At 45.6% G+C, this 142,403-nt stretch overlaps 4 protein-coding genes across 8 annotated transcripts in view; 3 read left to right on the top strand and 1 right to left on the bottom strand.

Annotated features, from left to right (window-relative positions):
• The window catches only part of SPATA2 (spermatogenesis associated 2), an 8,769-nt gene extending 7,433 nt beyond the window's left edge, over positions 1 to 1,336 (top strand). For all 4 annotated transcript variants that reach the window (XM_062589367.1, XM_062589369.1, XM_062589368.1 and 1 more), the window contains one exon: positions 1 to 1,336. This exon is cut by the window's left edge and continues 1,629 nt beyond it. The gene's annotated coding sequence lies outside the window, so the exon portion shown is untranslated.
• A 31,281-nt stretch (positions 1,337 to 32,617) lies between these two features.
• On the top strand, positions 32,618 to 41,657 carry LOC134147941 (opsin-5-like). The gene is made up of 5 exons (XM_062589540.1): positions 32,618 to 32,705; positions 35,233 to 35,395; positions 36,693 to 36,820; positions 39,005 to 39,333; positions 41,088 to 41,657. The coding sequence occupies exons 1-5, from the start codon at positions 32,618 to 32,620 to the stop codon at positions 41,655 to 41,657; spliced, it is 1,278 nt and encodes a 425-aa protein (XP_062445524.1).
• Positions 41,658 to 49,641: 7,984 nt separating this feature from the next.
• On the bottom strand, positions 49,642 to 82,371 carry SLC9A8 (solute carrier family 9 member A8). 2 transcript variants are annotated; one of them, XM_062589345.1, is made up of 16 exons: positions 82,280 to 82,371; positions 81,596 to 81,774; positions 76,890 to 76,970; positions 71,100 to 71,158; positions 67,696 to 67,779; positions 65,928 to 66,029; positions 65,193 to 65,227; positions 63,972 to 64,115; positions 62,446 to 62,584; positions 60,419 to 60,524; positions 57,548 to 57,664; positions 56,090 to 56,172; positions 54,354 to 54,465; positions 53,716 to 53,936; positions 52,464 to 52,610; positions 49,642 to 51,183 (listed from the first exon to the last, which is right to left on the bottom strand). In XM_062589345.1, the coding sequence occupies exons 1-16, from the start codon at positions 82,285 to 82,287 to the stop codon at positions 51,076 to 51,078; spliced, it is 1,725 nt and encodes a 574-aa protein (XP_062445329.1). In that variant the 5' UTR covers positions 82,288 to 82,371; the 3' UTR covers positions 49,642 to 51,075. The 2 variants fall into 2 exon arrangements, with proteins under 2 accessions (XP_062445329.1, XP_062445330.1); XM_062589346.1 differs by lacking the exon at positions 67,696 to 67,779.
• A 21,153-nt stretch (positions 82,372 to 103,524) lies between these two features.
• Positions 103,525 to 142,112, top strand: B4GALT5 (beta-1,4-galactosyltransferase 5). Its single transcript, XM_062589012.1, has 9 exons — positions 103,525 to 103,579; positions 128,032 to 128,166; positions 132,396 to 132,509; positions 133,446 to 133,570; positions 134,205 to 134,321; positions 135,092 to 135,279; positions 135,559 to 135,681; positions 136,399 to 136,500; positions 139,252 to 142,112. Exons 2-9 carry the CDS (start codon positions 128,049 to 128,051, stop codon positions 139,397 to 139,399), a joined length of 1,035 nt encoding a protein of 344 aa, XP_062444996.1. The 5' UTR covers positions 103,525 to 103,579; positions 128,032 to 128,048; the 3' UTR covers positions 139,400 to 142,112.
• Positions 142,113 to 142,403: the final 291 nt, after the last annotated feature.

The raw sequence follows: 142,403 nt of genomic DNA, 5'->3' as shown, positions 1-142,403 counted from the left end.
ACTAAAAAAAAATCTCATTTTCTGTGGATTATGAAACTACTGCCGGTTTTTGATAAAGTATGACTTTTAAAATGTGCAAGAAATACGTGAATGGCTTGTTCTGCCAACAAGGACTCGTTTTGAGGTGTGTCTGCATTTCTTGATCGCCAAAATGCAAACACCACAGCATCTCTTCTTTTCATCTTTGTGTTTCTTCCTTCTCCCCTTATCATCCAGTTTTTCTCAAGCTTATATAATCTGGATCTGAACAGTATGTGCTTTATTTTCTAGTGTTGCCAATGTCATCCTACTGGTTTTTACTGTATGGTATTTTAAAAAGGTGAACCTGTTTTCATGTCACTTAAATTATGTGTGGAGTGTTGTCTTTCCAGATGAGTACTGATTTTATTTACTTTCTGTTGCACATGTATTAAATGCTGTTCTTTGTACTGTAAATAGGTAATTTGGAAACAGTTTATTTTTAATAAATATTTAATATGTTGAGTTCTTAAAAGTGGTAAAATCATTGTAACTATGAAGTCTCTCTGGGTTATTTGTTCAGGTGATCTTTTGTTTTTGTGTACTGTATTTCATAGCTTATTATATCACTGTGGCAGACTGATGTTATTGGCTCATTTTTTTTTTTTAATCCAACCCCCCCCCCACACACACACACACTGATAAGGCTACCACTAAATTGGAATCTTGTCTAAGAACTGCAGGATTTTGGTTCTCAGTGCACACTTTTCTTTATGGTTATGGGAATTGTAAGTAGAAATGTTATGCTTGCTTCTAAATTCACTGCAAAGTCTGTAGTGTAGTCCAGCAAGTAAAGCACCAGCCTGGTTAAAAATCAGGGCTCATTTGTGACTCCTGTTAAAGTAAATCCATCAGTTATGGATGTGAATTAGGTAATAATATTTATCTGTATTAGTGTAGCACAAAGGGAACCCTACCTGAGAACCAGGACTGCCCTATGCTAATCTTTGTACAGTGTGACCTCCTCCCTCCCCCCCCCCCAAAGCTGATGGTGGACAGGCTTTAGTTTTCTATTAACAGGAAGCCCACAAGACTCCTGCTAACTTCTTTATTCAGACTAGCTAGTTAGAACAAAATATCAGACAACCTAATCGGATGTGCAGAATTAAATGTGTTTAAAAAAATACATGTAAAGAAATCTAGCTGAAGTGTAAAACTATGTAGTCCCCTTTGCACTAAAACTAGTATTTTTTTTAAAGCGCTGTTAGAGTCTAGGCTTCTAAACTCGAATCTCCATTGGTCCCTGTGTGACAGAAACGTGCATGATTTTTTTTTCCTTAAATTTTCTGGGTGGGTGGGGGGGAGGAGGGGTAGGTAGAAGGGGGATACTATATAGGCTAATGTTGTAAAATAGCTAAAATATTTTAGCCATAAATGGGTGTCAGAAGTAGTATGGAAATAGATGAAATGGCTGAGAACAATAAGTTACTGTACAGTTTGCACTAAGAAACAAAGTGAATGGCATATGTTTAGCAATCAGGGAAAACTCTGAATCAAGTGACTGCAACTGAACATAATGTTCCAGGCAAGTATTACCTTGCTGACCCGGAAGGTTGGGGTAAATATTGCTTAGGTGAATGATTTTAAGATTTTCAAAATCTTGTATGTTTTTTTATAAATATATAAATATATATATAAATATAACACAAATGTAGATACATTATGTATATAATGAAGAATTTAAAAAAATTTTACTATTAAAATACAGTCTAAGGGTGGTTTTCATTTTGGTGGTTATTTTGTTTCTGTTCATCTTCTGAAGTGTTATGCCTGTTTGGCTGCTCTACAGTGTATCTTCTAGTTCACTAGTTCAATTTCCATATGGCTACTCACACTACAGTAAATAATTAAAACTGTGATGCCACGTAATTTATATAGTGAACACAGCAGGGACTATACTTGCTTTGAAAAAGAAAAGTCCTGTGTATATATGTCTTGGAATACTGTAGTACAAAACTGTGTTGAATTGAAGTGATACCATGCTCTATTTTTGTGTATCTTACTGTATGAGGTTGCTGTGATTGATACAGTAAAATATATGCTAATATAAAATGCAGGTGTTTTGCATCTGATTTGTTAAAATTAACTTATGTTTTGAAGGAATTCAAAAATAAAGAGGCCTTTAAGAAAAGGCTTAACTCTTTTCTTAAAGTTGAGTGCATGTAGCTGTCTGTTTCACAGCTGTTTTGCATGCGTAAATGAATTGGTGCGCAGAGGTAATCTTGGGGGAGAAATGGGCAACTGTGTTTGTGTCATGAACCTCAACTTTATGAAACTGGCTGTATTGCCTGAAGAATGCAGAGCTTCTTAAAAAAGGTTTTTTTCTTTCTTTCTTTTTTTTCTTTTTTTTTCCTTTTCCCAAGTCTTAGCAGCATGACTCAGTTTGTTCCATAAGAGCATGTAAGCCAACATGTCAGCAGTCTGTGCAGCAGGGCAGAGACAGGCTTCGTGTGTAATGTGACGCTAACCTAAATTGATTTCCAGCCTTGAGTCTTCATGTCATAAGCAGCTTTTCTAACTAGCTTCCGGATGTAAGCTGTATCTTGCAGAAGTTATATAATATTAGTGATGTGTTTTTTTGGCACTTGAGTTAAGCTTTTTGGCTCCTTTTTTATCCTACTAGGTTTGGAGCAGGATAATTTGCCAAGTTCCAAACTAGTGGTGTGTTTTGTGTGAATGTGTGTGTGTGTGTGTGTGCTTGTTTTAGAGCATGTTAGCAGAAACTGTCAGGTGAATGTTATGCCCCTAATATTCCATTTCCACAGTTCCTCTATTTTTCCAGTCTGTTGAGGTTATTGAAAGTACTGGGGATGTCTGTAAAGATCAGACTCAAGAAATAAACTGTAAAATATTCTTGCAGGGAATCTGTGCTTCTTGTGCTAGTATATATCTTGTGCATATAAAATACAGACTTACTGTCTGACGTTTCCGATTACAGTTCTATTTGCATGTCTGCTTTGTCTTTTGCTTTGAACGTAAGTCTAAAAACCTATACACTGTCAAGTAGTTTAGGCTTGACAGTTTGCAATGATGCTTCTTAAGCTTATTTTTCATGGAGGATGACTCTGGATTTATAAGCATTTAGTACATGTTGCTAATTATGCTGCAGTATCTTTTTAGGGGGAGAGATTCACCTTTCCAGTGTTTGTTTAGACAGAAGAGCTAATCTGAGCGCTGTGATGATTGCAATGTTACCAGAGTGACTGAGACACAAAAGCGGGAGGTGACTACAAATTAAGGTAACATGATGATGGGCCTATTTTGGCTCTAATTCAGTAACTTCTGTGAAGTCAGTGGGAGTTAATTAGGCTTTCTAGCATGGCCATTACTATCGTATCTAAGCAGCAAGTGAGTTGGGCTACAAATGTTCCTGGCTGTTGTTTGTGAAAGATGTTCCGTGCTTCCTTCTGGAAATGATGGGATGTGGTCATGCTTCTGAGCTCTTGCATGGAATTAAGTAAGATTGAATGTTGCAGTTACTTTGTATATATATTTTTTTCTACAGTTGATTGCATCCTGCTAGAAAATATTTTATACAACTTATCTTGCCAACTTGAAAATGTAGGAGAAGGAAGCAGTAATTAAAGTAGCTTTCTGGTTTTGTACTCCTACATTCTGGCTGTGAATAACCAACTCTGAGGGCAACCTTTTGCATTGCCACTGTATAAAAATGAACAAATTAGTGCATCAGATCTTACATAGTGCCTTGAGGAAGGCAAAAGGTCAAAAATGTATGATACAGCAGCAGCTCTTTAAAATCCTGTGGACATGCTGCATAATTGAAGTTCCTCCATCGGAGGAGAGGTGTAGGAGAGCTGGGGAGCAGCTGCTTTGTTCGACAGACTTGCTGTACAGATTTCAATGTGCTAATGTGTGGAAAGCAAGGCTGTTCCTTACGGCAGTGAAAGCTCTCTGCATCGAAAATGGTTTGGCATATTTTATACTGTGTAACGGGCCCTTGATTCAGATGGGAATCTGGAGCACTACACCAACACAGCCTGTGTGCAGCAGTAGAGATAGGACAGTGCGCTGCTGGGCAGCTACCTACAGCCAGACACTGTGCCAAAGCCCTTGTAATCCCAGGCTGTCCACCTTGAGTCATGGGAGTGATTGGCCTGTAACAAAGAATTCAGGGCACACAGCAATGCTCAAAGTGAAATAATTCCTATATATATTATTTTTTCTTTATTTTTTCACCTCCAACATTACCATGCTGCTTTCACAGTGTGAGACAGGCCATGGGAACTCTGGCATTGCTGTGAATTGTTGCTTTATTGGGAATAGCTGCCTTCCTGCCCTGACCTCTCTGCGAAAGGAACGGCACTCAGCTCCTGGGGAGCCCTTGCAGGTAGGGCAGAGACTTACTTGGAGAAGAGTGGGGTGCTGCCAGTTGGTTTCTGCCCTTTTATAAGACAGTTGCTCCAAGCTTTCTCAAATGCAGGAGAAATGCTTCCCCCAGGACTGGTGTGTAGGCCATGCTGCTGCAGCTTGCCCGGAGAGCTGGGTTTGCAGTTCCTCTGTCCTGAGGAACAGCAGTGTTAGAGGCAATGACTGCTGCTGGTCCACCACTACGACTGGCTGCCCCAGTCCTGAGCCTCTCGCTGCGGCAGCAGGGGCGAAGAGGCTATGGCGTTCTTGCTGACACTAAGCAGCTTCCTGTGTTGCCTGTGCCTAAAGTCAGGCACAGACTGCCACTGAATTTGGAAAAGCTTTGAGCAGAAAAGAGGTGGGCAGGTGGAAATATTCCAGTTAAAAATGAAACAACCTTTTTTTTTTTTTTTTTTTTCTTTTTTTTCCCTCCTGTTAACATCAAGAAGAAATTTCTCTTCCAGCATTCAGAAACTGGGAGGTACTGAAGTCATTTTGTAGGTAACTTCAGACAAGGTCAGAGGTTGTTTTGATTGCTAATATTGCCTGTTGGTGAGATCCTTTCCTAGAGCTCCAGCTCCTGAATATTAAGTGGTGGTGGTCATGACACTTTTGTTCAGGTAAGGCTCTATCACTGCAGTTCCTACTTTGAGATGAGGATGTGAAATACTTTCTGACCTGGGTAATACTATTTGTTTATCCTCCCTTGTTCTGGCCTTGTAGTTAATTCTGCACTCACTCATTGACAACAGTGTCAAAGCTCCCGTTAATGCAGGATCAGACCTGTAATCAGTGCATGGCTGACAACTTGAGTGTGGCAGCTGCTTCTGCTCTTGTGGGTGTGGGGCTGTCATGCTTCCTGCTTTAGAAATCATTCTCATGATAGTCATACTGTTCTGAGATTTTTTTTTCATCCTCAACCTGCTTTAAAAAAAGAAAAAGAAAAACCAACCCACAACTCCTCAGCAACTCCTTAGTGAAAGAAAAATACAGCTTCTCCTGGAGTAAGATAGATCTGTTTGTAACATTGTCTGTATGTAATTTACTGCCTTACCTGAAATTTTCACAAACCAGCAATTTGTTTCTAAAGCAGAGCCAGCGCTGGTGAACTGCCTTCGCTGAAGCAGAGGTCTCTGCATGTCTCTCACTTGCTGCGCATGTATGAAGTCTGCTTTGCTGTTTACTTTCCAGTTAGGCATGACTGAGCTTCTGTAGTGACCCAGTTACGGATCTTCGCCGGTGGCATGTGTAAACCCCAAACCCTAATAAATTAACTGTTAATCAAAACAGATGCTACCAACCAGCAGGTCTAGGAAGAAGCAGGCTTTTTACGCATCTAAGTGCAATTATTCTAACTAGTATATTGGTGTTGAAGCTTCACACAAGGCGGCTCTGTGCGGAGTTGAGGCCTCCTCTGCTCCTGTGTGGCCTGCGCTGTGGTTCCCCAGCACCACCGGGAGCGATGGGGCATGCGTGTGGTCCCGGCGCTGGGCCATAGCAGCTTGCAGAAACCTACTGATAATAAGAATCTGTGTGGTCTCTTGAAGGCTACAGAGGAAACCTATTAGATGCCCTTGTTAGGTTTTCAGGAGATGCCCTGTGCTATCTGGATACCTGGATAATGGTGGGAAACACCAGTGCCAGGCTGAGTCCTGGCGTAAGGATTCCCTCTGCTTTTTTAGATGGAGCGTGGGAAATCTAAATACAACCCCTGGAAAGAGCAGTGTAGCAGCTATTCCTCAGCAGTGTGAGACGCTGGAAGCCAGCAGACTCCTGGCGGCACTTGGCCCGCTTGGTGGGGATGTAGGCTGAGGTGGCTGACTCTGATGTGATTGTGTTTTTGTTGGGCTGTTTTTTTGTTTTTGTGTTTTGGAGGTACTCTCAGTTACAACCAGGCGTTCAGTGCAGGATGTTGTTATCACTCACATGGGAAGGAGGGTGTTGTGACCCCAGAGGGAACGTGCAGAGAGCTGCTGCCTGTGCCCAGCAGCACCGATACTTGGGGCTGCCCAAGCAGGAGGGTGGCTGTACGGATTTAGTCGCTGCAGCTAGCGTGAGTTGACTCAGTGACAGAAGCAGAAGGGGACAAGGATGCCATCTGCCACATCACCTGTTCAAGACCTGTTTTCCGAGGCTGCATTGCTGGAATAAGTTGTAACCCTTTCTGTCCCGAAGAGTTGGTTTGGCACTGCTGTAAAACACCTCTCCAAGTGCTCGGTCCCCCACAACGTGCCAGTGGGAAGCAGCTTCTTTGCCAGTCCTGGGAGAAGCGCTAAGGTGAGAAGATGGTTCGCATCTCCATTTTTGCTTCATTTCTGGATCTAAAAAGGCGAAGCTGTTCCCACATCTTTCTCACGCAGTATTAGATGAGAAGATGTATTCCTGTAGCTGTAAGAAGCCTGTTTAATAAGCTGGCTTTGGGCCATCTCAGCAGAAATCAGTGGGCTGTACGCATATGTTCTACCTTTGCTTTTTTAGGGGAGAGCAGGGAGAGGGGCTTTATTCCCCACACTGTGCCTCTCACTGTGGAGTAAGAAAAAGCCCCTTTAGGGGCAGCTAATGTTGCATTCTTCACTATAATTAAATTAAATTGTTCTCCAGACCTTAACGCCAGAAGTTTTTCTGAGAGGCATTCCTAATGCCAGGAAGGGAAAAGGAGCATGTATGCACATTTTCTACTCCGCTTTGCTGCAAAGTCCTGTGAAATAGCTATAGATGGCACTCTGGTATCAGTTACTGCTTGTGCCTGGCATTGATCATGCTGGGAGCACTGTGAGAGTCTGGCTTCAGAGAGTAAAATCAATTTGGCCAGCTCCTGAAAGTACATTTATGTTTAGCTACTGCAGTGAACACTATGTGATCCAGGCTATAGTTAAGGATAGGAAGGGCAGAAATGAAGTTGAAGGAATAAGATACAGCTTCGTGACGAATGCAGAAAAGTAGAAGTTTCATATTGTAGGAATACTGTTTTCTGTTTCAGAGATCTTACAGACAATGCTTCACATTAGAAGATCGGGCATTTTGAGTTCTGTGGTTTTAGGGAAACTGCTTGCATCTCCCTTAAGGGAACATTTTAATTAATGTCTACCAAGGCTCTCCAAGCTCTCAGCCTGCAGCTTCAGGCCTCAGCTGCCATCCAGTGCCAAAGGCAGAGGCTGCAGTGCCCACCTGCACTGCTTAGGGGTTTGGCCATCCTGGTGCTGTCCCTGAGCAGAACTGGAGGAAATATTAGTCAAGCAGAGAATGCCTTTAGGCTCTGTCTCCAACTCCTAGGTCTCCACAGGGGATTTTCAGCCTAAGAGCACAAAATACACTCATGTAAATCAGAAATAGAAAAAAAAAAAAAAAAAAGATTTAGAATGGACAAGTACTTGAGGGTGGAAGATTTGCTCTGCATGTGGCTGTTCTCTTATTGGGGAGAGTCCTGTGTGTTAGGAGTTTGTTCAAACTTTCCATGCACAGTTGGTCACAGGGTTTCCTTTCTTTCCCCCTTTTCTTATACCCACACTTCAATATTCAGGTAGAGAAATGCTGAATCATTTGAAATCTGCAGTCTACTCTACAGAGATCGCTGTTAGGTTCTGCAAAAAATCTCCTGTGTCTAGGTTTTCAAAGTCGTCTTTCACTTGGACTCTCAGACTTTGATTCCTGAAACAGGTGACGGTTAGTGATTCACTTTCCATTGCTACTCATATTCACCTTGGTGACTTTGTGCTGAGGGAGATTGATTTTACTTATCTCATAGCTGGCTTTAGAATCACTCGAAACATCTGAAATCCTTGCATGAAAGATATATCGATGGTGTGAATTTCCATGCCCTAGGAAAAAGAGATTAGAGATCATAGGACACGTGTAGCTGCAGAAATGCACACTCTATAGGAACCCTAACTGCTAGGAATGTCCCAAACCAAATATTCCTCATGTAAGTATGAGTGTAGGGTATAATTACTGTGTTTTGTTTCTTATGCGTTCCTAAGTTTGTAGTCTCGGAGAAGGTGTAGGCATCTTTTGTTACCTTTCAGTGCTTGATTTAAAATTCCTCTTTGTTTTCCTTGTATTTATTCCTTTTCAATGGGCTCAAAACATCTTGGCAAGATGACTTGTGCTGAACTCAGGACAAGGCTGCTCACATGTCTGGGGAGTGAATATTGGTTTGAAGCTGATTTGATTCTGTTTTTCTGCCTGCAGCTCTCCAAAGAAGAACTTTATTTCCTCAGTCAAATCATTTCCATATGACTAGATAATAGCTAGAGGCAGTGATTTTTCTGTCAGTACTTGGCATTGGATTTTCTGTTCACAAATCATATGGCCATCTGAAAAGTAGTCTTAAAGAACAAGTACCGTATTTGTTCAGAGTGACAGGGTGAAGTGAAGTGATGGGGTATTTTTATTTCCACAGCACTTAAAATTTGTCTTTTTTTCCCCAACAAAGCTTAAAGTCAAAGGAAGGTTCATTCATTGTCAGCAGCCACCTTCCCTGTCAAATTGAAAGTCATGGCCCAGTTCCTTCTCTTACATGCCATGGAACGTGGTGCTTCCAAAAAGCACCAGCTTAGCTGCTGGGGATGTCCAGACTTCATCCGCATCCCCAGCGGGCTGTAGCTGAAATGTTTCCTCAGATGCACTGATGTCATGAAATCTGGCAGCTCTGCCCCAGAAGCAAGTTCAGGGAGGGGAGCTCTGTTTTCAACTCTGTTTTGTCTGCAGGCCTCCCATCACCAGCAAACAAAGCATTTTTTTTGGGGAAAAAAAAGTGATTTTGTGAATAGGGAAAATTGTCTGTTAGAAACCTGATTGAGATACCAGACTTGTTAAGCACCAGTCACCAAGCTAGTATCTTTTAATCGTCTCTGACATGGTCTTGTGTTGAAAAAAAAAAAGGCCCAGCACAGTAGTCTTTGTGCTGGTTTCATGCAAGTGGAGCACCATTGATTACAACGTGGTTAGCCTGATTCATACAACAGGGAGAGAAACTGAGGGTACAGAATTAATACTAGATAAAACCAGGAGTATGAAAGGCTCATTAAAAACTATCATGCCACACAGTAAAAGAAACATGGGAGCGAAATAATACCTATGCCAAAAAGCAGTGTGAGTAGGAAGATAAGGGGAGAAAGTTATTGACCTGACTGTCCTTCACAGAGAAGGAGGAAAAATTGGTTTAAAAAATGAACTAGATAACAAAGTGGCGTCTAATGATTCTACAAGGAAAAGTGAGTCTGCCTTGAAATGTTATAGCTTTATTTTCTAACTCAGAGAAGCAAGGTAATAGCAATGGGAATTTGTAAGATTTCAAAGGGAATATTAATTAGAAACAATTTGAAAGTCCAGGCAAAGATTTATTTAAACTGATGTATTTCTAAAGGAAATTGGTCATGTATTTTCATAAAATAAAAGAACTTGGTAAGATACCAAATCTGCCTGTGTTCAGAGTAGACTTTGAACATAAAAAAAGAAAAAAAAAATCAAAGATCTTTACTCTAGTGTGTGAAATGGCCAGTCTGTAGTGTGAGCTGCTGTGGGGCTGATTGGTTACGTCCAGGCCGGACTGCTCGGCTTGTTGCAGCCCTTCCCGCCAGTGCTGCTGTCAGGACTAGAAAACCCCCAGAGCTTTTGCCAGGAGAGGTTGATGTGAGTTCTTCTGTCTTCAGCAACAAGATACTAATTCTTTTATGGCTTGTTAAGATATGAACTATCACAAGCTGTCCACCAAGGAGAATAGTGCCCTGTGTTGTTTTTGTAACGCTAGGAGCTAACTTTCAGTCTTTGCGGCACATGCAGGTAGGGCTGTGGGAAGAGCACAGCTAAGTTGCTTTCAGAGAAGAGAGGGATGATTTTTGGAGGACTCTGTGTGATCTGTGGTTGGGGAAGAGGGAGGCTGAACACTAACCACGTTCCTGGTTACGTTTTTGTCTCCTGCTTTGATTTCACGTTACAATGCTTTGTCAGCTGCTGTATTGTTCTGTTGATTACACCTGGTGTAAACTGTTGATTTACACCAGTTGAGAATCTAGTCCACAGCTCCTAAGGGTGAAACCTAATTCACTACTATAGACATATTTCTTGCCAGATCATTTCACACTTACAGAAAGTTTTATAATATCACAGCACACCCATCTCCATGCACTTCCATTTGGGATATATTGGGTATGTGCATGATTTGTTATGCCTATGTGGCATAAAATATACAGCGTCCTTGTGTGACTAAGAATTGTGCTCACCAGGTGACCTCTGGAAGAGCCAGAAGTACTAAGAGCTAAAAGTACTAAGAAAATCAAATTTGATCAGAAAAACAAATTGGAGTTGTTAATAAAGCAGGGAGCCTTGCAGAATAGCTTAGTGAAATGACAGACCTAAGAGCACTTTAAAATACTAAATTTTTCCTCTCCTGGACCAAAACAAAGTTCTCTGCACCAATGCACCGTGGTGCCAATAGGATTCTGCTGCTGTGCGTGTGTGTGCGGAAGGCCATGAGGCATGCAGTGATCTATACTGATACTGGCTGCACTAATTCCACTTGCAATGCAAATGTGAGGCATTGTGAATGTGAATGTGTCTGCTCATTTGCAGAGATTTTGCAGAAAATGAGGCTTGTAGGCCTAGTGCCTTCAATAAATCATAGGAGGATAAAAGTGGGACAATCTTTTCACAGTTCAGTTGGGAAAAGCAGGCAAGTATGGGACGCAGAGGAGATGCCACAGTCAATGGACATAAGGAATCGCTCAGCTAGTAAATGCTGTTTGATCCCGGCAGGTCTGTTCCCTCTAAGATAACTTCATGAAACACATAGACCCTTGACACCAGCTGCACTACTCAGCCCTTGTTGTTGCTATGAAATAGCTATGAGGTGGAAGAGTTTTCTCAGTAGTAATGTTAAAGGAGATCATTGTGTGTCCCTCACTGTGACCTGCATAACTGCAGTCCTGGCAGTCTGCATCAGTCCCAGACAGGACATCTCTCCACTCTGTGCAGTAGCTTGTCTGAAGCTGTAGAGCTGAACTGGGCTGGTTTAGAAAAATAAAGAGATAAACTCTGACCAGCTGAACTTAAAGAAGTAGGCAGCATTCAAAGCACAGCGGACAAGTGGGATGTGAGAAGCCAGAACATGCAGGCACCAGAAATTTTGAGTGGCATTGAAGAGCCAAATACAAGAGCAGAAACATATATTGTAATATATTATTTTAATTACAGTCACAAGCACAAAATAAGGAGGGAGGAACACATCTCAAGTACAACATATGTGTTGTCTCATGCCTCTAAGTATACAAGCATAAGATTAATGTCTGTTTAACATAAAGCTAAAAGTTTAGTGTACAGATGGTAGGTAGTTGGGTAACAGCATGTGCAGCTTTAGCATAGCTCTAACTTAAATGAATGTCATCACCTAGCATTGTTTTTCACACAATGTTATACTTCAAATCCACCCCATCCCACTTTTGGAGATGCTGAGTTGCCCTGGCAGCAGGCATACTCAGGATAATGTAGGCCAGTGAATCTGACTTTAGCAAATCTAGTTAAGAGATGAGATCACAAAACGATAGGAGCAATATGAGTTGATAAGATTTAGCCATGCTGGCTGATTTTTATCGGATAAATGTAGTAGGGTTTTTTCCCCGTTTTTGTAAGGTGATGATGCAGTGAGCAGAGACGCACACAGGAAGTGGTGGACACAGATGTCTGTGAGAAGTTTGACACAGTGAGACACAACAAACTGACGTGTAAGACAAGTAAGTACAAAATGTGCCTGAGAGATACCAAGGGAAAAAATGTGACTGGCATGCTGAAAAACTCATCGCACGAAGATTTCAGAGCCCTGCACAGGTAGGTAATTAGCGGAATCTCATACCACACAGTGTTCAAAATAAATACTATTAATGCTTTTCACAGGTAGGGAAACAGAGGCCCAGTGAGATGACATGATTGACTAAAAGTGAGAACAACAAAATTGGAAATAAAATTTTCCAGATTCACTGCACTAGTATGACACATTATGACTTGGTGTATCCCTGCTCTAGTGAAATAGTTGTGTGATACTGAGAGGAGATGAGGCTTTACAAAGAACCTCAGCAGGCTTCAATTCGCTTCACGCTCAGGGTTTTGTTTCAGAATTTTCTTCTGGGCCTATTTATGGTGATTTTCTTTGTCCTTATGAATCTGATCTAACTTATCTGGAAAGAGAAATTAGCTTTCAACCTGCTGTTACCGTAGTTAGAAATGTTAGGAGTAAGCTTTTAGGGAAGTGTCTTTTTGACCCTGTTGATTGTGTTGGAGCTCTGTGCTTTTCTAAGCATAGAGCACTTACTTGCTTTATGAACACAGTTGAAATCTGTGCTGTTATTCTCTGCTCTCTAAAATGAAATGGTCTTGTGGTTGGAGTGGAAGTCAAGAGTGATGGTATGCAACACCTTAGCTGCAGGTGACTTGCTTAAAGACCTTGCTACTGGTCTTTGCAAAGTTACCCTTCCTGCTGAGTGGCAGCATCAGTGCTTCGTTAGGGTATGGACCTTACACACAGCAGTGGAGGCAGGAAGGGACTTGCAAAGTATCTATTGTGTTTAGGCCTTTGAGGTGCTCTGTAAAGGGCCGTAAAACAGGCACTTAAGCACATTCCCATGATATGCTTTCAGTTCCACACTCTCTTTATTTAGTGGATCAATTCTGGATTTTCCATTATAGTTGCTTTTAATGTACTTGTAGGTCCCTATTTTTAGTTGAAATAATCCCCAGGTTGTCATTCATGGGCTCTGTTCCTTCATGAATAATCCTTTTAACCCACCACTGCTTATTTTTATAGACCTTTCCTTATAAAAAAAAAAACTTGATATTTCTGTAAGATAATGGCTTATCACTTAGTGAAGACCGTAAATCTCTTTTGAGATGATTGACATGACTGATTTTTTCCTGGAAGCTGCCAATATTCCTTTAAAGTTTCCTGTGGCAGACCTGACTCAAATGTCACCATGCTGGTGGCTTTGGGGGCCACAGGAGTGGTAGCAGCTGGAGTTATGTGGGTAGGTGGCTGTTTAGATCTGCGTATTTAGTCTCATGTGGTCTTTTTAGCACATACAAAATACTGACAAAGGAACAAGTCGTCCCGAGAGATACCTTTGCCTTCTACTCCCACCCAAAGCTTCGCTCCATTCACTCAAATGGTGGAGATTTGGGTTGAGGGGAGCTGTGCTGAAGGCGCACACAGAGAACACCAGACATCCCTGAGAAGCCAAAAACCCCTCCCTTAGCTGTCGTGCAAGACGCTGCCCCTTAGCTCTGATACTGTGCAGTGAGGCGCTGTACACGTGACTGGCAAAGCAGGGAAGCGTGTGTCTCTGCTCACCAAGGCCTTCCCACCCCACCTGTGGCTGTTGGGTCACTGTCCTTCATACTCAAAATAGTAGCATCTCTTAGGGAACTCCTCTTCCTCCAGCCACCAGCGCTGGCCTGCAAGGTGGAGATAGTGTTTGCATCTGGTACAGAGCCTTTTGCTGCTTGCAGATATCCTCAGTATCAGCCACAGCTGTTTGGACAGTTCTCAGAGTCATTAATCCTGACGAGGGTGGAGATAGTTTCCTCCCAGTTGTCTCTGTGCTCTCTTGTCCCGTGAACGCATCCACTGACTAATTTTTCATTCAGCTGAAGGACGCGGCTCCTTTCAGCTCCAGCAATGCGAGACGCGGTAGCACTTGGCCAGGAGAGCACAGTGCAGCTGGCTGACCCGTACTCCTCGTGACCACCCGTGCCCTGTCTCTAAGACCCTTTCAAGAGGCTGCGCTATCTCTAGTTACTCACCAATTCATGACTGTATCCCCTTTCGTGTAGGAGTTTGAATTTCCACCTCGCGACGACGTGCTCCAATGGCCGCCCCGGACTGCCTGCTCTCGCACCCATTCCCTCTGCCTCGCTCCGTCTGCCTGAGCCTCCTGCGCCGCAGGTGAGTGACTCTGTGGAGGAACAGCTCTGACTCCCCCTCTGCCCGTCCCATTACCCTGCCCGCTCACCTGCTTAGGAAATGATGGAAAGGATTCATGTCTGAAACACCGTGAAGGGCAAGGCCCACCCCCCAAGTCTCCATCTTCTTTCCTGGCCAACACAAAATGATTATTCAAGCCTGCGTTTCCAGTGAATTGTTTTGGTATCAGGTTCTTTAAGCATAGTATCCTCCAAGCTATTTTCTCCCTTGAGCCCTGGATCCATGTACTCTGTCACTTTATTTTGCTTCTCCCAGCGTGATCATTGATGAGAGCAATTGGCAGTATATGCTGCTTTATTCAGTGGGAACAAACTATACCTATAACAGAGAAAAGTATTCCCCTGTCCCCTTTAACGAGATCGAGCAATATGCTTCCAAATCTCTGCACACATGTACTGTCATTGATTCATGTTTCTGTGGGCAGCGCTGTCATTTGCATACAAACAACCGTGCTTCTTTCAGGCTTTGCTACCCCCTCAGGCAGCAACTGGGCTTCGTGTTCATGCTATGGAACATGGTCCCAATCTGTATCTGTCACTGTTACTTAATAAAAAAGCTCAACATTGCTTCTCTTGCAGGCTTCCCTAATACTTCAATTTTAATTTGTGTATTGCTTACTGATTTTTTTGTGTAGGCTGTGATAAAGAAATATTAAATATTCAGAGCAGCTCCCTAGCCAGTGATGTTAACACACTTCGCAAACTTTGAAGTTATGTTTCACAACACCCTTGCAGTCCTCTTTCTGCTGGGAGGGAAACTGAGACAACTAGAGGTGAGAATCCTGATGATGGAAGCAAATCTGCTGTGTCCCTCTTTGCTGCCAGCACAGGGACACGGGGCTTTGTCCAGTGCAGTCTGGTTAACGTTGCTGGGTGCCAGGCCAGGGGCTGGCCTAAGTGACCAAGTGCATCAATCAAAAGATCAAGTAAGTCTAGTTGTAGGGATTTAAGGCAATACCATCCAAGACTATCTGCTCTGCAGCTCTGCCAAACATGACTGTCACTGCAGCAGAGACTGCAGGAAGCAACATATTCCTGTATGTCAGCCACTTTGGTGCAAAGCCTAGCATTTCACTATAAGCCTTTCTTTAGCTAAAACACTGGAATTTGCAATGAAATGGTTCAAGTGTGATATAATTTTTTTCTCTTGGCTTTGTGGTGAGAGTCTTCTCCTCTGAGAGATTTCTGCAAGACTTTATTCCTAAACGTCACTGAAATGGAAATGAAATGATTCATAGAACACTTAAATGTGCCCCTGCTATAGTGGTATGTGCAAATGATGTATATGTGCAGTTATCACTCCTGACCTCAATGATCAGTGTATTAAAAAGATGTTAATGTTCAAACTGAAGAGTTTTGTGCTGAAAGGGAGGATGTGAAGAATAATATTTTTGAGTACTGCCTGAGTTTCTAATGTTCCTGGATATTAGTAGATATAATTATACTTAAAGAGGGAGAGGTGAAACAGGCAGAGATACTGAGTGTTTTCCCACGGTCATATCGGCACACTGATACAGTAAGATGTGAGCTCATGAATTCCTGACTCTCCAGCGCACAGTGATTCATTCAAAGCCAGTGTTTCTATTTTTTTGCAATAACCGCTGTGTTTTAGCTTGATTTGTTAATTAGGTGTTTGGAGACTAATGATGTAGAAACAAGCACACAGAGGCATGTTCCCACTTCATTCTTCAGATGTCTCTGAAAGACGACAGGCACTCTAGGAGTTAATTTCAAGACCTCTTGCACATGTCTTTGTCTTTTGACAGTTTTCTAATAGAAATCTTTCCCTTTTTAAAACCGGAATGTTTGATTAGGTGAGTTGTATGATTTTGTGAGTTCAGGGGATAGAGTATGCCTTTCACTGCCTGTAAAGGTCACTCATGTAACTAGGAATAGCTCTTTGTAAGTAATATTATCTGCAAACAATACAAGATTCATGGACATTTGCCTGAATGATTAGCTGTGTTCATACTGTATTCAATATTTCCATGGCCAAAGACCTTTAAAGTTGATATAGCCATATTTGATTTCATAAAAAGGGAAAGAAACACCACAGCCTAACAATGAAGGCAGAAAACTGGGATTCAAGACACCTGCGTTCTTCTACCCACTCCCTCTTGACTAGTGCAGAGTCTGTACTTCGTCAGCATTGCCCCCATCATGCTGTGTCCCAGGACATGCTAGCAGCCGTGTGTAGCCAGCCTTGCCTGCCCTCTTGTAAAACCTTCTGCCCTTTGGTAAAATCTTCTCCAGAAATGGGATGGGATGATTTCTACTTTGGAGGGACGTTACTTGTATTGCTCGGTGTGAAGGGATGAGAATTATTTTGTCATTTATAGAATATTCAAAGATGACTAATGTGGTCAAAGATACTTATGACAGATATGCCATGGTTCATGAGCTTTAACTGATCATCTTTATGCAGCAGCACCATTCTCTATACCTGTATCCTGTATATATACATACATAATAGAATACACATATTTTATATGCAGAAATCCTGAGTTTCTAGACAAGAAAACAGTTCTTAGTGTTGTGATAACTGTGCCTCATACCTCATCTTCTTGAGAAGATGTGCAAACAGCTGTACAGCTTCTTTCCTGTATGCTGTCCCGTTTGGACAGATCAGAAACTTAGCAGATTATTCTGTAAATAGTTTTGCACATAGGTTTAAGTAACAACAGAAAGCAAGGTATTTGCCTAAAGTTAACAAAACAACAATAAATTTAATATACAGATTGGAAATGCAGGTACATCCTGAGACTTGAGGAAGCAAGCAGAATTTCTGTATTTTCACTTCTCTCACCAGCTGCATAATTACAGCTCTACTGCTAAGGGCATAAAGGTGATTTGTGCCAGGCAGTTGGCACAGGCTCCAATGACCCTGCAGGTTTCTCAGGCAGCCAGAGCAACTAGCTCTCAGCACTCAGTTCAGGGGCCAAGCAGATCATCAGTGTTGAATCATGTCCCCTTACTAATCACTAATGAGCCCCTTACAAAATTCCTCAGATGTGGGGAAATCCATGGGTTCCAAAATAATCTCGGCCTAATGACTGGCTGCAACAACATACCGTCCATTCTGCCTCTTAGTCAATCAGTGTTTTTAACAATGACTAAAGCACTCACGGAGGAGTACTGGATAACCTCATCTAATTCAAAAATAAAACATTTGTACCACCGAAGCACTGAAATCCAATAAATTCATACATTACTTCCCAGGCATAGCGCTGTAAAAACCATAAGTGGAAATCTGAACTCTGTCACCCCTTCCCTTCTTAAAAATAAAATAGACACATGGAAAGAACCAATAACAGTTTGGGAAGGTAGGAGGTCTGTGTAATAAAACTGGCACTTGCTGCCTCAGAGATGGATCTGTAACGCAGAGAAACGTAATAGCGTTTTTATAGAGCTGGAGCAGCTTGCGGACGTGTAGCACATCCACAGAGCTTTCTGTTCAGAGGCAGAAGCCAAAACCTGCCCCAGTCATTAGAGCAACCATCATGGACTGAAAGGGCTGTTTAATTCACTCTCTGAGCAGCAGAGCCCATAAAGGAACCTGTTTGGGAATGGCTTGCTCTAAAAGCTGCTGTCGCCAGGCTGCCAACACAACCATTTTATTACGGAGCAGAGAGGAGGAGAAAGGGTCAGCCTCCAAAAGCAGGTGCTTGCGCTCTCCAGCGGGATTGGTCCAGGGAACCCACACTGGCCTCTTGAGCCTTGTCCGAACTTCAGTCTGAGCTTCTCTCTAATGTGTTAGGGAAATGTTTTGGGGAATGATTTAATTAGATAAGCAACCTCAGCCACACTGTGGTACAGACCTGAGGGCTACTTGGTGGGGAAGATACCAGGTCAGGTCTGTCCCTGCGAAGATGTAGCAGTGCCCTAGTAAGCAGGCATGTCCTGCAGAGTAACAAGGGCCATATTTTGAGTCCCTTTAGCCAAAATGGATAGCAAATGATCCTGTTTTACTTTACACGCTTGGAAGAGGGAGACATGAATGAGGAGATGAAAATTCAAGCTTTAGTAGCAAGGTGCATATGCCATCTCCTTAGGACCTTTATTTACTTAGACCTGTCCATGGTCATGGCAGGTGGTTTGGACTTCTGTGTTATCGGGGAAGTTAACAGCTAATTAAAAATTCTTTAGTTAGACTAATACCAGATGTTTATTTTCACAAAATGCAATTTAAACATCTGTCCAATTGTCTTAGCAAAATCTAGTTTGGTAATGCAAAGTCCTACTGGTCTTCAGTTTGAGAAAATATACTCAAAAAAGTTTTGATTTTGGATCAAGTTTAGGTTAATATTTAAATTATTTTTTATCAGATTGGCAGAAATTTACTGTAACTCCAGAAGCACTCTTCTACCTCATAAACACAAGTAGTGTCTTTTTATATATAGCAGCAGCCTATGAAGATGGATGACAGCTCTCAGTTTGATTGTCAGTTATGTGTTTATACTCTGATAGATATTTTTTTCATGGTGATTTACTCTTCTTCATAAATAGATGTAGCAATTAGAATATCATATATTACACTGGCTTTTTTTCTGATGATTTTGTAGTTGGAGTGTCTCTCAGACACCTCTTCCACAGTAGAGCTAGAGTTAGAATTAACTCTCCATCACACCAACCTGTTTCTTTAATCTTTTTTCTCCTGAATTACTTTAATCTCCTGTCATTGAGGAACTTCCACTGTTTGAATAGGGTATATTGCCTATCCCCACTCAATTTCTGTCATTTTAGCTGTCAACTGATAGTTACGTCCTTACAGATACCAGCAGCAAACTTGCTATCTTTTAATGGACTGCAAAATCCCTCCTTCTTTGACTCAAAAACCAGATACTCTGCCACGTCCCTTTGATACTCCGAGGAATAATTTTTCAATAAATGCAAATGCCATCAATGCAAGTAATGGCCAGAGAAGGAAGAGGAGTACAGAATTGAGCACCCAGGAATACTGGCCATGGCTGCAAACCCTCTCATCAGTCTCTTGAAAACAGCTTCCTGTGCTTGGCATTTTAAAGCATATAATACAGTAAGGTCAAAAGTTCCCACCTAGAGATTGCCACTGGGGAAGTATTGACCAGAGTCGATATACAAGAGAGATGCATGGCTGTGTGTCTATTTTCCACGTGCTGTTATTATACAGGTAAGTTAACTGTAAACACACATCTCTATAATGAATGTTCATATGTCAGACTGTCCAGTTTGCATGGAAAGTGTTTGCACCTACAAATTAGTTGCACAATTATATGGTCATTTAAAGTATGCATCTATATGTTTACCACTTCTTGCATCTTCCAACTCAGGCACAGAGCCACAAGGAAAGAAGTCCAAGAGCAGACAAACTAGTGGTTCTTGAAGTCCCATCCCCTTCTCATCTCCAACACTATGAGTGCTGTGCTGCTAGCATTTTAATGTGATGCTCCCAGAGAAGGATCCTACACCTCGTGGTGAGCTGGTAGTTTTTAAAAGAGAGAAGGATACGAGTTTCAGATTGCTTCCCACCATCTGGACTCCAGAAATGCTAAGCTAAGGCTGGGCAAGGACACAGGGCTGCAAAGCACCTCTGATGGGTAACAGCTGGGCTGCAGTGTCGCCTCTTCACATGGTGTGAAAGTGATACCTGCATCCTCACAACACCAGCCTGCTGTGTGAGCAGCAGTGTGCTGAAGAAGCAGCAGCCTGTCCAGAGAAGGCTCAAAGTCTGATCAAGCAGCAGTGAATATAGTGTTTCATTGGTGCATCTGCAAAACAAGGAAACATTCGTAGCTTTGGTCACTATATACAGAGCTATTTGAAAGTTTTAGGAGGTGAACCATGTTGTTCTTTAGCTATAACACAATCTTTCGGGTTCCTCTAAACAGGAAAATGTGGCATGTGTGTAGATATGTGTACATATGCACTCACATGGGTGTACCACTTTTCTGGTGGCATACCACCAACTTCCCTTGGTTGGCGGAGAATGCACATACTCATTTCAAAGAACTGCAGTAATTTAGTTTTCATTTTTTTTTGTTTCCATTTCAAGTTTATTACAAGAAAAACAGCCCATAAGCTTTATTTTTTTCAAAAGCAAGATCTGGAGTGCTTGCTCCTAGGCCCAGAAGCCGGCTGTGTTAAACAGAACTCTTATATAAAAAAGTGCCCGTGATGCCTCTCTGGCTCACCAGTACCTTTGGACACAGGAGAGCCTTTGTCCTTGTGTTCACTGTCATTCCCCTCAGTTTTGCAATTCTGCTGCAAATTTTGCATTCATATACTCAAAACCACAGCTGTGTAATTACATGAAAAGGCTTGTTTGTCTTGATTAATAGAAAATTATATAAGCATATGGAAAGATTATCTTCTTGCAGGGGAGTTGTTTGTTCTTGATAGAAGAGAGGATTAAATTGGGATATAGGCAGTTAAACTTTGGTCTCTTTTTAAGATATAGCTGGAACTGAGGTCCTAGATCAACAGGATCTGCTATGCAAGGCCTTTTTAGTTGGTGCAAATGGGCTCAGATGGGTTAGGAGCAAAACTGAATATTTATAAACCCAAGATTTAATGAAAACAGAATAGGTCTCTTGGGAATGTGAGAAAGAAGAATAAAAAACCTTCTGCTTAACCTTCATCTGCAGCACATGGGGCAGAAAAAAAAATGAGACAGGACTACAGTCCCAATGCTGTGATTAACATTGGTATTGAAAGGGGAACAGATTTCTCTGAATTGCGTGGCTAATCATGGGCTGTAACCTGTTTGGCAAGTATTTTCCACTTTAAACTCTCCTGGCTGGCAACCAAAAATATTAATTTGGGGACAAGTTGCATTGTGTAGCTTTGACGTATCTCTTCTCATATTGTCTTTGTAATAGTTTCAGCATGTTGTGGTAATTTTCTGTGAACTGGCTATTGTTCCTTTGGAGGACTGATTGCTCAAATAGTCATTATTCCTTTCTTTTCTTTTTTGTGGGGAAAGGGCAAGGAGTAAGGAAGAGGAAGAGCAAAAAAAACAGAAAAGAAAAGCAAAATTTTATTCTTAAGGTAACAAAGGCTATATCTAGATCTCCAGGATTTACAACAAAGAATACATTTCAAGTCAATTTTAATTTCTAGGAATCAACCTGTTGGTTAAATCCCTAATCAAAAGTACTTCTTCAAAGATTTGTTCTGTGCTTCAACCCTTGCCATACAAAAGCAATGCTGAAGCAACGTACTAGGACTCCGTTTTTAAGCACAGCTCACTGCATGCTTAGGTTTTGGGAAAAAGATTGTTCCATGAACAGCAGATCTTATGAAGTCTAGTTTCCTGCAGATCTGGTTTTCTGTCTCGTCACTTCTATAACCCCTGGCTTCCTTCAGCTCTCTCAAGAAATCCCTTCCAGATGGGAAGGAAGGTGGCAAGCAGGGATGTATGTGGATGCCGGTGAGCCAGCTGCCTGCTGGGTTGTGTCTCAGCTCAGTTTTCTCATCTCCTCAGAGCAAGTTCCTTTGGCTGCCCCCCCTGCCTCTCTGCCCCAGACTTGTAGGAACTAAATTTTCTAAGACCTCAATCCCTTCTCCAAATTTGGGTGAGAATAGCTGATGAATTGAAGTGTTATCGGGGAGATGGGGTGTTGGGAAAAAGATGGTCCAGACAGGCTGCGATACGGGTCTGTTTCCCTAGGAAACTAAACTAAAAAAATCCAATTGGGCAAACATATGCACAATGTTTTGTAACTCTTTTGTAGTCCGTATGTACATCATGGTGTCGAGTAAAAGGTGCTGGTGCTCATACCTGAGCTTTTGACTCTGCTGACAATTCTGTTTCCTTTGGCCTCTCACTGAATTTTTTATTTCAGGTCCATCTCTGGTAAAATGGAGAAAGTGGGCATCTTCTCTGCTGGCTATCAGGCACTTTGGGTTAACTATAGACACGTGGCAAGAACTGTGCAACAGGGCCCCCGACTTGGCTGAGGCATTTGTGTTTCTGGAACACAAACAACCAATAACTTGCAGTTTGTAGTAATCTCAGTGTGTATCTATTTACATAGCTGTTTAGTCCGTAAATGTTTCTCACGAAGTCTCTTTCCAAAGTATGTTGACTACATAATGCAATTGCTATGCATTTCTCCAGCTTTGGGGTTCCTTTCCGGAGCAAATTTAAGCTCACAAATCCAAGCTAATCAGCAGTCCTGACAGTATTTGGAACTCTGAAAATGAGCATTAGATTTTTTGAAATTGTTCCCATTTCTAACTGGCAACCAAAGGAAAGCTCTTCATATAGAGAAAATGAACAAAATGTATGGTTAAGTGATGGTCGTGACTTGTGCTTTGCCAAGCAGAGACAGGTCAAATGATTTAGCTGGAAAGCAAAACCTAGCTCCAATTGGCAACAGGCTTGCCACAGCGATCCCCACCTCCTTGTCTTCACTGTCACTCCAAGTATGTCCTTGGAGTACCTTACAACGCAGAATGGGGTCGTGTTGGGTGGCCAGTCCATTCTTCAGGGAGAGGTGAGTGAATTGCCACTCTGCATCCCTTGGCAGGGATGCGAGGGGATGACCGTTGGGAGGGAAGAGAGAGCCTGGGGGTGCTGGGGCTGTGGGGTGCTACCTTGAACTAGCTTCTGCCTGCCTCATTTTCCCTTGCAACAAAAACAGCATCTTCAAAGCCAGCCAGTGAGGATATCTGACTGGGGAGGAGGAGAATGGGCTGAATATGTGGCTGGAGAGAAGGATATCCAGCACTAGGGTGCATGGGCTAAGGGAGCCTGAGCTGAGGGTGCAGGGGCAGAAAGGTGCCTAGGCAGGACGTGCCCGGGGAGGAGAGTGCCCCGGCAGGAGGGATGCATGGAAAGGAAGGAGAGCGTCTGGGCTGAGGGCGCACCAAGAGTAGGGTGCATGGGGAAGGGAGCGCCTGGGGTGAGAGTGCACTGGAGGAGGGTGCGCGGTAAGGAGGGTTCCAGGGCAGGAAGGTGCCCAGGAGGAGGGTGCACGAAGAGGAGGGCGCCTGGGAGGTGGGTGCTCGGGAAGGGAGGTGCCCGGGAGGAGGGTGCCCGGGAGGAGGGTGCCGGGCGCCCCAGCAGCGCAGGACAAGAGCAGGAGCAGCCGCCCGGGACGGCGGGACGGCGCCCCCGAGCCCAGCGGCGCGGGCAGGGCGCGGCCCCGGCGCTCCCGGCCCCGGCGCTCCCGGCCCCGGCCCGGCCCCGGCGGCGCGGCGCGGCGCGGCGCGGCGGCAGCAGCGGAGCTGTCCGCGGCCGCCGGTGCTGAGCCGCGGCCGCCGCGCTCCCGCGGGCGCGGCCCCTGCGCGGCCCCGCCGCAGCCCCGCGGAGCTGCCATGGGCGCCGCGGGAGCGCCGGGAAGTTTCTGGCGGCGCAGAGCGGAGCGGCCGGGCTGAGGGGCTGCGCCGGGCTCCCGCCGGGAAAGGTAAGGGGGGCCCGGCCGAGGGGGACGTGCTGCGCCGAGCGTCCCCGGCCCCGGGAGGGGACACACTGCCCCGCGCAGCCCTACCCCCGGGGGCGCACTGTCCCCAGCATCCCCGGCCCCGGGGGGGAGACCCTGCCCCGAGTGTCTCTAGCCCTGGGAGGGAGGGATTGCCCCCGAGCCTCTCCAGCCCAGGTCGCAAAGCGTAGCCCCACGTATCCCCAGCCCCAGTATGGGGTCACAGTCCTCCTGAGCAGCCCCAGCCCAGGGGATGGGGAGGGCACAGTCCCCATGAGCATCTCCAGGTCCAGGTGTGGGACCTACACTGCGTGTGCAGCGGTGTAAGATGCACTTTCCCCCGGAGGGGTGTTAGAGCACAACACTGGGGCAGTGTGTGCATTGGGGTGGGTATGGGGGACCAGCAGTCCCAGCTCTGGATACGTGTCCCTGTTCCTCATCCGGGCAACCGTGGGTACTGATACAAATGTTTATGTGATGCACCTCATGGAGAGCGTCAGGTGTGTGTATGTGTGCACTTGTGATGGGAAAAGTTGCTTGCAAGAGTCCTAGGTGGCTAACAGAGAGATGGAAAGAAGTCTTGTTTTGTATATAACATATGGGAACGGGCAGCCCCAATACAGGAAAACTCTGCAAAGTGCTTTAGGGGTGGGGGACTGAGGGCTGCCTTTCCTTATGCTCTGCAATCTGTCCTTCGGACACTGAGCAGTCACTCAGCTATGCTATTCTGCTCGCCTACGACTTTTCATGGTTCGCTTTATTCGTTAGGCAGGTGAACAGGCTTCCTGCTTGTCAGTGTCTAAGCTTCTCCGTGCTAGGAGTCACAGAAATCAATTCCTGGTATTTGCTATTGAAAGACACTGGAGGTCATTTGAGTTTCTAGGCTCATCAGATTTCCTCCTCCTCTCCAAAACAGACTGTGGGCTTGTAGCACATTGGCTGCAGAAAAGCAACTGTCAAAGTCTTTAGAGGAAAAGCACAAAACCCAACAATCGTACGCAATAAAATGTAAGCTTTTTCAGGTAGACAATAAGAATGCATCTGATCAAAGTGGTCCAGCTATGTCAGTCTCCTCCTACATGCACAGGTACAGACAGAGGATGTTGTTTCTCTCTAAACATAGGTTTAGGTTAGATTCTTCCTGGGAACACAAGGAAAGGCTCTGAGCATAGAATATGAGGGCTTCCTGGTAGTGTTCCTGTGGCAGCAGCTGCTTGGAAAACTTCATCTCATTTTGAAGTCTGATTAAATTGAGGGGAAAGGAGCTTTCACAGTCTGTCTCTTCTCAGAATAGAGTCTGAGCAATGTAGCTTAAATCGAATTCAACAGCAGCTTTGTATGCCCAAAGACTACGTGGCCAAGCAGTTTGATTTCAAAGGGCTGCTTTCTACTGATGAGACGTTCACATCTGAAGTCCCGCCCAGAAGAGGTAAAGAGCATTTAGTCTTGATGGAACACAGTCAAGTGTTCTGAATGTTTTTGAGATGGAACAAAACTTTAGCAGCCATTTCTGTCAGAAATGCCCGTGAATGTGTTTAGTACCTGCACTGATGGTTCTGCAGCTTGTAAGTCTCTCCTCTACACATTACAGCACAGATGAAGGGATGTGCAAGCTTCTCCCTCAACAGCATACTCACCTGAGAGAGTCCTTTGCACTGGTTTCCAGCAGACAAGGTGAACAGGAATAGGTCTGTAACCTTGGTAGGGCTTCTACAAAAAGCTGGTGATATACTGCCTTGTTTCAACAGAGACTGCACATCAAAGGGTCAAGACTCACATAAACACATCCTGGGGCCGTGTGTGAAAAGGTCCCACATAGGTGAGCTTGGACAAATGCAGCACCTTCTAATTTATCTGAAGAGGAAAGGCTTTACGAGCTCAAAACAAAAGCAACGTAAGAAAATTTTTGATATTTTTGCAATAGTTTTTGAACTGATTTTGGTTTCACTTGCCTGTGCACGCTGCATCCACCTAAGGTAAGTTTACAAGATGTACTTTATGGTTTGCTTTCAGACGTAAAAATAGTAGGTCTCCATATTTCTGTAAAACTGATTTATAGTCCTTGTGTCAATGACATCAGCATATCTATCAGCGCAAGAGATGCATTTTTATCATTTTCTCCATTACAATAAGAGATGTGTGTTTTACAAATAACTCAGGCACAACCATAAAAATAAGGCCTATACCAAGTGATATATCAGAAATATAAGTTCATCTCCTCCAGATTGCCATTACTTTTTGCCAGCTTGATTTCACAGGACACCTGTAGCTGCCCTGATATATTATAGGATGGAGACCTGCCAGGAATCTGAGGGAAATAAAGTCCTGTAGGGTTTGCCAGTTCTCTCCTTCCTTTGCTTTTATGCATGCACACTGAGGAGCAAGAACAGTTAATTCCAGACTGTGCTGGGCCTTGTCTTGTCTTCTTGTCTCCAGCGCAGCTGTATGACTAGAGTTTCTCCTATGTCTCTTCCTTTCTTTGTAGACTCTATGTTCTTAATAAATAAATCTATGTTTCACTGAAGCACCTCAGATGTGCAGTGTGGTGTACTGTATTCAGCAAGTCTCCTTCCAAAGGCTCTTAAGGAAGAGTAAAATACGGCCCGGAGGAGAACTGTGCATTATTAGGATTTCAAAGATTGTTTGCTCAGCCCTAAAGAAAGGTTATTTCCAATTAGGTTAAAGAAGAATGTTATTCTTGGGGCCAAAGTCAATCAAGCTGGTGCAGGGAGCTATAAAACACCTGTCTCTCTACCATGGACACTCTTTGCTCTCCAAACAGCATGGGAGACTAAAGCAGATTTTTTCACTGGGCTGTGAAGTTCTTAGCACCCACGGAGCTCTCTGGAGGAGGTGAACCCAAAAGGCCCCTTCACCACAAATGTTACATCTTTGTCCCCACCTGTAGGGCAAGGGGGACTGCCAGGGTCCTAAACCTCAGCAACCTCCTCTCCTGCTAGATTCACTCTCTCTCTGCATCAACATTGCTCGCAGAGTGAATCTGGCTCCCGATCCCATTGCCAGGTGCCTGGATGTCACTCCTGAGAAACACTCTGGCATCTTCACTGGTGGAGATTTTACTGTTACGTGGTCTCATTACCAGGAACAGTCTGTTCCTTCCTTACTGCCTGTTGCTTATAGGGATATGGACATGGTCAGAAAGCCAAGCCAAGCCAAAGGCATTTGTGTGAACGAGTGCTGTAACTCAGAAAGCTGCTAACTGCCTGCTGCAGTGTGCATTTATCCCAAATGCATAGGCTCATATCTTCTTGCACTCGTTCCAAGTGTACCTGTGGGTGCTCTGCCCATTCTTTGTCTGTTCATGGTTAAGGTTAGAGTCACTTTCTGAAGAAATTCTGAGGAGAAACTTAGAAGCTGATGAATAGGTAGCAAAATCTGCTCTCTCCTTTCTGCATCCACACTGTGATACTGTGAGTCTGATACCTGGATATTTTTCTAAAAATTGAACCTCAGCATCAATTAAAATGCTTTGGTACAAAAGGAAAGGAGAGGTCAGCTCCTAAGGACATTCATCACAGACAGCACATTGAGATTGGATTTTTTTTTAGCTGCGAAATTAAATACTCTGAAGCAGCTTTTTCACCCTGACAATTATGAATATGCGTCACAGTGATGTCGTCACTCTGCCCTGCCAGGTCCTGCAGGTGCTGGTAAGGAGGAAGGCCAGTTTCTTCAAAAACCTTTTAGAGAGTGGTCTGGAAAAGGAGTAAGCAAGGCTCAACCCCTTTTTACTTCTTTGTGATGGAGAAACCTAATTAGAAAACTTTTCTGATGATCTGGGTGTAAAAAGCTTTGATTGTTGAGACTGAAAAGATCAGAAACTAATGAACCAGCATTGCGAGAATATGAAAGGATGAAAGATGAACCATTGGGGAGAGACTTTTTTGGTGCAAATTGCTAAAAACACTTGGGTTTTTTTAATGCATTTTAACAATTTCCGCAGTTTTCCATCAGTTCAGGTCCACTTGCCCCCTTCAGTCAAAATCTTAGATCCTCTAGTTGTCTTTCTTGCAGCCAGTTAATTGTCTTCCACTAAAGCCCAGGTTAGCTGTTTCTGCTTTTGCCTAAGGTAAAATGACTCACAAGATTTTAAATAAAACCTGAACACAAGCCCCATTTATTTTGCTATTCTTTGTGAGTCACAGCACAGCGTGATGGGGATTTGAGGCCAGGGCATGATTTGCATGGAGCGATTGGAGAAAGATGGGGAAATGTTTCCCTCTTTCCTGTTAGGGATTTCCAGGACTCATTTCCCATGAGTACAGATTGTCAGTGAAAATACCAAAGAAACAAAAATCTCCACCAAACTCTCAATAAGGGGAGAAATTTAGCTTGAAACCTGGATGTGAAAGCACTTGGAGTGTTTGAGTTCACAATGTCAATACCAGGTATGTAGGAACATCTATTTATTGAAATGGTTGATTTCTAAAGAGAGAAAACAATCCTCTCCTATCGCTGGAGCCCCCATGCTCCCCTCCCAAATGATTTGTTATTTCTCTGAAATGGAGCAGTGTGTCCTCAATGCCCAGCGCCTGGCTCGTGTTGAGGTGTGACCTTGAGGGAGAGCAGCAGCTCTGCTCCTTTCTGCAGCCTACCTGGGCAGAGGGAGTGCACTGAAGGCACGAGGCCCCTGGGCTACCTGCTTCCCCAAACAGGTGACAACAGTTTTCTTACTCTTCTAACATCCGCTAAGAGACAGACCCTGCAGACCTCGGTGAAGACAGACAGCCTAAAGATGCCCGGCATCACCTGGTTATTTTGAGATGCTTTTAATGTGGTCTAAGTGTAAAAAGATCAGGTGGCGAATGGATTTCCTGGTTACCTGTCTCAGGCTGAGGACTAGCATGCAGCTGCCTTCAGTTAATATTAGCTGAGATCATTTCCTAAACTTCTTTTTTTCCACTGAGCAGAGCTCAGAGTGGATCTTGCACATTGCTGTTCAGACTGCAACCCTGTGTGCCCTGGTAATTACGCTGTGTAGACAATTACCCAGGAATGGCCCGGGGGTTTCTGCTCTGCCCAGAACAGCTACAAAGCCCAAGTGAGTAGATGGAGGTCACAGTGACTTCTAATAACCTTCTCATGAACGGATTGTGCTGCTGTGGCAGTTCATTCCTCTGCTTCACAAACAGGCAGGAAAAGCCCAGGATGAACAGGGAGAGGGTCAGAGGAGGGTGGAGCAAACACCTTGTGAATTATATTTGCTCTAACACGAAAATCAACGAGAAAGCAGCCCAGGTAAGTGTGCAACTGCAAAGTGTGTGCTGGGAAGGAAAATTCCTCCTCCAAGTCAGATTGCTGCGCTGATACCAGCACTATATTGTTTAAAGTAGGAAGCTTCTCAGTAGAAAATATTAGTATTTTCTTACATGCTTTAGCAGACAATTTTTAACAGAGATGATTGAATTTTTAAGCCTAAATATCAAAACCACATATACATAAATACAAGTAACGATGTATGTGAGGTTGCTATATTGTATTTGTACATACTGGTAACAAGACAGGGGAGATGCTTGGTAAGTTCAAATGGGAAATATTGCTAATCTAATACTACATGTAGAAAAGACAGCTAATCTGTGTGGCTGACAGTCTGCCTGGACAATTATGTTGATTGGTACCTTCTCTCATATGTGTTTGCATATCAAACCCTGAGGACTAGCAGTATCTTCTGTGTTTGCTGTTAATAGCTGGGGTTTCATTTCTCCTTGAAGCACACACTGCTGTTAAATGAGCGCCTTGTTTTGCATAACAGAAGACTGGAAAAAATCCTTAAGATAATCAGCTGTGGTGGTCATTTCACTGAAATGAAAGATTGTGGCCAGGAAGCTCTTTTGTACTGGAAAACCCTGACAGAAGAGGTTAGATCATCTGGCTGTGCCTATTTGTCTTCACAATGTCTGTGCAGGCCTACAGACAGACTCCAGACCCAGGCAGGAGGGTGGGTCATTTCAAGATAGTGCAGTATCTCTTTCACATCAAGAAAAGCCAATAAATCAGTGGTGGAAAGAGGAAAATGTACAGGTTCCTTAGAGCCTCTTTGAATTTAGTAGGATGATGTAAATGAACCTTAATTTAAAATCACATTTGCATCAAGCTTCCTAACCAGTAACCTGGGCAAAATGCATCTCAAGGACGTGGGAGTTTGCCAGCAGCATGAAGGCTTTGGCTGTGTCTGCCACAGAGAGAGCGCCGAAGTCTGGCTTGCTGTTGCTCCGTCTGTGTTCAGCATGTAACACCTCTGTCTGTGTGGCCCATGCTGTCTGGACAGGCTGCATGGGCCAGCTCTGGTGTTCTCCACTTTTGCTCTTCATTAGGGGAGCAGGAATCACGAAGGGAGGCCAGAAGTTCAACACAGTGAAATGATAACCATGAATGACCATTTCAGCTCTCTTAAACTAAATTAACTTGCATCCTACCTGGCCTGGAGAGGCAACTCTGTCATACTCATGGTAGTCAGGCACTAGTCCAATGGGAATAATCTCATCATAAAAGCATTTAAATCCTTAACATCAGATGCTAGAAATAGTCCCACATGCTACTCCCCAGTGAACCTGTGGAGCTATAAATGTCCCATGGGCTGTGTGCCAAGCTAACCCAAGAAAGCCATGAAGCAGGCCAGAGAAACCCCTGTCCATCGACGTTTGGCTGCATAGACCAATAACACAGAGAATGAAAAACTATTGGCAGGATCTCTTGGCAATTTAACACCACTTAGTGCCTTAAAATCCATTTACACTCAAAGATAATTTACTTGTTACTTGAAGTAATTAGCTCCATCTGTCTGAATGCAGCTTTGGATGTGAGGGGGGCATTTTTGCCTAGGTACAGATAACAGTTTGTTGCTTTGTTTGTGAAATCCAGTGTCAGCGGTGCTCATGGAAAGAAACAGCCCCTCTCCCAGGGCTGTTAGCACATTAGATAGCTCCTAAGCAGTCTCAAGGCTGGATAGAAACGTGGCAGTTAAACGTCAGCTTGTGATCCAGTTGTGCTCTGTGCTAGAGGAGCAGTCTGAGCGAGCCGCGGGGCAGCAGCCGGGAGCACTGGGAATTCGTGCTTGAAGTCTCCATAGGGTTAGTGCACATCGGTCTTCTGTGCTGTTTTCTCCTGCCAAGTGCAATGAGATGTACATGGCATGTTGCCCCTTTCTTCTTCATTTACTGTCACTGTGATCCTGTCAGAATTTGAACCAATGACACTTGTCATTCCCAGCTCTTCTCCTCCAAGCAAGGTCTTCCAATACAAGCACTGGGCAGCAATCCCAAATGAACGGATGAGTTTCTGAGCTGTGCCATCATGTCCCTTCTGTTGTGCCAGGATGATCACTGGGGGAACTGTGCTGGGAATATTATCTTTATTCACCCCTTCCCCATAAGGCCAAATCAATTCCTATTTCCAGTTCCTGGCATGGCTCTATAAAAAGTAGGTAATATGGGGTAGGAATAAGCAGCCCCTAGGCTGGTGTTGCCTCTTCTCAGCATTAACAGTGCCCAGGCAGGCCCCAGCTACATCCCTCCTGCCAGAGCTGTGGTTTTATTGCTCTGCAGCAGGGTGGTGGTCTCGGTTCTTGCACAACGTGCAGGTAGGGACCTCAGTGAAAGAAGCAGGAGTAATGCATGCATTAAACGTCCTGGAAAGCAAGCTAACAGCTACTGAAATGTATAATCACGCCATTATTTTCTCTTGCCTCCTCTCCCTTTTCCTTCACCTGAACAAAATATTTTTCCATTTATTTGTTATCAGTGCAGGCAGCGAATACGCTGAAACGCATCTGCCGTTCTGCTCTACTACCCCCTATTAACTTTCTAAGCACTTGGGAACCTTTAGTTCAGCTGCATGAAATAACAGGGAAACTAATTAGGCTGATAAAACTCAATGTTTCGGTCAGGCACGCCAAGAAAGGGAATGACTTTTTTCTTCCTTTTCTTTTTTTCTTTTCTTTTTTTTTTTTTTTTCCTGTTATACACATGATCACTCTCAAGTTCTTCACTGCCTGCCCTGCCAGCAGCATGGATCAGAATTAGTTACAGTGCAAGAAGAAAGGTACCAGCCAGAAGCAGTGACAATTCCTTTCTTTCCCTGGCTCTGGTGTCTCCTAGGTCATAGTCTGATTTAAGCTCTGCTGTCTGCATGGCTCTTTTCTGCACATGCATGACGTCTCACAGCAGAGGCAATTACTCTTGGTCTTGATGGTACCTGAACTGGCCTCAGCCGTATCACAAGGACTGTCTGAATCAAATCTCTCTGCTGATGTGACTGTCACCAAACTCCTCATATCCATACAGTTTAAGTCACACTTAGCTCATCAAGCCAAGGTTTTCAGCAGTTCTTTATTATCTATTTGACTGATTAAACCCATCCGGGATGTCTTGGTGTCATTCAGTACATGCCAATGCAAGGAGGGGGATGAGGCATGCGAGGGAAGTGAGGGGCGAGCTGGGAGGAGGTGTGGGACTTTGACGAAAATGAAGCCTTCAGCTCCGAGCAGCCAGTCCCCACGCAGTGCCTGCTGCAGTCAGCATATGGCCAAGACCTGCAAAGAAAATTTACATCCAAAGGCTAATGCTAATCAGTATAATCTGTAATTAAAGAAGCAGTAATCAAGTGAGATTACCAGCCTGATCCTATTACCAGCCCCCTGCATCACCAGTTATTTTGCACTACACTCAGCATTAATTAACAGCCTGTAGTTGCAGGGCCTGGGTGGTTGCACACTGCTGGCTTCGTTCTAGCATGGTGCCAGGAGTGTTTCTGAGAGCAGTCCTCCCTGGCAACTGAGGGAGCCCAGTGCTCCTTGATTAGCCAAAATTCACGCTTGCTTGTATTTGTATCTTGCTTTGCAGATGGGAAATGCGTCCAACGCCTCAGTGTTCATCTCCACCTTATCAGAGAGAGAAGACCTGATTTTTGGCACACTCTATTTAGTCTTTGGTAAGGAAACACAGCCTGTTATACCTCCCTCTGTGCTGCGGGCAGCACCAGTGCCAACCTGTCAGAGATGTCAGACCTTTTGCAGTCACTGATGCTTCCACGGAAGTATTCGGTTGTTACTAGGTTAATTGTACCGGCCATTCCCACGTTAGCCCTCTCCACATTACCACAAAGGCTGATCTTGCCAAAGCTCGGTGACTACATTCCCCTCTCAAGGGACTGCATTACCATTCATAGTTGCAATATTTGGAAAGTTGAAGAACAACATTTGTTGAACCTGCTATAACTCTTACTGCAGCCACTTGATGTGAGACAGTCTGGGACTCTTTATTAGCATTACCAGTCTCATGGTTATTAAAGATGCTTTGAATGTCCTGCTGGTCCTTACTTCAGCAGAAGATGCAGGTGATTGTATTGTGATTTGAAGTTACTGGCATCTGAAAGCCAGCAGGAAAAATGAAGAGGTTAGGACACGGTCTGAGAAGGCCTAACCCCATTTCCTGTGGTCCAGAAGTAAACGATGGGCAGGGAGAAGCCTTCTGAGCCCCAAGTGATTGTCTCCCAAACGCCAGGGGAGTTTTTCAGCTTAGACTAGCAAGGAACAGAGGGGAACAAAAGCACTCACTGTCTCTTTGTACCAGTGCCAGGAAAGATCTCCTGGTATTGTAGCTGGATGGCTTCTTTGCTTTGCAATATGCAATGAGTAAGACCAGGGCAAATCATCACTATTTGCAGGGCCTGCTGCAGTCCTGCAGACAAGGGCACATACCCTTGAGCATGCAAGGACAAACAGATGAGAAGGAGCAGAACTGCGTGAGTACACAGATGACCACGCATATGAGTACCCCAAGGTGGACAATCATTCCCCTATGTACATGAGGAGCCCAAGGCATGCATTTACCAAGAGAGGGCTCACAGCTGCTGGGACTGCCAGTAGTCCTATAGATAATTAAAATTCCTAGGAGATAATAAAGCTATTAAAACATATGTAATACAGATGTGAAGAAGAAACCAGACTAGCTCTGTGGGAGAATTTCTCATGAGGCTGGGAACAAGGACAAACATCTCAATACTCTACCCTCTAGCAACTACAAAGCTTCCAAACCCGTGCATTTGGCCAGGTCCTGCGTGGGAGTCTTGTTTATGAAGGGAACTTTTGTGTTGCCCATTCAGCAGCTTTGGAATCTAATTGTTACCACAGTAATTTGTAGCCTAATACATTTAATATTTAGCTACATTTAATATGTAGCCTAATACATTAAGGAGAAACCCTAGTTCTACCTAACCTGTCCCATCAGCATCAAAGATTCTCCTTCTGAGGACACAGAAACCTCCTTTCAATGAAAGCACAATTATATTAGAAAAAGAGAGCGAGCCCTTTTTATACAATTTTAATCACTAGTGTTGTTTTAAACACATTAATAGCAAACAAAGAGCCTTCCTATGTTTAGTCTGGATTTTCCTTGATCTTCATAATGCCTTTCTTCTTGTTTATTTTTTTACCGTAATATTGGACAACACAGACTCACACTAGTGACATTGCCAGGAAGAAATTAAAAACACGAACAGGCCCAGCTCCTTGGCCTCACATCAGAGGAACAATGACACAAAACTCCCATTATTTATCTAGCTAGAAGGAAGCAGCCCCTTTGCCCCTTCCAGCTGGAAGAAGTGAGTCTGACCGGATCCTGCACCCAGAGTCGTTTTTAGCTTCGTCCCATCGCAACCCTCCTTCCAGATGCCTCTGCAGGACCTCCTCAGGGAGAGGAAGAGATCACATCCAATTTAAAGCAGCTCCAGATGTGCTCATACATCTGTGTAGGTCCCATGGGTTCCTTTAGCCCACTCCACAGTGTCAAAACTTGGAGCCCTTTCCACCCTCTGCAGACAGCACTGGTGTTTGCTCCTAGGACAGCTCAATGAGATCCTGGCTCCTGCTCTAGCTCTGGTTATTTGGCACCCCATGACTGCATTGCAAGGCAAGCTATGACTGTGGAAAGGAATTAGGGTGTCATGAGGAAAATGCCTGGTTATTTGCATATATCTATTGCTAGGTGTGTCACTACGAAGATCTGGGCTGGCAGACAAAGTCACCTTATTGGACAGCCAGCAAAGCCCCAGGACTATCTTCCTGGTTGCTTTTTTGCCATGTGTCCTCCAACCCATTGAAGAAGGTGTCATATGATAGGGGAGAGAAGCTTTGTTGATCACATCTGATCCTCATGTTTACAGGTGCCCCAGGAGCAAAATCCACTAACGCTCGAGGGTGTCATGGAACAGTCCTAGCTGTGTTTGTGGGTCTGGTCTCCCTCAGCTGTCCTCTGAGACTGTGTCTCAGCTCTGCAGCTTATCTTACTCTCCAGTCAGTGGGGAGATGGAGTATTTACTCCCAGGAGAACTGGGGAGAGGATGCCCTCTGCCCACTCCTCTTCCTCCAGCATGGCAGGGTGCGGGCAAATCATCACTATGCTGCCTCAAGAGCCAAGCTATTACATATGGGCACTGCTTCTCTCTGCCCTTTTTGCAGGCATTGTGTCACTCTCTGGAAATTCGCTGCTCCTGCTGGTGGCTTATCGGAAGAGGTCCATGCTGAAGCCTGCTGAATTCTTCATTGTGAACCTGGCCATCAGTGACCTGAGCATGACGGTGACCCTGTTCCCTTTGGCCACGTCATCCTTCTTTGCACACAGGTAGCTTGCAGAAAAGGCTCTGCACTAGCCAATGGCCCCAGATGTGTTTTACAAACCTTGTTTAGAAACGAGGAGTTTGCTGAGAGGGGTAAAGCTATCCAGGATAGGGCCGGATTTGTCCAGCCAAGGAATCAGTTTGGGTGGATGGTGGAGGGAAGGGCCATGTGTAACTGCACAGACTTTCATCCCACACCAGCATCAAAAGGGGCATGAGACCATCACAGTCTGAGATATGCTGCTGTCCCCAATAACAGCCTTCTCATCTCCTCTCTTCCTGAGAAGGCACAGGGCCAAGCTGGTGGGGCATGGTCCAGGGTACTTTGCTGCTCCTTGTCCCTCTGTCTCATCATTCAGCCTTGCTGCAGACAGCACGTCCTCTTCCTACTCAGGCTTAACCCTCCTGCCAGTGTCAGCAGTGAGGCTGGTGTTCTGGGCTTGACTCAGTGGAGGCAATGGGAAGAGCCACAGAGCTGATCCATTCCCAAGGTAAACTTGCAGCACGATGCTCTAGCGCTGGGTCCATGCAGGGTCTGGGCAGGGGCTAAGGCTCCTCGCCCTGCTGACACAAGCCCTTTCTATTACGTGCAGGGTCTGCCTTGGCACATAGTGTTGAAGGAGGCAGCGTGAAATTAGAAACCTGGAAGTCCAATGTCCCCTTCAAACCTTGGGAAAGTCAATTCCTTTCTCTGTGCTCATCTGTAAAATGGGTTTAGTGGTGGTTACCATTCTTGCTGAAGAGCTTTGCAGGCGAGCAGCAGGCCAGAAGTGCCAATTTCGGCTGTGGCTTCCTTGCAGCTGGCAAAAACAGCACAAAAATGCTGCGTAGCTGTTTCGGGTGGATTAGCCCTGGTGGGCAGAACATGGGGTTTTCCGAGCAGGAGCGCACAGCGTGGGCGCTGCGTGAGCGCGCGCCTGCACGATTCAGGGCTGCTCCCACCTTCAGGGGCTGCGTCTCGCGGTGGCTGCCACTGCGAGGCTCAGGGAACGGGTCGGGGCCGCAGCCACACGCCTGGCTCTTCGGAGGGGCAGGTGCCCGCTATTTCTGCAGCCCGCCGCGGAGGCAGAACAGCCTCCCCATGCACGGCCAGCTTTGCTTCCTGTGCGGGGCGGCAGCTGGAGCCCTGCGCTCACTGCAGCCAGGCAGCGGGTCTGAAAGCGGGCTGGGAAAAACCCCAGCATTTTTCTGAAGTAAGGATTGCAGACAAAATTATAGTGCAGCCGAGTGGCAGGGGATGTCAGCTAGCTGCTCAGGGCAGAGGGGAGCAGCTCGCTTTACCTGGCGGTTTTTCCCTTGCAGGTGGCTCTTTAACCACGCGGTGTGCACCATCTATGCCTTCTGCGGGGTGTTGTTTGGCCTCTGCAGCCTCACCAGCCTGACAGTGCTCAGCGCAGTTTGCTGCCTGAAGGTCTGTTACCCAGCATATGGTAGGTGGGGCGCCGTGGTAGCTGATCTACACTCACAGCCCTCTCTGTTAATATAACTCTTCTTCCTCCTCTTACAGGCCGGATCAGCCTCTCCTGGGAGAGCTTTACCCCAGGGCACCTTACTCCCAGTTAACTCACTGGTGCAGCAGACCTGGGAGACTTTTATCACTTGTATGATCCTGTCCCTCCATCGGCTTGAGGTTATGGAGACCCAGCTCAACTAAAGGAGTACCCTTGGCTCCTGTGCCCATGCCAGGGACACGGCGTGCATGTGAGGGCAGGGCACCACAGCAGCCGCTGCTTCCAGGGCTTGCTTCACGCTAGGGGTCAGAAGCATCATCCAGAACAGTGTCAGAGGGGTTGTTTTCCTCTGTAGAGAAGTCCGAGCTGCTGTATTACAGAGGATGATTTGAGCACAGCAAGGCAGATCACAGGGCTTTGAACATCCGTCTGCAGATGCGAGCTCAGACCAGAGCAAACTCTGCATTTGGGAAGCTGCATGGGAGCCTCCCACTTCCCATGCTCTGACAGTGCACGGAAATGCAGCCTGCCTTTGTCCCGTGTCCTGCTCTGGAAACGGTAATGCAGGAGCAGTGCTGCCCTTTAGGAGGAGAACTGTAGGCCAAATGTGTTTAATTCACTGAAATAACTAATACAGGAGGGCTTGGTTTGCAGTACTGTAGCTCACTTCTGTAGACTTACTTTCACCTGAACTTTATTTGCAGAGCTTGTGTGAGTGTTTGTGGCTCTAAGCTTGTGCACAGATGAGACCCATAGATGGAAACCTGCTGTTTGTACAGGGCATGCAGGCAGAGAGCATCTGAGAGAAGTGAGGGGGGCCAGAAATGTCCCTTACACTTTTAAAATTCCTCCTACCAGAGCTTCTTAATTTCCCCAGTTCAGCTGCTAAACCTCCATCCACCAGATATATCTTCAGAACAGACTTGGGCTTAGAGACCAAAAATAGAAATAAAACTGAAAACCATAGATCTTAATCTGATTTGCAGACCAACACTCCAAGATACATGCTCCTGTAAGCGCCTTCTCCTGTGGCTCACCTTGGGAGACCACAGATGAGCCTGTTGCTCACAGATGTTGGTAGAGCAGGACCTGGAGAAGCAAGACTGCAGCTGTTATTTGCCCAGCTCCCTCGAGGCTGAGTCCATCAGGTGGAGCAGGCGCATCATGGAGAACCCCCTTTCTGGGCGACCCAAAGCCCCATCAAGCCATTAGCCTCAAAATCCCTCCCCGCGAGGCCCTGTACGGCTTGCAGACCCGTGGCTGCTACCTGCTGCCAATGTGGCTTGTCTGCAAGGGCGACACTGGAAAAGAGTCACCTCAGTTACCTGCCAGCACACAGATCTCAGGAAATCACTAAAAAGGTAGAAGGAAAGATAAAAATTAAAGCTGTCTCTTCAAAAGCAGCTCAGGTGCCAATGGCTTTTCCCTGTGCGGTTTTCGCTCTCTAGATCAGTCTGGCACTTGGCAGCGTGGCACTTTGAGCCTGTCTCCCTGTAGCGCCCTTGTGTATTTTCTGTGTGGAAATGGCTAACCTCAACATATTTTTAATTGCTTCCTTTCAAAGAAAAACGTTAATCCTCCAGATGTCAGAAGATTTAGCACTTCACAGTGAGCCCTTAGAAGGCTGCAGGGGTTTTGCATTTGATGGCACATAGGACAAAAAGGGAAAAAAGACTCTTTGCAGCACGGCAAAGAAACCGCGCCGCGGGCAGCGACAGGCGGGGGAGGCTCCGCTGCCCTCCGAGGCTCTCGCGCCCCGGCATCCGCCGCCTCCCGCGGCGGTTCGGTCCACCAGCTGGCAGCGCCCGGGCCGGGCGGGCAGCCCCCGGGCCAGCTCTGCCCCTTGCTGCTGGCTCGCCCAGCCCTCCGCGGCGCGCGGCGGCTCGTGGGGCTGCGGGCCCCTTCTCCGCTCCCCTCCCAGGCCCCGGGGCTGCTGCGGCGCTGAGACCTTTGGGCAATTGCTCCAGAAGCCGAGAAAGGCTTCAGCGCCGATACCGGCGGGGGCTGCGCCACCCGAGGCGGATCTGCCCATTTCTCTCGGCTCCCCCGACTCCTCGGCTGGGCATCCACGCTCTCGCCAGCCCTCCCCTCCGCGCAAGGGCAGGGCACGCCAGGGAGCCCTCCCCGGCCGGAGCCGTCCTCACCTCCGTCGCTCTTTTGCAGGCAACAAGTTCTCTCCCTCGCACGCCGGCGTCCTGCTGCTGTGCGTCTGGGCCTACGCGCTCGCGTTTGCCGCTGCTCCGCTGGCCGAGTGGGGCAGCTATGGGCCGGAGCCCTACGGGACCGCCTGCTGCATCACGTGGAAGGCCTCCAGCAGAGAGGCCGTGCTTTACATCCTGACCCTCTTCATCTTCTGCTACCTCCTCCCCTGCCTCCTCATCCTCGTCTCCTACTCGCTGATCCTGTGGACAGTGAAGGGCTCCCGCAGAGCCGTGCGGCAGCACGTGTCCCCCCAGAGCAAGGCCGGCGGCGTGCACAGCCTCGTCGTGAAGGTAGGGGCCGGGCTCGCGGGCCCCCGGGCGCGGGGCAGGCCGGCGGCGGGGTGAAGCTGCGGGGCGAGGACGCTGCCCGAGGGCACGTGGGCTTTGCACGCCCGGCGCCCGAGCGTCCCTGCGGGACGCAAGGCGAGTTGAACGCTGGCATCAGTGTTTTCTTCCTAAAAGGGAGCCAGATCACAGGGTAAAAAGTTTCTCGTTAGGTGGGTGAGAAGGAAGCACTCCTGCCTGGGACTGCGTCCTCCCTTCCCCCGTTCCCTGGGCGCAGGCGTGAAAAGGAAGGAGAAGAGAAAGTTCATCTGGAGGCATGATTTGTTTTATGAATCCGAAGCTTAGCTTCTCCCGCACAGCCCTTGACAGCAGCGTAACGGACTGTTCCCAGCCCTGCCTGAGCCGGCCAGGAAATCTGTTCGCTGCTTATTATGCAGCCAGGGTGGCCGGGACACCTTTGCCTGCAGTTTCTGGAGGCGATCGTGATGATGTATCCAGCACTGGCTGGGGGTGGCGAGCCCCCCTGAGCTAAGGCTTTGCTGCCACAACAGGACCCCTTCTGCAAGTGCATGGTGCTTACTGCCCCAGATCAGTTTTCCAGGTGTTTGTATTGGTTTTGGTATAACATATTTCTCCTCATTCAAAGCTATCAGGTGGAGGAGTTTTCATTTTAAATTACACTGGAAAAGATCATAAGAAGAGCTTTCATGACTCATTGTTCTCCAGACTATGAGCTAATACTAAAATTTACCAAGGATGTGTCAAAAAAGTTGCTACTCTTAAAGAAAAAAAAAGAAAAGAAAGAAAACAACTTGCAAGCCTAGTCTTGAAGGAAACATCTGTGTCTGGCTAGAAGCCGGGGGTCTGAGCATAGTCCGTATCCCATGCCTTTTGCTCAGGCCAGGACACAGACTGCAAGACGAATTTTAGGTGATACCAAAAGGCTGCTGGAATCTGACATGGGGCTGGTGCCAAAAGCCGTTCGTAGCCAGGCATCCAGGTGTGTCGTTCTCCTCTGCCGCGGTGGGCTGAGGAGCTCCCGATAGGCCCGTCCCCTCCCGTGTTTCCCAGGCGAGACAGGGCATGATCTGACCGCAGGCGGACGTGCCTGCGCTGGCTGCCTTGCTGCTCTGACATCCGACACGACCGATCGCCTAGCGCAGCTGGTTAAACCCTGCAGCTTCCCACACACCCTCATCCCCTAGAACTAGTGCTGCACAGGAGGCGCTGGGGAAGAGCAGCGTCTGCCTGAGCTCACAGCCAAGGTGGCAGCGCTGGTGGGATCTCGCAGAAGGTGCAAAGCAGAAAGGGAACAGCATGGACATGCACACCCCAGCACCAAGAGGCAGCATGAATCCTTGTCAGAAACTCTCTCAGGAGTGCAAAGAAGTGTCCCAGCTGCAGGTGGGGAGCACTTCTCCCAAGCTGGGGATCATGCATGGTTTGCTGGAGGGGGAGAGCAGACAGGCATACTCTGGGATCTGGTTTGGGGGATGCAAACACACTGTCCAATTTGCTCTCCCCAGTTAGTATTTGCTCCAGTTTGATCCCAAGCCCTGAGCACCATGTGAGCAGGATGTACTATTTGGCTTTGCATTCAAAAGGCCTGAACATCAGTTGGCTCCTTCCCCTGGGGCTGGCTCTTCCGGGTCCCAGTGCAAATGGTAGCTGTTGTCTTCCTTGGGCTGGGTTTTGGGGATAGATCAGCATCCATGTGTGCTGCAGAAGGCTCGCAGCAACACTGTCACCTTCTTTTCCAGCTGAGCATTGCTGTGTGCCTGGGGTTTCTGGCTGCCTGGACCCCTTATGCCATCGTTGCCCTTTGGGCAGTCTTCGGAGATGCCAGCCAGGTGCCAGCTCTGGCCTTTGTGCTGTCGGCTGTCTTTGCCAAGTCCTCGACACTCTACAACCCCCTGGTGTATCTGCTGTTCAAGCCCAACTTCCAGAAGTTCCTTTCCAAAGACATCCTGCTCCTCCAGACCATCCGCACCATCCTCTGCTGCAGGTGCCCAAGCGTCTCACTGCAGTCCAGAGATGGCAGGACGTGCTTCTCTCCAGGCCTCGGCGACCACCATGGGGCCTGCAGAAACTGCCACGACACTTTTGAATGTTTCAGTAACTACCCCAAGTGCTACAAACTCTCCCAGACCCCTGACACTTCATCTAGGCCCGTTCCCCTGGCTATCCTAAGTGATGGGTCTGCTTGCCAGCCTGGCCTGAAGAGGACTGTGCAGGTCATGGTGCTCGTTACGAGGAAAAGGTCAGGCCTGGGTGCTGCAAATGTAGCAGGTGAAGTGCTGCCTTCAGAGATCATGAAAGACCTTCTCTGAGTGCTCAGAGAGCTCTGCAGTGCCTGGGCTCCAGGGCCTTCGGCACCTGGCTCTGTCTTAGCAGCATATTAGGAAAAAAAAATCATATGCAACATTTCTCTCATCTACGTATCTAATAGGTCCAAAGCATGTTCTGCAGATTAAGTGACATGAAAATTTAAGACCAACCCTAATCCCCCTTCTAGTTTGGCTCTTGCTATTTGGAGCCGATTATTTGCACTTGTGAAAAAATAGACCCCCAGTGCCTGAAAGCTGGCTAGGGTGCAATTCCAGGCTGCAGTTTCTGCTGCTGTTTGCTCTCAGGGCCCTTGGCCTTTTTTTCTTCCATCCTGGTGCTCTGATGGCCAAGCATGGGCTTGTTCATCTTAAGAAACTGTGTCTAGCACAGTGGGTAGGGGCCTGGGAGCCCTGAGAGGCAATCCTAGCTGCAACACCAACTCCTACAGCCTCAGCTGATCACATCCTTTCCCGTTTGTGAACGGGATAACGCCATTCAGCTACCTCACTTGGGATTATGAAGTATTTTTATATACCTCTCAAGAGACTACTCTCTTTGTAGGCTGGATTACCCCACTCCCTCAATATGAGTGCAGCCCTTTCACGATCCTATTCACCTAAATGGGAGGTTGTCTTTAGAGCAAAGATTTGGGGTTAAAATAATCCCTGTGCAAGTAATAATATCAGGCCCAGGTACTGCTGTTCTTCAGGCAGAGAATGGCAAAACTGTGGCTGAGCAACATCTTGGAGACAGGTCTGCAGTCCTAGGGTGGCTCCTGGCTCCCGGAGAGCTGGGACATCTCACAGCATATGCACTACCATGCAGGGGACTAGGTGCCTGGAAAACAGCAACCAGTTAGCTTGTAGGTGTCATTTTGAGACTATCTCTGAAAGAATCCAGCTGGGAGATTCAGAAGACACAAACTGGTGCCCAGATGGCCATGGCAGTACTGTGTTGGAGAGCATAAAGCAAACTGGGAGAATGAGCTGAGCAGAGCATACTGGGGCAGACCGAAGCAGTCGGAAATAGCTGCGATGCTGCAGGCAATGCAAAACATTGTCGAGACCTTGAAGGACTTGGTTCTCAGAGCAACTGAGCAGACAAGGAGCAAGAGAAAAAGGAATGCAGAGAATGAGGTATGCCATCTGGGTGAACAGAAAAGGTACATTTTGGAACAAAATCCTGTCCCTGCCTATGAGAAGAAGGATGGATGTAATGCTCAGACTGAGACAGAAAAATCATAGAAGTAGTTGGAGGAGAACATCTAAGACCAGTCTCTTCACAGTTCTTAGATTTTGACACCCAGTGTTGAAAGCCACCTTGCAGAAGTGGATGGTTCTCTCATCTGAGAGAGTGTAGAGGGCAACCTTGGAGCTGATGAGCAAGGGCAGGCGAGCTGACCTTGCAGCCTCCCGTTGGGGTAAGGCAGAGCCTCTGGTGCTGATGGGACTGCTGAGGATCAGGAGACTACCTGATACCTACAGCAAAAATAAATGAAGTACAGGAACTGCTTCCAGGAGCATTAAATTCAACAAGTGCAATTGAAACTAAATTTAAGACACATGAATTCCCCTTTGTCTTGACTCCTATTACGTTTATGCAAGCCCAGGGTGGTCACCTCCCCCAGCAAGCCTCCTTGGGCAGGGTCCGCTCTGGTGGGTGCAGCCACGAGGAGGTTACACATCCTCCTCTTTGCCTCGCTTTCCTGCTCTGAGCCCTTTCACAAACAGATGAATATTTCCGACAATTTCATACCTCTCCTGGGAGAGGGGCTACTAGCAACAGGAGGCACCTCTGTGATGGCTGTGATGTCCCAAAGCGCCCAAGTATTTTCTCCTCCATTTATGAGCAGCATCAGGCTGCAGAGCTGCACTGGCGCCCCGGGCCGGGCCAGGAGAGGGGCTGCTGAGGCTGACTGGAGGCAGCGTCTGGCTGCAGCACCCACTGGCAGTGCCACCAGCACCCTTGCTTGGAGGCTGTGGAGATGCTCCTCACCTGCCCTTTACACTGTCCACTAAGGCACACGCATGGCATGTTTCCAAATCTCTCTCTCCAGCCATCCTGCTACAGTGTTTGCCCCGTGGAAGCTGGTTTGTGGCATGAGCTGATGCAGAAGGAAGCACTTCTTGTCCCCACCCAGAGACCCCACGTGAGGGCCGCGGGCTCTGGGCTCGCGCAGGCGCTCGGCAGCCAGTTTGAGAAGGTGACTGCACTGCCTGACCCTGGTGCTTTCATCCTTCTACCTGGAGCAGTGTCTGGAGCACCGAGCATTTGCATGTTCCTCTGGCGAGACAGCAAATCCCATCACGAAAGAAGGTAGTTTTGTTTTATAGGAAGCCTCCGCCTTGTCTCGGAGTGGTGAGAAAGGTTGATTTTATCCAGAGAGAGGAAGGGGTGTTTTGAAGGTTACGGGAAGGGTGAGCCTGGGCTCTGCTGAGATGCCTCTGTGCCAGAGCACGAAGGGCAGGACGAACAGCAGAGGAGCCTGCAACGTCCATGGACACCCGCCGCGACGCAGCAGCCGGACCCACACCCTGGGGACGGGGCTGCACGCGGGCAGGCGCGGGCGAAACCCGACGGACCGGCACCGCCGGCGGGCACAGGGCAGCTCCCTCCTGCTGCCCACTGGTGCTTCCAGCTGACACCACTGAATCCGGGCATTGAAAACAAGAGTTAGGCTTTTTGGTCTCGATGTTTTGGCCAAATCCCAGCGTAGGCCGTGCTTTTCCTAGCCAGCCCCATCCGCAGCGTTTCCCTGGGCACAGCCCGCTCCCCGCGCTCTCCCGCAGCATCGCTGCGGCTCGGCGCGCGCCGGCCGCTCGGAGCCCAGCGGCAGCCGCGGCCCTTGCTCTCGCTGGCGCACGGCAGCGGTCACGCGCCGGTGGCACGCGCCGGTGGCACACGCTACTGTCCCTCGGTCGTTTCTGCTCAGCCGCTTCCACCCAGCAATTTCTCCATGCCGGGAGCGGGCTGGTGACCAGAGTGGGTCTCCAGCCCCTCTGGGGTGCACGCTGCCTGCCCAGCGCGGTGGCAGTTGTGCCCGCTGCCAGGCCACGGTGCTCCGAAAAGCTGGGCTTCGTTTCCCACCCGTGCTATGCGAGAAGGCCCCAGCCAACCGCAATAGCTGCAATAGCTGCTAAAAGCTGCCCGTCAACACGGAAGAACCAGGGCAGCCAGGGGGAAGAGAGGGCGAAGTCTGCACCGCGCGGGCGCGCACCCCGGGGAGCGCTTCGGGCCCCCGCCGGAGGACGTCGCGGGCGCTCCGGGTCTCTGCTGGATACTCACCGTCTTTCAGAAATCGTGCGTTTTTAAAATAAATTCACTCACGCAGAACTTGCGTTAAGCTCTGTTCGGCTGCGTGCTGGCCCGGCAGCGGCGCCCCGGGACGCGGGAGGACACTGCTAACGCGTGTGCCGCCGCGGGGCTCGGGGCAGGACGCCGGCGAGGGGTGCGGGCTCGGCCGGTAGCAATATCGGATCGCGAGGGCGGACGGGTGGCGGAGGGCGCGCGGCGCCAGGGCCGTGCGGGGCCGGCCGCTCTCCCGGCGGAGACGGCCGCCGGGCGGGAGAGGCGGCTCGCCGCGGGCGACGCCGGCTCCGCGGGAAGCACTCTCCCACTGACCGTTTCTCTCCCTCTGAGACGAGCCCAGGACGGGGCTCCCGGGGCAGCGCCGAGCAGGGAGCCGGCGGGGCGGCGAGGAAGGGCCGCGGCCGCCCCCGGGGCCTGGGGCGGCCCGGCTCGGCCGCGGCGGGCCCCTGCGTGGCGTAAAGCCCCCGGCTCCTGCTGCTGATGGAGCCGCCAGAGGAAAAAAAAAAACCCCAGCCCAGAGCTCGCTGAGCGGAGGCAGGAAGAGAAAAAAACCACGGTGACTCCCCTAGGACCATCGTTACACCAGGAAAAGCCTAACCCCCCATTTCTGCTTTTAATTCTGTGCAAGACCACACGATCCCGAGCGTGTTTAGAGCACCGCCGGTACGGGACACCGCGGCCGCGCGGGCAGCAGGGCCGGGAAAGGCGCCGGGACGGGGCCGAGCCCGCGCGCAGCTGCGAGGGCTGCGGCAGAGCTCCCGCGGGCAGCGGAGGCCCCTTCCCTTAACGGGGCCAGCGTGGAGGGGTCTGGTGCGGAGGGGCCCGGCGCTGGCTGCGTGCGGCCCGGCTGCCGGGGGCGTCCCGGGCCCCGCGGCGCTCCCGGCCGCGATCCGTGCCCGCGGGGTTCACGAGGCGGGCGCTGCTGGTGCTGGGATTTGACCCCTTTGCTCTCGGCGCAGCTGCGGCCGGCGCTGCTGCGGGCGGGAGCCCCGCCGGGGAGGTGGTCTGTGAAGGTAGGTGGCCCAGGAGCCCTGGGATCTCCCCGGTTTCTCGTGGGGCCCTGTGTAGCAATGTCATGAAACCGTTTGCTGTGAACCTGCTTTTCTTCCCCCCCTCCCCATTCATACAGTACGGATATTCCTGCTCTTTCCCAGTTCCTTTTTTCTTTTCAACTTCTAGTGGTTGCAGACGGCCTGCGACGGAAGCCCCCTCAGTGCAGAGACTAGCTCCCCCATCTTGGGTCGCTTTTCTTTGCGAACATCTCGGCAGCTGCCGACCTGCAATCCCATCGGCAGTTTCCAAACGCCGCCCTCGGCCGCTCGGGACCTGCCTGCTGGGCTTCGCTGCTCCCTGACCACTCCAGGTTTTGGCAGTTCCCACGTAAACATATCCAACTGCTGTTCAAATTTCAAGGGGCGAATTGATGACGAAGGGCCTATCTGGTCAAATCAAAGCCACCCTCAGCCTGCAGTGCTATTCCAGAAATGGTTAGTGATCCCTAGGATCCAGCTGCTTTCTACCTTGGGAAGCAGCTGTCGCGCAGAGCCCAACGTGTGCTTTCCCCTCTTGCACTGTCCACAGTTAATGCTTGTACCTGCTTGCCTGGGTTCTCCACCACTTAACATGGGGAATGATGTTGCTACGCTCTTTCCCGCAAAAGCGCTGCAGCATTTATATGTTTCTATAAGAAATCATGTAGGTGCCTGCAAAGGCCTCACCATGTGATGCCTGTTGCTGACCTTCAGCCAGGTTTCAAGGCTTCACCCTCACCATTGGGTAAAGTAACTGGGGAGGGGACTCCACACTTCTCTGGTGTTGTCTGCACTCATCACCAGCAATGCGTTGCCCTGTCCTCAGCTGTGGTTCTGTTCTTCTGAAGGTGGAGGCATCTTGCAACCATAATGTCAGAGACTCTCAAACCCTGGCCCACTTGTGGAAGCCTCTTACCTTAGGTAGGTAATCATCTCACAGACGGTTAGAAAAGAAAAGGTTAAGGGCACTTAGCAAGTATAGCTTGAAGGCCTATTCTTTCCTTCTGAAGGTTGAGCTCCTGAGCTGCAGATAGTTACCACTGGTCTCTTGCCTTTTATGGCACCCTTTAGATCAGGCTGCAGAAACAACATGTAGGTGCTTTAAAGTTTAAAATAAATGAGAGTCTCTTGGTACAGCTGTGAGGTTAAAGAAAAAAAAAAAAAAAACAACTTCTTTATGATTAAACCAAAGCAGGGAAAATTGGAGGTGATCACTTTTAGCTGGTGAGTCACTAGCAGGGCTCAGGACAGCACTTGGAGCCACAGTCTCAGTCTGGCGCAGTTAGGAGCAGTGATTTGAGCCCAAAGTAGTTGGTTTTATCCAGCTTCTGAAGAGTTTTGCCAGTTTATCGTATGTAATCCAGATGCAACAGTTAATAGTCATTTCATCACCGTCATGCAGCATCTCAGGATGTAAGCTGCCCACGTTCACATTAACACATTACTCCACAGGAAATCAAGAGTGATGGTGCTTGTTCCAGTCTGTGATTAGCGTGGATGGGTCTGATCTCCATCCATCTTTGCTTCCTTCAGGGTGGAGGGAAATTTTGTTCCCTGCCTTCCTCAGCAATGCCAAGCGTTATCCTGTGACAGAGTTTTATACCTGGCGGCAAAGCACACAGAGCCCCAGCACACGCTCTACTGAGTTTTATGCGCAATACTTGGGAGCTTTCCCTGGCTTAAATGTTGGCTGGTTGCCATATAACATCCAAGACATCCATGAGAAGCAGCTCTGCACAGGGGTGGTGGTATGTGTGTTGCCCCAAGCCCTGGTGGCACTTGATGCTGGACAGTGTCTGTGGGTGCTGTGCCTGTGCAAAGGGACAGTCCCCTGCAATCAGGAGGTGAAGAGCATCCAGCTCTGGTGTAGCAGAGCCTTGCTGGTTGTCCTGCCGAGCAGCAGGCAGCGGAGGGCCTTGGTGCCCTGCTGGAGAGCTCACAGCCTTTGCCGTCAGCAGCTACGGCACCTTGTCACGGGCTAACGCAGGCTGTGGGACAGGCCAGAAAAGGAGGGAAAACGATTTTTGGGAGGCTTTTTGTTGCCGGAAGCTATATTCCAGGTTCGCTCTGCCTCCCCTTTGCACAGCTCCTTGGTTGGCAGGAGAAGGCCACTGCTTTTGCAGTCCGGCAGAACTGCAGGGCCTCCGTACTTAACACCCTCCATCAAGTTCACACTTGCTCAGATTTGCAGATGGCACCAAGCTAGGACAGGGCTGCTGGTGCTCGTGCACTAGGGAGGATTAGAATTTAAAATTATTTTGATAAAGTAAAAAATGATTTAAAGTAACTTCAAAGTAACTTAATAAGGGGAAAGATGAAGTAATATGCATAGAAAAGAATAATTAAGTGAAGAAATCCAAAATGGGGAATGACTGTGATAGAAAAATCAAAGTATTTATAAATTAATGTAAAAATCAGTTACCTACATTATGGTATGAATTTCTTCTATGGGTTCCAAAATATCCAAATAACTGCATATTTTATTGAGAGACAACAAGTAAGTCTACTCCAAGTTGTGATGATACATTATACATTTTCTTGAGTTTTTGTATAGTTGCTTTTTAACTAATACAATCCAGACTTTAACTTTGTTGCTTCGAAGTGAGTGCATTAATTCTAGTTGTATTAGTTGTTTCACTTTAAACTTTAAAAAAACCCAAAAAACCCCAAAAACCTCAACAAATAACTCTCAGATGTCAATGCATTTTTCCAAATTGCCAGCAGAGGGCAGGAAACGATCAATTTGTCTTTAAGGAAGATACCCTCTGGCTGATCATCAGCACAGACTTCATCCCGTTCACAGATGACCAGTTTCACCAGAGTAACAATATAAATTTGTGGCTATTTGGCACTTTGGCACGTGTATTGTGTATCACTAAAGCCAGCACACTATCATCCAAGTCACCCAACCAATGCACACAGACCTTCTGGTGACAGAGAAGCTCCTAGAAACTCTTCCCGCTTCAACCAGCTCCTGGACTGCACAGGAAAGACGGTCAAAAAAAGGTCAGTCTCTGGCACTGCTGACAGCACAGGCTACCAGCGTCCCCACCCTGGCCTGCACTTACGTGATTTTTATTTGGTATAAGACAAGGAAAAGTTGGACAATGCCTGCTTATCTCTTGCAGATAAACACTATGAACATTAGAAAACACAAAACACCGAAGTTAGCAGCCTTAGAGTCTGGAGGCTTTGATAGACCGATTCTCACTAGGTGAGATTTATCACTCTATTAAAGAAAAGCCCTTGCTTGCACTGAACAAACATTATTTTAATGCAGAATTTAGACACATCCACACCTGTCATCCTTTTGGATTTGTGTATCTTAAATCCAGAAGCCTAGTAGGACTGATGGGTAATGAAAAGGTAATTAAATCCACAATTGCAAAGATGGGTGAAGAAAGTCTGTGTGATTTTTATATGTATTTTCTTTCCTAAGGAGAAAATGAGCATCCAGATTCCCACCAGTGCCTGTTTCAGCTCTGTGCGATGCCATGCTATTTGCATACACAAGGAAGGAGATGTTTTGTGGTTGATTAGCAGACAGAAGTTCTTTGAACTACCAGGAAAAAAAGGAGGAGAGCAGAGTCCTCTGAAGAGATGCACTGTTCAGAAAAACTGCTCAGACAACACAGACGTAGGATTCCAAACATTCTTGAACTTTTATTTCTCCCCAAAGGTAAGCAGTTAATCAAAAACTCTAGTAACAAAACCAAACCAAAAATATGATTTTTCAGAAACAAACATGTACCCTGGCATGCTTGATTTACACCCAAAATGGCAATTTCAAATTTCAACAATGAGTATGCTAATGAGACAATTAGAATTGTCAGTGTGAGAAAATGCCTGTATATGTAACCATGGCAAACGCAGAACAAATAAATGTATCTATTCAGTTGTAAGCAGTTTTGAGCAAATTACCCGTGCTGCATCGAAAAAGTGAAATGCTGCTGCTGATCTTGAAACAGCAGGAGAGAAAAATCAAACTAGCAAGACAACTTAATGAAAACTGTTTGGCACTTCCCAACTGAGAATGATTCAGCCATGTGCAGTATTAAACTTTTCCATACTTAGGTTAGATTTTGCAGACTCCCCTTCTGCATGTACATGTGTAGTCCCTCAAAACAGTGGTGTGTAAAACATTAATTTGCTTCTACTAGAATTCCAAAATTCTTCTTGTGATTTTTTTGGGAGTGTTAGGGACACTTCATTAATTTACACGTAACAAAAGCAGCTGCTTCCTAAAACTTGAAGCCAAAGCCCTAACAGGGAGCAATCACTAATTACAGAAACCTAAATGCAACTGGTTTTAAGAAAAGGGAAGAAAAAGTGTTAAAGAAACAAAAGTATTTCAAAAGCAGTTCTGTACTGTGCCTTCCCTCCCTCCCCCCAAATCATGCCACAACTGGTACTGTGGATTACACTTCAGTATAAAAAACAAAAACCACAGAACAGAAACCCAGAAGTTTTTAAATTCCATATCCACTAGTTTTAAGACGTGCTTCCTTATATGTGCAGCATCTGCTTTTTGTCAAGGTACTTATTATGTATTTTGGATTCATAATGTGCAAAATCCATAAATTATAGATTTATTCCTCACAGAGTCTCTTACTAGTGCTGAAACAAATTCACAGTATAAACCATCAAAACTCTAAGCTGTGAATGAGTATTAAAAAAGGTAAAGTGCTATCCATCTTGTTTTGCAGAGTCATACAATAAAGTCTATACTTCAGCATAAATATACAGCATATTTCGTAATAGGAAGACCCCACATTAAACAGTGTCTTTAAGTTCAAGGTGGGTGTTTCTGCTTTTTGATAGGCTGCATGAAGTTTACTATGCTGTAAAATCTGATAAATTCCGGCTTCAGTCCAGCTTCAGACAGTGTTAGAAGGTTCTCAGTCATTCACTAGTAATATGAAGAACAGTAGATAGTTTTGATATCTAAAACCAGCACAAGTCTGAAATCAGAAGGTTCACTCTCAATTCTCCAGCTTTTGTGCAGTCAAATCTTTGCTGTTACTTAAGTCCAGTCATTGACATTCTAATGATAAACTAATTGTACTCCTTCCCCAGTTGGCTATAGCAGCTCTTGCTCATCATCTTCAGATCCTGAGGGTCCTTGTCGTACTTCTTCATACCATTTGTTTGTGAGGGTTTTCATCTGTATGCGCCCATGATGCAAGTCCTAAGGCAAAATAAAACCAGAACATTTGTTGTTTAGCTACAGAACTATTCGTTTGTCAGAGAATGAGAGACTAGTTTAGCATGTATCTCACAAGATAATCTAGTCCTGGTCCTGAGCGTGTAAAACATTCTGGTTCTTTCCAGGAAGTATTTATCAAATGCTCAATCCATTAGTACTTATTTCCAGAGGTGATATTTTTGATGACAGATTTTTACCTGTTTTTCTAGACAACCATTCTCTGAGTTTCAATAACCTCAATATTGTCTGGATGGTCCATCTTTGAATCTCACTCCTTCTACATGTCCCCAGAGACAGTGGGAAGCTTGTGGCCTATTCTGGTGAGTCACATACTTATTTTTCTAGCCTTTGGTTGCAATCTGGATGACAGCCTGTGTTTTTGACTACCAAGTATGAATCCAATACTTGCTCTAGTTTCTCGGTTCTTTTTGGTTTTGCAAAAAATTCTTCTACTTTTGTGTGAAAGTGCTGAAAGCTCATCCTGTAATTATTTTGGAAAGAAGTACGTTTGAGCAGGCTAAGAAGATGGAAGGAGCACACTTTATCCAAAATGATCAATTCCACAGCAGAAATGCTGAATTATATGGTGAATTGGGATAACATTGAATTCTGTGGCCAAGGAATCTCAGGTTTCTAAAGGCTTGGATTGAAAACAGCACAGCATTAACACCTCTCAGAACCCCTCAGCGTAAAGTTACATCCATGTTCAGCCAGGTGTCACTTTGCTTTGCACAGCTTTGAAGTCTCTTTCCCAGTGAGGAAGTCTAGAAAGTGAAGGTTGCAATTCTAGTGCAAAATTCCAAGATAAAAGGTGCACACTGCAGAAAAATCACAAGTCAAGAATTCACAGGACCTTGTACAGCAACAATTTGTGTGATGGCACTTTAAAAACTGCATGGCTGCAGCTTTTTCTAGTAAGATTAGCTTTAGAAGCTTTATTAGGCACAATTTTAGACTTAGTTGCCAAACTCTTGATATGGTCATGATAGTCTGTAAGATTAAAGCTGAGTTCAGTTAAAACCACACACACTTTAAAGTTTAATTGTGGTAGCCTTGCAAGGTGCTCCTTTAATTCAATCCGAAATTTTACAGTGCAGCTTTTTATTACATATCTCTACATGAGCAAAAGTAATGTATTAGATTTCTCACTCTTCTTAATGTAGAAGTTGCATGGATGCATTACAAGCCTTGAATGGTACAGAGAAATGATAACCAACTCTACCACACCACTTCTTCTCTTCAAGAAAAGAAGCAATACTTACCTCTTGCGTGAGTCGTCTGGTGAAGAAAGGATTCAAATACTTGGCATCAAACCACATAAACCCTTTGAGGTCCTGGCGTTTTATGTACTGGGCTTCATACTCTTCCTCTGTGAGTTCTGATAAATGTTCAGATTCTATGGTATTCCCCTAGAAAAAACAACAACAACAAAAAGGATCTATACTAGAAATAGAGCAGTTGTTCCCTTCAGTTTGTTTCAGCCCACTCTGCTTTCTCCCTTCTCACAAACAATTCTCACACTGCATCAAAATGGAAGTTATCACCTTAGCCTACCAAGGCTTATGGCTGTAGGAATCCTTCCAGCTGTTGATTCCCAGAGCCACTTCCCTTTTCATGCTGAAAGGTAAAAAGGCTTCAGATGTTCCTTATTTTGTATTGTTACCATTGCAGAGAGCAGAAATTTCTAGTGCAGAGGTTTTCTCTTGTGAACTGAACAATGACTTTATCCAGCAAGCAACAACACTTCTTTGCTGTTGTCCAAGTGACTGCTGATTCGCACTGAAAACAAGCCCTGTATCAGAACATGCCATATAACCGTGTCCTCTCTATGCATGCTTCCCTACATGGACAGTAGGCATAAGTTAATTCCAAAGACTGCAAAGTTCCTGAAACTTCATGCCAAAAGGAGCTGTTCTTCAGCCTGCATGTGTTGGTTTGGAGAAAAATAGACAAAAGCTCTAGGATTCCTAAGGTACTCTCGCCTTTAGCACATAAGGTTTCAGACTGGCTATTAGCTTTCTACAATACTTCTGCTTAGACAAGAACTGCTTTAAAATAAACCCTCGATCAGAGGGATGCTATTAAAACCTTCTCATGGCTTTTGCTTTGACTTCTTCAAAATAGTTCCTCTCTGCCTTTTACAGTTAAATGCATGACTCACAATGTACTAGCTACTTACCCTCTATACATGACTCAAACTATCCTGTATCATCTGTTCCATGCTTTTGCAGGGCTTACTTTAATTTCTACTCATTAATTTATAAATAATAAATTAATTTATAAATAATTGATTTAGCATCATTCCCTTTGTTCCAGAGTTACTTGTGTAAACAGTAACTGAGCTGTCTTCAGTTTTTTAGAATGACATTGCTTGTTTTTTTCCTACTCTTCTCCCACTGCTTTCACTTTACTTTTGAGTAGAAAATAATCCTAAATTTTTACTATGTACTGGCCCTTTCTTGGAAAAGGTAAAGAAGTAACATCAATAAATCACTGAATAAAAGAGAAACAAACCATCTTCTCTGTCTTGCTAAGATTAATGTCTTTCTTGTTCCTCCTGCGTGCTTTGGAGTCCTCAATGTCGATTAGCCTGATGAGGGGCATGGTTCCTCCTCCCAGCAGCAAAATTGTAAACAACACAATGATGATTGTTGTAGTCCCAATGAGCTGCCTCTTCTCTATCGGTTCCAGGCCCAAATGGAGGCTGAGGGCATAGGGAATTGCACCACGTAAACCTTATCAGAGAGAATAAATCAATGAAGAGCCAAACAACACCAACATCAGTCCTCAGCACCCCATTAATTCATCAGGAGTCCTCTAACTTTAAAGATATTTACGGTCCTATACCATATCTACATCTCTATTGTTGGTTACCACCCTAAAACAAGTCTGAGCTCTTCAGATATTATGCTTTTCAAACTGTGATGTTGTTATATCTATAAAGAAATTATCTCAGTTGGAATGTATGCAACTTGGTCCTCTGGCACAAGAGTGAAAGAACATCTATCTATTGTATTTATGTTTGAGAGGGGTGTAAATGTTCAGCTCAGTTTTGCTCCACAGATGGAAAATGATTTCCTTTCAGCGTAACTCATACAACAAAAAAGACGAAACACTTCAATAGGCCCTGCATACTTTGAGCTTTAACTTACCACTAAACCACATAATAAACATCATCTTGGGAGTGATTTTATGATCACGGAAGAAGTTGAGTAGGTAGGAGAGTGGGAAAATATTCACTGCTCTACCAAACAGAACAAGTACCTGAAAAACAAAAAGAAAAGAAAAAGGGTATTAGATGCATTCCATTCATGCAGGCCTCAGTCGCATCTGGCTTGCGCAGAGTAAGGTTAATACACCTTTATCACACACAAGCCTCATACACAGGCATGCTGATAAATCAACATAAATATATCTCTCAGCATAGGTCAATATAGAATTTAATGTTTTAAACATTTAATCTGCTTAACTGAAATTAAACCAGACTTGTCACTAACAGAGACCAGACACTGTTTTACTTGTAACCAGTAAACAAAACCCAAGAGGCATTCGAGGGAGACAAAGAATTACTTTGGATGCAAGCTTTATTCAGTTCAGCTCCTTTAATCACTCCCTTGACACAGTGGCCAAGAGACAAGAACATATTTGTATTGTTTCCCTATGGACCAATCCATCAGAGAAGAAGGCCAGAGACCAAACAAAGAGCATGTAATTCAGTCCCTCAGATGACCCTGAGTGTGGTCATAAAATATACCAAAACATCCAAGTAACACTGGCTGGGGGGAGTATTTCTGATTTCATGGAAGCCAATTAACAAGCACAGTTAAAACTAACTCAGGAAGGTGAAATTCTTCACAATGACATTGCTCAGTAAATTCCACCACAAACAGACCTTGAAAAGGTAAATATCCTAGAAACAGTCAGAAAGATCCTTGTAGGGCTGTGTTATTTTCCTTTATGAATCACCCCAAAATTATTCTGTTTGCATTACTGCTCTGAGGACAATGCTATATAGGAGGAAGTGTCACACCTTAGCTAATATGAGATAAAGAAGTTGGGCACATATGTGTAATGCAATGAGAGCAGTTCCCCATGCTGATACCACTAATCTGTGAATGGTAAAGAACGATTCTTCTCTTGAACCATGGACTAAAATGTGCTAATTATATGATCTTCTTTGTGACTGGAAGTGGACTCACATTTCACTTTTTTTGCTTTACAGAAAGGGAACATACTTTTCTCTTTAAATTAACATAATTGCAATAGAAATAGGTAACTCCTATGTGAAACAATCCAAACTGTCATTACAAAAAAGTACATTGAAATATATGCCATACCAAATGAAAGAAGCAAGAGTAAGGCCTATCTCTGAAAAAGATGAGCTGAAAGTAAACAAATCATGTATGGATTGAATTTATTTATATTATTTATATGAACAAACTGCAAACATATGAGAGAAAGACTCAAAGCTGTAGTGCTGGAAGTGATGACATGAAGAAAATAACTTTTGGAATTAAGCAATATTGACAATAATCTTAGTATCTGAAATTTCTCATATTCTAATAGATCTAATAAGGTCAAAATAAACAATAGTCTTTTACTTATTTTTAATAATCTTATACACATGGTCTTCAAAATAATAGCACACTGGAATTCCTTAAAAAATGCTGCTTTATATGTACAACAACGTGCTGAGAGTAAGAAGAAAAGAGTAACTGCATGCTATTAGTGGGAATAAACTATGTGTAATATACAAAAAGATTCAGTATTTTTCATAGCAGTATGAAAGTATTTTCATAAAGCTCTGAAATATTTTAAATATGAGGATTTTTGCTCCATGAATACCAAAAAGGTATCTAAACAAGTTTGGAAGGAAGTAAATACTTACTATGCACCAGATGACAAAGGACATTTCAAACTTGTGAGGAAAACTAAAAATTGACAGGCCAAGAAAAGCAAAAACACATGTTTCTGAAAAAGAGAAAACATTTTAAATAACCAATTCTATAAAACCATTTTTACTGCTATAACAAATTACTACACATGCTACATAAAATATGTATTTCCTCATTTTTGGATGCAGAAAATAAGCATAAGGTGCTTTGCAAAAGGCCAGATTCTCCCACTCTCGCAGTGGACAGCACCTTACTCCGTATGCAGGGTTTTTTTCAGTTGTAAATTACTAATAGGTACGAGCAAGGCCAGCAAGTCTTGTTCTAGAGACAGAGGATTTTTTTTGCTTGAAGAATATAGGACAAGCTGCAGAACTCACTTGAGCTAAAGGACTGACTACTAATCACTTCAGTAGTTTTGAATCAGATTCTATATAAAAACCCAAATGTCTGCAAATCTGCAATAGTGCTACCAACAAGCAATCGGTCCAGTAATCCAAACATTTCATTTCCTAAGTATCAACCTATTATCATTAGAGAATCTCATAGTGATGATGTTTCATAAGACCGTTGCAGTGGTAACTGTCCTAGCAAGCCAGATTCCTTACTATAAAGACAGTTGCAGACAGGAAGGGTTTGGACAGGCAGTAGCAAATAATCGAGTAACCGAGTTACCACGGCTTAACACTTTATTGCTCATGTTTTGGGTCCTGATTACTTACATTTGCATGCACAAAGCCTGCTGCAAATATACAAAAAATTACACAGTAACTCCTTTACAGTGACTTGAATGAACATGTCTTTTCTGGCACTTGTAACATGTAAGAGTTAAAATCTGATGAGCTACTAGTGCTCTGATTAGTGGTTAAATTTAGTTTGCAGCAGTGCCACTTCTTATCCACACTTCAAACGCAAGCAACTCCCACCCCCTAAAAAAACCAACAGAATATATTTGTAATACGGACTCATGTCATTTCTTTAGAAGTTTGGCTCATAAAAGGAAATGGAAAAGCTATGTGGCTCTGAACTGCTTGTATCACTAGTTCCAAAAATTTCTTCTCAATTTGTGAAGCTATTGTTTTCGCAAGTAGCTTTTTAATATCTAAAATCAGTTAAAAATATGGCTATATTCCATCTCCTACAACTAAAAATAGGCCGTAGAGAGAAAGGAGTCAGAGATATCTATTTGGTTATCAATCTTGTGGCAAATCTTAGCAGGAGCCTGCAGGATGGGAGAGGGAGAAGATTTATTGTATGTTTTATCCATATGGCAGGAAAGGTGACTTTTGACCACCTTCCAGCCTCCTTTATTAGGCAGTCTTCTGTTAAAGACATGTACGACTGACAAATTGCTTGAGGAAAATTTGCCTTTCTTGCTCCCACCAGAATCGCCATTTCATGCAAACTGATTTTTAAACTATCAATATTAGACATATACTAAATGTAACACTTACCACACATAAAAGCAACAGTTCTCAGTGTCTGCTGCATTAAAATCTGTGTAACTGGGGACAGATTATGATGTGTATAGTGAGACATCACGATGCCAGAGAAGAGGATTGCCATGATACCTGTAGATACAATGTGGCAATCAACAAAAGAATACCTTATACTCTGCAAACATTATTTGCATTTATAACCCCTACCAACAGAAAAGTTTATGAAGAGATGAGTGAGGTTTCTCTTACCACTATTATTCATACTGGTCTCATTCCACCAGTCACGTAAACACTAGGAGATCCAATATAGATTATGTGCAAACTAGAATAAATCCCTGTTACCTCAGGTTTTCCCACAAAAGTGAAAGAAATAATCTGAAATCTTGAATATTTTTTTCTGCCATTCATTCTCCTAACAGAATAGAGAGGTGAGATCAAAAGACGAGTAAAAGCAACCTGAGAATAATAGGGCTAGAAAACTCTATCATTTACTTCTCCCAGAAAAGCATCAGTGAGACCTGCTCATCAACCGGACCTGATCACTCCAGCAGTAGAAGGAAACCAGCAAGGCATAGGTGGGAATCCACTCAAGTATGGTGCACTAGCTCTAATATTGTAAAAAAATAAGAAAGAAAAGCATATGCAGGGGTACTTTAATTTCCTATCAATTGAAAAATCTGAAAAGCTACCAAGACCTGAGATTTCAGGTAAAAATTCCCTTGGTAGGGAGGGACAAACCAGTATGTAGGGCTTGTAAGCAAAGCTATTGGGCAGGATATGCCTCTTACATCCAGTAGAAGGGGTCACTAAATCGGCTAGGACAGGTTATTACAGAGATTAGCTTCAGCTGTCAACTATGGAAAAAGCTACCAAATTCACTATCATGGAGTTTGGTGCACAAATGGCAAGCTCAGTTGGGGCAGAGGTACAGCAGAACAGCTGTCTCAGATATCACTATATTCTTGTATCCTTGATTTGAGTTAGGAACTTTTCCATTTACCTTTCTTCTCACCTCTTGTATATTTATGGGATGAATGTGAATTTTAACCTTTTTCTCTAACCCTTCAAGACATATCACAGAAACTCACTGTCAATTGTTCAGTGTTCATAAGGATCTGGGTACCTTAAACCAAATTTTAACATTTCCAGGGCTGCTGCATAGACTTACAGCTGAGAAGGCTTGTCATGTGAGATGAGGGTTAGGATTGTGGAAGACTAACTGTTCACTTGAAGAAAAACTACACTATGCCTTGTGAAGAATTTAGGAAATAACTAAACAAAAGCAACAATACAACCCAGAAGAAAGCAATTGCAATGCAGATGATGGAGAGGACAAGATGACATTTGGGAATATGCCTGCTTAGCCCAAAACAAAGGAAATCTGAAAGACTAAAAGTATTTGGCTAGTGACACACCCAGGAGTGGCCCAGATGAACTCGACTGGAAGGATTAGAATAAATAACTGAGGTACAGTCAAAAGAATCCTTTGTCTGAAACAGAAAGGTGATCTGACTACAGTCATTTAAAGTTTCTATTTCTTGAGAACTCATTCTAGAAGACATTTGAGCAAATTAGAGAGCTTGTCTTTACAAATAAAATGACAAAGGGTAACTAGGTAGGAATCTTACCATAAATTCTTGTTGGTTATGTATCAAAATATAAGTATGTTGGCTGCATAGTGTAATGGCACAGTAATTCTATAATATCTTATTATCATTTTTAGATTCATAAGCAATGAAACTGGAAATAAAAAAGGCCATATTCTGAGGCATTCATGTAATATGATGATAATTCTAGTATAAACTTCTTAAAGATAAAATTTGTTTTTAACGAATAACACCACAAATATTAAAACGTATCAAACTGTTTGCTCACATTTCAGGTAACTTCCATTATGCCATATACCTGTTGGCCTATGCACACAAACAGAACAGTTTTGGATACAGGTGGGCAGAATGGGATGTTTGCATTAGCATTATACATCTTGATTGTGTAACTACCATGATTACAAGCCACATATTTTTACATAAAAAAATATAACTCTACGGATGTCAGTGGAGGTATGCTGATATATGCGACTACAGATTCCATTCCAAAATATCCATGCTAGGGTACATGTACATTTTAGAAAGTCCGATATCATACCTGTAGATCATTTACAAGAAATCTACTCCTGCTATTTCTCAGAAACCAGCAACATTCCTATTATACAAACTTGTAGAGCAAATCTATCCTTTTATGCACTAAAAAAATAACCCTTCCCCTACTCCCCCCTCCCCCCCCCCCAAACTGGATCCAAACAGATGCCTGAGCTATTTAAATTATGCCAAATTTTGCATTCTTTCCCATTTCCCTTTATGAACAACTGTGAAATGAGACAAGTTGATTGCCTTCAAAAACCACTGAAACCAGTAGAGGTCAGAGATGAGTATCCAGCAGAACTGGATCCTGTCTTTGGACTTGATTCTACAAAATGACACAAAAAATTCACCTCTAAGCCTCTTCTCCTGACCTTGCAGCAAAACTTCTACCTAGTATATAGATAATTACAAAACCTTTGGTCTCAGTGAAACTTGTCCAGTGGCACTGAAAGATGGCCAGAAAAATTGCTACTGGGAAGTAGGCTGGATTTTACCTAAGCTAGCCAACATACGGCCAAGCTCTACAATGTATGAGGCAGGAGTAACTGGGGAGAATACTATTATTTACCTTGGCTATCTAATGCTTATGAAAACTGCTGTTATCTTTTGCATATTTTTATCTTCACAAACATTAAGTAGACAACGAGTGTTTCCCTAAAGTAAGGCAAAGTCAGAAGTAAAAGCACTAGTTAAATGAGAATACATGTAAAAAACCCAGGAGCCTTTTATTCATTTTGCTGCTCACCTGATAGTGAGATACCTTCTGCAAGTCCATAAGGAAGGTAAGCAAAGATAATCATCATTCCAAACTCCAGAGAGGGAGTCTTCCTTAAGTCAATGTGCTTTAGCACGTATATATGAAAACGTTATGGAAAATTTAAGTGAAGAACATCCAAATAAAAAATTTAACCTATTTAATTCTATTACAAATCAGTCATTTTGTTTAATGTACTTATCTAGCGAACAGCTGAAAAAGTCTATGTATTGACCTAAGAATAAAGTGTCAAAAGATTAAAGATTTCTTGTGAGAACTGCGTGTTTTTTTTTTTTTTTTTTTTTTTTTTTTTTAATAGAAGCTACAGCTGGTAGAAGACAGACCTACAAACAGAAAAGTTCTGTTACCGACATACCTATACAACATTGATGACAGCATGCCAAACTTTGTTTGCATCTAGAAGGGCCACTTCTCTACACCTTCACTCTCTGAAATATCTGCTCTGATGGCCAGATAAGGATTCTTGTCCATAAAGAAGTGAACTGATTGCACCATAACTATTGCAGAGAAATCATAGAGAGCCATTAAATAGTAAAGTCTTTTTTAAAAATAGGGGAGAGCTACAAAATAGCAACTTAAAAGTCAAATAACTCTCACCTCTGTTTCAACAGAAGTAACTTCCTTTTGATATTTACAATGAGCTGGACTACACTCACTGTGTTTATGTTTGTACTCACGGATGTGGATAATTGTCAAGGTTTGCAAATTCTACTGCTTTGTATCTCATGCAGGGCACTGCAACACAGCTGCCAAATAAAAGACGACGATTTTACCTCAGACATAAATATTTGCCACACTAAACATGCAAATATTCTCCTCTCTTCAGTCACTACACTTTCGGGTACTTTCAAATGGATATGACATATCTGCAATAATATTAACAGTGAAGAAACACATTCACATAATCCTTGAATAATATCCTTGTCTCAAATCTTAAAATACTCCACCTACCATCTTTGCTAGAATTCAGAGGATTAGATGCCAGTGACATGGAAGTTCACGTTCCTCCTGGGTCACGAACCAGCAAGCTTCAATCATATTTATCTGCTGGCAGCTATTACAGATTTCCTTTGCTTCACTGAAATTTTGCATGCTTATGGTATATCTAATACCATGAGGCACAAATAACAATCATATATCAGGGCAAATGAACTGCTTTGCTGTTTGGCTTTATATCACTTAGAAAGAACGCTGAAAAACTCTGTCACTCTCTTGTTGAGATATATGGTTAAAAGTTCAAGGAATCATTCTAAAGAACCAAGAGGGCAAGCATGTCTATATTTAACCGAATATCCTGTTGTTCTTATTTACAGATAAAGTGCTTAAAAGTATGTTCCAGACCACTTGAATATCTGTCACATAAGCCTAGCATAAAAAATTACCTACAGTGAATTCTGTGTTAACCTTAAAGCAAGCTTTCAAAATAACAAAAGTCTCTGACTTAAACAAACATCCTTCCTTATCTCAGCAGAGGAGCTTTGGGGTTGTTTAGCAACCAGTTCATGCAAGCAGAAAGGCAAAGAGATATTACTCAATGTAAATCCAAATCAGTGGTATCCATATTCAGCTGAAATGATACATAGGGACAAACGAGTGAACTTGATTCAAAAGCCTATGAGAAAACTTTTTTTTTTTTTTTTTTTTTTTTTGGAGCATTTTATATAGGTGAAAGAAGAGTCATACACTTGGTACTAATGGATTAGTATTGAAATGAAATTAACATATTGTGAATTTAGAAAACAACTGCCCTATTTTTTTAACATGGAATATGAGCTACTGTACCACATTTCAGATTTTAATTATCTTTACACATCCATGCGCACTAACATAGAAATAAAATGAGCATGAGAAAATGCTCAGCCAACAAAATGATCTCTGATAAGAAATAACCCCCTAAGAAACACTGGAGAATGTAGGAACAAAAAATACTTTTAGAACATCAGAGCTCACTAGTTTATACATGTATCACCTTATAAAAATAAAAAAAAAAAGGATATTAATGCAGAAATAAGGCCAGTAAGTGTGCCAAGTGCTGCAGAGCCAAAGAACATCTTAAGAAAGTATCCCAGCGCTTGTAGAAATGTTTGCCATCCACTTACATCTGACATATTTTCTCTTGTCAAACCTTCTGCTGTGCTGGAAACAATTAAAAAAAATAAATAAAAAGAAACAGTTATAAATCTGAAGCCTGGATACAAGCCAAATACTTTCTGAGAAAGAAAAAGAAGAACTTCAATTTCTTTGTTACTGCCACCCTTAAAAAGCTTTTACTGTGATATATATATAACAAGAGGAATGTCAGATGATGTTAATCAAGTCTTGGTGTAATCCCCAAAAGGAAATCTAATTCTGCTTAAAATCTGGAAATCCAGCATTGTTCTTCTGAAGAAACCTCATAATAGTGAAAACAGGCTATGATAATCATAGAATCATATAATTGGTAAGGTTGGAAGGGACCTCTGGAGATCATCTAGTCCAATCTGCAAACAAGTGGCCCATATGGGGATCGAACCCGCAACCTTGGCATTATTAGCACCATGCTCTAACCAACAGAGTTAAACCTAACCCCTAAATGCCCAGCGTTACAAAATCATTTTCAAACTTTCAAAAAGGAAAAGAAAGCATAGTTAGCAGTGGCAAAAAGTCAACCCAAGAAAAGGTAAAGAGACAGATTATGTGATCCTTACAGAATAAATTGGAAGACCTCTCTTCAAATATTTACATGTGGGTAACACAGAGAAAGGTCACTGGAGAAAACTAAAGATGACCTGAAGAGAAAAGGGGAAATTGTTCACGGTCTTCTATAAAAGGACCTACGATTTTATTACTTCAGAAACAAAGAGTTCCTTGAAAAATGTCTCTGCAACTTCACTATCTTCTTACTCAGTAGCTCTGCTCCTTGTAAACATTCATAGTGACATCTGTTGACTCCAGTAAGAACATGAAGATACGGTTGCATTTTCTTCCACTCTTTCAGCCCCAAAGAATTATCATAGTTAAAGCATAAGGATGCTTTTCTTCCTTGTAGTAGCCTCAACATAAATATGTAACTAAGTTTCTATCGCACAGATGCCAATGCATCCCTCAAAACTGAAATGTGATTCTAGGTATAAGCCAATGATGCAGGAGCTACAGCTGCTCATTTGGCTAGGAAAATATTTTTGTGCAAACTTGCAAGGAACATCTTGGTTTTCAGTTACTAGGACACTCAGATGGAAAGAGAACTGATAAACTTATAGACTTACAAAGCAATCAATTCCAATCTGGGATCAATAAGATGAAGCACTGAGGAAGTTGCAAAAAGACAGTTATTTACTGTCTTTTGTCTATGCAACTTATGTTAGAAAAGAGTGGACTGTTTTCAGCAAAGAAGGATTAGTACCAAAACTCAGCTTTAAGTCACAAGGACAAGATTTACTGCAACTGGAGATGGAAGAAATATTGTATATTTGAATACCTGTAATTAACAGAAAAGAGTGTTGCTGCAGTATTTCAGAGGCATGTGTAGTTCAAATGCACTTACTTAGTCAAGACGATAGAAACTGCATCATTGAGAATGCTTTCTCCAAAAACCAACATGTTAAGTACTGGATCCACATTGAGGGCATTGAAAATGGCAATAGTAGCCACCGGGTCAACTGCAGATATTAAAGAGCCGAATGCAAAACTGAGAGAACACAAAACAAAACAGAAAACTAGAGGACAGAAAAATATGCACCTAATAAACATATATTAACAACTAGACACACAGAGGTTGTATGTTATAGAGTTCATACATATCAGTGGAGAGTTCTGTTCTCTTCCTACTCGTAAGAACTTCAGGTGACAAATGGGATTCTTTAAAAAAATTACTGATATATCAAAGAGAAAAGTCATTGTCCAGATGGGAAAGTAGTTTGAGAAATATTTATCTCCCAACTCTCAACAGTAGTACCAATGTCTTGCCACAACTAAATAAAAAAAATCAAACAGCTTTACAGACACAGTCTAAACCATGTATCATACATGCAGCGTGTCACCTGTTCAGGAGTACTAATGTCTATCATCTAAATGAAACTCTTAAATTCATTACCCTGGAATCCAAAGATAGGCAAAACAGAAGCAATGGGACTTCTCTGCCGCACAAGTCAAATACTGGAACCAAGCAATGAAGACTTCTGCTGCTCATGCATGTTTTACTTATTATGTGTCTTGCTTGTCACCCAAATTATTTATGAATTTTAACAGAAAAATACTCTACTTGGCTATAAAGTAAACAAACAAACAAAAATCCCAAATAAATTTTTATTGTAATCACGAACAAATGTGTATTTCACTGTAGGTTGGTGTACTTCTGGAAAACTGACCAGATACTTTGCAAAGTTCTTGAAAAATGTACAGTATTGACACTGAAAAAATTAATTCTGTCTTTTAAGAGATCTAGATACACAAGTCATCCCTTTATGATATATTTTAATAATTCCAGTTAATTAAAGCTAACATATTTTAACTTTCAGGCTAGCTAGAAAAACAAGTATGTTTATGTTTTGGAAAAATCACTTAGCACAGAATACTATTTGGTAGTAAGGCTGTCATAATAGGGCTCGGAAGTGTCAGGTCCATTTAATAGAGTCATATACCATACTGAATCTAAGCAATTCAAACAAGAACCAGAACAGCTGGCCAGCTACAGTGCATATCACATCTACAGTGCTATCTTGATAAGTGCTTCATTTGATACTGTACCACTTCACCAAGAGCTTACCTGTCTGTCATGTTGAGTTTATAAATTACATCAGCCTGAAAGAATAGGCAAGACATAAATTACAATCAGCTATGTGTTTCTTCTATTTTTTAAAAATATTCACCAAATCTATGTCCACTGTGATGGAAAAAAATCGTAACAACAGCTTTAGTATACCCCATCTAACATTGCCCTCTAACAGCAATCTGTTGTAATTCTGGCCACCAGACACAGAAAAGACTAGGTGAAACTGGAACAGATGCAGATGAGTAGAGTAACTAAGGCATTCAAAGGATTAGAAATCTGGGAGAGGCAAAAAGGAAAGCATGGACTGTTCAGCTTATCAAAGCAATGTCTACAAGAAGATATGATTATCTGTGTCTATAACTAATCAAAAGATAAACACAAAAGAGACCTCTATGCTACAGAAAACCGTTGGCATAAGAACAAGTTTAATACTGAGAATTTGAATACGGCTTTTAATCCTTAGAGAAGTCAATTTCTGGAACAGTCGTTTGACCAAAAGATCAAGGAATTAAAAATGTTAAATTCAATGCTAGTCTTAATTGCTTTTAATGTGGAACATGACATATCCATGGAGGGGTTATATAATGTTGCCTCTATGGTAGCAGAGAACTGGACTTGGTGACCCAGGAACTCACTTTCACCATGTTTGTCTGCTTGGAATTTCAAAGTACAGTGGACTTCAAAGGACAAGCCAGATACACATATGTGCTTCAAAGCAGTTCTTCTTACCTGGCCCAGAAAATAAATTCCTCCACCTACAATGAAAGCCGATATTGCTGTGCCAAATACAGAAAATAGTGTGATGGAACCTATGTTCTGAAAAAAGTTACCCTGGAATACAATAATAAAGTAAATTAGTAAAAATAAAATGAGGGCGGATTCACATTTTGGTTCTGCATTTGTATAGTTCTATCTAAATTAGACTGATTCACAACTGGGCTTCAGAGATAATTAAACCTTAGTTTGGTTCCACATATCCTGGTATGTACATCCATATCATCTGCCTAAAGAGATTGCTCTTTTGAAGACAACAGTGTGCATGTACATGAATAAAAGCAAAGCTGGCAGGCCTAGCTTGTTCTTCTTATCAGTTTGATCCTCTAAAAATCACCTTTAGCTCAAAATTCTCATCCTTTTGCTATTTTGTTCTGTTCTCTTAAGGTTAAAAATCTAGGAATCCTTTATGTGCAATGCATTCTAAACTAACACACTTTTAAGTCTGTACTTTACAAGAATTTCCATCTGTGTTTTTACTTCATTACAAATAGTTCATTTTTCTACTAGTAATTAAAAACAGATTAAACTAAACTAATCTCTTTCCTGACCTGCTTATGTAGTATCTAATTCTCATTTAGCCTATTATGATTATTAAGATTTCCTACACACTGGTTGATGACAATCTTAGAATCAAAAGTTCACTCAGATTCCAGGTACTATTCTAAGCCTGAAAACTTGACAGTACTCTCTTTTATGTTGCAATCATAAAATCCAACCCTGGTTTTATTCCAAAAATGTGTGTTTGAACGCAATGTTTCTTTTCTTATATGAAGATTGTAAACTCTTTAGAGGAAAGAGTATAACTTAGTATGCTCATAAAACGCAACTGATTTTCCTTAGCTAAGCTAAGCCTAAAGGGTGACTGCAGCAGCTTATAAGGAAAAATAAAAAATATTTTAGTGTTTACCTCAGGCCATTCTTTCTGGTATCGTGAGGATCAAGCAAAAAGTGGCAGCAAAGCCCTCTGGCACTGAGGACAGGATGTCAGTCTGGTAACCCTAACAACAAACCAACCCTCAGACAAACTAAGTGGATGTTCACAAGCACTCAGACATACTTCCCACCTGAGAGAACTGCAAATTAGTCCATTTATTGCATATAGAGCATGTGAAAAAGGCTTGTAAGCATTCTGGTTGCTAGCCCATTTCTTAGGTTATGATTTCCTAAGAAAAAGTCTTCAGTGACAACACTAACTTGTCACTGTCCCTTCCATTGCTCATTCCCTCTCCTGCCGCACAGCTCAAATAAAAAGGCCTCATACAGACAGGACCAAAACTGCTTCAGCCAAGACCTTCATGGCAAGAAATGTCCATGGAACCACAGCCTCCCAGGCAAAAGATGAAAATCCTTGTAAACATTATCACCTTGCCTCTTCTTTAGACACAGAGTGACCCCACCTTTCCCACGTGCTTGCCTGCTCCTTCCTGTTTTGCCTTCTTCTCGTCACCCCCTGTGCAGCTGTGCTAAGATGGCAAACTTCTTGGACCAAGGAAAATAACCTCTGCTGCAATACTTACTGTTAACTAAGTGCTGGAAAGGTTGTAACAAGCTACATTATTTGCATTCTGGGTTAAAGAGGCTAAATTTCATTTTCAATTCCATGACTATGACTATGGTGGAATTCAATGCAATTATTCTGAACTTCATTAGAATAGCTGAAAACAGAATCTGTTTCAAACAAAACCTCAAAACATAGAACGAGTGTATTACAAGGGCTAACCTTATGCAATGAATATCCAGATTCAAATATAATAGGTGGAAGCAAAAGCAGAAAAAACATATTTGGACGAAACATTTCTTCTTCCTGCAAAACAAATACGATTTCAAGGATATCCTGATAACCGAAAAAACAGCAAACCTTCCCAAGGGGAAATTATTTTTTAAAAAACAAAATATGTTGTAAAATGAAAATTATATTAACATTTCTAACTTTTTACCACAAAATAAAAGATTACAAAATAGTAAACCAGGGCTATTTTTAAATTCTTTTTTATTTAAAATTACTGTTCCCAAATAGACTGCACAGAAAGCAGATTTTTTCTGGTAAAGTGTTTCTGTTTCCCTACAAAAAGTATCCCGATTTTATTGCACACTCTCAAAACCTATACGGATGGTCAATGAACAGTGACCTCCTGGCCACTGATCTGAATATATAATCTAGGTTAACTGTGATCAAGTACAGCTTCACTAAAAGCTGTCAATGGACCACAGAAAACCAGATCACCATCTTAGTACACTCGCAAGTGAACAGGCTCAAGATATATAATACTGTAAGATTCTTCTTGGTATATGTACTTCATGCCTTTAATTTAATGTGATTCTTCTGATGGATCCTTTTTACCATCAGAGAGATATTAATGAAGCCTAATGCAATGTAAATTTTTTTTTTCTTTTTTGTAATCTTACTCTCCATTGTTTATCTCATCATTTGGCTAACACTGCTTTATAAAGTCATACCACCATATTGGCATCCTTTTTTTTTTTTTTTTTTTTTTTTTTTTTTTTTTCTGCTGGCAGACTAAGCACAGAAGGCAAATTCATCATGGTCCAATGTGCCTCCCTTTACCAGCCACGCTCCCTCATGGCCACACAGTGCTGAATACAGCAGAACTTGTCACCTTAATAAGCAACAATTAAGTTGTTGAAACTGAGGTTAAACAGTTGATAGACTGCTCTGCTAAAACATTGCTTTCAAAAAAAGAAACACTCATCTCTTTAAAGTCTCGGTCATATTTGCAACAGTGATAATCATCTTAAAGGATTTAGGGGACTTAGAAAATAAAACTCATCCTTTACACTGAGATGCTTTCCCCAGCAGTACACCCTCGTCCATTACTCCACATGCACAATTCAGTGCATGGATGGCTAGCACTACCCAGCTTCTGTTGATTTAGTAACTGCATGAGACTAAAAAAAACACATATTCCTAATTGATTATTCTGTTAAAAGCCCCTAGTATGACGGCAAGAAATTACATTAAAAAGTTCTTAGGGCAGGGATCTGATCTAAGATTTGCTTTTCATACAGACAGAACTTGCAGTTAAATACTCTTTTCCCCATATCAGATAAATACAAACTCTCTGGTGAATCTAAAAAACTTTAAAAGGATTTAAAATTAATTTTAAAAAGCACATGATAGTCATTGTTAATTAGAACATTTCATCCCTGAAATTGTAACAGTCTAAGCTTTAAAACAGTAAAAGGAACTTAAATAATCAAATAAGAATGTCTTATCTGGGAACCTTTATTTAAGCTGATCATATGAGTAACTTCGGGCAGCATATCCAGTGCTTCTCAAGGTTTGACGAATGCTAACCAGAAATAATTAGGCAATTCACTACATCAGTATTTCCTGTGTTTATAGAATCACTGCTCAATACAAAACATATTAGAAACTTTTTCTTCCTGCAAACCTGATCCACTTTAGATTATTTTATTTAGTCATTTAGAAGCTATTTTGAAATGCTAATTGTGTGGATTTTTATCTTTCAATTTTAAGTCAAACCCAGCTGACAAAAATCAGGAATGAAAAAACGTCATCTAACAGTAACTCGGGTACCACCCTTTGTTCTTTAATAGTATGTATGTACAAATTAAATATCACAATTTGTCTACTGAAATATGCAATTGCACACTAGGTTTGTTGACAAAAAATAAGTACCAAATTTAATAAAAAAGGTACATTTTGTTCAAAAGCTATGCACTTCGATGTATTTCAACTAATGAAAAAAAAATTCCTTTATGGAAATAACTGCCAAGAAAAAGTAAACTGCAAGTTAGAATTAAAATTCACTATTTGGATCAAGACTTTCAGCTTGCTACTATAAATCTTGTTTAAAAGGGGTGATTCAAATCAGTGATTTCAGTTAGTTCACTAATCTAATCCTAATAAACTGTTTGATCCTATGAAATAAAACAACAATTTAAATATTGCATGTTTTTAAATTACAGCAGAAATAATGAAGAGTTCATTGCTTTGATGATATGGATAAAACTGCAGGAGATAAAATCCTTGCTTCATCGTAGGCCTCTTGGAGACATTTCCACCAGGATTCTCCCTCCCTGGGGAGCCTCTGTAACTCCACACTGGCACGGATAAGACCTCACAGCTTCACAGAATAATTCTGGTCAGAAGGAACATCTTGAGGTCTCTGATCCAATTCCCTGTTCAAAGTGTGGACAACTACAGGCAACTTCGGTTGCCAAGGCCTTGTCCAGCCAATTTTTGAGTATCTTCATGGATGGAGTTTCAACAGTCTCTTTGGACACCTATTCCTGTGTTTAATTACCCTCACTGTGAAAGTTTTCTTCCAAATATCTAACTCTGCAAAGCACAGGGCACCAGGACAAGGACAATCTTCTGCACTACTTTGCCTCTATTTTCTGCTTTATAAAAAGCTTGTGTCATGTTGTCAGTGTCTCAGACAGAGTGGAAAACACATGTCTACAAAGATTCATTTCTACAGTCTTTGTGGAAGAAACCCTGGAGTACCCAAGAAGCATGTCAGGCTGAATGGACTGGTTTGTGAACCATTCATTCTTAGCACTATAATTTGTTAGAATTTCAAAGTCGTGCTGAAAATAGTAAGTAAATTAAAAACAAAATCTTTTGAAATTTAGCACAGTCATTCTGAAGAAGTGTTCCTCTTTTCCTCTACGAAACTTCTGTTAACATCCCCAGGTAAAACATGGAATTTACAACTATATCAAAACATATTGTCTCTACGAAAACAACTACAGAATTAACTCTAAAAGGAGAAGCAGGTCAAAATATGTTAATATAGTCAAGAAATACAAAAGACAAAGAACTGAAATGCTTATTTTTTCATATAACTGCTCCCACAATGCAAAATGCCCAGTTAATCTTTTAACACAAATCTAATGGGAACAGATTTGGTACCAAGCAAAAGATTATTGGGGAAAAATACTATGTAGAAAAGATTCAGTAGGATCAGGACCCCAAATACTTGGTTGTATTATTATTATTATTAAAAAATTCCAAAATTTGGCATACAGTATATATGTTTTCAGAAATTACATCCAAAGAAATCAGTATTATGAATGGTCTTATTTTAAACAACTAAAGATTGCTCTAGAACTAAAAATGAATTGCTTCAATCTTACCTTCCAGTTAGCCAGCTTCTGAGCCTCTATGATTTTTATAAAAGCTCCCATGAGGATACCTAGGAGAGAATGAGATAATATTCTTAAAGTATTACCCACAAAACAGACAGACAGACTCTCAGTCAATAGGGTCGTAAAAGTGAAAACAAGACAAAACATGAAGCAGTAAGTCTTCTATTCCTAAATTACAATAACACAGAAGTGGTTAAGTGGAAACTTAAGACAATTTCCAATATACTTCAAAAATAAAAAGCTTCCCTACACTAAAAAAATGTCATTTGACATATCTAAATGCTGAACACATGCATCAAGAGTGCTATGCTCACTGTTCAAAAAGGCATTTCATTCAAGCTGCATTCAAATGAAATTCTGTTTTTCTTTCTAAAGAATCATAAGTTATGAGAGAGAGATGCCTTGACAGCACAAAAGCATCACATCCCTTCAATGCTATTTGCAATATTAACACGACCTAAGTGAAATCAAAGACTTCCTGCACAGAAGTGAATTTTACCTCAAAGAAATCGTAACACCAGCAATGAAATAGGGGATAAATTCCAGTCAGAGTGGAGACAGTGACAGAATTATTTCTCAAGTGGATTATTCATATTTTAAGTCATTTAGAAATACTAATTTGAGTATAAAGTAATTTTAGCAAAAGTGTTGCAAGGTCAAGGGCTAGAGTTCATAGTGCTCTTTACTTCCACCCATCTTCAAAGAGATAAGACAGAAAACTCCAAATTAACAGAAAGTCAAAAATACAGTCCATACCTGGTCACTAACTGCTTTCAAGGAGTAATGAGGAATTTATCATTAATCAGATTCCAGATCTATATTTCTGTATAGTTGTTCTTTATTATTTACAGAATAAAGGCTTAACAGTCAAATGCAGGTATGCAGAAGTGAAAATACACCGAAGGAAAGGTAAAAAGTGGCCAAGAAGCTTAAAGCATGATTTCCTGCAACTCAACTATTTTTTGTTCTATCATACTGTAGCTATCAAAAGAGTCTTACAAATAGGATCACATGTATTACTCCTGACGGATGTGTCATACACACAAGGTTGCACGAGGCTTAAGTCTTCTTTCATGCAGAACTATGTGAAGGCATCTGTACCAGAGGATAGAAATAACTGCCTTGTGAAATGGTTTATATGGAAAAGAAGAACAAAATGTTAAAGAGGGAACATCAAAGGTCTGCTGTTCTTTGACGGAGGATGGAACCCAGACACAGATGCTCACATGCCATATAAACACAGATCTCAATACTAACACAGAGGCTTCCCAGTCTGGGATGTAAGCAGTGTCAGAAGCCAAGGACTAGAACATTTCTAATTTTTCAGAGCAGCAACATCATCTTCAACTGATACAGACGCTACTTGTATCACTAACAAGAAGTTTATGTGAAAAAAAGCATAGCCCACAAATCTGAAAGCACAAACTTCAGGTAGTGTCCTTTCCATACAAACTTTCAGTAGCTGATGAATTAGCATTGAGAGTCCTCACATAAAACAGTGCTTAGGGAGGATCTGAAGGAAAAGACACCCTCCCTACACTCTCTTCCACAGAAGTGCCTAAGCACATAATTACCCTAAATACGAGTTATGCACTTTAAGAAACGGGTATCTCATCCCTCTGGATCTTGTTGTTTATGATCAATTATTGGGAGAGAATTCGAAGTGGAAAAGAGCACAGAAACCCACATATTTTCACACTGAGGATTCTGCCTCAGACGCCTTTTTTCTCCAGCTGTTCTGTAAGTACAAACACTGTAATTCTGCATAAATACTGTATCACTTTTCTTAACATTATTAATATAGGAAGGCCTGTAACCTGGGTAGGAAAGATGCTATATAATTGGGCATACATACAAACAGCACACACAGGCAGCTGCAGGCAAGAGGGCTAGACTATACACAGAGGTAACACAAATCTGTCACAGACAGGTGTGGGTGACAATCTATGTCAATTCAATCTTCTCTTTAGGGTACTATGAGTAAAAGTGAATATTGGAGCATAGGAGAACTAGAGAGAAAGCAAATGTGCCTAATCCTTTAAGATGCTTGCATCTGATGATAGCAGAGTTTACAGTCCTGCAGAAATCTAATGTTGCTTATAAGGAAAACAAGGATCTCTGAAAAGCCTACAAAACTCTAAGTCAGCAGTGTGCAATATTTCTGGTTGTTTGGGCCATACAGTTGCTTATGGAGTCAAGGTCTGAGGATCTCTCTTCCTGCCACTCTCCTCTTAAGGGCTATTTCTTTAGCACTTTTCATATCAAGATAAGGAAAAAAAAAATCTGAAAGAATTGCTTCTACATAGCAGCCCGCTCCAGGAACTCTGGCCTCTTCCCTGCTCAGATTTCTGGCACAATCAAACAAATACTGTATTCTCTGTGGCTTTTTCCAGAAGGACTTTTAGAAATTGGACCCTGAATAGGCCAACTATGGCCTGAGGCTTCAGGCTGGGCATCCGCACCCTACAGGTTCAAGATACTCAAGTAAGTGCCTTGTCTCAAAGACCTTCCCCCCCTTTTTGTGTGTGTGTATGTGTCTGTGTGTGTAGCAGGAGAGAAAGAGCTAATCACAAGCTGACTCAAGCAACTGTGTCATGGCAATGGGAGATCCCTTGAGCAGAACTAGGGTTGCAGGTAATATACTTATTTGTTCTAATCAAGCATTTTGATTTTATCTAGGCCAGAAAAACAGTGTTATCGGTTGTCTCAGCACCTATAATTTACTCAGAGAATTGTTTATTAGTTTTGTCTGACTGGGAAATTCAAATGATGGAGCTTACTACCTGAAACCATGGAAATCAAATATCTCCTGCAAATATTTTTAATTAGTTTTCATTCCTTGTTCACTTCTTAAGCTTAATGCCTTTGTGTATTATTTGTCAAACATTGCAATCTCTCGCATTCCAACGTAAAACCCCAACCATTTTTAAATACCAATAGCTACAGTTGGGAGTAAGATACTAATGAGATGATTGTGTTGATTCCTTGTTGGCTTATCATCCAAAATAAGAAATCATCTGTAATTTTACATGCATATAAGATGACTTTTTCTGACACATACGGATGATAATCTTTTCACCTTGGGGGGGGGCTTAGTATTTATTATACGATACAATCTGCTTTTACAAATTAATTGTACAGTTACAACAATATGATAAAACCAACATAAGCATATAATACACTGAGATAGCAAAATCTTTATTTTGATGAAAACCTGGTACCTCTAAGACAGTTCTGTTAGACAGTTATGAAAATTTGCACATCTGAGCAAAAAAAAAACCCCACTTATTTCTGTCATGCAAATTAAAGTATTAGAGGTTTATCATAGTAAAGTAAGATGTGGTTACACACTTATTTTTTAAATAACTAGCACTTTTTAAAAAAAGTTCATTGTTTGAAATATATTAATTTCAGAGCAAACAAACAGAATCACCTACTCCACCTTCAACTGCAGTTTAAGCTAATCTGTTTTATATTACACTGAAGTAAATTGTGGTTACACAATCAACTGTATCTCAGTTAAGAGAGTAGTAACAAACTGTTGGGAAAATAACTCAAGCTGGCTGATCTGCTTCAGAAGTTTACATGCAACTTTGATTTTACTTTCTCAGTTAATATAAATCTTGGAAAGTTATTCTATATCTGATACTAAAATCTGCAACACAGAGCTGAATGACAACAAGCACACAGTTTTCACTATCATTCACTGGAGTGAAGATCATTAGTTACTGAGTGAGTCAGAATAACCAATTTATTCCTGCATTATTGTTAGATTCCCAGAACATATATGAAATTCAGCCCATGCACAGGGATAGAATAGGGACACACCAGTAGTGCAATGAAGGAAGAAAGAATAATATGATGGACTGGACTGTATTTTTTAATGATCCTATCTTCGAGTGACAGATGGAATTTACTTTTGATATTAAAAGTCAAATGAACAACAATATTTGTAAGGCAACAACAGAGGGTAAAAGAAAAGGACGAGCCTGAACTATACAACTCACACCTTTCTATACTACAAGTTATTTCTAGCCGCATACTATGCACAACAGGATTACTAAACCATGATTACTCCAAGGCCAGTCATGAAGAAAAGCTGCACAAAAGAATACATCACTGTGAGGGCTTACGAGGAGCAGAATGAAACTTGGATGCTGATTTTACAACCTCTCCTGTGCACCTTGGCAAACTACTACTCTTTTATTACTAGATTAATGAAAGCGTTTTCCTTTCAGCTGGTTCCATCTGTTAAATCAGGAAGATCTGTTCAGCATTTTTATCAAGGGGCTAAATGGAAAGTTAAGTCAGTAACAGTTAATCTAAGCATCACTCCCTTGAAAACTTTATAGCAAGTTTCTTAATATAAACAACCTTTATTTTTCCAGAGAAAATTTTTTCTAGCAATCATTCTACACCAACCAAATCCAAGTAACTTTTAAGGACTAAGATCAAAATATGGTCTTACGGAATGCACTCCCTCCCTTTCCACCAGAAAAGTAACATACCCTAGACATTGTAAAACACAGGCTTGTGTGTAGCATAACCAATGGGAGGAGAAAGAGTCATAAAATCATACTTATCTGCTCTGCTGTCATATTTATTAGCCCTCAATAACTGCCTGAAAACATTTGTTTAATTTACAAGTCAAAATAGAACACACCTCACTTCTGGCACTGCTGGCAGAACTGGATACTTGAAACTCAAGCTGTCCTCTTGCAGCTGTGTAGATCATTACCAGTAACAGAGGTTCACTGACCAGCAATTAGCTGGCAATTCCAGTGATTATACAGATGCCATACCTTGTCAACAGAGCTGACAGTAGTTTAAATATGACTGAGTCAATAAACTAAACAAATAAGGCTTCAGTGATGCAGGACATCTGTTAGCCCTGCTGTGAGTGGGTATAACACTGTCTTGACTTTATTGGAATTGATATCATCCAGTCCAGTCTGGGAAACAGAATACAGCTATGCAGTGGGTCACACTGAAAACTGAACTGCATAAGTTTGTCAGATGCTCCCTATGCAAAAATACCAGAGATGTATTGCTGCTACTTACTGCAAATTTTCGCAGCAGTGATAGCCCTAGCAAGAAAACTTAGCAATTTCATGAATAGGCTTTTGTTGGGACAGCAGCACAGAACTCAGTGGCATAGCTAAAATCCTTGCCCTGCTGCTGAGATGCCAAGAACAAGAAACAGAAAGAGAAGAATATCTGTGTCTGAGCTGCTCTCTGCAACCCTCCGCAGAAGCAGTGATCTGAGCTGGCCAAACCTCTCAGATCAGCACTGCCTAGTAGGTGGCTTGGAGCAAAATCAAAGGGAAAATAGGATAAGAAAATCCAAAATTATGCCAACAAGACTAAGCAATATACTGCTGCATTTTAGATTAGTGATTTTAAATTTAGACTAGTTATTTAATCACAATGGTAACCACCTTGATTAGAAGCCAAATTAACCCCTTTCACCTGGATTTTGTGTCTTACAGTGCAGATGCATGAGTAGATGCAGTTGTCAAAGTATCAAGGCAGTGACATCACTATCTTGCCTCTACTTGACATTTAACTGGTCTCCATGCAAACACTTATATCTTGATTTGTTTTCCATTAATTTAATTCTGTAAGTTAGTTATTTTCCTCTCTTTAAACTGTATTCAGTTTGCAGCATCTTTCTAGTGATGTCTAACACACAACGGAGCATTACTTCAAGCAAAAAATAAGACTACCGAGATCCTCTCAATTAATACAAATTCAGTATAAAAATGTCATGTTACTCACCTAAAGAAACAACAGCCACACTCTCTGGTAAAAAATGAAGTCTGTATTTTATCAGTAAATGCACCAATATGATGCAGATAGCTGTGAGGAAAAATAAAACAACAGTAGAAGAAAACTGTTAAAAGATCATAAAATAAGCTTCTAAGCAGTATTTCTAAAATATACATAGCAACATTTTGCTAATGATTTACCAAGAACCCACAAAAGAAAATAACCAAATTTTATGTTCCTCTCACTGAAGTACTTAAATGAATCTCTAAATGACCTAAAACAACCAAGATTAAATTTGGAACTTAAATTTGTGTTCTAAAAATACTAGTACTACTACCTTTAGAGCTTAACTCTGCTTAAAATATTCTCTGAATAGTATCTATGAAAAATGACATTCATACAGAATATACTATTTTAATAACTTTTTCTGTAAGCATTTTCATATTTTTGATAGAAAATATATACACACATGTAAACATTGCTGCAATTAAAATTTCAAAGCTACACTTTAACATCTGATCTCCTTTGAGCAGATGGGCTTAATCCAAATGGACAATCACAGAACCATAGAAAAAGTTTACATTGGAAAGGATTTGTGGAGCTCATCTTGTCCAACTTCATGCTCAAAGCAGTCCTAATTTTAAAGTTAAAGAAGTGGCTAGGGGCCTTGTCCACTCAAATTTTGAAAATCTCCAAAGATCAAGATGTCATAACCTATCTCGGCCCCAGTTCCAGTGCTTAAACACCCTCATGGTGAAGAATTTTCTCCTTCTATACAATCTACATTTCCTCTGTTGCAACTTGACTGCTGCTTCCTATTCCTTTTGTGCACTTCTGAGAAAAGTTTTACTCCATATTCTTTATAGCTTCTATTTAGTAGAGTAGGAGGTTGCAGGATGACTAAAGCTTTAAATATCCTGATTTTCAGAAACAGATCAGCCAAATTGCTGTCTAAATCAGCAGAAACTTTATTGCTGAACATCACTGAAAATTAAACCAGGAAGGGCAAAAGACCAACGCTGCTCTAGAAAAATACAAAACAGATTTAGCTGAAGTTAAGAAAATAAGAATTTAAATCTCATGAGACATTTATTCTTTTTTAAATTTTTTCTTTTTTTACTGTGGCAATGCATTTCAAAATAAAAATGAAGGTTAGAATAATCTCTAAATCCCTTTGCAGCCCTTTTGCCAATGGTAAAGGCAAATTACACAGGATTTCTAGCAGATCTGGATATCACCAGTGGATACAGTTGGAAGACATCATTTGATTGTTTTATAACCATTGCAGACTGCAAACATTGCTAGAACAATCAAATAATTCTGGATTACTATGTTCCAAACAAATTTGATATAGGATCTGAATGTTGAATCTACCAGCACTATCTCATTTTAGTCTAGCTCAACAAAGGGTTGAAGGGTTGAACAAGGAAAGTTAAGGATGGCATAACACTGGCCTGCATGTCTGTAATATATGGATTTGACTCAATGTGCTAGGAAATCATCTGTCAGTCACCTGGAATATTAACTGTATTACTGCTCACATTTCACCAGAGAACAAACAATGTCTAAGCAGAATCAACAGCATTTTATACAGTGGAATCAAATTGTGGCCTGTTAATCTCAGTATACTTTTTACAACTGTAGTATTTGACAAACCTAGTCATAATTGCAATAGGAATCTTCATTCTCTTTACTTCATGCCTTTTAAGTGCCTGCAGCTTTCATCCAATTTACACTGTGGGCATTACAGTGCCAGACCTAAACTGCACCAGCACACATTTTGAACTTAGGAATGAACAAGCTTCTCTGAACTGCTCTGAAGTGATTTGGTTTAGCAGTTCCTTCTAATTACTAAAATGCAAAGTCCTTTGCAGCTGGTTCAGAGCAGCACTTTCAATTTACAGTCTGAAGGGTGCAAAATGGCCCACAAGTAATTCTGAGCATTGACAATTTTTTGGTTCACTACACCTGTGAACCACAGGGCTCTACAACATGATCTGCATTAACAATTCAGAAACAAAGTACAAACCTCATAATACAAATATTACTTTTTGTTGGCCTACTCTCCCATACCATGCTAAGGAATGGGTATTGCACTGATGCCTATATTTGCCCACTTGTTATCTCACACACCCAGCTCGTACACAGCATGCTTAGCATTTATGTGCACATGGATGTCGTGATAGACTTATCAACATAGCAAGGACTCTTAAAATACACAGTAACATCTGCTCAATTACTGGCATGTCATTTGTTCAGGGTCAAAACTGTGCGTTCTGAGTGATGAGCAGGGATAGCTCAGTTTAGGAAGACTGGCAGGGCTCCCTTCCCCACACGTTCATCCCATTTCCACTCCACTGGTCTTTATGATGTTGATCAACCAGCTCCCAAATCACTAAAGTTTACAGATCAATACTTTAATGCACACTTAAACTGCTGATTACTTTAAAGTGCTGTATTAAGAGACTGCAGCAGTTCAGAAGCTGTCTAACAAACAACCCAGGCTTTGGGCTGCCAGCCCAGACAGACTGTTGGAGCAACAACCTCCTGAAGTTATCCTAAACGAAGTTTTTTCACTTGTAAATCAGTACCATTAAGTTTTGTATCAAATTCCAGCCTGTGAAACCCAATTAACATTCATCCAATAAGGACATATGAAATTACCATAGTAACAGCATTCACTAGCGTTTTTTGGGACAGACCCATAGAGGCATCTGGATACTACAGATACCCAATGAACTCCAAAGGCAAGCACCAACGTGCTTTCTGTCCAGCAGTTACGAACACCAGTTCCTTTCTACTAGCTTTTGATTACAACCATAGCCTAAGAGGTAATTCTCACCACCAGAAACATTATGACAGCCTACTACACTCTTTAGCTGATTTTCCACTTATTCCCTGTGTAAGGGGGTCAGTTTGTATCTGGCAACATATCATCCATTCCAGATACTTGCATGTCAGGAGCACACTGATCAGTCAAAAGGCTGGAAAAAAAAACAGTGCTCTGAACAGGCTAAAAGATCATCTATGTTACCTCCCTCAAGGAAGAGAGGATTAAAAGCAAATAACAGCAGGGAAATCATGGATCACACAGACTTAACAGAATGTATGTCTTTTTGGCCCAATGGGCTGTTGAAGCTCAAGTGGTGCTAGAACAGATTAACAGGCCACAGAACACATGCTATTTTAGGCATTTTAAAATAGAGGCTTGCCTGCAACACTTAGCTCTGGACAGATCAGCTTCTGGGCTCATTCTAGTGTAGAACATTTTTAAAAGCCATTTTACAGCTCAAAACATTCAAATTAAAAAGCATTATAGACAGATTGCTTTTCACCTCTCCTAAACCCTTAAAACAGAGACTCTAAATAGGAATAATTATAACAATTAGCTTCTAGGCTGGTTTTACTTTATTCAAAAAAATTCCACTTTCCTGAGAATGATCCTATCAGGCTGGTATATAGTCTAATCAAAAACAGAGTCTAGAACACAGCCTGAAATCAAGCTCTGTTCTTAAGTCCTAGGAATACAAATTTACCATGAATAGCTTTTTTAAAATCATGAGACACATATATTCAGAAATTTTATTTTAATCTTAGTCTTCTGATCTACTGTACTTTGATCTTTCTTTTGTATTGGTTCAAATTCTAATACGCAATTGGCCCCTGGGAAAATATTAACCCTCTTTGAAGAAAAATGGATCTTTCAGAAACATGCAGAAGCTTTCTATTCCTTGCTGAATTTAATATCAGTTATTTATAGCAGACAAAACTGATTTTTTTTTAAACCCAAACAGATTTACAAAAGTTTCTGCATTGCTGTCAACTCTATGCCTATTGTTTTCTCTAAATGATACTGGTAAGAGCAACCATTTAGAAAATTAGGTGATCTATCTTTCTCAAAGGAGATGCTCTCAGTGCAGCTTTGGAGGAACCAAGCATGCACACGCACGCATGTGCGCGCACACACACACACACACACACACACACACAGACAAACCTTTAACCCTCCACAGAATTTTTGTTATTGTTACAGTTTTGACCACAGAATTGTTCAAAGCAAACGGTAAGAGTTAACTACATTCTATTAAAAAAATATGGCAGCCTTAACTTACAGAAAAGTTGGGTGTGCAACTGCCATTTGAAACATCTATTTATGTAAAAGATGTGCGTTAATAAGAATAATTATGGCAATTTGCATATGTTATTACTATACTCATGTACATAGGAAAATTAACATAGAAAAGTTAAGAAGAGAGAGAACAAATACCAAACTTTAGTACTGTGCATGTAAATCAACTGTCTTCTCTTATTTAAGAAATATCTGAACACTGTGCAGAAGTGCTGGAAGTAGTTAAATTGACCTCTCTTTAGTAATCTCCTCAGAGACAGATGCAAGCACCACAAAGTTTTCTGATAGTGTCTTTTTCATAAGCAAACCCACTGTGTACTTGTTAAGGAATGTAAAGCCAAATAAATGTGTAGTTTGCACTTTAAGATCTAGGTAAAAAGGTCGGCATACGTCCTCAGCTTTCCACATGTTTTGGATCATTCAGGTAGTAATATACCCAACTCTTCTCCTTATGCCTGTACAGCACTCTGTTCCACAGACAAATAGAGGAAAAATAAAATACTGTATTTTTTAAAAAATAACCTATATATTCAGTAACAGAGTATACTTAACACTGGTTAAAAGACATTTTCAGTTCATCATTCACCTAATACAAGAAGACTAAAAAAAATAGTCATGCCACTAGACTGCTCCTCTTGCTGTGCTTGGACTCCAGTTTGAACTGGTAAGATGGGTTTAGCAGGTGTAGGAACCACCAGTTTGGTAGTAGCAGCAAGCGTAGTGTGGAGGGTGGCATTGAAGACTTCATGGGTGACATTTGCAGATCTGTCAGAATAATGCAATACATCATTATATTGGGTAGGAGCAACAGAACACAGCATTAGCCTACCAAAGGCCGTTAAACGCACAAAACAAGCCCAACATACTGAATCGCTTCTAAGGACAAACACGTTCAGGTTGCTTTTAAGAAGTGGTCTCTAACTACAGGCAAACAGGAGAAGCTCAGACTCGTGGAGTCAGTTTTCGCGGCGCCCTTGCGCTCTCTGTGGGCCCCAGCGCCCCGCCCTGCGGCCTGGGACGCGGGCCGACACCGCGAGGGGACGGGACGGGACGGACGAGCCCGGTGCGGCCGTCCCGCCCAACGCGCCTGCGGGGCCAGCGCCACCACACCGGCTCTGCGCACAGCCCCCTGCCCAGGGCGGCTTGGCGGGCCGCCCCGGGCAGCGGGGCGCGGCGCCGGGCGGGGACGAGGGGAGGGCCCCCCTCAGAGCGGCCGGGGCCCGTCCGCCCGCTCGCTCACACCCCGCGGCCCGGCCGCCGTTACACTCACTCCGCCATCTTGTCGGCCGCCTCGCGTGAGACCTCTACCGCGCTCCGGCCGGGAACCGGCAAACGCAGCCACTTCCGGGACTCCCCCCTGACTCTCTGCAAGCCGACCGGCAACTCTATGATAGGGAAACAGACGTCATTCGTAGGGGCGAGAGCGCGCATGCGTGTCGGACGGCCGCTCGCTCCGGGCGTGTTGCTGCGGACACGACCGCGTGATTGGAGGGCGGGGTGTCACGTGACAGCGGGGCGGATGGGCGTGTGCCGGGTCGGAAGCGGGCTGTCGGTTGCGTAGCGACGGCTCTGTCGTCACGGGTCCGCGCCGCGGCCGGCCGTGTCCCTCCGCGCGCGGCCGAGCGGCGCCCTGCCGCCCCCCGGGGAGTCCGGCCGCGGGGGGACACGCGTGGGGCCTCCCCCGCGGCCCATGGCTCCTTCCCCCGCGGCCCCCATCACCTGGCCGCTCCTTGTCCCTCAGCCACCATCACCGGGCGGCTCCTTTCCCCTCAGCCGCCATGACCCGTGTCTTCTTGTCCGCCACCTGCCATCACCAGGGGCCGTGTGTAACCCCGTGTTCCTGCACCGAGACCCACTTTATTTTGGCTGGGGTTATCACTTCGGAAGGAAGGTTGAAAATCTGAGTACAGTGACTACAAATACATGTTGACACATCATGACAAAATCTCCAGTGCCTGAAAGCAGTAAATGGAGCCTGGTTTTGGAAATAAGACGTTTTCAGCCCATTTCAGTTTGTAGCTCCCTAAATGTTTTCCACTCTAGATGCAGAGCCGGGGTAAATGCATGGTAGTAGGTGAACAGCTTATTCACCGTCAACTTTCACTGCTCAGCCAGAGATTGAGAATCATGACCTTACAGCAGAGAGAAGCAATGCCAAATTAGTATTTATCAGGTTACCATCAAGCTGAATCAGAAAGCCACTTCCTCAAAATCTGTCACAGAATGCACTTTACGTAAAATAGGGTTTGGCTGTCAGTCTTACACTGTAAGCTTCAAATTCTCTCTGGCACAGACAGCTGCATAGATCACAGATCTTGGGTCTTTAAGCTCTCCTGTGCATCATTTCATACCTGGAAATTGGGATTAAGTAGCACCTAGCTGACAAAGGCAGTCATGAGGAGACATCACAGACATCAAATCTGTGAATGTCTGAGACGTTGGGAGGATAGGCACTATATAAACACCTTAACCAGTATAGCAACATCACATGTACCTCCGTTGATTTTTATTTTGACCTCCTCAGGAAGACAGTAAGGTTTGTGCACACAGACATACTGTTTAGAAAAGTTTGGATGCATTTTGAAGGCCCTTTAGAATATCAGCCCCACTTTAATGAAAATGTAATTGTGGATTCATTTCGCAGACACGCTGATACTCACGTGATCCACTTACATGAAAGTGAGTGCTGTTCAAATAGGTACAAGTATGTGTGCGCATAAAATCTGTTAGATTTTGGATGCAGCTGTTTTCCTCCCTTGTGGCGTAGACAGGGCAGAGGCAGTTTGTCTGGTTTCCTGCAGCCAGACTAAACCCACACCTCTTTCTTTGCTTTCATCTTATGATGTGGGTTTGTGGTGACCTAGATGTTCTTACTACAGTTTTAACCAAGTGTTTGTTTACATTGGCTAATTCCCTACAATCTTCAATTTGCTAATCCCAATAAGTTGTGTTTGGGTCAGTTTAAGAGTGTGTGGCTTCAGTTTAGGCACATGTGATGTGGAGCACTTAAAACTCACTGATTTCGGTGAAGAATGAGGATGCCACTTTGCAAGGTGGTGCAAGCTGATTTCTAGAAGTGATGTCCACACCTAACTTCTGTTGTAAATTGAGAGTTGTGCCTCCAGCACATCAGAAGCTCAGAGACTCTATGATCTGGGTTTTCCTGATGCTCTGGGGTGGAGACTATAGACACCACTTCCTCCATATATAATGAAGCTTGATCCAGATTGTATTACAGTTAAGCTGATAAAACACAGACAACTTCTTCCTTTTCTGTGTAAAAAACAAAAGTCAAAATTTGCTAGTCCTTGGCCAATTTTAGTATTTATGAAGTGCTCCTAATGTACTGTGGCAAAATACCAGAGAGATACGGAGTGTTGCATCAGTACTAGGAGAGACTAGTGCAACTCACTCTGTGTAGGTGGCTGAAACTAGCTGTTCACTGAAAGGCAAATTCTAAGTATTTCCTTCAACAACATCTCCAAAAAGAAATTGGTCTTCTGCAGATTCTCATGTTTTACAGCTCATGATAAATTTCAGGATTTTTCTTTTGCTTTTCTGGGACTCCACTGAAAATATAAGAAGGTAAATTATAAAGTGTTGAGGGATAACAGATGGGAAAGTAGCAGAGAAAGGACCACGTGCATTTCTCCTTCATAAAGTATATCTCATGCTCTGGGTCACATGGTAGAAAGTAGCTCTGCTGCTATGCTCTGTTGAGCCAATGCAGCCCGGCCCTCCCCTCTCGGTCCTTAACCCGTCCACCTAGAAAACAGGGAACAAGTTTGGTTGGAAGAGACTTCTGGAGAACCCAGTCCAACATCCTGCTCAAAGCAGGGCTAACTTCAAAGTTAGAGTGAGTTTCTTAGAGCCTTATCCAGGCTGTCCCTGTGCTGCACCACTTTGAGGATGTTTTTTCCTTGCTGCACAGTGAACTTTCGTTGTTGCACTTCCTAACTGTTGCCTCTTGTCCTTTCATTGTGTGGCTCAGAGTCTGCCTCCTCTTCTCCCCCCTTCTCCTGTATCTTCTTGTAGTTGTGCCTGGGCTACTCTGAGATAAAGTGAGTAACTGCATCAATCCCCAAGGGCAAAGTTTCTTCAAAGCAAAATCAACAAGTATTGGAAGAGTCATCATAGATCAGGGAAAAGGGCAGGGCTAGAGTCTCGTAACTGACAGCAGTTGTCACAAAACAAAGCAGTGTTCAGCTCTGTGTAAGGGTGGTGGAGAATAAAGAAAATCTTAAAACTATCTTTCCTAGTCATCCACTTGAGTTTTGTTTGGCATAAAAAGTAGATCATCTGGCCTAACAATGAAGGCCAAAAATTTTAGCTCTGTTTTGCTTTCTCTTTGCTTTTTTTAATGTGGATTTTTTTGGTTTTGGCCTGGAGTTTGGGGGAGTTTTTTTTTGTTCCCCGAATCTTTCAACTGGCATGATCTGGAAGCTCCACACTTGTTTTGTTTTATTGGCCTTGTAGCTGCCATGTGCTTTTAATAATGAGAGATTAATGCAGAAAGGAGACGACTGCAAATGTACCTCTTTGGGATGTAAACTGACCTTCGCTTCACTTTGCTTGGCTGGTGGCCACGTGAAGGATTCAAGATGGGAAGTGGAAGGGAGGAAGATCGAGTTAGAGCAATGGGAACCTAGAGAAACACCAGCCTGGGACTGAGGCTCAAAAAAGATCTGAAGGAAACAAATAAAGGGCAAAGCTGGAAGGAAGACAAGGGTCCCGGGAACCACCATAGAAGGGGAAGCATCAGAGCAGCTAGAGTGAACTAGGGCCACTGTCAAGTGACTGTATGGGAACAGGCAGCCTTAGACACAGGGAGATGTGGGCGCTTAGCTGGAGTGGTGTCACATGTCCATCAAAATCAAATGTCATCCTTCAAAGCTGCACACCGTGAGTGAAGTAACCACAGGTGATCTCTGTAGTGTTTCCTTCAAGTTACCAGATCAACCCCATTCAAATTATAAAGTATAAAATGTTCTGTATTAGAAAAGGGTGATTTTCATGTCTTCTCTCTGACTCATCAGCAGGAAATACCACTGGTTGCTTGACCTGTTGTTGCCAATAGAAAGAGGTAAATCAAATTTACAGACACTGAGACAGTACTGAACCAAACACCAGTCTCGCATCATTATACAGATAATTTTTATGGACCGAGAGCTTGGTCATAATAGAAAGTAACCATTTTGGCAGGAGGCCTTTCAGCCTACTTCTCATTTGTGGTTTTCTGATGCACAGCTAGTGTGCATCTGTTGATTAATGTGTGTGATCAATGTTTCTTTTAATGGATCTAAAGAATTTTGCAGTTGTTTAAGCTCATCTAAGATGATGTGGCTCTAGGTAATAAAATGTTTAGTTTTAATTCTTAAATCAGACAGAGTAGTCGAAAAAGATCATTCTGTGGAACACGGGGCAGACACAGACAAGTAAGCGGCCACCTGTAACCTGGAAAATTCTAGGGAAAGGCTCCGATTTGCAGGCACAGGAGTTGGTTCTATCTTACCTGGTTGTATGCATGGAGGCTGTCGATGCTAAAGAGCAGAGGTATGCCAGATTTACTCTAGGAAAGCTGGTTTTGTAGTTAAGGCAGTCCTTGGCCTTGCAGAGATCTGAGTTTGCCTCATAGATTACCCACAAATGCTGTAATTCTAGGAGGTCAGATAGCAACACTTGCTTTAATTCCTATTCCTGAAGTAGAGATGGCAGTGACCTTCCTCCCGTGATGTTGTGCAGATACACAGTAACAGAGAGATTGTCAGCAGTTGCAGGGAAAGTAGCAGAGCTTTACCTAGATTTAGTGTAACACTAGTCCCCAAATATTCAGATATGCTACCTGACTTCATTGCTTGGCTTTATAGTAAAAGTAAAATATTTTGCAAGGTGTGGAGGGCATTCAACTCTAAACTGCTTTGAAGCCAGGTTCTGAGACTGGCGTGGAATATGGTGTAGGCCAAGCAATAAGAGGAGTCTGGGGTTTCAAAGACATTGGGTAAAATCAACAATATCAACAACACCAAAATCAGCAGCAGCTTTAAAAAGTCAGTATCTCAAGCCTGCATGTGAGGAAATGCCTATGGTTATGGCAGCAAAGGGCCAACAGCACGTTTGTTGGTTACAAAACACCTACCTTTTGAGGGTCTTCGTGATCGCCTAGGATCAGTCCCACCACAGCTCCTGGGGGTGTTGGCAGGCTAGCGCCAGCAGATGTGAATGCCAGCAAGCTGCACTGTCCTGAAAACAACCTCTGTGCGAAAATATCCTCTCCTCCTACTCCCTTCTCTCCTTATTCCTGCATCTAGTCTGAGATTGAGAAAGAGAAAGCTGATTGTAGTTTAAGAGGAGCAATGAACAATCTTTGTTATCAAACTGAGGACATTTATTTATACAGGCAAAGGCTAAGCATGCCACTAAGAAGGTAGGGAAAGAGACAGCCATGTAATTTACTTGCTTTATTGCTTTTGGGCAGATGGGAAGGATTCTCTTAGGCTGACTGATGAAATGCTGAAAATTGTTTTAAACCCTTCACTGTACAGACTTGGGTTTTTATCTTCTTAATGTGTCTTAATCCATGTATATAGCGTCTTACTCTCTCGATCTCTAGATACATGTAGCAGGCATATAGGTCTGTGCATATGTGCCTATGTATGTATATATATGGGGATACACATGTATTTATTGGTATAAATATAAGTAAATACATATGTAGGTAAATTCCAGGCACTAATTCTCAGCAGGTAATGCCTCTCCTGTTGCTGTAATATTTGTTACTTGAAATTATTTTATGCTTGAGCCCAATGAGTTGTTTGCTTTTCATTTCATGTTTTGTCTGTTTTTGAAATGATAAATCTGGAGTTTATCCAGAAGGAAGCAGTAATGGAGAGAAGTACATTGTGTGTTCTGCACTGTAGTCAGTGTCCAGCAAGATGCACTGCCAGTCGTCAGAGGTTGTGATTAGCCTGAAATGTGAACAAGTGAGACTCGCCTTGGAAAGAGAAACGCAAAGGGCACTGAGAGGAAATACTCTTAAGGACACTGTCATATCACCTGCTGGCAATGTTAGTCAGGCGACTGAGTGCTAAGGCCATGGAAACTGAACTCCTCCTTCCCCTTGGATGTGGAGACAGGCTGGAGAATGGCTTGTCGAGAAGCGTCTCACGACCTCTCCAGCCTGTTCACCCTCCAGGACAATGCAGCCCTTCTGACCTCCTCCTCCTGCTAGCACGAGCTACTTGTTCATGCTGGCTTGTAACCCATCCATGCCGGACTGGGTAGATGGACACCAAGGGCACAGAGCTCACCATCTTCCCAAGAGACAGGTTGTGCTGGGTGAATGGTTCAAACAATCTCAAGCAGTGTTAGGAGATGCTGCTCCAGAGATAGGACATAGTGGAATTGTCCTCACTCAGTTTTATTTTTAAACAGCTTTTTTGCCTTGAGAATTCAGACATTTCATACATTCCAGAGCTGGTGCTGTGCTGGGTATGCTATGACTCACTTGAGTCCATTTTAGCAGCAGTATTTGGTGGGCCTTCTGTCTCGAGATGCGGCTCTCTCACAATGTGAATGGGTTATGCTTAGTGACAGGCTTTGGCAGGAGGTTGTTGCTATTTTACAGAAGGCTAAACTGAGGCACAGAGCAGCAGGAGAGGTTGACCTGAAGTACACAGCGAGTCAAAGGGTGAGGTAGGAATCCAATGTCACAGGGTCTCCTATCAGCTACCCTCTGGACAGCACTGTATCTAGAGACCCACAACTCTTGCCAAAGACTGGGGAGATCTGCTTCAACTTTTTCACCCTAATCTCCCATTAGACAGATTTCTGTTTATCAACACAGACAGCTCTCACTAACATCACTTCCTTATCTGACCTTTTGGGTCACTGCAGACAACCAACCACATGGACTGTCTGTACAAGCGACTGGAGTTCAGCATGATGCAACTCCATGCTCGTGTTTTCTGACAGCCCTGAGGAGAGCCAAGCCGTGTCTGATCAGCACTTTCAGCAGACCATGGGTCCTGCTTCCAAAAGCGTACTCCAAAGGCTTTTGCATGCTCAGAAAATGACAGGGCAAAGAGAGTGATGAAGTACCTCCCTTTTCCATTTCTTCCTGAATGTCTTCCCAAACTCAGTCTAATATCTTCTTTAAATAGAGCTGTTCACTGTTTAATTTCAAACATTGCAAGTTTAAGCCTCCTAAGCCCTGTCACTGGTATGATTTCTGGATTGTATCTATATATTTTGTGCATGTGAGGCCTCTCAGATTTTGATGGTGCTTTGTGCGTGTGTGTGGAGGGGGAAGGCATGGATAACTGGAAAGGAAAATAATCAGCAGTAGAAACAATCTTCTGTAAATTAAAAAAAAAAGAACCCAAAACAAAACCCAAGAATGGAAAGTTCAGTTACAGTCAGACTAGAATTTCTGAAACATCAACACCCCCACACAGGAAAAGCCAGTAGAGGCAATAAGCAGACATCTAGAGGGAGTAAGAGCAGGTAGATGTACAGTACTGCTCCTGAGTAGCCTCTCCATGCACTGTTCAGCATATTGAAGCCACAGAAACTTTAGTATATGCAGCTTCCTCTGGCAGCGAGCTCAACATTTTTCTATAGGCAGTGAGAAGAGCCACCTCCTTTTCTCTGTTCTGGACCTGGTTGCCACAAGTTCCGTTCTGCACCTCAACGTGTGGTGGGAGAGACTGAGTGAGCTGCTCACATTCGCCCTCAATAGCCGCACAGCAGCTGTTCCCCATGCAGAAATCATTCATCAACCAGGAGGTGAAACCCAAATACCAGCTGAAGGAAGTTCTGCCTTGCTTGTGCCCGGCCTTCTTCACTTCTATAATAATCCTTTACTGCATGCCCTGTTCGTGCATATTATTTTTACTGATAATTATTGTTTTGTTGAGGACAGTAGGTATGTGGCTTACATTCTTCCTGACATATAACTTAAAGGTTCTTCCTCCTTCCTTTTAAAAAAATAAAAAGAAAAAAAAAAATCCCAAAGCCCTTTTGTCAATGGGAATTAACAAATCCTTGTGGCAACTCTAAGATAAACAGAATGTTTTGTTAGCTGCATTACAGTTACCGGTACCAGCCCCAAATGAGTCCAAGTATCTGCTGTACTGATTAAAAGCATCTGCTGTGACATGTCTACAAACAAAGAGTAATGAGAAAAGAGCACAACTGTACAAACAGCTGCATTTCCCGCTCACGGATGTAGCCCAGAGCTGCAGGGTTACTCCCAGGACTTGTTGCCTCATGTGCAGCCTTCTCTTGAGTTGCCCCCAAAGCCCGTCAGCCCTTGCCCTTGCCAGAGCCCTTCCAAGAAGGAAGCCTGTCTCGTCTGTCTGTTGGTAATGTGATGGCATGGCAAAGGTAGCTGGGAACACGCAGGGGCAGCTGGGGTGGGTACTCCTCTGTGTGATTTAATGGCAGTGGACTCCCAGATTTCCCACCAGCTGGGTCTTCCCAGAACTGGCCTTGAGGGCTCTCTGGAGGTGAGCCATAGATTCAGGCCCGATCCCCAGCCTGCTTCTGCTCAGGAAGGGCGAGAGCTTTGTTCGGTGCCGTTTAACAGATCAGTCAGAAACCAAGCATCGAGAGCTCCAGTTTTGGTGCACTGCAGTACTCTGCCCATTGTGCCATAGTGCCTCTGCTGGAGAAGGAAGGGTTCACAGCTGAAATGATGTAGGTATCCAGCAAAGTGTATAGCCCTATGTCCGTTCTTGACCTAGCTAGAGGAATATTGCTCCTGCAGCCTGGAGCAGGGATAAGGGGACAAGTACAGAGATAAGACAGGTAAAGTAAAAAAGCAGCCATAATGAACATTTAACACTTGCCAAAACAGTAACTATCTCATAGGAGAGAGGGGATATGTAACAAGAGAAACACATAGGATGAATGGAAGAAAACCTATATAGAAAAGCACTCTACAGCTGACCATGCATGAGGTACATTTGGTGAAGAAAGAGAAAGCCAAGGGAAAGGGAATTATTTCCTTCTTTAGCAAGGCCATTGTCCATGGATCCTTCTCCTTCCAAGAAGATTTCAGCTCTGGTTGCCTCATGTACACCTCCACAATGACTCTTCTAGCAGATCCAGCCACTTTTTTTCTGTCACAGCCAGTTTGCTGAGCACTGCCATGGTGCAAAAATTGGAAAGCCAGAGGGTTAGGCCTTTGCCTTTTACTGTCTCCAATTAATTTCAGGAACATTGCCAGAAAAATGCTTGCATGGTCTCTAGGTTTGGACTGCTATGTGTAATATTCCTTCCTCTGTCTCAGGGAAGGGTGCTGGTTCAAAGTGATCAGAGCTGTTCTAGACCTAGAAATCTGCAGTGCCAGTGTAGAATGTTAACAGAAAGCTGTTTGTTTAGTTTAAAATATCCTTATAAACTAAACAGCTTAAATCCAGGTTGTATACAATGGACTGCATGCTATAAAATTTTATTCTTTGTTTATCTGAGAAGAATATGCCCGTGGCAAAGCAAAGCCCAGTTTGCTGCTGTAACTATGCACTGTTCTTAGCACTCACTTCTTAGCCGTATTTAGCTGTTGCAAAGTAAAAATGGAGATTGCATAAGAACAGAAGCCCCATGAAACTGGATGAAAAAGATAGTTGTACTTGTAATGCAGGGGATAGCGCTCTTCCCTCTGAATCACTAGGTAGTGAACATACCGTCTCTAAAACCTTGTATTAAATCCCATCGTTTGTGCTTGAGAAAGGTAAAATGTGTAGCTGAAACATAACTTAGAATAGAATTACTCTGTTTTAACTGGGTGACATAAAGAATTAGAGAAACTATTACTTTCTTTGGTTATCTCTTCCATTTTCACTATCATAAAATTCTGCCTGATTTCTAACTGGAATATTTCTGGCTGCAGTTCCCAGGCACTGACTGTGGTTACATATTGCAGTCACTCAGGTTGTTCATAAGAAGAAAATATTAGCTCTGGTGTATTGGCTAAATTCAAGTTTAGATGATCATATTCTACTTTGCTACAGTTTCTAATGGTTCTTTATTAGCTGGTCGTACTCTGCCTTTCTTGCTGTGCTGTGCAGTCCTGGGTTATTTCTGCACTGCTAGCTACAGCCTAGCTGCTGGCATGGACTTAGGTTTGAGTGCTTTAGGGGAAATATCTGAGCAGACTTAGTTTGACCATGGGCTGCAACCCATATTCATGTTATTTGTATGGATCTGAACCATATGCACTGAAACCAAATTTACCAGCATTCACCTGCAGCAGCACTCATCAGGCACAGCTCAAGCCCAAGCTAGATCCAGGCTAGCAGGCAGTGGTAGGGCCAGAAAGGCTTTGCTGCCCCGAAATGTGCTCCTGAGCCCTCTCTCAACCTTTGGGCTTTGCTGGCTGCACAGGCAGTGCAATGTTGCAGTGTCCCGAGAGGCAGATGGACCAGTGGATCGGCACAAACAGCCCCTGTTCACTCAGAAACTTGGTCTCTGGCGGAAAATGCTCTACCTGTTTCATGACTTGGCCTGACCAGGACTGCTGTCTCTGGTTGTGGTAGACAGGGCTATTGCCCTTTTTTGCAGAGAGTGCCAGGACTGGCACCTTCTTTGTGGGTTTTCTTGGCAGATGGTTTGTACATGCACAGTGAAGCCTGTGGTGCTGACCACACACACCATGTGCAACTGTACAACACCTCTGCAACAAATCTGACACTTCCATAAGGTGTTGGTCTTACAGCGCCTTCGCTGTGTGATGGACAGAAAAAATACTATACCTTTTCTTTACCCTTTTTTTTCTGTATGGCAGCCCCGCTGGGACTGCTGTGCAGTGCCATCAACCAGACTGTCGTGTGCCTGGAAATCCCAGACTGCTGTAAATAACTCTCCTGTTCTCCCCAGGCAAAACTTCTACGCAGAAAAAGAGCATATATCTGGGGAAATGCAAGCACAGAGTAAACTCACCTAGAGACATGGCTGCAGTTCAGAAATAAGTCATTTCCAGGGTGTTTTAGGATCCCTCGCCCTCAAACACACTGAATCAATACCTATTTCACTCCTTTTAGGCAGGGTCCTGCTTGTGTCAACATCTGGTGCTTCAAAACCTGTAGTAATTACAAAAATGAACCGCACTGCAGAGTTATACATGTGATGGAGTAGAGAAGTATTTTGACCAGATTGTTGTGACTGATGCTATGTATATCTCCAAGGCCGCTCAAGAGACTCTCTGCCCTTGAATTCTGTGAAGAACGAAGGAAAAGGGTTTTTGTGCATGTAAACTATGTGCTGCACCTCTTGGCTGGCAGGAAAACCATCAGTAACTGCTCTGGTGAGCCAGTTCGAGAATCAGCGCTGATGAGAGAGAGCCTGACCAGCGGCGTGCGTGCTGCCAAGTGCAGGTGTGAGCCTACTCTCAGTGATGGATCAGCTGTTTGACACTGGCCCTATACTGTCGAAATAGCTAATTTACTTTCTTTCACTCTGCAGTCAAGCCACTGTGTTGGGAAGGCAGTCCTGGGTCCCTTCCCAGCCTTTGCCATGAACTTTGGCTCAGCCGCACACGGTGTCAGCCACAGAGCCTTAAATGCTGCCAGGCACGGTTGGGTGTTTATAGTTTGCAACCGCATATTCAGTCCTGCTGTTTTCTCTGTTACAAATAATTCTACATTCAAACCAACTGGCCCTGAGTTTTGCTTTCTGCTCCATGCTGGGGAATTTCTGGTTGTTAATTTTTCAGAGGCATCCAGCAAAGCTGACTAATGCAGTGAAGCAGTCGCAGACTGAGCTTGGAGGAAGTTACACATTTGGTGTTCTAGAAAATATATGCAAATAGCTTTTCCAAGACATTCTCATCACCATCCACGTTGAAAGCAATTAAACCTCCCCCAGAGTGACACTTTCATGCAAAAAAGCATTATACAGCACATTGCCAAACTCAAGCACAGCCAAATAAATCATCAGAGGCAGCAACTCTGGGCTCTGAACTGTTGTTCTCCAGATGAGGTATAAATCATTTGCAGCAGCAATGGCAGCAGCTGTTTTTAGAGCTGATAAAGGTCTCTTCAGCTTGACTTCACCTTCTCTGCTCTCAGTCAGGCTTGCTCCTGCAAAGGCTTCAGAATTGGTATTTATAGAATGACAGCAGGGATCCCACTGCAAACAGGAGCAAAATCAAGCATGAAAGGAAATCATTAGGATTTTCTCAGAATAAAATAAATATAGTAATGGTGCAAATGCTCCTTTTGGGAAAAATAAAACACATGAAACAAATGGCGTTGGTGCCAAAAGCAGATAGTAATTAAACCTAGAAGGGCGAGACCCCAGAAGGCCAGTGCTGATGACTCTAGCAGAGCACTTTCCCCGGGCAAACTGCGTCCGAAACCTTGATTCAGCGCATGCCGAAGCCCTGCTGAAGTCAAGGGGTTTGAAGCATGTGTTTAAGTGCTCTGCCGAACTGCAGAGTCCTGAGGGAGAAGAGGGAGCGCCGCCATCGTAAGAGAGTGTGAGCGGCTGGCTTTCCCCCGGCGCTCTCTCCAGCTGCCCCCAGCTCACATAAGCGCCGCATCAGTGCTCAATGTGTGCAGAGAAAATCAAGAGTATGGCCCTGCCCCTACCACGGCTGTGGCCGCGCTGTGGTCGGCAGCTCCTGTGGAGCCAGGGCTGGGCACTCAGTCTTGCTGGCCAGTGCTGCCATGGCTTGGGAGGCTGCGTTGGCCCATCGTGCTCAAGACCTGAGCTGTGCTCAGCCCAGCTTGGGGACATCTACCGCTGCTTCGAATGTCCCCATTTCCCCCTTCCTCAGGTGGCCCGGCGAGGGCCAGGACTGCCTGGCAGTGATGGCAGAGTGCACTCAAAGGCTTGGGCCCCGACCCACCACCTGCCGTGCTCTCAGAGCCCTTGTCTCAGCAGCGTGTTCTGGATAACCCTCTGCTGAGCCCAGCGAGGCCGTGGGCTGCATGCTTCCCCTGGCACTTTGCTCTTCCCTGAGCTCTTGGTACTGCTCGCTCTGTCCCCGTCCCCATCTCCATCCCCACTCGCAGTGCATTCGGGGAGCAGCCCCTGGCAGCCCCAGCCTTGCTCCTGCTTGTTCCTGGGAGCCCCCCACCAAAATACTTGAATGCATTAAGGGAATTAATTAGGATTTGTCTGTTTGGATGGAAGCGAAGGAAGGGTCCAGAGTCCAGGCACTTCTGTACGCCCACCCGTTCCATTTTGTTTGTCAGTAGTCAGTGCTTGCAAGGAAATAGGTAAAATCCCCTCGATTATAGCTATGGAAGGTAATGTTTAATTTGTGCCATGCAGTGGAAGAATTTATAGTCTATTTGAAACACCTTGTTTAATGTGGCTGTGGAAGTTTCTTATTTACCACTCAAATGACTTCTCCTTTTGGGAAGCCAGTGAAGCTGTTGGTGTTCATGAGTTAATTCTGCATTATGCAATTAAATGAGTTAATAGAAAGCAATCTCCTCTGAAATGTTCTTTTGTTCCTGGTTGTCCTTGTCCTCAGATTTCTGGAGGGCAGTCACATCTCCTCGATGTCAAATCCTGAAGTCAAGAGCATGTTTACTGCTGACTTCAACAGAGGCAGAATTTCATCCCATGTTTTTTCCTCCATGTGTGGGAACAGTCCAAACACTTCTTTTCCACCCATGTCACCTCCCTGGAGCTGAGCACGGGTTCATCTGCTGGAAGTGCCTTTTCATCTGGTGCTGCCAGACTTCCTTGTAATCCCTCCCAGACCAGGGACATGCCACTCCTCTGCTCCAAATCAGGCAAAGCTCACTCCATGAGTGAGTTTCCTGACATCCCAGGCATAACGTTATGGCGTGCTGCAAATGCCCTTTTTATGTTCTTATTCTCAAATAGTTTCAGGTTTTTGGCAGAACTTCAGCCTGGCTGTGTTCATAGGTTTTTGAGGGGTATTTTGTCAAGTGATGTTTTAAAATTTGGATGAATTACACTTAAACTAAATTACACAATACTTTCATCTGTGGCCTGCCGAAGTTTTCTTCCTTGGGAAATTTTGGAAAGTACAGTCTGATGTGTTCCCCAGCCAAAATATTTAAATCTCCAAGGCATTTTGTGCATCTTCGGGTAGGTCCACTTTGATGGGGACAGGTCATCAGCATTCAGAGACGGGCTGACTCAAATAGAGGTAGAGAAATCAATTTGACCTTTGAAAAATGCAATGACAGGCTTAATATTTTAGCCTATTATTCTGATGACAAGCACCTTACAAGTGAAAATGTATCTCTGCAAAAGCATTTCTATTGATACTGTCTCCTCCTGGGAGGGATGACACATCTGTTGACTCTGGTAGAATGAGATATCCTTATACTTAGGTCAGAGCTCTAATAGCCTCGAATAGGCAGTTCAGCAGGCAGCATAAGGAGCACCTCGCAGCCTTCAGCGGAGTTCCTCCATCTCAGCGAACAACTCTCTGCCTTTGGTTTTCTTTCTGTTACTGCCAACACATTAATGTTAGACAAAACAGCAACACACAGTTGTCTATACCGAGCCTAAAATCCCAGGGCCACTTAGGTGTGCTCTTATTACCAAATTAAGTGCACACCCTGTTGTGCCTTTTTGAAAACCTGTTGCATCGATAATTATGTTAATAATCTAGCACACAGCAAACGATATGTTGAATGAATACTTATTGCATGCACTGTCTCTGTGGATGCACACGTAGAATCCACTTACATTCCTGCTATGCATGCATCCTGCTCATTCTCAGCGTCAGTGGTTCCTCGTACTGGTTTTACTGGAGCGGAAGCAGGCCCTGTGTTGCAAACAGATGTTTAGTGAAAATAAAGGGAGCACATTTCTCTTTGCACAGGACTTGCAGAGCTAAAAAGTGGTCTGCCTCCAGGTCTCAGCCACTTTCTGATGGACACGGTTCCAGTTCCCACTTCACCTCGCAAACTGTCTGATGGCAGGAACCGCGCAGGAAACCCAAAGCAAACCCAGCCCTGCTGAGCGCCGGCGCCGCGGAGCAAGCCTGGCCTGCGGGCTGCCGCTTCCCCTCACCCGTGTAAATGGAGGCACTTTGCCTTTCTTCCCAGGAGCCGCTGTCATCTGAGCTGACGGTGCCAGAAATGACAGAGTGACAAAGCCTATAGACACCGGCGAGAGCCGCGGTGCCTTGCTGCAGTCCTTCTCCTGCAGGAGCTGGCAGAGCAAACACTGTCCGCCCAGCTCCCCCGCCGAAGCCCCGCGGCACTGCCTCTGCGCCGGGGTGGCCCGCGGCGGAGCAGTGAGGGTGCCGCCGAGCGCCCCGCACGCGGCGCTTGAGCCACGGGGAAACCGAGGCGCCTTTTATCCTCGCTGCTGGCCGCAGCGCGACTTTATTTCTCTCCCTTCGCTCCTCGCTCCTGCCCGGGAGAGCATGAGCCGGCGGTTTCTGCAGCCTCGTCCGCGGGCTGCCGCTCGCCGGCAGCCTCACGGGCTCCAAAGCATGCCTTGACCTCCGAAGCGAGCGGTCCAAAGCATGCCTTGACCTCCGAAGCGAGCAGGCGCCGGCGCTCAGCAGCTGCTCCCGGCCGCTTCCTCATTCCTGGCAGCGTCACCCTCTCCAGGCTCGGTCTCCACCACCTGGTGTTTTCCACTGAGCCCGGCAAGGCAACCAGGTGCATTAGGTGTTTGGGTGAGCAGTCACCTCGGGCCAGCAGCTGTGGGGGTGACCTGGGCCTCATCTCCCCCGTTCGGACCCCTGTACGCGAGGCAGGCAGTGAAAGCGCTCGCAGGCTCGCGGGCTGGTACCACTGCTGCTGTGAGCGGAGGATGAAGGGACGCGTAAGGACCCATTGACCAAAAGCACATGGCAGACACGGCACTGGCGAGGTGGCCTGGCGGTTTTGCATGCCCCAGGGGCAGGATTTGGGTTGGGGCCAGGAGCCCTCCGGCTTCTGCGCTGCTTGCTCCCAAGGGCATCGAAGCAACGGGAAAGGTTACGGCTGTCTTTCTGCAGCTTAGCTTGAGACTTGTGGAGTTTACATTCTGCTGGGGATGCCCCCACAGATATTACGATATTATGGTGGTAACACTTTGCTGCGTGCAATGCTGCGGACCCCGTGGACCTCAGTGCCTGGAGAGCGCTGACGCTGCTTGCGGCACACATCCAGGCGAGCGCTTCCATACGAGTCTTGTCGTGCTCACTCTTCACATCCCTCTTCGCCCCTGCCCTAGCCACACTAGCATAACTTCACCTGCGTAAGTATGTGTTGCTTCAGGAAGGCAAGATCAGTTCTAGCAAACAAAGCGGCCGTGCCTAAAAGGCCAATTTCATCACTGTGTCCAAGTGGGCTTTTATCAGCCCACAGCTGCTGCTCGGGGCTCACACATCTTCGCCACGCTGCCTGGCGTCCCTGTGCTGGTGCAGGAGTAGACACCAAAGCAGAAGCTCTGCTGTAGGCTGGAATGATCAGAACAGAGCTCTCCCTGCAGTGGTGCAGGATGCCTTTTAAGCCTAAACCTAATCTAAGGGTGTAGCTATATCTTCTTGCAAGTAGATGCACTGGCAGGACTCGTCTCTCCATTCCTGCTCATCGCCCTGCAGCCACAAGCGTTACCTTTCCCTTCAATCTGCCATCGAAGCCACTCATGTGAGCGCTCCTTAAAGCGTCGCCCGCACTATGAAACGGGGTAGGCTAAACTATGCAAAGAGTAAGTCTTTGCTCATCTGCCCCAGGTTGGATAGATGGAAATAGTTGGTGCCGGGACTCCCTGGCATAAGCCACATCCTGCAATGGCTGCTTGAAATTGTTCCCATCCTGCCAGCGCTTCCTGTTCCTGTGCACGCCTCGCTTTCCCTTCCAGCCCTTCGTTCTGCTGATTCCCTGGCCCATGGCTTCATTCCAAGCTGACCCTCTGGCATGAGCCAAAATTTTAAAAGCCCTCTTCCTATTTCGTTTTATTTATTTTTTTGGAAGGGAGAGAGAAGGGATGAAGAAAGCCTTCGACACGTCACGAAAGGAACTGCAGCACAGAACGCAGAACCAACTAAAGCTGCGGCTGGCATTTCTAACCGTTTATTTGGGATTTAGCAGAGCAGGCTTGCTTAATCGGACAAGCAAGTGCAATGAGAGGAGGGCGATGGGGGAGGCAAAAAGTGAAGGGGTTGGCTGGAGCTGAGCTGAATCCTGGAAATTAGAGAGCGGGGGGGGGGGAGGGGGGTGTGAGTCAGAGCCCAGGGCGGCAGGGCACCATGCCCCAAGGTAGCGGCAGAGCTTTGCTAACGCCGCGTTGTGCCCGTCCCTATTGCAGCAGCCTGGCCCTGGGCCCAGCAGCCGAGTTTCTGGGTGGCTCCTGCAGCAAAGTCATTGCTAATTAAATATGTTCAAAAGGTTAGATCATTGGTTGTGACAATGTCTTACCTTTGACCATGCCTGCGCCAAAAAAATAATAAAAAAAAACAACAAGGAGAGCTTTTTTGATTTCCTAGTGTAACGCATCCTTTTAGGAGTTGGATAAAAGCAATTTTCCAAACCCTACATCTAGCCACTGCTTGGCCAGTGCAGTTCTGCTGGAATACTGCAGGCTTCCAAAAATTAACAGGACTCAGGAATTAATTTATTTAAATGAAGGTTGTGGTGGAGTGGCAATCCTGGAAAACAAGAATAAGTTTCTCAGAATGAATGAACTCAGTCCATGCAGCCTCGGCAGGGAAATCCCTGCTCACCTCCTGTCTGCTGAAGCTTGTCCATCCTCACAATCCTGCTGGCCCTTGTTTACATCAGAAAAATTAAGGTCTTTCTTACCTTTTAAAGAGAGATTTCCACTTTTCTGCTAATCTCTGCTCATTTGTACATTATCTTCCTTTTTATCTCCTCCCTCCTCCATGTATATCTAACCTGAATCTATTTCTCTCACATTTTTCTAGCACGTGGAACGGTTACCAGCCTTCACTGCATCTAGACTCAAAGGGAGGCTAATTCTTTACAGGATTACTATGATAGGCAGATTTACCTAGCGAATCCTTTATTGCAGCATCTGGCCCCAAACTGCCCTGGAAGCTGCTCCGGGCAGCTGGTTCATTGACGGGTAGCCAGACAGTTGATGGATTGCTATGAAGTGGGGAGTCTGCATTAAGTAATATCTTGTTTGCTGCCTGGGAGAGGCCAACAAACCAGGTGCAGAGGCAGCGGCAGGCACGTCCAGTCGGAAGGCAGGCAGCGCCTGGTCCTATCTCCTAACTGGCTCATCTCCTGGTCCCATCTCCTACCTTGCCCTGGGGCAGGCGGGAAAGTGCGGCCTCCTCCTTGATCCCCGGCAATGCCAGCCTGGGGCTCTTCTCTCCTGCTTTTTTTTTTTTTTTTTTTTTTTTTTCATTTTCAGACATCTCCATGTCTCCTTTCAACTCTTCCTACGTGCAATGGAGGAGCTGCCCACAAATATGAGTAAAACAACTTAATTGCTCTTCTTTAACTCTCTGGGCTGCTGATTGCTGCTAGTGCTGATTACCAGGTTCGCCATGATGACTTCACCCCCTCTTCACTGCCACTCTTCTGCATCCATTATCTCTGCTCAGGCTGCAGACGTTTGGGGGCGTGGATTATCCTGGGGGTTATCCCATGGATTATCTCGGGGTTACTGCAGGGGTTATCTCTCTGCACAGAGCGGACACGGCCCCCTGCTGCATGGCCGGGAGGTTCACCCCATGCTCGCCGTTGATGAGTGTCCAGCACCCTCACTGGTGTCCCAGATTCATTGCTGGGTGTCCCAGGCCACTGCTTGCTGTCGCATGCCGTTGCTGAGTGCTCCAGCCAATTTGGTCTTTTGGTGCCATTACTGGTGTCCAAGGGCCAATGCAGGTGTCCCAGAACCATTGCTTTATGTCCCAAAGCCATCTTTGGGTATCTCAGGGCCATCATGGGTGTCCCAAGGCCAGGCGTCTCATGGCCATCAGCGGTGTCTCAGGGCTATTGCCAGGTGTACCGTGCCTTCACCAGGCCTTCCAGGGCCACTATCGGGAGATCCGTCACTGAGTGTCCCTGGGCCAATGCCAGGCATCTTAGGGACCTCAGTGAGTGTCCCAGGGTCACTGCCAGGAGATCCAGGGCCACCGCTCGTCATCCCGGGGCCATTGCTGGGCGTCCCGGGGCCACCTCCAGGTGTCCGGGGCCGCGGCCGGGCGCCCAGCACCGGGGCCCGGCGGGCGCCGCGAGGCCGGCGGCGGCGGCGACCCTCCGCCGAGGCTCCCTGGCGGCGGCGGCGGCCCTCCGCAGCCGGTGCCCGGGCGCGTCCCGCCCCCGCCCGCCCCGCGCCGCCCCGCCCCGCCCCGGCTCATTCATGCGGCGGCGCTGGGCGCGGGCGGCGGCTCGGAGCGGCGCCGGCGCGGCGCGTCCCGCCGGGCCTGGGCGCATGTGAGCGGCGGCGGCGGCGGCGCATCGGCCATGCGGTGGCCCCGCGGCCCCCGCGGCGCCTGGCGGCTGCTGCCCCGGCGCTCGCTGCTGGCCGCGCTCTTCCTCTTCTCGCTCTCCTCCTCCTTCCTCTACTTCGTCTATGTGGCGCCGGGCATCGGTAAGCGGCGCGGCGCGGCGGGGGCTGCGCGCTCGCGCTGGAAACGCTGAGTAATGCGGCGCCGCCGGGCCCGGCGCCCCGCGCAGCGCCCGCGCAGCCCCCGCGCAGCGCCCCGCAGCGCCCCGGCCGCGCTCGGCCCCCGCGCGCGGCGCCCGGGCCCGGCGCGGCCCTGCGCGGTGCTCGCCGGGCGCCCGGGCCGCGCCCGCGGGGCGGCGGCGGCGCTGCGCGCCCCTTCCGCGGTTCGCGCGCGGGCGGCCGCGGAGGCGCCGTGCGCGGCTGCGGCTGCGGCTCCCCCCGGCGCCGCCGGGCTCGGGGCCGCCGCTCGCGAGCGCTGCGAGCGGAGAGTTTGCCCGGGAGAAGTGCGGCGCCGTCCGCGCCCTCCCTGGAGCGCGTCCCGCTCCCCCTGCGCGGCCGAGGGGGGCAGCTGCGCGTCTGCAGCGCGGCGAGCGCCGCGGTCCGGGTGCGGGGGTGTGCGCTGCGCGGCCCGGGTGCCGGCCGTAGCTGCCCCCGGAGCGCTGGCGCTGGGTGCCGAGGCCCGTGTAACTGCCCGCGCCGCGGGCGCGAGGCGTGGGGGAGCCTCATGCGTGGGACACAGCCGTGGTGTTGATACAGCGTATCTGGTGTCTGCCCGGAGCCCCGGCTCCCAGTCGCTTGGCCTTCGATGTCACTTTGTAACATTTTTTTAAAAACATTTCCTTAAAAGAAACCTTACTAATGGGAGTTTCTCCTTGAAATGTCATTGGTATTTGTTCACCATACCTAGCTGGGAGATCCCACTGGGGCTCATGCATGCTCCTCGAAGTGACTTCTGCACGGTTTTATGTAGAGATTATGTCCTGTTGCTGCCCCCGAGCATGGGAAACCCTTCAAACCTTTGTGGGGTTAAACTGAGGGTGGGCTAGGGGGTGATGGACCCCAGGTGCAGACGAGTGCTCTGGGCAGAAACGGTGGCAGAGCTGTGCCTTCTCCAGCCTCCTGCCAGAGCCCCTGGTCCCCCTGGACCCTGTGTCCTGGCCTCAGTGGTCACTGAGCGTCCCATGGTGCGCCTGTGGGGCTGCCCAAGCATGCAGTTCACTGCCATTCTGCATCTGTTCGAGGACAGCTTCACACCAGTGCTAGTGGGCAGCGTGACCACCGCGTGGCCCCTTTGCAAGTGCAGCGTGACTCTTCCTGCGAGCTCGCTGCGGAGGCTGCGCTGCGATGGCACTGATGGCTGTTTGGTCAGATGCATCCTGTAGCCCTTTGTATGGCAGGAGACAGGATGTCTTCCGCAAAAGTTGCAAAGTGGAGGCAAGCAGCTTTGGAAACACACGGATGGCTTCCTCGCTCAGGAAATGGAGCCACCGACCTCCGCATTGTGAGCGACGATGTGAAAAGTTGTGTTTAGCTGTACAGCAGGTATTTGTGGACGTCATCATTTGGATTGGGGCAAGGAATTTCTTTGCTGCTTATCAGCTGCGTGGCTGGTGGGAGGACACGAGGCAGGCTGTGGAGCTTGTAGCCTGCTGCAGTTTTTGCACAGGCTTTTCCCAGGCCTACAGGGGAGTAGCAGTACAATTCCAGAAGGGGAATCGTATCTTGTGAGGATGCTCTTGTTCCTTTGCTGCAAACTAATCCACTTTGTGCTGCTTCTGAAGGCTTCTATTGTGGATCTTAGAGCTATTGAAGATACACACAGAAACTCTAGAACTTTATACTTCACAGTATGTGTTTAATTTTATATTTTATATATATAATATATATATATATATATATATATATATATATATATATATAAAGCTTTCTGCAGGGATGCTTTTTTTCTTTGTAGACTGCAGGTAGCGTGTTCCCCTTCCACCCTGTGCTCTGGCCATCCTGCCAGGTGGGAGGAAGAGGGAGCAAGGCAGAGGTGTTCCCTGCTCTTATCGGCTTGTGGATGTTGGTGATGATCTGAACCATAGTCCCATCAGGTGACAGAAGATCTGATTCACTTCCCCCTCCATCCCCTTCACTTCAAACAGAGATGTTCCATCTTGAAAGCCCAAATCGGTATTCCCAGAGTGGTGAAGCTCATCTTCTGAACTCTTGGAGAGAGGTGTGTGGTTTTCTTTTTGTTGTTGTTTTTGTTTTGTTTTGTTTTTTGTTTGTTTTGGTTTTTTTTGGTTGGTTGGGTTTATTAGGCTGAAGTGTTAAGGAGAAATTTGGAAGCAAAGTGAGTTTCCCTGATAGGAAATGAACAGTGCTCTTGATGTTAACAAATCTACTGCATGGGGTGTGAAGCACGAATGTAGTAAACTGCATGTTCTGCAGCCCTGGCAGTGTTTGAACTGGCTGACATCTTCGCCTTGCAGTAGAGTTGGGCTGGTCTGTTTTTCCTTCGTACTCTGGCGAGCTTGGAGAAGACTCTGTTGTAATACAGTGAATAGATTGAAAAATAGTGAGCTAAAACATGGGAAGAGGAGTGATTTATCGTATTTCTTTACCATCCCTGAAGTAAAAATATTCAAGCAAGTAGGACCTGAAGTTGAGGAAGCTGACTGCAAGCTTGAACCAGCCAAAGATTAGGCCTTGAACGACTTTGTTTAATGTGCAGTGTTGATGAATACCTGCTCTAAAAGCAAACCTCAGCTTTTTGCAGGGGAGCAGTCCATGCAGAACTGCATCCCTCTGGCGGTGTCTTGATCTAAGTCTGCCCTAACCCAGATGCCATCCCGTCCTTGGTTGGAAATGCGTCTTTCCCAGGGGTGTCGGGGGCAGGTGCTGGGACGCAGCAGCCAGAGCCCCGGGTGCTACTCGAGGCGTGCCGTTGGCAGCGTGGCCCACAGCAGAGCTGGGCGAAGCGCCCTGGCAGTGCAGCCTGCTCTGAGGACCTTTAACTGTGTGCATTGCAAGCCCTGGGGTGAGACTGGAGAAAAATCTGCGGAGCTAGTGGGGTTTAAGCCATAGTGTTGCAGTCCTGGGAGAAAACTGGGATGGTTGCACTTCTGGGTGCTGCCTGAGCCTATTGGCATTGAGGTTTTGGCTTGACAGCTCCCCTGGCAACTAGAAAAGATAGAACAGGAGTTTTTTTGTTTTTTTTTTTTTTTTTTTTTTTAAAAAAAAAAAGCTGATGCCCTTCGGGGATGGGGAGAGAGGAGCCCTCTGAGGCTGGAGGTTGCTCTGGACAGCACAAGCTGTCTGGCTGCTCCCCACACTGCTATGTCTGGTCCCTGCAGGAAGTCTGAAGCATTCAGGGCTTATGCTTGCCTTCTCATCTGGCCTAATTCCTCACTTATGTCCTTAAACAAGATTTTTGCCTGTGAAACCAGGAAATCACCTTGTGGTGTTGAGTTGTGCAGAGCGATCCAATGTAAAGGGCCAACATCTCCTCATTTGCAGCGCGCAAATAAAACGCTTGTGTGCATCCTGCTCAAAGTTACGTATTTATTTACTTCCTCGGGCCCAAGCTTCCAAATCCACCTTGAGAGAGTTGACAGTCGCTGGGCACCGAGCTGCTGGTGCCGGTTCGGGAGGTGCCTTTGCTTCCCCGCTGTCCGGGAGCCGCTTGCGGCCGGCGCGGGCCCTTGCGCGGCTCGGTCCCGTCCGTGCCATTGTGCATTATGTGCGGCAGCTGCTTGGGCGGCTCCGCGGCAAACCGGGGCCAGAGCGCGACTGGGTGTTAAAGAAGCAGTGGCTCTGGGCCAAGGACCTGCCCTTTCGTACCCAAAGGGCGCCCTGTCTTGTGCGGCCCCGTGTTTAGCTGGCTGCCGGGAAGCTCTTCAGGACAGCAAGTAAGGAGCAGGGCTGTTCAGGATAAGGTATATTCCTCTTATCTGCTATGTTGCAATGTATCTTGCTCCAAGGCCCTGATGCGAACTGTGGCTATTCTTGAAAGGGCTGCACAGCAAATTTGGCTTTAATTGCAAACAACTTCTTTGGCCGATTCTTCAGAATAAGTAGCGGGAGCTGGCACGTGGGTCAGCTGGCCCACCCATCTCATCCTGCTCCGGAGCCCAGCGTGCTGCCGGGCATCTCTTTTGCAAACCCAAACTGAAGAAAGGCTTTCCAGTCTCTGCTCTGACCGCAGCTTTCATTTTCAGTGACCGCAGTATCGAGCGCATCTAGCTTCTCGGAAAGGTATGTGCACGGATAAACTCGCCTGAATAATTGTGCTGTCTGCAAACGCAGAGCGTGGGGCTGGAGCAAGGAGGATGCACGTGCAAATAAAAACTGACCCTGAAGCGCAGTGCTGAGTCACTGTTTCTGTTTAATCCTAATCCGTGATTTTTACGTTGTCACTGAGAGCCGCTGAGCTTTCACAGAGCTACGATAAGAACCCCTGGCTGCCCTGTGTTTCCCTGGTAGGGTGGTAAATACAGCTTTCCTAAAAATGTCCTTTTCTGCCAGTAATTGTGATATTTTAATGGCGACGAGGAAGGTGAGGAAATGCCACGAGCTCTCACCAGTCGCTCGCGCTGCGAGTCACTGTCTCGTCTCGGTAACTTTCACCCGGACAGCGGGAATTTCTCAAGCCTCGTCCTTGAGCCCCTCGGAGGGTTGTTGCTACGTAACCTGGCAGGATGAAGGTCAGAGGCCTGCCCTGGGGCTCGGGCAGTAGCTGTTCATTTTCCCCGAGGCCTCTCCAGATGGTGGCTCTTGCAAGAGCCTGGGTTGGTTGTTTTCTCTCAAACTTGGGCTTGTGCTGGAGTCTTGAGTTGCTTGAATGTGATATAGGAAAATAATGCAGAGAATTTAGGTTATTGCCTAAAAGATTGTTATTACCCTCTTTGAGAGAGCTGTAATTCTCTCTTGGTTTGGCTTCCTCAAAACTTAACATGAATTACTCCAGACATGCCAAAAAGGGCATGAGCTACCCCCCTTTCGGCCTGAATTAAAGTTATAACAAAAGAACTTGATTTGGACAGGTAAAATGCTTTGAAACACTATTCCTCTGATGCTGCATTTCAGTGGACAGCAATACAGCAATAAAATACTGTGGTGACTAGCAGCCACAGCTTGCTGCTTTCTTTCCCTCTTTTTTTATTTATTTATTTTTTATACATCTCATTTGACACTTTGATCCTTTTTAAGAATGTTATACTGCCCAATGTGGTTGATCCAGTTTGGTTATTTAATGTATCATCCTGGCAAATCTTTAATACAGAGTAGTTCCGGTTGTGAAAACAGTAAAATATTTATTCATTTCTTCCTGTTTCAGCCTGAGCTTTGGCTGCGGAGGTGGAGCGTGCTGCAGCAAGGGGTACCCAGCCCCAGGAGTCATGGCATGCAGAGTGCCCAGCTCCGTTCGCCAAGTGTGCCGATGTGCCCCATATGCTGTTGCTTCATGTGGATGAAATTGGGGGCAGCTGCTGGTTTTATGGCTCGTGCGATGACTTGCTGGGTTTTCTCTTTTCCTCTTGTGAGTGAGCACTGGTCCTGCAAGGACAGAAGTGATGGTGAGATGCAGCTCAGGAAAACGAAACTAGATTTGTGCTGTAGTAGTTTTGACTTTAATTCTTTAGATTGTCCCCTTACAATGTAAGGGAGTGTAGTATTTTGCTATGAAAACAGTGGCGATGCTGACCTCTTACCCTCTGCTCCCTTTCCCTAAAAGATTTATTACGCAGAATTTTGGAACCTAAATAAAGAACAACCCAGTTTCTCAATATATTCTACTAAGGGTTTGTGGTCATCAAATACTACTAGTGGCAGTAAGAGATGTCCCTAAATGCTTCTTAAAACTGGAACTGGAGTTCATGGCTCTCCTATGTTATATGTGGAAGGAAACCATCAGTAGCTAGCGTAGATAGTCCCTTCTTTTGCACTGACTAGTTCTAGGACTCAAAGTTTCTTAAAAAGCATGTGCAACTGGGACACTCTCTGCAGCCCTGTTTGCAGTTATTGCTGTGCTGATGTCCCCAGGACCCTGGCAGTGCAAGGCATCCCTTGGAGGCTTTCTTTTGGTCAAGGCTCAAATTGTAGGGTTCCTTTGAGGGGGAGAAAGCTAGTGAACTACTATGTTTTCCTTTGCCTGTTAAGTACCCTTGACAGTGGTCTGTGCTGTCTGTCAGGCGCTTCTGGTTTGGGTCATTCTGGTGGTCTGCTCGATGTTGCAACTGCAGGTGGTATGTGAGTGGTTCACTTGTCGGTGGACAGGCAGGACTTATGAAAGCTGGTGAATAATCTGCAAAAGCTTCCATGTAATGGTCCGTGCTCGCAAATTCAGTGTGTCAAAACTTTAACGATATGCAACAGACCAAAACTTATACAGCAAAAATGATAGTGCTGTGAGGCTAGATTTCCACAAAACCTGGTCTTCCTGTCTTTGGGAAAGCTAATTTAAATATCTGTTTAAGTTTTGTGGTTTCAGAATGGTTACTGGACCCTTTCAGTCCCCTCCAGGTGCCAAGCAGAAGTGCAGCTGAGGAGGTGGGCAGCTGGGGGGTGGGTGGGTGGAAAGGCCGTGGTGTCAGCAGACTCTCAGCTGCTTCTGGTGGCTCTGCTAGAGATAAAGGGACTGAGGCTGCTGCTTTGTTTCCTGAGCTGTGTCTGCCTCTTTTCCAGGTGGACTCGTTAATTGTATTAACTCAGACAGCATCTGCTCCACGAGGGTACCATGGATACCCTGGAGACAACGCTGCAAAGAACAGAGATGAGCAACGCAGGGAGCTGTGCGTGTTGCGCTTGTTCCTGTGTCCATGCTGTTAGCATTGGTGGCTTTTAACACCCGAGCATAGCACGGAGTCTTTAAACACTTGATTGCGTTGAAACTTTGGGGGTGCTGAATAATGTGCTTTGCTTCCCCTGGGGCAGCTGAAGTGGCTGCCTGGGGAAGCTCTGCAGAGCAGTGTTGGCACTTGTTTTGGCAGCAGCCCCAAGTGAGAGCTTCTGGAAGAGGAAACCAATATGTAGCTATGTAGAGAAGACTTTCCCACTCTAACGGCACTATTTTTAAAGCATTGTTGTGACTTACAGTAGAATATATATTCACTTTGACACAATCTTGCTGGGATAATTTGGTAGTTAGGATTATTTTCATACTAGTTTTTCCTTGTCTTGGTATTTGGACTGATTGCCTGACAGCATCTTTGGCTGCGTTTTGAACATCAGGGCATTAGTGTGGTAATGCATGTTTTAAGGTTCTCTGGCATGTGTTTTAAATACTGTTGATATTACAGTCTTGTTCTGAGAGCTGAGGTAGAAAGTTTTTTGTAATCTGTGCTGCTGAAGTGCAAAAGTGTTAAGTGACTTGATCCAGGAGAGGTGATGAAGTGAGGAAGAAAATCCAGGAGTCTTTGTGTTGGTTGGGATGTCCCCTCTGGGGGTTGGGGGGTGGCATTAAATTGCAATTGCTATATCCAATGCTTCTAACGATGCTAAGGCTCCTAGTGTTATTCTAGAACTACTATTTTGGTAGGAATGGTAGGCCAAAAAAATTGAGATGCGATGTAATTGCCTAGGAGGTGTACCCTAACCTGGAGTAATCCCAGGAGCAACGGAAGGGCAGCACGAGTAAGCGTCATCTCGGGAGCAGTGTCCCTGCGGACACGGAGAGCACCAGGGAGTGTACTCGTGTCCCACTGCCACTACAAGCAAACTTGGAGGCCTTCCTGGTTTTGTTTAAACCTGGTGACTGAACAAGCTGTTGTCCCTGAGTGGGAGACAGGTTGAAGGGTTTCATTCTGGTTTGTAGTAACTGTGGGCTGTTCATACGCAGTCAAAGTTTTAATGCACCTGATTTGGCACTGTGTTTTTTCCAAGGCACGTAAATATTACTGCTGTTGTGTAAGAATCTTGCTTTTAAGTCCTATGTCACACTGAGCTGATTCTGCTGTTGGTGAGACTTGTGCGGGCTGTGTGTTCCCCTGATGCTCAGAGGGGTTCAAACGCCGCGCTCTCCTTTTGCCTCTCTAATCTGAATGCACAAGATCATGAAAACTTGTGTGGAGAATGTCACTGCACACTTAAATGGGAGAAAACAAATGCACTCTGGAAAAAACGCTTTGCACAACCCCATGTCAGGCTCTTGTATATGCAGTATTCTTCAGCAGTGTTGTTTACATGTCTGCAGAGTTTTATGGCAAAATAATTGATCAATGTTGCGTGAATGCTATCACTTATCATACAAATGATTGAAATGACTCCTTGAATACCAGCATTGCCTTAGCTATCCTCTTTGCTTTAGAGAGGCTGGGGACCAAACTCCACCAAAACTTCAAATATGCTGGTAAGTTGCCAAAATTCTTCTGGTAAGGGATCAATAGTTTACTCTGCAAACAAGGCTGAGGAGCTTGCAGAGCACTCTGATGTGATGTCCGTGATAGGAGAGCACATAAACTTAATTTATAGTGTCTCCCTTCTGCAATACCTTTCACCAGCAGGTGCAGAGAAGCCCTGACTTAAACAAGAGTTTTGGATGAGAAGTGATGAGGACAGCTGATGTTTATAAGGTGCCTCTGGCCTCTTAAAAATCTGCCAAGCATATAGAATAAAATGGAAAAACAAATACTGCAGTGTGCTAAGGAGTCAAGTGCTGCCTGGCTTCCCCTGCGAGGTGGGCAAAGGCAAACAAGGGGAAATGCCTGTTCTGTGTTTCATGCCTGTTTCTTCACTGGAAGGTGTTGGCAGGATCCTACTGTGCTATGGCATGTGAATATTCAACAAATGCATTATGCAACTCATACGTTCAATAAAATACTATTTAGCGTGGGTGTATGGCTATTAATTCTTGTAAGCTAGAGAAAACAGGAAGCCAAGGTGAGGTTGATGGTTAAACAGAGCCACCAAACTGGCCGGCCTTCTCGGTCCTGGGCTGACTTGTTCCTTTGGTGGCGTGAAGCCGAGCGGTGCTCTGACATGGGTGGCTGCCCCATCCGCGTGGTAGCCCCTGGGCACCTGGCTGTTGCTGACCTGTCCTGTGCCGCTTTGTGACCTTAAAAGTGGGCGTGTGGGTCCTTCTGCAGGCTCTGCCCTTGTCACTGCGTTGGCTGCTGTGGGCACCAAACTCTTCTGCTGGTGCCAGGGATGGGAGCACAGGATGGCAACTAGTAGTTAGCAGATCAGAAAGCAAGTAAATTAGAAGAAGTGTCAGGAGTTAACAACAGATATAGAGGCTGCAGTTAAATAAACTGGTAAAATGGATGTATTCCAGAGCAGGAAAACCCCAAACTGAAGCATCACTGTTTTCAAAATACAGTATGGGCAGTGCCTGACACTTGCAGTGTTTTCTGTACTCCTTTTAGGACTGCAGCAAATTGCTTCAAGGCAGAAAATAGTTCCAGGTTAAGGTTCTCGCAGCAAACGTGCGGCTTGCCTTAGCCCCAGCGGCTGCAGCGGGGAAGCAAGGGCGCCCGGCCCGGCCCTCCCCTCCCTCCCTCCCTCCCTCCGCGGCTGGACGTGTCCCACTTCCCGGGGAGAAGCATGAAATGCTCAGACGCGCACAGCTCCGTCTCTTGGTCTGCAGTCATACTTTTTCCCCTCAGTGTTTTTCCAACTCATGTCTTGCTGCCAGAGTCCATATTAATAATGCATTACTTTTTTTCCTTTTTTTTCCCCCCTTTTAAATGGTGCTTGCTTCCCGGCGTCCCTTTCTGCTGCTGAGTCAGAGAAGATTGTTATAGCAGCAACCTCTGAAGCAGTGAAATGCCCCTGCAATGCTCAACTGCTGTCATTTATCAAGCACGCTTGCTCTGCAGGCAGCCCCTTCCCTTTCCTGACTCTGGTGGAGGATACAAATGCCAAAGGAATGATTTCTGTCGCACCAGCTGGTGCCTAGCAAGCCCGGCACGCTCAGCAGCACGTTTTCTCCGCTCAGCCTTCCTGTGTAGTACTTGATTAACGGAGGCTTCACTCCTATCTGCTGCTTTTTTTTGTTGTTGTTGTTTGTTTTATGAAGTCCTGTGAAGATTGATTTTTTTTTTTCCCTACCTGTCTGAGAATGTGCTTTGGGGTTGTGCCCAAGCGTGTGTGGCTTTTCATGTGTGTGTGCGTCCCCAGATTCTTAAACTGGTTTCTCCCTTCTCCATGCAATCCCTCCGAGATCTCTGCCTGGGCTTTTTGAGGTAACTGAGACTGCAGAATCCATGTAACGTGTTCACCCAGTTAAATTAACGTGCAGCCTTTCAGCGGCGGTTGCAAGGTGCCTGGCTGCTGCAGGGAGCCTCAGAGCCGCTAGCGCAGCTGGAGCGGGGTGCTCGGGGCTGCGCGTCGTGGCCGGCCGCTGGCGCGGCTGGAGGCAGCCTCTCCGTGGGGCTCACCCCGCCGGGGGCCCATCCACGTGCAAGGGATTCCCTGCCTCTGCCTGGGAGACCCACAGAGAAATAGGGAGGGATAACGCTGTTCGTGGCATTTGCTTTCTAATTAGTTGATTTAAAAAACACTGCAGTCTTGGGAGCAGATCTCTCTTATCCCCCATTCTAGCGTGATTTTTTTTTTCCCCCCGGAGCCGCTGTCGCTGCAGTGCTGTCGCGTACGTGGTGAGAGCTGGTTGCTGTGGCAATCGCTGAACCATGGAGTGCCACTCGCTCGCTGCAGAGCTGGCGACGGTAGTGCTTGGGAGGCACGCTAACAGAAACCTGCTAGGGGAAACAAAGTTTATGCTTCCTTCTGCTTTTGGGCTTAAAAATAGATTCTTATTTTCCCCTACTAGATATTCTCCTTCTGTACGGCCTGAAAGACTTGTTGGTAGACTCAAAAAAAAAACCATTCTTGAGCCAAACGGAGCAGCAGTGGGGCCAGTCTGGGCAAGGAGGGGTGCGACGAGCTGTTTGCAAGCCTGGCACCAGCATCGACCAGTGCTGCAGACCTCACCGAGCCCCTTCGGAGCACGGCTCTTGCTCCTCTGCGAGCTAAGAGGCATGCTCGTAGTGGTGCATGTCAAAGTTATAAGGCAGGTCTTTCTGCTAATGCTTTAAACGTGCTTGTGTTCGCCCCCCACCACCCCGTGCTACTGATTCATCCTTTCCAAGGTAGGAGAAGCGTGACTAAGAGAATGCAAAATTTCCCCAAAGCTACTGGGCGTCCTCCTTCCGCCCGTATGCCACCTCCCTTGGGGTCGGTGACTTGTCTTGCCACAGAGCCACTGGGGGGTTTTCGATGCTTTGCTGACTGCCAGGTACCTGCTAAGCCTTGCTGTGCAGTCAGTCCATGCCTGCTGGCAGGGCCCATGCAAATGCCTTCTCTTTTTGCTAGCGGCTGTTTCCTGTTGCAGAGGAAGCTATGCATGAATATCTGTGCCTGGGGTCAACAAAATCTTGCTGGAGCACTGCCTTTCTGCACAGGGCTACCAGCGCTTTTGGGCCTCCATGACACTGGGCCCCTCGAGGGGCACCTCTGCGCTGGAGACTGCCACGGTGCCTCTCCGGCGGGGAAGTATAATGCCACCTGCAAATAGCGAGACGGGTGACTTGCTTCTCAGCTAACAAGATTTAGGTGGATTATACTATGTATTTAATCAAGGACTAAGCTCATTGCCTTCTTTGAAATGGATCAAAGCCCTTGAAAATGCCAGCCTGGAGACTAGCTGTTGAGCAAGAATATTATTCAGTTGTTTCCTTGTGGCGGGCTGTAGTTCAGAGGCATGTTTTGGGCCGCAGTGTTAGGAGTGCAAAACCACGCAGGAAAAGGTGGAAGCAGCGAGGGGGCAGTGGGAGCTTGTAAATGATGTTAGTCAGTTGACATCCTGCTGAATTTCAGGAAAACATCTTCCTTTTCTTGCTTTCCTAAATGCAATCTGAAATGGTGTTTCCAGCATGTAAGACCCTGTGCTAGTAGGTAAGGGAGACTGGCTGCCTCTCGGCAGGCGTTTGCCTTCCTTAAAGGCAGCCCTTATCCACGTTTTCTGCGTCCCCAGCGGGTGAGGTGCTCCGCTCCACCCGGAGGAGGTCCTGCAGCAGCCACCCGCTGCGGCTGCCCGCGGCCCTCGCTGCCCTCGGGGGCTTTGGCACTCGCAGCAGGTCTGTGCTTATTGCTAGATTTTTCTCTCCGGGCCTTGGGGAAAGGCAAAAGCAGTGCTGGTAGCAGGAAGGATGTGAAAGGACACAGTTTTCCTTGCTGTTCTTCCTGCCTCAGAGCCTTTGCTAGGCATGTCCCTGTGTTGGAGCATGTTGCCGAGTGGGAGCCCTTTGGCAAGTTGTACATCTCGCAGAAAGAGCAGCTCTCCTCGTTTTCCAGGGTAACTGGTTTGCTAGCTGTGCTGCTAACCCGCTGTTGCCATGGGCAGTTGCAGCCTTGGCCTGGAACAGCTGCTGCTTTTTCGCCACCCGGGCAGCGAGGCCACTTGGTGGCATGGTGTTGGGTCGCGTTTCGAGCCGAGTGACGCACCTGGGTTGGTGCCAGGACCTCAAAATCTTGAGCTGTGATGTGGTTTTGTGGTGGTCCTGCCTTGCGGGTGTGATGTCAGGGTCGCGCTTTACCCCAGGAGGTGTGAAGCTAGAAGCAGCGCTAGTATCAAGCCTTTTGTGCCATGCTATTTCTGAGTATGCACCAAGGAGGAAGTATTGCCATGAGCAGATATTGAGGGATATTAAAAAAAAAAAAAAAAATCTTTCATTTCCTCTTGTGAACTATAGCTTGTTCCAGTATCAGTGTGAAGTAGCATGGAAAGAGGCATCCACGGTGTACGACGGGTTGCCTCCCAAGAGGAGCGCTAGCGTCCCTGGGGTGTCTCGAACCGTGCACGCGGCGAGCGTGCTCCGAGCACGCCCCACCTCGCGCCTTCACCTGCACAGGGAAAGCTGTCCCAGCTCGGTCATGCGAGCTAGTTAAAAACTGACTATTCCAGTCACCTCTCTTTCTTTTTAAAGAGAAAAAATTATTCTGGTTACCAACTTCATTCTCGTGGCTGTTCGACAGAAAGGGGGCAGCTGCAGGCTCGTGGTTCTCCAGCTCTGTGAACGTGACTGTCGGCACTGTCTACAAAATAGGAAATACTCAAAGTGTAGAATCATAGATAAGCAAATGGCTTGTCTAGAGGAGGCTGTGTTGTAAGACAGATACCAGTGGCTTCTGCTTTTGAGGTGAACCAACCTGCTTAATTCTTCCCCAGCAGGTGCGTGTACTCTCAGCTGCACCTGCTGTTCCTTCTTGCTTTCCTCTCCTTTCAGAGCGATGCTTGGGCTTTGTGCACTTCAGCCCTCTCCAGTTCTCAGACTTCCTCAGATTTTAGCTGTACCCTATGCTGCAGGGGAGGTGAGAGCAGGGTATATACAGGACATGGAGTAGTTGTGTTGATTGCAGTCGGCGCCCCCGAGTTTGACTGCTGCAGAGCTGGTCGCTGCCCTTGTGTCCCTGTCTGCTGTCCTGCAGGATGTGTGAGCCCTCGTGCAAGGCTGGCTGAGATGCTCGTGTGACCGGCTGGTGCAAAGTGTTCTCTGCTTTAATGTACTGATAATTAAAATTGCAAATGAGGCTCTACCTCAGTTTTTCTCCAGCCCAAGCCCATTGTGTGTCCTCCTGCCTTGATTTGCAACTGAAGTCAAGAATTGATTAAGCATCTTTTTGGGTTGGGTGGGCCTCGGTAGGCTTGTTAGCTCACAGATCCTTCCAGCAGTGCCTGCCTACTAGTTTTTTAGGTTGTATGAAATGGTCTCACAGGTTTAAATCTCCAGGAGTGGGATGGCTGCCTGTGTCTGTGGGTGAGCGGCTCCAGGAGCGTTTGAGCTGTGCATCAGGTTGGGAGCAGCTGTAGGGTAACAACAAATCAAGGCACCTCTGCCTGGGAGGGTGCCCTGTTGCAGGACTTTTTTTTTGCTTTTGCTTTGCTTTGGGGTGCTGTAGTTTAACATTGCTTTTACCTAGTTTAGAGGAGAGAAAGGGGTGTTGGGAGGGAAGCCAGTCAACACAGTAGTTGTCCTTTTTACTGCTATGCTATAGAAAGCTGAAAGCAAAGCACAGCTAAAAATGCTTAAAGCTGGCATGCTGACACTAAACCTTTTTTTATATTCTGCTTCTTTCCCCTCCCCCAGCTGTTATCTTGCCTTGCATTGGAAGCGCTGGCGATGATGGGCTCAGTATTTGTCACTGGGGCAGTGCCAAGGGCGCAGCAGGTTCTCAGTCCGTACTCGGGGCTCCTCGTGTTCGCTTGCATTCAATAAGCACCAAAATATGCCAGCAAGAGGAGCTGTCTGCCTCCTGGCTGGTGTGCATTCAGCAGCTGAGGCAATTTGTGTGCTGTCTGTAAGATAGCCTCTTCCTCCTCTGGTGCAGGTTGCTTGTATCTGTCAGCACATACTGCCATGTTGGTGGCGATTTTTTTTTCCCCGTGTTAAAGTAGCTGCAGTTCCTATCTGACACTTGTAATCTTCCACGCTGGTGAAGCAGCATGCTCCTAACTCAGGGCTAGGTGAGCTTCCCTGTTAACTTTGCTTATGAGAGAGTCTGGGCTACAAAATAGTTTAAAAAGTCATTTATGGATGAGGACTTTTCTCCAGTCCTCTGCAACACAACCACTGTTTGAGCCAGGGAGAGGCTGTACTCGCTGGGAGCGACCTTTGCTTACCCACCTTTGCGTACAGGGCAATGACTCCTTGCCTGGCTCTAGAGCGGGTCAAAGACAACAAATTGCAATATGATGATGAAGAAAAATGTGGCGTTGATAGAATTGTGTTTGCAGAGCCCAGACAAGGGTTTGTCTGCAGGAAAGAAGGAGGTAGAAGGAAGGTGGCTGTATTTAGCTGGAATACCTCAGAGAAGCAACAACAACCTGGATAAGTCGGATAACTTGAGTGGATAAATCAGTGTAATCTAAAATCTCATTATCCAGTGCAGAGGGAAGCACTTGTGCCTTATGCTGGCCCTGGCTAGAGGAGAGGGGAGCAGAGGAAGAGGAGGGCAGAGGGCTACGGTGGGACAGGGGAGCTCAGCAGTGGCCTCACGGCTCCCTGGATGGGGATACGTTCATCTAGGAAACAGGAGTGATGCACAGAGCCGTGAACCAGGGCTGCCCCATGCTGCCGTGCTCTCCGCGGAGCCACCCGCGCTCAGCTTCCTCCCTGCTCAACTGGAGCTCTGCCCTGCAGAGCTGCGGCCCCGCTGCCTGCCCGGCTCCCTCCTTCCACCCCATCGTGTTGCCTGGCCTGGGCCTGGCATCTTCTTAAGGTGTGAAGGAAACGGGTCCCATAAAGATGCTTGGTACTCTATGCGCACAGCTTCAGAGCTGCTGCCCCGTGTCACTCACCACTGGGGACAGCAGCCCTGGTGCCTGTTCACCTAAAGGCTCAGAGCATCTGTGGCCAGTTTTTGCTTTTAGCTGTCATATTTGCCCATTTGCATCACCCAAGCCTCTACCCAAGCCCCAAGACATGGTGGGCGACAGTGTCTTGTCCTGCTTGGCAGTGCTGGTGGCTGCTCTTGGGTGCTGTGCTTCACAGGAGGGTGCCAGCACGCTCCAGCCTTTCCAAACGGTGACCTCTGCTTTGCCTCTGCCTTGGTGGCAGAGCACTGCCTCTTCCTCCCCTGTTTTCCAGTGCTGTGAGCTGGGCTGGGTCCTGTCATGCTCTCGTCTTCCCAGACATGCAGACTGTCATTGCTTATTCAATCCATGGTGGCTTCTCAGGAGATGTAGAGCCGCTATGGCTTCTCCATAGCATGTTCAGCTGTTCCAAGGTGGCTTGAATGTCTAGCTCTGAACTTGTTTAGGAAGCTTGGCTTCTGGATCTGGAATAGATTTCCCCATCTTGTTTCTCATCTCAATGAATGAGAGTTTAGATCCCTTGGTAAACATACAAGTCTCTTAAGAGAAGCTTCAACTCACCAATTCTGCCATGACTGTATGTGAGGATCTTATGGTAATTTCATACAGGAAAGTTGAAGGGAGGGGATTTTGTGTTATTTTGTAAAGCACACCATACCATACAGATCTGGAGCTTGTATTTCTCCAGGATTGTGTGAAGAAGGATCGTATGGAAGAACTTTGGCTTAAAATCCACCAAGTAATTAAAGAGCCATAGCACAGCTGAGGGCTGGTGACCCTGGCCAGTCACCTTGGCAAGGGAGGTAGTATGTGGCACTGATGGTAGTACCAAATTGGCTTACCAGGATGCTATAAAACAACGTGAGACCCAAAATGACTTCTTCCCTGCCTGGAAGCCCAGCAGGATGTGCAAGGTACAACGTGCCTTTGGCGTACGCTCCTGGGGCGTTACAGGACAGCTGGATTAGGTGTCCTTGTGCTTGTTCCACAAAGCCTGCTCATGCTTGTAAATTGTACCATAGGTTGAAATGCCATGCTGCAAAACCTGTGCTGTGTTTTCTCCTGTTGGTATAAAAACAGCAAAATCTGAACTGCATAATGTAAACTTCCCAGCCAACACAGAGGAGGATTTTACAGGCAAGGGTGGTGTTTCCCTTGCCCTCTGAATGGATACTGAACACCAGGTAAGGTTTAGGGCTCCAGACACTCTAATCCCTTGCTAAGATTGCTCTCTCGATAGCCCTGTTAATCCTTATCTAAGATTAATATGTAACTTATGGTGCTTTAGACACAATTCTATAAGTGTGGTGCTTGTGGTAAAGGGCAGTATAAATTTGGTTTCTGGTGCCGGCAAGTTTTATTCCTGCCCTTAGTATGATAAGGTTTAGGGTTTTCTGAGGGCTATTTCTGGTGTGCCTGGGCAGTAGTGCTGTTGGTAAATGTTTGATGGCTCTGGCAGGGAAGGGCATATCAGTGGTGGAAAAGGGGTGACCCGGCAGGAAAAGCGCTGAGCCCTGCCCTGCCGCTCCCCAGCCCTGGCCCCCTCACCTGGGTGGTGGTCTTTATGCCAGAGCTTCAAAGGTGCATCCTCTTTCTGTTAGATTTTTTTTGTCCTAAGGAAATGTGGTGGCTCTACCCACTTTGTTAGTAGTGTGGTTCTTAATTATTGCAGATGAGAACAACTCTGAAATCACATTGCAAAGTCCAAGCTGCTGCATATCTTAATGGCACTGCATTTTGAAAAATAGTCATCTTGGCAAGGAACTCCAAACTGTTGTCTTTTTAAATCTCTGACAACAATGATCCCATGTAATTCTAGAAGCTCATTTTAGAGGGTTTTATAGGAGCTGAAAGGAGTGTCACTCCAGCAGACAAGTTAGACCAACCTCTAGCTTAGAGATCTGACTACATAAATTTTCCATCTCTATATGCAGGAATTACTATTTTCCCTGTACCTTGTAGCAATATGTGGAAACCATAATGGGTGGATAGTCTGTGGATACTGTATCTAATTTTGCATTAGATACAAGTGAAAAATCCTACCTATTGCAAACTAGCCTCTATGCTTTCAAAACTTGAAGTAGTTGTATGCTGCTGCTCTTTCACTAACAGGCACAGCCTGGAGTACTGCAGTTTGAGCTCCTCTCAGACTTGGGTGGCTTAGCTTGGAGCTGAAGCATCCCCAGTCAGTTAACCTCAGGGTTTTGTGATCACGGACATGGCCCTGCTGAACAGGAGCAGCCATTTCAGCGTGTGGGCAGGGTGCTTGGATATTAACAGGGTATCACCTCTGTACCAGCCTATACAGAGAAGCGAAGGCAGAGCAGGGGGGGCTGGGGCTGCCTTACGTGACCTGCCCTGTGCTTCCCGTGGAGCCGTCGGCGTGCGCTGAGCATCCCCGTGTGCGCAGGGTTGGCGCCTGCTGCCCTGCAAACTCTGGCCGCAGGCCGGTATGAAAAACCTCCCAGCACTCAGTTTTGCTGCTGTGATGGCAAGAAATGAGTTCTCTGGGACCTGCTGCATGCGCATCACGGGCAAACTAGCTAGGGAGCAAAGCTTCCCCCGCGCTAAGCTTTTTGGAGACAAAGAACATGTGAATAGGAATTGGACCGTGCTTTAGCCACAAGTGGCGTTGTAAGTTACCATGGGCCTTGCTGAGTGAGGAACAAGTACAGTCCTCGATGCTGGAACCGCGAATCCTGCGCTTGCAGTTAAGCATGACAACTGGGAGGGTGTTCTGTTTCATGCATGTTAACTCAAACAGTCAAGGCTGTTCAAGAGGCAAACCACTGACCAGAAACAAAATCTTGGACCCCCATTAGGAACAGCTCAGCTGCAGCAAGCATGAGGCTGTACATGTGATAACCCTTTTTGTTCAGCTGTGCTGACCTTGTGAAACATGGTTGGAAAATCTTGAGGGTTTTTTTTGAATATCATAAACAACTGTCACATTCTTTCTTTCATCTCAGGAAGCCAGAGCAATAACACTTTAGAAAATGAAGGTTGTACTGCATGGCAAGAATTAATCTTAACCACGCCGGTAAATCCATGACATTGTTAAAATTGTCAAGCTAAAAATTATATGTAATCTCCAGTGGGGCATAGTTAATCTCCTTCTAATTTGGAAGATTAACAAAATGGTGATTCCAAAATCTGTTTAAATGGTATGTGATGTATATAGTAATTTTAAATTAAAATCCAGCCTGTCTTCTATTATCTGCTGTGGTCTAGCCGTTTTCATGCTGTCCTTCACCAGTTTAAGCAAGCTAGGACTGAAGCGCTCAATTTAATGCACTTCCTGGGAAGAATAACCTCAAATTTAGCCTCTTCTCCTGCAGGTCTTATGGCTCCTTGTTTGATGTATACAGTGGTGGCATGGGGGATTGCCTGCAGTAGAGGTTTTTTTGTTGTTGTTGTTTTGGTAATCCTGCTGTTCAGAAACTGATTCCTGTGGTCCAGGAAGACAAGGAAAAGGAAGAGTGATTCCAATTAGCCTCTATTTCTTGGTGTCCCCCTGCTTAAGGGGCCAAGCTGTGCAGGAGATGCCCACTGTGGGCACAGGGGTGGCACTGGGGAGGACCTGGCTGTATCTCCTGCGTGTGCTGTTCTTCTGCCTCATATGCTCAAGGGTTGCCTTAAATTATTACTTTTTTTTTTTTTTTTTTTTTAATTGAAGCTCTCCCTCTCTTTCCTCACGTTGCGCCGAAGCAAGCAGCGGGCTTAGGCGCCGGATCTCCTGCTGCTTCGCCGTGGTGCCCAGCACGCAGGAGCTTCCCCTGCTAATGAGTCTGAGGAACAAATGTTGAGCTGTAAACGTTTGCAGCCGCTCGTCAGCAGCAGCGCTCGTCAGCAGCAGCGTGCGTGCTGCCCGTTGAAGAGGTTAGCAACCATTTCCCTCTGCCTGCTGAAGGGCCTTTTCTTTTGCATTTAACTGTGCACTGCCCGCGAGCGCCGCGCTCTGAGGCGACGCTTGCCGAGCAAGCTGCCGACAAACGATGCTCTTTTTCTCCTTGGCAGTGGCAGTAGCGACCTGAGGAAGGGAAGCGAGGTGCCAGCGCAGCGGGCGGCTCGGCTGCTTGCCTGGCCCGGTGGATGGGGGGAGCTCCTCAGAGCCCTGAAGGGTGTGGGGTGGAAAATAAGCAAGGGATGCGAACATGTGGAATTGCATCCCTTGGAACTGCAATTAAAGTAAGAGTCAGCATCTCCCTAGGAAGGGTAATATTTACCTTTTGCAAATGCTTGTTATGCTCCGGGCTCCAGCCTGCACGTGTTGCTGTGGCCTTCCTTGCAAAGAGACATTGTGGCAGGAGCCCGCAAGCAAAGTTCTTCTGGGGGTTGTCCGAGGATGAAAGCAGCTCTGCTGCCTTCTCGCAGCCCTGCGTAATCTTACCGGTGTTACCCCGAGGTAGTGCCCTGGCATGCAGATAACTCTGCCCTGGTTTCTGTACCGACAGCCTTGCTTGCATGGGGCTGGGTATCAAGTACAGCTGGCGCTTGGCCCCTCACTCATCATTTAACTGAGCCAGCCTGTCTCGGGCTACATGACCTAAAATATTCAGCTCTTGCCCTCAACTTTATAAGCTGACTCAATGCTTCCTTCGGTTCCCCACTTCCTTCATTGTCTCCGTCTTGCCTATCAGGGTGAAAGACTCCTTTAGATGAGTACTTGAGTGGAGAAAATGCTCTCTGTTCCATTGGAAACCTGATTTTTTCCACCTGTGTGGGATATCCTGTGTGGCACAAAACCCTTAGCTCAGCCAGGAGCCGTGGCATCTCTGCTGGGATTGCTAGTGAAACTTGTCCTCTCGCTGTGCAGATTATTCTCATAGTCCTTCAATTCTTACTCTTTTTTTTTCTTGATGAAGCCTCCACAAATTAATTTTTCTGAGTTAGTTCAGACATAAACAACCAGTATCTGTGTGCAAAATTCCGACAGGTTTTGGTCGGACATCGCTGCAGTCTCTGATCTTTCCCCACTTGCTTCGTGCATGTGCAAGCTGATTAAACCACCCTTCCCCAAAACTGGCAAATTGTAATTACTAGCTCCGTGCTGCTGTGCTGTTAATTCTTGGACCACTTAATGTATCAAATTACTCTTTTCTGAGCTATTTATAGACAAAGGACTAAGTTGCAGTAATGACATCAAATTCTCTGAAACTAATAGGAACCCCTTATTTATTGTTTTGGCAGCCAGTACATTCAGGGAGTATTGTGCTGCTGAAGTTGGAAGACTAATGCAGACAGGCCTCCTAGCATATTAGCTGAAGGATGCTGTGAAATTTCCTAGTTAGCTTGTTTACTAGTTAAGACTCTTTCTTGTGTGGCTGTTAACTATCTTAGCTGTCTGCCTCTTCCTTGGAGGCTTAGTCTATGGTGAGCGTGATTAAAATCCTTTGCGTTGCTCATGCTAATGGAGCTGAATTGCTGCTGGGGATCTGCTGGAGGAGCTTAGCGAAGTGCTTAATGTAGACATGACTCCGCTGGCTATTCTGTGTCTCTGGGCCCTCTGGAAGGTCCTTGCAGCGGCTGAGATCTGCCCACCCTGGGCTCTGGCAGTGACTGGAGCTCCTGCATGGCTCCAGGCGCACCACTTCCACTGGCGCTGGCTACATGTTCACCTCTTTCTGATATGTATTTTTTTTCTTCTTTGTACCTCATGCTGTCATGGTACAAACCCAGCTCAGCAATTTGTATGCTTTCCAAACGTCCAGGCAGTTTGTTCAGCAGTTGTTTTCCCCGCTGAATGTTGCTTTATGGCTGCAATGATTAAAGCGTGTGCTCTTAGGATAAGGACTCGTGGCATCAGCCAGAGGGTCCTCAGCTTCTCCCAGTGGGCGAGCAGAGGGGAGGCATCACCTTCCGTCTCTGTCCTGGGTGTCAGCCCTTGATAGGGCGTGTGCATTTGTTTGACCTTAGTACTTGGGCTGGCTGCAAGATATGCTCCAGAGAGCAGCTTTTGACACGTTAGGCACTTGCAGATTGTGCTCCAGGAGGAAAAGGATATGAATTCCAGTGAAGCTGTAGTAAATTCACAAACAGCCCTTATGTACTTCCGCTGTGTTGAGGGACGGATGAATTAGGAAAAGTACTAAATGTGGCAGGAAACCTGTAAATCTTAGTGTGAAGGAAGGCTCGCGTCTTCCTCAGGAAAGCCTGGAGGCTGTGCTGGGAGCTGATAGCATCTGAACGCCTTGCTCCAGCAGCCGGGACCACGGTGAATCACCTGGCCTCGCTTCCTGCCCCCTGCCCGCTGTGGAGGCGCTGCTGTAGGACCATCTGCCACCGAGCGGCAGCGTGGGCATCCGACTGCCTCCCCTCGCCGGGGGGATGCCGCAGGAAGCCCCCCTTCCCGCTCCCGGCGAGGGTGTGCTGGGGTCGCCGGACTTTCCCCTTCCCGTGCCTGTAGCTAGCATGAATCATCCTAGACCTTCTCCAGAAAAACCCCTGACCTGGAGGTTACTTGGCTGCCTCTCCTAGTGCATATCATCAAAGTGAAATTAATTTTCTGTGAGAGAGTCAGCTGTTCCATAATTAAAGTGCTCCTAAAATACCAGCTGAGAAATGATTACAGGAAGCCTTCAGCACTCATTTATGCTGTTGGACTTTACCTGCCCAGCCGAAGCCGTTGTCCCCTCCCTCTGGAGCTCTCCGGGCGCCCGTCGCCGCGCGGCGAGGCGGAGGGCCGAGGCTCCCGGAGCGGCGGGGAGGGCCGAGCTGGGACGCGGTGGCCTCCGGGCCTCGCCGTGCCGGCGGGGTCGGCTTGCGCCTTGCCACGCTGCGGAAGGTGTGCTTGCAGCGGTCCCCGGGCGAGCACGTCCTCGACTTCGGCTCCGAGTTTTCTCCGTGGTCTGGGAGGGTCTGTCGGAAATATCCGTGGGGAAAAAGGGCATCTCTGCCTGCTGGCAGTGGCTCAAAGCCTTCTCGTCCTGGTCCTGCCAGTGAGCGTGCTGGGGAAAATGGAGTCAAAATGGAATATAGCGAGGGGACTCGCGTGGCTTTCTGGATCGTCCTGCGCGGTTAGACCAGCCGTATCTGGCGACGCGGGGAAGCGCTCCCCAGCTGCAGCCGGGCTCGGGCCGGCCGAGGCGCGCGCGCGTCGGGGCCCTGCCGGCGGCGCTCCGGCGGCGGCGGCGGCGCCCCGCTGCACAGGGCCGCTCGGGGGGCCGCGGGCGTTGCCGGTTCGCTAGGCAGAGGCTGGGGGTGCGCGAGGGCCGGGGGTCGAAGCGGGCACGGAGGCGCCAGAGGACAAGCGCGGCCCAGCCCGGAGCCCCCCCCCCCCCCCGGCTCTGCTGAGCCCCCCTCGGCGTCGCGCGGGGAGGTGACGGAGGAGGGAAGCGTTTCAGGTGCGCTTCTCCGACGAAAGCGCCCGGCGCGTTGCGGGCCGCGCGGGGCTTGCCGAGCTCGCGGGGGCAGCGCGGCGTGCCGGCTGCGCGAGGCCGGGCTGGGCCGGGCCGGGCCGGGCGGCCGCCGGGGCGGCGCGTTGGTCGTGGCGGCGGCGCGGCTCGGCGGACAGGCCTTTCCCTGAAGGGGTGAGCGGGCGGCGAGCGGCTGCGGCCTGCGACGAGGCCTGCTCGTGCGGCGGGGGTGTGCGGGGCGCCCGGAGCTGCCCAGCGAGGCACCCGCGTGGCTGCGGGGGTCCGAGCCAGCCGCATCGTGTGGCGGTGATGGGACCGGGGAGGGCAAACGGCACGTCTGGACGAGCCCCCCGCGCCTTACGTCGAGCAGGGAGCCGGTGCCGGTTTGTCCCTCTCGTTCCTTCACGCTTGGCCAAACCCGGCTCTGCGTTGCGCGGCGAGGCGGAGGCGTGCTGAAGCAGAGAGCTAAGTGGTTCGCTCAGCGTCGGCACGTTACGCGGCGCTGCTGTCGCAAGCCCCCCGCAAGCTGCAAAAGCGCAAGCCTCGGCCCCCTCCCCGGCGTGCCGAGAGCCTGGTCCTGGTGAACACCTCCGCCCCAGCGGTTTTCCCAGCCGCCCGGCCACGCTGCGGGGACGAGGAGAGGAGCTGTGCCCTCGTCCTGGCGCTGAGCTTTCCGGGTTGCTGGGAAGGGAAGGGAACGGTCATTAAAGCCTCCCTGATTTCACGATCGGGATGGCCGAGATGAAGCTGGGCCTTCAGCCCGCCTCGCGAGTCCTGGCTGGGCTCTGCTTTCTCGATGCTGCCGCCGTCCGTGCGGACCCCGCTTCCCGCGAGCTTGGGGAGGGCTGGCGGCGCCTCTCCGGCCGGCGGTGTAGCCGGGGCAGGATGCTTTTGTAAACCTTTCTGTAGGAACCGGCTGTCCCGAGCAGCAGCTCGTAACACGCCGCCCTCGCAGCTGAGCCGGAGCTGTCGTGCGGGCTAAGGAGCTAACTCAGAACTTGCTCAGCTCTGGCGAGGTCCGTGGTCACTCGGAGACCTGCCTCTTGCCAGCTATTGAGCTCATCGCTAAAAGCTGTTCCTCAGCTGTCCCGCACATCCTGTCCCAGACCCACAGGTATGTGCCAGCCTGCTGGCTTACTCACTGCTAAACCCTAAATAACTCTTTTCCGCTAATGCTTTTTTTTTTGAGGGACTCTCATTTCCCCAAATCTCACGTTGCAGCAGAGGCTGGCATGGGCCCCATCCGCACTCCAAGCTCTTCTGGCTTTGCACGCAGAATTTTTAATGACATTTACCTCTGGCTGGTGGTGTTGCATCAAAATGCCAAGTTGTCCTTGGGGGTTATCCCTCAGGGATCTGCTAGGATGAATTCCCCTTCTTTCTGCCCAAAAGCAGGCCTCACTGTTTGTAGCAGTAAGTGCAGTAGGAGCATCTTGCCAAGAAAATGCACTAGAGCACGTGTTTGCTTTGTAGTGGTCATTAAACCATCCAATAATTATTCTTTGCTATATAGGTAGTCCCAGAATAGAGCAAGTTAATGAAGTGAATTTAGGAAGAGCTTTGGCTCAAGCAGCTCCTGCTTTTTGCTGTATTAGTGTAATAAATCACTCAGATAATGGTTAACTGGGTTGGGAAAACTGCTTCAGCTGAAAAATTTGGGGCAAATTAATCCTTGTGGATGACTTTTCATTTGCATTACACGCTCTTATGACTGCTACCACTGTCACCATCGCAAAAACACATACAAATGGGAGGGGATGGGCTGGAAATGTGCATTTAACCCAACATTTGAAACAATTTAATTGCCAAGCACTTATTGCAACCTAGCCGCCTTGTTTCCCTATGCTTGCACAGTTAAACACCTTATGCTGCTCGGAGCCGTCTGGTGTTGAGGCAAATGTGCTGCTTCAGCCAGCTTACCCGGGCCCTGGTTCCCGGGCCTGGAATGACGAGCTGTAGGTAAAATGCTGGCAGTAGTTAATCCTCTGAGTTATCTGGGCCTTGAAGGTAGTAGTTCTGAACTGCTTGATATTGGTGGCTTGTTCATCTGGACATCGATGCTCGAAGAGCCAAACAGGCACGTGGAAAATGTTCTTGCATGGTGGATTGAAAATCTATGTGGTGATTCCTGAACGCAGCTCAAAGACCTGCGCCGTGTAGGCATGACTCCATAGCTTATGTACTCTTTCAAATATTTACTTAAGGTGTGTGTTGTGGGGAAAAGCTGTGTTTGGGAAATCCAACTCGGCAACCTTTCTCGAGACTGACTTGAATTCTGTCGTATACAAGGAAATAAAACTTGAATCTGTTTGTCAAGTAGGTAGTGTTTATGCAACGACCTTGCTCTCTGATACTGGTACAGTGTCCAGGATGCCCTATCTAATCTGGGCTCCTGATGACTTCAGTAATGAGCTTCAGCTTCCTGGCACCAGCAGCCATCAACATCGGGCTCTTGCAGGGTTGTGATACGCCTGGTATAGAGAACTACCGGGCTGTTACTGATTTCCTGAGCTGGAAGGCGTTTCCTCAGTTACTGCCCTCCCCATGCAGAGGGTTTCCCTTGATCTCTTGGCTTGTTAGCCTTTTCAGCCCTTCTGGAGTCTTCCTTTTAGTCTGTTTTGATTTTGATTATTTATCAGTATAAAATTAGCCTTCTGGATTTCCCTTCTTTCTCAATTTCAAATCTTCATTCTTCAGTCTAAAATCATTAACATTTTAATGATTAAATGTTAATGTTAACATAAAAATGTTAAATGATTAAAACGAACATTTTAATCCAGTGAAAACAGAGTTACGGTGCAGCCCAGTGGAAGGGGGTGGGGGTTCCTGAGTGCAGAGACCGCAGGTGAACGTCTTGCAGGCTGGGAGGGAGCTGCTGACGTCGCGAGGGTTGTGCCTGTTGCCGTTTTCTTTGGGGCTGTCCTTGCAAATGTCTACGGCAGCTTAACTGAAATTTAAGCAGGCTAAGTTGAAGCAGTAACGTGACATAATGGTCAGTGGAAAATGAGGATAATGAGGAAAGTAGCTGGGGCCTCTGGCTGGAGGGACTGTCCCTTGAGAGGTGACTTGTGCAAAGTGTTACCTGCAGCCTGCTGGGACGGGAAGGGGTTTTGCTGGAGACACAAGCAGGAGGTTGTCACTCAAAAGCTGCCTTTGCCCTCTCTCCCCTCCTGCTAGACATACCTGACAGCTCTTGAATGCCAAGGCGCCCGTGCAGGTGACAGCACGTGGACTGTCACTGCGGTGTTACTGCTCAGTGTTGACTGACAGGAAATCAATGTCCTTGCCAGTCTCACCAATGCATGAGAATATGAGCAGACAAAGTGGAAGGTTTGGATAAGCGTAGAGCACTTCAGGCTCAGTGTTGTGAGAGTGTGGTGTGACACCACCACCACAAGAGAATTTAACCAAAGAAGGTGCCCAAAGTCTTGGGGTTCAGTTGTTTGAATGGCGGCAGGCAGCTTGGAAGGCAAAAGCTCACATAAAGTTGGAAGGCCCTTACTTAAACAGAGTGCTAGCAAAATAGTGACGTGCATTGATTTAAGGTGAGCTCAAAGATGGTGGAAAAAGAAATTGTTCTTATCTCGTCTGATGTAGCCTCAGTCAGGTGGGAGCAGGCCTCTGACCTTGCAATGTGGGAAGGAATTTTCTCGTCCAGTCATTCAGCTGAGTTTCCTCTTACAGTTATACCTTCGAAGGAGGCCTCTGCACTTGCACAGCAGGAGGAATTGTTGTTTAACCTCTCGTGCTGAGTTACAGCCTGCATTGCTGACAACAGCCATATAAGTTCACCTTATTAATCAGACAGGTTTCAAAACGTGCCTCACACCTATGCTTTAAAAGTCATATGCCTTTACTAGCTTTCATCAGGTTTCATTGACACATGTGACCCAGGGATCTCCATGGCTGGAGGAAGCCAAAAGGAAGCCGAGTGCTGGGAAGCATTCCAGGAGACTCATATTTCTCTTCCATATTTCTTTCCTGTAAAAGCAGATGCTCACAGATTTTTTTTTTTCCTTGCAGTGAACACCTACCTCTTCATGATGCAAGCCCAAGGCATCATGATTCGTGAAAACATGAGAACAATAGGAGCTCAGGTCTACGAGCAGGTGGTCCGCAGTGCCTATGCCAAGAGGAACAGCAGCGTGAATGACTCAGGTATATCTTTAATAATTGTCACTTTGCTTGAAGTTTCCATTTTCACTGGGCATTGAGTTGACTTGAACCACTCTCTATTAAAGGAATTAATTTATGTTGGTAAATGCAGGGTGGGAATTTCAATTGTTTTTTTCTACTTGTTATTATTTATTCAAATCCTTTTAACTTGTATAAAGGGTGGATATCTTGAAAGGTCTCAAATGGCTGGATGTTGAGTGAAAACCTCTTTGCTTTTGAGGAATTCAGCTTGTTATCTTTAACCAACCTGAGGATAAAGGCTTTGAAAAACAGCTGTGTGAGAGTCAGGCTTTGTATTTAAAACTGCCTTCACACACACATGCACACAGCCATCACCTCACATACATGTAAGAGCCCATGTTCATAAGCTTCACTCTTTCCTTGCAAAGATGAACCAATATGACTTGGCTGGAGCGCTGCTGCAAATAATAGATTGAACTCTGGGTGGACTGAAGGTATCAGAGTAACAGACTCTGACTCCTGACTGTTTTCCACCCATAATACAAAGCTGGAAAAAGGTTTACTGGTTTAGTTACATCGTAAGTTTTGGTGTAAATAGGGTATGCTGACGCATAAATGTGCATGTTTGCATATAACAAGGCATGAGGCATTTCCTTGCTACTGAGGACAGGACAAGCAGGTGTCATGCGGAGAGAGTATTTTCTTGTGTTTACATGTAACTAGTGAGCCAGGAGCATGATGGTTCCCAGGCATGTTCTGCATTAGGCTTTGGTGATGCCTGTGAAGCTCAGCTGAGGTCCACACTTGAGAAGGAATCCAGGGTAGGTTTCATCAGCAAGGGCTGACAGATTTAAAAAGCAAATTTTCTTCCATATAAAAAATGCAATATTCTTGCTACTCAGACTCACCTCTGGAAAAGCATCTGTTCCTGGAGTACTGAGTATATGGTATGGCTGTTATTCCAGTTTGGTTGTACTTTGAGTAGAAGAGGTGAAGAAAGGGGTAATATCCAAACTCTGCAGATGAGTTGCACTCTACATGATCTTCTCTACTGTTGAAGTCAGCCAGAACTGCCAACTCTATCTGTTTTAAGACTAGAAACATCAACTGAAAAAGGTGAAAAGAAGCTAACAATGAGAACTGAAGCAAAGGAAGATCAGGTGCTTGCGGTGAGCAAAGCCTCCAGTGCCCATCTGAGCCTCGATGAGGTGCTCCCTGCCACCCTCCAGGCTGCGAGCCCTCTGCAGACCTGCTATAAATCACTTCTGCATGCAGTAGGCAGGGAAGTAGTTACCACATTAGCAGCTCTGATGGTTAATACTGCTACTGAAGTAAATGGCTTTGCTCATGCCTCAGATCCATGTCAACTCTGCAAACTTGGGTTGATACTGCCTTCTCTTTGAAAAGCTTTGAGCAGTAAAGGTTTATATAGCACCCTTTTGCGACTTTCCCCCTAAGAGGGTTGAGGAGCATGCATGTGATGCTGGCCATGGCATCAGGAAGGCTCGTGGAGCCGCAGCCGTGAGCCTTGCCTTTCCACTGCAGTCAGTATCTTCCCACCCTGACCTGAGGTTTTCTTGAGTTTCCACACTCAAAATGCAATCTCCCCATCTCCTTGCTGCCTCCTGGAGGTGACAAATGAGGTAATAGGCAGCTTTCAGACTGCTCCTTGCCTTATAAGGCCTACTTGCTCCTCTCTGGTCATCAGCTAGGTCCCTGCTCCAGTTTTGTGGCAGCACCTGGGAAGCAGGATGTCACTAATGCTTGCTGAGCAGCAGCCTCTCCTAAATGTCATGTCTGTCCTCCAGATGTGGCCAAAACGGAGTGGCTCTTTACACAATGCAGTCCTGTGTGCATTGCCTCCCTGGACCTGTGACTTTCATTCTTAGGCAGAACGCTTAACGATGTCCAGTCCTGAATGTCAAGGTGCAGGTTGGTCTGCTGCAAGCATAGTGCATTTCCATCTCTCTATCTTCTACTTTTTGCCCTTCTTAACTTTTTCTGTAAGTTACTTCCTCGTTTTAATAACTTTTTAAGCATTTGTTAATGGATGCAATAATCAATTTCCTATTCACTGAGCTAAGAGGTATCCCTTCTGTGCTTTATCAAGCAAAAAAGGCAGTACTTTGTGTAAAAATAAATAAATAAATAATAATAAAAAAACAGTGGAATTGAGCTTTGCTCTGCATTATCAGGACATGGTTAGAGAGCTGAACTAAGTAGCAAGAGCTATATTCTGGTGATATGAGTTTAATGGGAATCTGGTTATTAAAATGTAGTCGTAGCAGTAGCAAGCATCCAAAATAACATTGACTATACTTGAGAAGCCCTGCGATTCTGTTTGCAAGTCCGTCTTGAGTCTGGCTGAGGTAGTTTGGGTGCTATTTAATCTAACAGATAAACAGTACTAATGACGTGATACCACGTACTAGCAAAAGAAAGCAAGCTGAAATAGCAGGCCAGGTAACGAGTTGTTGTAATTGATCTAAATGAAAGATTTGGACCTTGCAGTTTAAGACATCCTTCCCTGCTTTACTTTAAAAAAAATTATTCTATTTTTTTCCCCTTTGAGATATCTTTAAAGTGTGTGTTTTTTTTAATACAGTCTTTATCCTATAGAGAATACAGTATGTTTATGCAATCACTTAAACCTGCATATCTTAAAATAAATCTGATGTAGATTCTTAACCCTTTAACATCAGCTGACACACACTCTTCACTATACTGTAAATTGCTCTCAGTATAAAATGTGCAAGACTTCTGTATCAATATCTTTTGAACCTAAATGTATGTTTTAGTTATGTGCAAGATTATAGCTGCTGGTTTAAAGGAAAAAGGGATTTTGCGCTGTGTTTGGTAAAACAACTTAAAATGCTGTCTGCCCACTGTAAGTGTGCTGTGTGCAAGTAGATCACCTGCAGCAATTGCTAAGCTGCTTGGAGAGCTCTTGGGGAGGGAGAAACACTAAAGCTGCTTTATCTTTAGGTGCTTGAATAGCAGATGGTTTGTAGTGGGGCTATGAGAAACCTGCTCCCCAATTCTGCTTTGAATTAATCTAAGGAACGTCAGTCCTCTCACACGTGCTTGTACAGTCAGCTTGGTGTAAATGTCCTTTAAGGGTAAGGCAACCAGGAAGGATCGGGCCCTTTCAGCCTCACAAGCCAGAAGTATGGGGGAGCTGGTCTGCATCAGGCTCCTGATGTGTGGTGGGACTAAGTGCTCTTAGCCCAAAACATCTGCTTTTTGGGACCCATACAGGAGTGAGGTGTGTGAAGGTTGAGGCTCCTGCCCTTGGTGCCATGGGATCAAAAGGCAAACCCCCAGTGAAACTTCTGGTCGTCTCAGAAAGAAGAGATGCAGCATCCTCCCAGCAACTGATACGTTACTATGGCAGGCAAACTTTCTTCTAGCACTTAAAATAAAGGTCATGGCTGGCTTTAGCCATTTACACAAAACTGGTGCATTTCGGTTATGTAACCATAGAAAGCAGAAGTTTTGTAGCTGTACAAAAAGTTCCTTAAAACTCTCAAAGGTGTAGCATGTTGAAGGGTTTTTACTCAGAAGGTAAAAGGAATTGAAAGGATGAGGGCTTTGAGGAAATGTGCTCTTCTGGCTGCTGCTGGGTCCTGCTGGAACGTGGGCGCACGTCTGCTGTATGTGACGCTAACCAAGTGAAAGGCTACGTGCAGCACCATGGTGTTTATTGATCCTTTCAAGAGAATCACGAGAAGCAGAATTTTGCTGAGCAGGCTGCTGCTCCTGGCAGTCCTCCCGTGAGCCTGTGTTAGGAGAGGAGTCACTCAAGGAGCACTTCCCCTTTTACCTCGGCTGCAGCCCTTCAGGGACAAAGTATTAAATAACTTTTCCTTTCAAGAACCACATGCTGCTTCCATTTGATTTGCTTGTGCTACCTGAAGGTGAAGCTCAGAATCCATCCTCGGACCGGGAAAGGGGCAGGTTCCTCAGCGGTGGCCTGGTCTGACACCCGCAGGGTTTCTCCTGCCACCCTGCAGCTGCCCTCTGACGCCATGGGGAGGAAAGCCCAGCTGGGCGGTGGTTGCAAGACAAGGACCCATACAGTGTGGGGACGCTTGCGGCAGTCTGTCGCAGCACCCACGCTCAGCCCTGAGTGGTTCTGGGGACAGGGTAGCCAGATGAAGGGATGTGCTAGCAATGGCATGGGGAAATGGAAAAACCAAAGACCTGTAGTTCAAATAGACATTTTTCTTCATTTTTTTCCCCCACCCTAGATTATCCTCTTGATTTGAATCACAATGAAACCTTTCTGCAAGCCACAACTTTTCTTCCTGAAGATTTTACCTACTTTCCAAACCATACCTGTCCTGAGAGGCTCCCTTCTATGAGTGAGTAGCACCGCACCTGGTCTCTGGTGTTGCAGCCCTTGTCCCAGCTTGTGTCAAGCCCCCTGTCCCAGCTAGGGGCCCCTTCTGTGCCAGCACAGCTGGCAAGTGCCAGGTTTTGGGAGGCTGGCAGCTGAGCCTGGAGTATCCCCTAGGAGCAGGTTGAATTTCTGCTTTAGCTGGCAGTACCAGCGCACCCTTTACCTGCTCTTGCATGCTTTTGGATTCTGTATTCTGGCATTTTTCCCCTCTTGGCTTGTTGATATGTCACCTTTTCTGCTTAGCACCTGTCCGGAGGGGAATGAATGGAAGGGCTGTTCAGCAGCTGCAGTCTCCCTCTGGGAAACCATTGTTTACCGGATCACCCAAATTAATCCCTGCAACGTCTGAGGCGCTCCTCCTTTCTGGAGCAAGAGCCGTCGCTTGGCAAACGCAAACAAAAGCGGAATTGTGCCCTGTGAGTTGGTGGAAAGGCTTGGCCAGCCCTTTTCCATCGCCAGTGCTGGGGCTGGCAGGCAGCAGAGCAGTTGCTCCTTCACCCCTCCGGCGCTCGCTGCCGTTTGCCCGCGTTGGCCAGTCCCAGCCCTGGCACTGTTGGACATGAGTGAACCGCCAAACTGTCCCAAGTGAAATTGGGCCTGAATTCCTCTTGGCTGTAGCAGATCTGGAGGAGTGGTGGGTTTGCAATGTAGAGGGGCCTTATCCAGCAAGGGGTGGGTGAACAGAGCTGGGCTGTGGAGGGGGCAAGGTTGAGTCATGCCAGTGGTATTATTCCTCAGTCATCTTTGGTGAGAGAGCAGACCAGTTGCGTTCAGCACTAGGTCCCAACATGGGAGAGAAACAGCAGAGCACTGAGCAGGGTAGGAGCCAAGCAGCACCTCCTCGTGTTCGGGTGGGAGCCCTCACCTCTTCATCTGCTTCTTTCCACTGCGTCTGCAGAGGGCCCCATCGATGTAAATATGAGCGAAATCACGATGGAAGATATCCACCAGTTCTTCTCAAAAGACCCTTCTATCAAGCTAGGAGGCCACTGGAAGCCGAGTGACTGTCTGCCTCGCTGGAAGGTAAACGGGGAATTCGGAAGCGCTGTGCCTGTAACACTGCTGGGCACAGCAGGAAGGATGGCTCCTCGTCGAGTGTCAGGGAGATGTTAGTGGGGAACGCCAGCACTTCCACCTTTGTGCTGCAGCTCCAGATAAATGAATGTAAGGCTCCCTGTAACGCAGGACTGCAGTGCCTGGAGAAGTGAGGTGCTGAAATTGGGGGCTGCGGTTGTGATGCATGAGTCAGCTGTGGCTTTCTGCAAGGACTGCTGAGGAGACAGGCAGTGAACTTGCCTGTCCGGTTCCCAGCTGACGGGCCTCCAGCTCACCCAGCTGTCTGGTTTGGGGACACCTGACCCAGAGATGGAGGTTGCATTGCTGGGGACTCTCGCCTTGGAGGGTGGTGGCCTCTGGGCAGTACAGTACTGGGACCCGGCCTTGCTCTTGCTCTCCTGACTTGGTGCATAGAATCAGTGAGTATGGGGGCTATTAGCCTCAATTAAGGCCGGGATTGCATTTAATCTCCTTGAAGCAACAATTTCCCAAGAGGCAAACACCAAAATTTACAAGCAGCAGTGATGCAGGGGTTAGAGGGGTCTGTGGGCTGTCATGAACTCTTTCCTGGTGTGGTAACGGACGCCCTTTCCCCATCCAGGTGGCGATCCTAATTCCATTCCGCAATCGTTACGAGCATCTTCCAGTCCTTTTCAGACACCTAATTCCAATGCTGCAGCGTCAACGTTTACAATTTGCGTTTTATGTTGTTGAGCAGGTAAGTCCTGTGCGCGCACGGTGGGTGCTTCCCAGCTGGTTTGTTGGTGGAGGCAGCCATGAGCATATGAAATGTGCTGCGATAGAAAAGTGAGCTAGAGCATCAACATGCAGCCAAAGTCGCAAGCATAGCGCTGCTTTGTGGCCCAAGGAGTTTATCTGCAAGATCACGTGATTTAAACATTAGAAGATTTGTACGTGATTGCTTCTGAGTTAATGTTGCAAAGCTGAAATTGTCCCACTCTATCTCAAATTGGTGCAATTAAGATGTGTCCCTGGAAATTAGAGCCTGACTTTCATCTAAAAACTAGAGATCTAGATTTTTTTTTTCTAATTCTGTATTGGAGGAGATATTGGGGAAAATTATATATATTTGAACCAGAGATTTGCAGCATAAATAATATTGCTTTCTTATCTATGTGAACTTGTCACCTAAGCTATCCATTCTCACACACCCTGCTAACATGCTACCAAACTTAGCTCTCCTTGGCCTTTTGGACAGTGTCAGGTAAAGAGAGCGATCAAGGCTTTGACTAATAATACTTTAACATCCTTTTTTTTTTTTTTTTCAATTGTATACTAATTGAATATTCAAGTCTTGCAACAGATAAACTAGTGATATCAGCTAAAACCAATGCATCCTCTTCTGTTCAGCCATTGAACTGGGGGCCAGTTTCACTCTGGATTCTCAGTCTTATTTAGGAAACTGCGCATGCAAAGCAACTGAACTTGTATTAGGCTTCCCTTGAGAAGGAACTCTGTTTCTCCTAGGCTGGTAACCAACCCTTCAACCGTGCCATGCTCTTCAATGTTGGCTTTCGGGAAGCAATGAAGGATTTGGACTGGGATTGTCTCATCTTTCATGATGTGGACCACATACCAGAAAATGACCGTAACTATTACGGATGTGGACAGATGCCAAGACACTTTGCAGCCAAGCTGGATAAGTACATGTATCTGTAAGCATCAGTCTTCCTCTGCGCTATAGTAATAGATGAGAAGCCAGTGTTAGATTTCTAAAAGGACAGAAAATCAATTTCAGTTTGTTTCCCAAGCTTTGTGCAAAGTAAACATAAAAGACAAATAGAAGAAAACATCCTCATAGCTCATAGGCTTTATTCATTGCAACTGGGAGAATTGCTGCTCTGACGAGCTTTGAGTAGGCAATTGGATCAACTCTGAACGGCAGCAACAGCCGTTTCCCTGCACCCTCAACTAATCCCTTCTCTCCTGTTTAGGCTCCCATACAATGAGTTCTTTGGTGGAGTGAGTGGCCTGACGGTAGAGCAGTTTCAGAAAATCAACGGTTTCCCCAACGCGTTCTGGGGCTGGGGTGGAGAGGATGACGACCTTTGGAACAGGTACCACTGCGACTTGAGCCATGTCCCGAGGTGGGGTAACTGGCAGGGCTCCTGCAGCGGTGCCAGGTGCCGTGAGCCACGTGGTGTGCAGGTGCTGCCCAGGCCCCCAGGGCGTGTTCCAAACTTCAGGAATTTAGAGACCTGGTTTTGAATGCAGTGCACCAGTTTTGTCAGTGCTAGAAGTAACCTCTAAGCCTATGTGCTAATATCCTTTAGATCAACTTTACATCACGACTATATGCATATAGGTTGCATATGCTGTGAAGAGAAGTATTTTTACCTCTTCCAGCCTGCGCTGGGCTGGGCTGTACCATTTGCCTGACCCAGGGAGCGGCCGGCCTGTTTTTAGGTGACTTGATGGGAAATGCATTTGGGTGGGTGGTGTTCCAGTTTGCTCAAGCAATAGATCAGATGCAGACAGAGAAACACTGGTTGTGAAATTACTGGCCTCGTATGCAATATCCCATGATGATGATGTCAAACTGATCCCTAGCTGAACTCTTGAAACCTTGAGGTGCTGAGCACAGTGTAACTTGCCTGGAGCTTAGGTTGAAGTGAGGAGATATGCGTAGTTTGTCTGCTTGATGGAAAGACAATTACTGTAGGAGCTGCAAGAGCGCTAATTGTGCAGTCTCGGCAAGCACTGAAGACAGAGCAAATGCAATAGTTGATTTTTTTTTCCTTTTTTTCTTTTTGTCTCTCCCCTTTCTAATACAGAGTGCAGTTTGCAGGCTATTCGGTGACTCGACCAGAAGGAGACACGGGGAAATACAAATCAATTCCGCACCATCATCGGGGAGAAGTGCAGTTCCTAGGAAGGCAAGTGAAACTTTGAAGGGGTTTGGGATCCTTTAAAAAAACAACCACCACCCTGTACCATGTACAAGGTTTGCTGCAGCTGTCTAGGGGCAATTACAGCCTTAACTCGTGAAGGAAACCCTTACTGTAGGAAGATAAGGGAGGCAGAACGTTGCCTGTATTCCTCTGGCATGATTAGTGCTCTGCAGCCCTAAGACAAGGGGTCGTTACTTTGTGATTGTAGCTTCTTGAATTTAATCCAAGAGCCTGGGTTGCCAGCCCTGCAGCCTGACTTAACAGGCTTGGGACATCTGTATCTGGAGGGGGTTGTTTCTAAAGAAGTAGTTAATAGTTTCTAAAGGAGTGGTTAATACTGTTGCAGAAAACATGGCTAGTTTGTAGAAGGCAGATGGAGCATTTTTCTGTGGTAGTGTTGCTAAAGCATCAGGTGTTTCTGGAAGTACTAACGGTATGATAGAAACACTCTTGAGTTTGCATTACAAATTCTGTTGCAGAAGCAACGTCCTGCTACATTGTTCTTTAGTAGTGGAAAATATTCAGTGTTTTCAGTTGAAAAGTGCCACTTGCACTGCTTTCATCCCCTAATGAAGTGTGCAGACGGGGAGATGGCGTGCAGCTCCTGGCACACTCCTCCTGCTAGAGAAGGAGCAACTCCAGTCGTGACTGCCAGATGTACTAATTCTGCTGTTGCTGCCCCTTTACTCTAGGCTGGGGGTGAATATACAGAGCCCTTAAGTTCAGGACTTGCCCTCTTGTGAGACTTCAGATGTCCGTGAGGAGGAATAATTACACCCTGTACATAGCAGCACAAGCACTGGGTGAACACTTTGTCTTTTTTTTGCTCAAAAAGCTAACTTCTCCCTGGAGCTTTCTAGGAGGGCTCTAACGCCCTCATCCGTGAGCCAAGGCTTTTTCTGAGAGTGCAACGGTTCAATGAATGGCTGCTATTGCCAGGGGACCTTGGTGGAATTTGAGTCTTCTGAAAACTATGCAACAGAAAACCAGAGAAATATCTTTTTTTTTTTGCTAACAACTGCAGGAATTAACACTTGTACGTCATGAGCTGTTGCATAGTGCAAGCTTTGTTCTGAATGGGGGCTCCTGTCTGCTGCTGGCAGGAGAAGGGACAGCAAGGATGGCTTCTTTTGCAAAGACTGTTTGAACTAGCTGCAAATTCAGAGGAGAAATGAACTTATGTACTGGTCTTCAGTCTTTTCCTACAGCGTATTCTCTCTTTGGGGAGTTTAGCTGTAGTTCTCATTTCTCTGTTGGACAGTACAGCTAGCAAGAGGTGATTCTTGTTTCACTCTTGCAAAGGTCAAGAAAGTTGGTTCTGTTTTTTTAAAAAAAGGCTACATTCGGTCAAATCTCTGAAGTATGAAAAGATGGGAGTGCAATGGGAATGAGCCCTCATTTTAGGATGCTGCAGGCCGAACGCAGGCGCCCTGTGCAGCGGGGTGGCAGGAGCCGAGGGCATTTGGGCCTCTCTGCCCTGGGGTCCTGTTTGCCAGGAGCAGGCATTGCAGCGCCTGGCGTAGCAGACCACCGCTCCTCGTGCACACAGTGAGGAGCGATAATGTCTCTTCAAACGCTATGAAGCCTTTTGAGCTCATGCTTCTGCAGCTTCCTTCTGGCTCCAACCACGAGCCTTGTTTAGTGTGAGGCTTAGCTCTGGATCAGCGGAGAGCGATCTGCAGGGGAGAGGGGCAAAGCAGCTGCTCGCGTGGCTTGAGGATGAGCTCATCGCCTTTGCTGCTGAGTACTCCCATCTCCTGTGCCGCATCTGCAGCTGGAAGCCTTACTGCAGGGCACACCTCAGCCTAGCTGCTGGTCCTGGGGGGTTTGGAGGAGTGTGATCATTTCACTCCTTCCAGCTTGTACCACTGGCAAAAGCTTTGCTTCCAGCTCTCCCATCTGCCCAGTGGCACCACAGCTCTTCCCAGCTGGGCACTGAGAAGGAATCTGGCACCCAGTGTTTTGCCAAATGCTTTCTGTCTTCACTGGAAAAGCTGTTTCCAGCCAATATGCTTTTATGGTGACCTCTCTGAAGCCAGTGTTGGTTTCCCTCTTCAGTGTGACCCAAAGTCGTCTTTCTCCTCATAGCATCTATTCTCTGGGTCTCTTGCAGTCTCCAGCTTCTTGGGGTCCCAGTCCCACCTTCCTGGTGTGCTGAGGTACCTCAGCACTGCTGTATTGCAGTACAGAAAATCCCTAGTCCTGGTCTGCAGAGATGTTTCTGCCTATTTTTTCCCCTCTTACCTCAGATCTTTTCTTGTCATGCGGACCCTAAACTCTATCGAGGCCCTTTTTGTGCCCTAGCTGCAGTTTCCTTCCCCCAAATACATTTGTTCTAGTTTTACTTCCTCATCTCGCATCACTCGCAGACTAATACCATTTGTCCTGCACGTGGGTGGGTGATCCAGTTTTCTAAGGAACAGAAATGACCACATCGCCTTTTGGCTTCTGCTTGTCTCCTGGGTTTTCTGGCTGAGGGGCTTGCTGGCCAAGGAGCCCTCCTTGTTTTGGCGAGGCAGAAGTTGAATGGTTTTGCTCTGTTATCACAACTTTGTAAAGTGTTTGGGATGTTTACATGCAAGGAATACATAAAAGATGAGGCTTCTTTATTAAGGGCTGAGACATTTTGTTCTGTGGCTTTGGATAGAGGTCAACTGTTTTAAGGGTGTTTTTGTAGCTGTCAGCAGACTTTGTACAGGGAAGTGAATCCCCTGGTCTCTTGCTCTCTCCAAACAGGTACGCCTTGCTGAGGAAGTCGAAAGAAAGGCAAGCCCTAGATGGCCTCAATAACTTGAACTACTTTCCAAACGTCACATATGACGCCTTGTATAAGAACATCACTGTTAACCTGACACCAGAGCTGGCTCTGGTGAGTGAATATTAAGAGGAGAAAATAACTTTGCTCTGCCCTTCACCAAGAAAACACCACATTAGACTTTCTTTTTTAAGGGTTATCGAGGACAAGAAATACTTTGGCTAATGAAGGATCACAGTATTTTGGAGAATAAGGCTGAAAGTGCACGCACAAATTGTCCTTGCTGTACCAATCCAACCCGATACTTGTGCAGCGAGCACAGCAGTCTTTTTCCTTTTCCGCCACTCGCTTTCCGGGTTTCAGGACAACGATTTGAACTGCTGCTCTCGTCTCACATTCCACCTCCATCATCTCCAGCACCGGGACTCGCTGCAGACCTGCTTCCTCCCCGCGAGCTGGCTCGGCTGAGTAACTCTGGCTCCTCGACTGGGAGGGTCAGAAGCAATTCAGTCAGCAACTGCCCCAGCTGGGAGATCAAACGGGACTTCTGATACCGTTCTATGTTTGTGCAGTTTTTTAAATGACCTGCTTGAAGTATATACAACAGAATCGCTTCTTAAAGAAGTGTAAGTGTAAATATGCTGTGTAAATTGCCCCTTTTTATTTTCTTGTATGGTTCAGATCCAAGCTAGAGGTTTACATAAGATCACTCATTTTAGTCCTGGATTCTGTAAACACCTGTGTGTGCATCACTGTACTTGTGCAAGTTGTTCCCTTTTCAGCCAGTGAGACTGCTTGCATGATTTAAGCTATGCATATGCATAAATGTTCGTGGAACAGGGCCCTAAACTTTAAAATGTAGTGGTTGATAAATACAGCCATCTCATCACTCGTTACAGAAATCATGTGGGTGGCTTTTTCCATGGAGAGTGAGGAAATGGGAATATTTATTGGGGGAGGGGGGGGAATACCATTTCTGTCATTTTTGAAGCATAACGTGTAAATTAGTCTGAAAGCCATATGGAATGAAATCCATTGCCTATTGCTCTGTATGCCACTTGGATGGCCAGTGCAAGTTTAGCAGACTTGTTGAGTTCACATGCACCACCCTGAGCAGCCACTGCTGCTTTGGGCCAGGAGACCTCGGCCCCCCGACTTCGCAAACCCTTGGGGTGGCTTCTCCTGCCCACGCATTGTCCTCAGGATGGGGCAGCTGGCTGCACTTCACAGGACCTGCCCCAAATTTAGTGTTCTGCAGTGGTTCCTCTAGGATAACATTATGGTTTGGGGTTTTGTTTTATGGAATAGTATTTTGTATTTATTGTGTAAATTTAACAGTACACTGAACTAATGTAAATTAGAACTAGGTAGGACACTTGGTTATCAGCCTTAACCACCTGAAAGCACTTGCACAAGTGCAGCTAGTGGGGTAGATTGTCCACTGATTAGTAATAGTGAGAAAAATGAAGGATATATGGATTAAGTTCATGAAAACATGAGTACCAAGAACTCAAGATCTCGGTCCAACACCTCATCCAAACATCTAAATTTGAAATTCTCCCTCCCTTGTCCCATTTTTCCACTCCTCTTCCTTCTTTACAACTAATTTGGGATTTTTGGGTTGTACCTATATAAAGGGTGTTTTTTTTTTTCCCCCATCCGCTTTTGAAAGTCAATCCATTAGTTACACAGCATGTACACAGTCATTTTTACTGGACCTCTCTCATTTAAAAATAATACTTTGGGGGTTGTGTTTTAATTATGTATTTATACATAACAATTGTGAGTATTTGACCTCAGAAATACTCTTTCTTTTTATTGCATTGTTTGCCTTCAGTTTCCTTAACTTTTCATGGTTTACATTGGTTTTTTTGGTTCCGTGGATGTATGATCCCCATACACGTCTGTTGTGGGTGTGACTGCCCAGGGCATTCCTAAAGCATATCAAGAAAATGTTAGTTTAGAAAACATGGAGTTCTCGTTGTGTCGATCTTATCAGGCAGTATGAGAGGACAGTGAGTCTGCCCTTGAAAAGCGCTGATAAGCCTGTAATTTAGGTTTAAAGTCTTTGAATTTACATGTGCTTTAAAATTGCTTCCTGAGGGAATTCGACATGGTTATTTATAGGCAGAGGTGAGGATTTGCTTTTTATGGCGCATATAGCAATAAAGACTTTTGCTTCTGAATCTTGATCTTGAATTCACATGGACCCTTTTCAAATGCTAGACTCTTGTTGTCCTACCCCTCTCTTTAATCTTGAGACATTGCTAGAAACCTGTCTTTGTTTAATGGTGCTTCAAACAAGGAATGTATTTCAACTAGTCCACGTTCACTACCACGGGAATCATGCATGTGTGTGTGAGTAGGTGTTAAACTACCTTAGTTTGAATCCTCAGCCTTTGTGTACCTGACATCCATTGCACCTTGTGTTGAACAAAGAAAGACGTTACCTCTGCTCAGAAATGCACTCATTTAAGGTTGGCATAAAAGGGTCCATTTTGCCCCAAAATGACATCACTGTTCCTCTGTTCTAATCACTTTGAATTTTTTCCCTTTTTAAAATGTGGAATATCTTAAAAATGTGCACTGTTATCAGCTAAGTCAAATGCTGTATAGTAAATGTAACTGTTTAAGAACATACTGTCAAGCGCATGTGCTGTTCTGGTGTAAAAATTCTCGTATTAAAGAACTTGTACATATTCTGGCAGCTGAGATTCAACAAGGCCACTCGTTTACCCCTTCCATGTCACCACCGTCTGTAGCCCTGCAGAAGGGCAGGTCATGTTCAATGCTGTTTTTCTTTCTTCTTCTTCTTCTTTTTTTTTTTTTTTTTTTTTTTTTTTTTTTTAATGAGCCATGTTGGTTTTATTTGCAAAACTATTTATTTACAGCTCATTATTTGTAAAGCTCTGCCTCTCTAAGGGAGGTACCGTCTGAGCGACAGCCACATACTGCTAGTCACTCACCATCAGCAGTGGCTTTAAACTATTAACGTATTTTTCCATCATCATGGCTTTTGAGCTTACTGTTATGTTTTTAAGAGGTGCCAGGGGGACATTTTTGCACTGAAGACTAGTGTTTTAAAACATGGACACACACACTTTTCAGCAAAGCAATCCTTTGTGTCATTACA

This window comes from Rhea pennata, chromosome 16 (assembly GCF_028389875.1).
Source record: "Rhea pennata isolate bPtePen1 chromosome 16, bPtePen1.pri, whole genome shotgun sequence".
In the NCBI taxonomy this organism is placed as follows: Eukaryota; Metazoa; Chordata; class Aves; order Rheiformes; family Rheidae; genus Rhea; species Rhea pennata.
This window is presented reverse-complemented; position numbering and strand designations above follow the sequence as displayed.

What these genes read in the sequence shown, in the direction of transcription:
- LOC134147941 (XM_062589540.1), top strand. Translation starts at nt 32,618, where the DNA reads ATGGGAAATGCGTCCAACGCCTCAGTGTTCATCTCCACCTTATCAGAG. An exon ending in TCATCCTTCTTTGCACACAG is followed by an intron (nt 35,396 to 36,692) that starts GTAGCTTGCAGA and finishes TTTCCCTTGCAG; the next exon opens with GTGGCTCTTTAACCACGCGG. An exon ending in TGCACAGCCTCGTCGTGAAG is followed by an intron (nt 39,334 to 41,087) that starts GTAGGGGCCGGG and finishes CTTCTTTTCCAG; the next exon opens with CTGAGCATTGCTGTGTGCCT.
- SLC9A8 (XM_062589345.1), bottom strand. An exon ending in AGAAGCTGGCTAACTGGAAG is followed by an intron (nt 67,780 to 71,099) that starts GTAAGATTGAAG and finishes TTTGTTTTGCAG; the next exon opens with GAAGAAGAAATGTTTCGTCC. An exon ending in GTTTATTATGTGGTTTAGTG is followed by an intron (nt 53,937 to 54,353) that starts GTAAGTTAAAGC and finishes CTCTCTGATAAG; the next exon opens with GTTTACGTGGTGCAATTCCC.
- B4GALT5 (XM_062589012.1), top strand. Translation starts at nt 128,049, where the DNA reads ATGATGCAAGCCCAAGGCATCATGATTCGTGAAAACATGAGAACAATA. An exon ending in TGAGAGGCTCCCTTCTATGA is followed by an intron (nt 132,510 to 133,445) that starts GTGAGTAGCACC and finishes CTGCGTCTGCAG; the next exon opens with AGGGCCCCATCGATGTAAAT. An exon ending in CGTTTTATGTTGTTGAGCAG is followed by an intron (nt 134,322 to 135,091) that starts GTAAGTCCTGTG and finishes TGTTTCTCCTAG; the next exon opens with GCTGGTAACCAACCCTTCAA.